Genomic DNA, 109,914 nt, shown 5'->3' on the forward strand with positions numbered 1-109,914 from the left:
GCAAAGGCTCTGCTAATCTTCTGAAGCTGGAATGAGCCCGGCCCTAGTGAACACTGGAAGAAGGAAGGACAGGTGAAAGATTTTGCATCTTGTATTTTATTTTAGGGAATGGCCTAAATACAGGGATTTCCAGATATTATAATTAAAGGGAATATTCATTAGAGCAAAATAATGTAATCATGAAAGAAGAACTGACCCATTCTTGATTTTCTAAGCAGGGTGATTGTGACCCTGGGTTATGGGTGGTGCATAGTATCTCAGCTCCAGAGCTCACGACCTTGGGCCCTCAAGTTCATGACCTTTAGCCTCAGATCTCAGTGTCCTCAACTGTCAAATAGTGATGGTTGGCCCATGAGGAATAAATGAGGGAACGCATGATGACGGGAAGTCTATGATGTTAGCAGAATGACAATTGTAGCAGTAATATTTTCGCTGTTGCTGTGACCCCAACTTCTGCACCGCCACCTGTGTTTCCCATCAAATCCTCCCCACACCTACTCTGAAACCATCCTGACCAACACTACATACTGCCAAGAGTTTTCCAAAACACTGATCATAAAAGATAGTTCTCATTTTCTTCCTTGGCAGTAACTCAAGACCTCTTTCTTGTTTGGCTGGTGCTCCATCACTTGAGCCATGCCTCTGGTTCTGCTTTTCACTAGCTATTCTGGAGTTTTTCTACAAAGGATGAAGCCTTCTACAGAGGATGGCTTTGAACCATAATCCTGAATCTCAGGCTCCTTCATAACTAGGATTACAAGCATGAGCCACCAGCGAGAAGGTAGTTCTTAAGTAAATGAGCCTAATTTTTCACATCCTCATTTTCCCAGACTGACCCATAGTAAACATGGAAAAGCATTAGCCTCTCACCTGAGAGTCCTAAGGGCTAAGATAGCAGGAGGGCTTAAGGAAACAGAGATAGATGTGTGCTTAGAGAATTCTCAGAAGAGAGAAGACATGACTTTCTGTACCACCAAGCTGCATCTGGGTTACAGGCTGTTCAGCCGGGACAGGGACAGCTGCTGACTGTGGAGGACAGCCTTGAGTCCACTGGGTATCAACAAGCTTGCCATGAGGTCCAGAGCCTGTCCCTGGCAGCTGTCAGAGACATTGCTGGGGGCCATTGCTGAACTGTGCTGCTGCCTGAGAGCCTAGCTCTTGTCAAAATAGGAGATCTAGGTAGCTAAAGCCCACAGGACTTGGCCATTGTAGACCTGTCTGTCTGCATTTCACCTTTCAGTGACAGCGAGTCTCTGGTCACACAGGGAACAGGGCTGACCCAGCAGCATTTATTGATGTCAAGAGCTCTGTCTCACTTGGGCCAGAGCCCTGTGCTGGGGGGGGGGGGGGGGAGGGTGGAGAGAATAATGGGAATCAAACCCCACCCATTCCCTCAAGGAGCTTGTTGTCTAGCCTGCAGAAGGAACTAGAAGGAATTTGAAGAAGTATCTTTCTGGGGGTCCGTTATCTAAAGTTATGTTGAGGACACAAAGTTGTCATTCTTAAGATGGGTGTTGAAAAACCACTCTTGTTTGGAGGCAGGGCCTCTGGGAGGTAGGTAGGTCTTAGGTTGGAGCTTGATGAGTGGCAAAAGGTCCTCACAAAGGTCTAAAAAACCAGACCCCACCTCTTCTCTGTCAGTCTCTGCTCTCTGTGTCTGAACTCTGTACACCCCCAGAGAGAAGTGGGCACTTCATACATGTTAAGTACTGTGTCAAGTGCTGGGGTGCACAGAACTGAGAGCCTGTAAACCTGAGATCCGAGAGCCAGACACTAAAGTGAGGTAAGGAACGATGAGACTGGATAAAAATCAGGACACCTCAATGGCACCAGCGCCAACTTATAATAACCCTACAGCTGGTGCATCAGTACCACCCAACCATACATAGCCCCACCTCATTCAAGCAAGCACAATGCTCCGAGTTCAAAACTTGGTACAAGCAAATAAATAAAAATCAACCCAAACCTGAGGACAACTGTTCCTGCCCTGTTTTCATTCTAACCACCTCACAAACACAAAGCTCAATGACTGCCAGGAGTGTGCTGGCCTCACAAACATTTGGAGACCAATTGAGAACAAACATCTGTAATTTGGAACACGTCCTTGGAACTGATGGCTTGGGCTTTGGAGTCTTTAGAAACACTAGAATTTCCTTTACAGAAAACGGAATAAAGGCCAAGCACTGGAAAGAGGAGATGGTTACAAGAAGTTGGAGTTCAGAGGAGCTGGTGTGTGTTTCTCTCACTAGAAGAAAATAAGCTATTTCAGACAAGCCCTATCTTGGCATTTCTCTGCAGATGCAAATTGCCAGAGCAGCAGCTGGGTGCATCAAATGAGAGTTGTACCCAAAGCAAATCCTTCTCTCTTGGCAAATAGAGAGAGCAGGTATGCAATCATTCCCCCAAGCCATCTTTTAAAACGTACTACAAAATTAAGAACATATCCACAGACTACAAAGATCATCAAATGTTAAGGCTGAGAAGTACTTCCAGAGTTATTCAGTCTAGGGACCCCATTCTGCAGATAAGGACTCAGACACCCAGAGATAACATACTCCACCCTGGCCCATTATTACCAATTTAGTTAAAACGTGGGTCTTCAAATTCCCAGAACACATTGCTTTCATCCATGGCTAATATTCTCTTTTCAGTATTTTTTTTCCTGCCAGTACTGAGACTGGGAACTAACTGTCTCTTAGCTTTTTCACTCAAGGTTGGCACTCTACAATTTGAGCCACACTTCTACTTCTGGCATTTCACTGGTTAATTGGAGATAAGAGTCTTACAGACTTTCTTGCCCAGGCTGGCTTTGAACCACAATCTTCAGATCTAAGCTTCCTGAGTAGCTAGGCTTACAGGCAGGAGCCACCAGCACCTGATTTATTCAAACGGCACAGGGAGAAAGAGACAACTTTGAGGATTGCACAGCACATGGAGGAGTCTGAGCTAGACCTGGAAGGGGCAGCAGTAAAGTAGCATAGCTGCCCTGATTCTATTGGTCCAAATGTAGTCATGTGGTCCCACCTAACTACAAAGGAAGCTGGGAAATGTAATCTAGCTTAAGCCTGAAAGGAAAAGGCAATAGGCATTTTGTGAACAGAGTAAACTCTGACACAGATCAAGTCCCTCCACTCCTTCATATATCTCCCAAAGTAGTTGAGCTCTGTGCCATGTACATGCTTCCTATTTGACAACCATTGGTCTGGAGGACTAGGCATAGACTGACTTTGCCATCTCCATTTCCTCCCCCACAGAACAAGACTTTCTGAGGAGAGCCAGATTTGGGGGATTATGGAAAGCTATTAACACCAGCTAACATTATGGCATGTCTATCCTGTGTCCAGCACTAACTAAGCAACTTAAATGCATTACCTCAGTGCAACAAACAACCCAGTGATGTAGACACTATTATTATCCCCACTTTTCACAGAAGGAGACTGAAGCTCACAGAGATTGTGTAACCCAGGACGGGATTTGATCTCATTCATTGGCTCCAGAGTCTGTGCTGTCAGCACCTCCACTATGCTGACCCCAGAGGGAACATGAAAGGCTGAACTTCCTGCTCTTTGCAAGCTTTCTACATCAGAGAGACAGAGAGCAGGAGGAGCAGAGTTGGGGCCAGGGATTATGATGTATGAAGGCAGCTAATGAAGTGAGAATAGAGGCAGACAGAAATGGGAGGATGGGCAGCAGGATGAAGAAGATGGGTTTCAAAGTCCATAACTGGAGTTCAGCTGTATCACCAGGTGGAGGACTCCAAGGGCCCACACAGTGGGCTTGTTCACGCTGGAACACTCCTTGATTAAACTGAGCATAATCATTCAGAATAAGACAGCCCCGCACATGTGGTTATATTAGACCATTTTCTGTGATTATAACAAAATATCCTGAGACTGTGTACTTTATAAACCAAAGAGATGTTGGACTGGTGCTGGTGGCTCATGCCTATAATTCTCTCTACTCAGGAGGCTGAGATCTGAGGACTGAGGTCCAAAGCCAGACCAAGAAGGAAAGCCTGTGAGTCTCTTATCTCCAATAAATTACCAGAAGTCCAGAAGTGGAACAAGTAGTCAAGCACTATCCTTGAGCAAAAGCCCTTTATTCAAGCCCCAGGACTAGAGAAAAAAAAAAAGGAAAGAGATGTCTTTAGCCTGTCCTGGAAATTCAAGAGCTTTGCTCTGATATGAACTACATGGTGTGCCATTACAATGACCAGAGCACATGCAAAACGGAAGGGTCACAGGTGAGACAGAACCCATTGTCACAGGCACTCCCTGAGACTAGTATTAATTCCTTCCAAAGGACATGCCACCAATAACCTAATTGTCTCCTACTAGGCCCCACCTCTTAAAGGCTCCACTCCACCTCTCAAGACACCACACTGAGGAACAAGCTTCTAGCACACAAACCACTGGGGGACAAAGCACAGTCAGTTTAGACTGGCCTGGTAACTCTGCCTCATTGCACAGAGCCCTCCTCCATACCTTTTCATCAACACAGCAGCATTCATGAGCAATAGATGATGATGTCATTTTCCATGGCAGAGCAGCCAGCATTATTGGGATTGAGGTGGAAATGGTGTGACTGAGGTGGGAGGGTATAACGTCATCAGATTCAGAGAGATTATTGCAGCTTGAGGACAGTTGTGATCTTCCAGGTGGGTAGAGCTATACACAAGCCAGCCTGGATACTCTCCCGATTTAGCCATAAAGGTAGCCTGTGGTCTGAGCAGTAGGGGAAAGAACCATGCCCCAATCTCCAAGCCTAAGAACAATCACCATGAGGGTCATTTGGTCTTGTATCCCCATCATGTGCCCTGGAAAACTCCCTCCTCACCTAGAGTGGTGCCTGGACATCCTTTGCTCATGTAAGACTGCTGAGCTCTAAATCATGAAGAGGGCCATCTAGAAGAACATTTTTGATCAAAAAGAACCAGAAAAACAAGGTGGGGATGGGAGAAGAGACGGGTATCTATGGCTCACACCTGTAATCCTAGCTACTCAGGAGACTGAGAGCAAAACCAGCCCAGGCAGAAAAGTTCATGAGACTCATCCCCAGTTAAGCATGGGGCGGGGGGGGGGGGGGGGGGGGGGGGAGCCAGAAGTGGAGCTGTGGCTCTAGTGGCAGAGTATTAGCCTTGAGTAAAAGAAGCTCAGGGATAGTACCCAGGCCTTGAGTCCAAGACCTAGTACTAGGAAAGAAAGAGAGAGAAAGAAAGATAAGAAAAAGAGAGAGAGAGAGAGAGAGAGAGAGAGAGAGAGAGAGAGAGAGAGAGAGAGAGAGAGAGAGAGAGAGAAAGCAAGAAAGCAAGCAAGAGAGAGAGAGAGAAATCAAGCAGGATATTGCAGAGGTAGAGGGTGATAGAAACTTTCTGAAATTTGATTTTTTCAGCCTTGCCCATGAGTCACACCTGCAGAATTAAGGGTATGTCATGCTGTAAGCTGACACAGTTGCCTGTCAGCATAGTAGGAAGGTGGAAGTCCTCCACCTCTTCCCTCTCCGTCCATCCTAGGAGGAGCCTCAAAGCCATAAAAGAGGGGATCCCATCCTGCCATCTTTTGTTTAGAGCATTCTGGCTCATTGCTTCCTTCCTCCTCCGGGCTGCGTGGCCCTGTCCGCTCCAGAGCAGAAATGACCAATAAAGAGGGCACACCCTTCCCGGCAATGACCCTTGGCTCTCCTCAGCTCCTCCCTGACCTTTTACATTTGTTCTAGTATTGAAGGCTCCCCCCCTTCTCTCCTCTCCTCCTCTCCTTCCCCCCTTCCCCTTTCCCTTTCCCTCTCCCTCGTTTTCTCTCTCTCTTATTTTCTCTCTCCTTCAGTCTCTTCAGAGGAGAATGAGATTCAGATTTGTGGGCTGTTTTTAATGCATTCCAGATGCCAGAGAAATCTTGGCCGGGGCTCAGGCGTTCTTCTGACATTGGGCCTCTCCCCCTCACCTCCCTTCCAGCCCCAAAGGCCACAGAAACAAACAAGGCAGACCAGCTCCATCTGCTGGCTGCAACCTGAAGCCTAGGAAAGGAGAGGAGGATTTTAAGGTGGGGCTAGACAAACAGATGGATTCTGGAGTCTTTTGGAGAATTCTGTTGACCTGAAGGGAATCCTTAAGGCAGAAGACCACATAAACCAAACAGCTTCTGTCCTTTGACTTAAACCATGAAGGGGTTAAGGATTTAGGGAACAGCTCAAAGACCCTCCTGGCTTCATGCTGCCATCTCATTATGTCATGTTTCCATTTTTTTTATTATAGTCTGGAACCTAGCTGGGTTGTTTTTAATATCAGATCTTTTGAAGGGTATAGATTTTCATAATCCAGCTTGCGTTAATCAAAAGAAGCTGAAACTGCACACAAACTCATTTTAAAATGTAGGGTTTGGTGAGATCTGGGAGATTTAAAGGAACAGAGAAATTAAAAGGAAACAAAATAAACGGAGGGAGATAAAAGGTTCCGTTGTGGTTAGGAAACAGCAATGGCAAGGATTTTCGGGGGCAGCGTGGAGAACATGGAAGTTCTAGCTTCAGCAGGCGAAGTTCTTATGGTGAATTATGCCAGGTTCTAGGGGTGGATTCAAGTCTGCTAGAAGCAGAAAGGAAGGCTGGGGAGGGCAAGAACGGCCCCTGAATAAGTCCTAAAGCCAGGGAATTAGGCCAAGAGAGCCTCACAAAAACCAACAGATGGTTTCTCAGAGAAATGCAGAACATAGAACCCCGTCTCCAGATACAATGTGCAAACCTGGCTAAGTATAAGCTTCACCTGAGCATGGTCCACTGTCCATCAAATCAGGCCTGGTTGAACATCCTGAATCCCCCAGGCCCTGAGTACGAATCCAGGGACTCAAACTTGGACGACTATGTGACAATTTCAGAACAGGGTTAGAGTTTGATCCTGGAGTGGGGTAAGAAGATGAAGAGAAATAGAACTAAAGTTGTGATCATGAGGGCTTTAAAATAAACATACGACTGAGCTATGTGTAAGTATGTAAACTCATACCTTCTTTCGGGGAAAAAAAATTTTTAAATCTAAGCCAGGCACCAGTGGCTCATGCCTATAATCCTAGCTACTCAGGAGGCTGAGATCTGAGAATCACAGTCCGGGCCAATTCTCAAGACTCTCATCTACAATTAACTAGCCAAAAGCCAGAAGTAGAGGCATGGTTCAAGTGGCAGAACACCTGCCATGAGTGTAAAAGTTGCATAAGAAACCCTTGAGTTCAAGCCTTAGTATCAGCACCCACATAGACAAGTGCGCGCGCACACACACACACACACACACACACAATCAATCAATCAATCAATCAATCAATCAATCAATCAATCAATCAAACGTGCCAAAGGAAAAATAGCCCTAAATCAACCATATGTTGTTCCAAGATGCAGGAGAATCTTCGGTAGAAGGCATGTGACTGTTGGGTCTGTGGGTAGGGCAGGAGCTCATTAATGGGTCTGTGCAGCTGAGGGAGGGTGTTGAGGTTCCCATTAAGCTTAGAGGCTAAGAGCACAGGTTCTGGACCACAATTCTCCAGGTCCAATCCCAGCACTGCTGCATCCTATTAAATGACTCAGGCATGTGATTTGGCCTCTGTGTTCCTCCATCCTTTTCCCATAAAGTATGAATGAGATCCCACCTCTCCCTGAGAGCTGACGTATGAATTCAATGAATCCTTATATGTGAAGTTGTTAGCACAGGACTGCCGTGTTAGTGTGTATTAGATGTTAGCCACCAGCTGGGTAAGGAGAGCCAGCTCTGACATGGATGGGATCATGGCCTTAAGTGTTTGTGCTCTGACTTCAGCCAGGCCAATCCACACTCATCCTATGGGCGGACCAGCCACGGACGGGGTCCTCAAGGGATTACAAGGTCAGGTGCTCCTTGACCTATGATGGGGTCCTTCCTTGATAAAGAGGGAGGGTGGAGATAACTTAAGTCCAAATGTACTTCATGTACCTCACCTCTCAGATAGCCTCACTCAGCAGCACCGGGCACTGTGCACTGTGGGTCACCTGGTGGAGTGGGAGCTGCAGGCACTGCCACTGCCAGCATCCAGGAAGACCTTCCTCTGCTGTCCTACCCCAGACAATATCAAATTCAACATGTGCTTTCTAATGACTACATATAATAATAATAACAATAATAATACTATAATCATAACCATCACAAGTCAGGGACTGCTTGTAGTGAAGAGAGTTCCGAAAGTGGACAGCCCCAGTAGTGCTGAGTGCCAGCTCTGCCTGCAGCCACACCCTCCACTTACATGGAGGAATTGTTTATCAGGGACCATGGTTACAGAGGCTGCAGTCTTTGGCTCTATGGCCTCTGGGATGTGATGAGGCAGAGCACTGTGGTAGTAGCCGCACATGGCAGAGGCCACTCACCTTCACACATCACTGTGGACAGGAAGCACAAAGATGAGGCAGAGACAAAGAGGGGCAGGACAGGATACAGTATCCAAGGACATGCCTTCACACCGCCTCCCATGACCCACTTCCTCCAGCCTGGACCCACTTCCCAGAGGCCCCAGAATCTCCTAAAATAGCACCACCAGCTAGGGACCAAGCACCCAGCATCTAAGACAACTTGGGAATCATGTCATATCCAAACCATAATACTCCCTTAGCCCTCCCTTAGTTCTGTGCTTAGTCTAGCATGGGGCCTGGCTCTCCAAGTCCCTTTCCTTCTCTCTCACTGTGAGCAAAAGCAGCAGGCCTTGAAAGGAGAGACAGCTGTATTTCAGCAAACCGCAGATGCTGTGGCTGGAAACGGTATCATTCGTCCATCTACATGTAAGAAAGAAAGAGTATTTAAATAGACCATAGCCTTCTATTTCAGAGAGGTTAAATTTGTAAAAAGAAAAAACAGAACCACTACTTAGGTGAATGAAGTGTGACCCACCACTTGCTACCTTCACCACCACCCCATTTATCTGGAATTCTGCTTCCGTGTGGGAAAGGAACGGTAGATTGTTTTCTAGCTTTGGAGAAGGCTTGACTGCAAAGCTCCAGAAAGGAAGTGGAAAGGCTCCAGGAAGGTAGTAGGGGGTGGAGGAAATAAAGACCTGAGCAGAAATCTAAGAAATTTTCAAGGTCAGATGTGTCTGTCCTCTGCTTTCTCAGGATCCAGGAAGAGGAGTTTGAGACAGAGTCCAACCATCCAGTCAGTGCCAACTTCACCAAAAAAAAAAAAACAATTTTAATTAAAGGAGATAATGAGATGATAACTACCACTTGTGGAGTTCTGTCAACATGTAGTATTTTTATAAAAAGTATGTATTTCATGAGCTGGGCACCAGTGGCTCACACCTGTAATCCTAGCCACTCAGGAGGCTGAGATCTGAGGATCAGAGTTCAAAGCCAGCCCAGGCAGGAAAGTCTGTGAGACTCTTTATTTCCAATAAATCACTCAGAAAACTGGAAGTGGCACTGTGGCTCAAGTGGTAGAGCACCAGCCCTGAGCTGAAGAACAGCACCTACGCCCAGAGTTTAAGTCTCATGACTGACAAAAAAAAAAAAAAGTATGTATTTTAGCTGGGAGCTAGTGGCTCAGGACGCTGAGATCTAAGGATCACAGTTCGAAGCAAACCTGGGCAGAAAAGTTTGTGAGACTCTTACCTCCAATAAACTACTCAGAAAAAGCTGGAAGTGGTGCTGTGGCTCAAGTAGTAGAGTGATAGCCTTGAACAAAAGAAGCTCAGGGACAGTGCCCAAGCACTGAGCTCAAGTCCCAGGAACAGCAAAAAAAAATTTCTTTTAAAAATGCAAAAACAGAATAACAGGATACTTTTATTATTATAAGTAGTTGTACAAAGTGGTTCCAACTCAACTTGTCAGTCTATGAGTATAATGCATCTTGATCTGTAGTACCCCTTCCATCCTTTTTCCCTATCTCTTCCAACCCCATCCATCCCTTCCAGTTACTGAGGATACCTTAATTTTTAAAAGCATAATGGGAGAAGCATCAGCACAGATGAGAGGCCCTTGGACAAGCTGCCTCTTACATTTCATAGCTAAGGAAATGGTGTACAAAATATTAATTACAGGTACCTGATTAACACTGGAGATTTATTTTGAAGACAAAATACAAGACTGAATGTCAGAGCATGAAAAACCACAGGAGACAGATGTGAGTGGTTGTTCTGGGTAACAGGTGACATTCCAGATATGGAAGTGCTAAATGTCGACATTCTGTTTCACCTCAATGTGTCAACTGTGGAGACAAGAGTCTCTGATCTTAAAAATATAAACTCTGCCCTTCTGAAGCTTCCAGAAAACACTGAAGCTGTAACTCATTAATAGAGCAGCATCTGAAAAAGTTTCTACCATTTTCAGAATTCCAAAAGAATTTCCTCTAAGTCAGAGTGGCCTAAACTGACTCAGAGGCTTCCCTGTCTCTACTTCATGGTTCAAGAATTCCACTGTTGTCCTCTTCATTTCCCCTTTGACTGAATTTCAAAACTCTTGGAAATAAATGGGAGTTACTTTCAACATGTAAGATAGCATTATCTAGTGTGATTATCATATGAAGTGTTCCAATGTCTGATATGTAAAAGCTAAGAATCGTGTGTGTGTGTGTGTGTGTGTGTGTGTGTGTGTGTGTGTGTGTGTGTGTGTGTGTGTGTGTGTGTGTGTGTGTGTGTGTGTGTGTGTGTGTGTGTGTGTGTGTGTGTGTGTGTGTGTGTGTGTGTGTGTGTGTGTGTGTGTGTGTGTGTTCCAGAGCTGGGGCTTAAACTCAGGGCCTTGGAGCTGTCCCTGAGTCTTTTGGCCTAAAGCTAGCACTATATACCACTTGAGCCACAGCTCCACTACTTCCTTTCTGGTGGTTAATTGGAGATTAGAGTCTCATGGACTTCTCTGCCAAGGCTAATTTTCAACCTTGATCTTCAGATCTCAACCTCCTAAGTAGTTCGGATTACAGGCATGAGCCACCAGTGCTAGGCTAAGAATCTGGTATCTGTAAGATGTAACATCAGATCTAAATAACAAAGGACTGGGAAGACTGAGGACTCAGGGTTGTGACTCACTTGAGTAAGGGCAGCAGTCCTCACAAGCCCAGCTGTAGCACTAGTCACAGCTCAGACCAGGGGGCTCCTGTCTAGAGTTGCAGACTGTGGAATGGGTGGGATCACATTGCTTGTATTTCTGACTTCCCAGGGAACATCAGAGCTGCTGGTCCTGGAACTATACTTCAAGGAGCACTCAAAGTACAGTGATTTCAATGGTCCAGCAGCCACCTCTCCAGTTTTGCTTGGGATGCAGGTTTTTGTGGTGTTGAAGGGGAGAAGAAAGGGAAGATACTGGAGCAGACATTGTGATATTGAGCAGCCTGACAGATATCATTTATAAAATATCTGCCAGATGTCTTCCTTTAAGCTGGGGGATTCACATGTGTTAGCTGTAAGCCAGAACTTATGAGACCTACAGTCCTTTGCTATATCTGTTTTCATGTGACCCTGGGGTGGCAGGAGTTGGTTGCTAAGAAAGAGATTTTGTTGTTCACCTGGAGATAACCAACTCCTGGGTGGTAAGAAATCTGTGTTGTTCCAGTCCTTGTACTACTGAGAACCTATCTTCTCTTCTGTGCATACTCTAATTGAATCAACTTAGATGAATGCAGATAACAGGTAGGTAAGTAGATTAGACAGACAGATAAGATAGATCTCAATTTATGATGGATTAATGTCTTGATAAACACATGGTAAGTTGAAAAGTATTCTCAACTGAAATGTATTTAATATATGTAAGCTACTGAACATGAACATCATAGTCCAGCCTAGCCTACCTGCATTTTCCTTAGTCCATGGTTACACACCTATTTTGCACTAAATTCATTAGGCATTGTACTGAGAGTGGTTGTGACTTTTGCACCATCATTAAGTCAAACCATCGTATATAGGAACCTTCTGGCAGATCTCACTTGTAAAATACATCTACGTGAATTTCAAAGAGCCCACAGAAAATAACTGATATATTTCCACTAATGTTATATAGGTATGGTTTGGAAAGTACCCATTACATTCCCTATTTACCAGCTCCTAAAGCAGCCATGGTGCTTCAAGTCCATATCCTACTACTATGACCAAACCTAACTGGAGCATGGGAAGGTGCCCTATTAGCAGCAACTCCAATCAAAGGGGAGACAGACATCTACCCTATGTACTCAGGAAGGCTGGAGGAGACAGCAAACCTAGGGCAATGCCCTTGCCTCCCTGGGCTTTCATGTCTTCTGCAAAGCCGGCATGCTAAGTTTCAGAAAACCTCTCAGCTCTGAATACAAACATAGTAACTTTCTGTTCTTTCACATGTGGCTATAGTCCCCCTTTTCCTATGCTATGTAGGAGCACTCTGTCATCACTGTTGAGTGGAAGGGGGTCTGGTGCTCAGAAGTGCTGTACACAGTCCCTAGGAAATCAAGGCAGGCCTCAGAATACAGGGCCAGTTTCAAATGGCAAGGCCTTAGACAATGCCTCATTGTGGAGTTTAAGAACATGCATTTTTAAGAGCATGGGCTTACTGAGTCAGCGATCTGGAACATTCTCAAGAGGCTAAAAATATCCCAAGAGTGGTCTGAATTTTAAACTATGCTTTATAAAACTTTCTATGTGAAAACAATTGAGTGTTTCTTTAGCTTCTCGCTGTTGGACTTGAGAAGTCTACAGAAAGCACAACTTTCAGATGGGGTTGAACATCACTGCCCAAAGTGCTGGTCAGGCTGAAATTCCAGAGCAGGGGACAGGCGTTTGTAGGCTTAAATCATCCAAATGATTTATACTGCCAAAGCAAAGAAGTGAACCACTTTTTCTTTTCCTTCTGGACAGTCTGAGAATTCTTTCTTAGCATCAAATAGCAAGACAATGGGTTTTTACTTTTCAACTAGGAGCTAGATTAATATGTGTCAGATGCTTAGTTCTTGGCTTCATCCAGCTTCCCCCAGCAAGAAGTAAACACTCAATGTATAGATGCTTGGAAAATGTATGCTTGGGTGTTCACCACTACCTCCATTACCATGATCAGCATCACCATAACCACCGCCACCACTAACATTACCACCACCTCCACCAGCACCAGCACCACTGCCACCAGCATCACAATCACCACCACTGCCATCAACACCATCACCACCAATTCCACCCCCACTTTCACCATCACCACTGCAAGATGTTTTGCTAATCCATACTAAAAACACACAGAGAAAGAAAAGTCTGCTTGACTCTTAGAAGAAACAGAAGGAGCTGGATGTTCAAAGGACCTTCAGGGGTTTCTCCAGGGAGCTCGGAATCCAGAGGCAGACAGCTGGGGTAGGAGGCCCAGAGACCAGGGGAGGCTAGGGGTCTGTCCCCTGAAAGTACCACAGCATGGAGAGAGGGGGATGAGGGGGAAGAGAGAGACAGAAAGACAGACAGAGACAGATACAGAGAGACAAAGAGGAGAGAGTCTGTGCAAACCACCATGAGAACTTTTCTTTCACCACATACGAGATGCAGCTACTTGCCTTGGGATACTTGTTGCTTCAAAGCAGAGAGGCTGAATTTTTACGGTTCATCCAATAGCAGTAAACATACTCTTTAAAGCTAAAATATCTTCTCTCAGCAGGTCATGCTTGTCTCTCATGCTCATCTCTGGGTCTGCTCCTGGAGATCTGATCCAAGAAAACCACTATGTGAGTAAGACAGTAGGCCTCTTCCAAAGAATTTTATGGCAAAGACAAGACTGAGCATAAAAGAGCTCTGTGGTTGATTAGTAGTGCCTGTCAGGGCACAGGAAGTACAGTAACACACGTTTGCCAGCCCTTCTTAAGACCCATTCACTACATATTCAGATGCTAAGGTAGCAGCTGGCATCATCCATATATTGTTAGCTTATTACAGGGACACAAAAACATGGCTATGACTGTCCCTTTGCTTCAAAAAAGGGCACATACAAATTAGAAATCACATAAAAATGTAAGTCTAAATGATACACAGAGGAAACTGTAGTACTCTGATTTAAACTCTCATCTACTCCATTTTAAATGGGGTAAAGACTTCATTTTTTTGCAACATACTTGAAAATATCAACTGCTTTTTACCAAAGTCTTTTTTTTTTGGGGGGGGGGGGGAGGGTCTGGTCGTGGGGCCTGAACTCTGGGCCTGGGCGCTGTCCCTCAGTTCTTCAGCTCAAGGCTGGCGCTCTACCACTTGAGTCACAGCACCACTTCCGGCTTCTTTTTGCTTGTGTGGTGCTGAGGAATCGAACCCAGGGCCTCATGCATGCAAGGCAAGCGCTCTACCACTGAGCCACCTTCCTAGCCCCTATCAACTGCTTTTTAAGGGGCCAACCTACTTAAACTTTAGGAATAGAAGGGTCAAGGGTTGTCATCTAGCTCAGATGCTTGCCCACTGCAGAATACCCAGCATCCACGGGTTCCTTCCACAGCCAAGCTGAGCAGAGCAGCCCCTCCAACCTGATCAGCCATGATGGCAACAAAGTTATTTGCCTGGACTCAGCCTAAATCCTCCCCTTTCACTTCTACCCAACCATCCTAAGTCCCTCCATACCATATAGAACACCACCTTATACAGCCTAACAGTCCTTCTAGTCTCTGAAGACTTTTCATGGTGCCCAGTGCTTCTGTTAGATGACAAGGTTTCAGATCACCTCCTTACCTGGATTGGTACCTGTCTTTGGACCATATTTGGTCTCCTGATCAGAGAGGCTACCAGGCTTTATTTGGATTCATTCTTGTGGGGCCTGTGATTAGAAGTAAGCCTCAGGCAGAAAGCTAAGGCAATTATACTGCTCATTCCATTTATTCCCCTTTCCTAGAGATCACAATTGTGTACTGTTGTACTGCACATGCAAAAGAAGTTATTCATGCACTAGTTATTTATAGTGGTTAATTCTAGCCATGGCTGCAGCTAGACATCCCTATGTTTCTAAAACAGCGCTTTTAAATTTTAACCTTGGTGATCTTACCAAAAAAAAAAAAAAAGCCTTCATATCGGGAACATGTACAAGTGCTTGTGGGCAGCACATCTTTCTTTCTCTATACTGGAGTCCCAAAGTCAGTATCATTAACTATATATTTGTTGGCTGTCAGTGGCTCACTCCTGTGATACTACCTACTCAGGAAGCTGAGATTTGAGGATTAAGGTTTGAAGCCTGCCCAGACAGGAAAATCCATGAGATTCTTATCTCCAAATAAGTACCAAGAAGCCAGAAGTGCTTGGTCATTCAGTTATCTATCCCTGCAGCAGCACTGATTTTAATTAATTGCACAACAGGAGAAAAGGGTTTAGCCCTAACTTCACTAGTCGCAGGCTAAAAGAAACTATCATTTCCTATGTAAATAAACACACCTCTTTCATTTATATCAGACATTGGTGTGTTGCCATCTAGTGGCCTATCTGCAAATTACAAGAAAAGGAGGGAGCAAATATTGCAAAGAAAGAGATTGTCCTGGAAGAAATGTCTAAACATGGGAAGCCTGATTCACAGTATTGCTGAATTTCAACAACTATCTGAAAACATAATAAAAGGATGTGTTTCAACTACTAGAAAACTATGGTAAGTTACTGGCTCATTTTCCTAGGATCTTTAGCAAATAAAAACTTCACGGGGGGGCTTTTATTTGGATTGAGCTCTTACACTGGGCATGAGAAGTGACTCATGTTAAACCATTCCATCATGCCAAAAGTTAGTTATCTGGCTCCAGAGAGGCCTCCAAAAGAGAGAAGGTTTGGCTCTTAGGTACTGAGCGCATGATGTCATAAAAAAAATTTTAAACGAATTTGAGGACACACCAAGGTAGGGACCAAGACTGTTTATTAGTAAAGCAAAGCAAATGAAAGACAGATGGCACATACCCAGGGATGGGTTCAGGCACATTTGGTAACAGGTACAACGAGTGCTCTAACATCACAGGGTTTACAGTGGAAAGGTAGCCTGGCAATTTGGCTCAAAGGCACATTAGGATCAGTGCCCCTTTGATCTGACACATTCCGTTCCATCACTCTTGCTATCACATTGTCTCATTAATAGGTCCAAGTATCAAAGGTGGTATACTTCTTTAACTTTGCATCATCATGGGCCAAATAATGGCTCATTATTGTGTGAACATCTCTTTAATCAAAGCATAGTGTTTCAAGAGTTATCCATTCTTGAGACAAGAATTTTTCCTTTGCAAATACCTTTTAATGCTCTGAGGAGTCATTTTTCCCAAGTGTTCACCCCTAAAAACAAGTGTCTTTTTTAAAGATAACCCTTGCACACTTCCAGAGGACTCTCATTAGGTGGGAAATAGACAAGGTCAGAAGAGAGCTCTCCTCATCCCCAGCTTTTTTTAATTGAAGCATAAAGCGTAACACAAAGGAAACAATGCCTGTGCACTTGTAATGGTGTTATTAAGAGTGTCTCTGAGTTTCTGGCTGCTGTTTCCCATGCCTCTTCTTCCCTGACCAATCCTGCTTCAATCTGCCCTTCTGAGAAGTCAGGGGAGATAGGAAACAGCTCAGTGCCAGATCGGGAGCAGGATAAGGAAGTTCCCTCTGCTTTCACTTTTACAAAGAAAGTACCTGAAACAAGCCATCCACTTGTCATTTTCTGCCTCCAGCCCTCAGCTGTCCAGCAGAGCTCTGTCCTTCTTCTCATTCTGAGGCTGTCTGATTCATAAGCCAGTCTTTCCTCAAATTGACTGTTAAACTTGTTTTTCCAGAGGGTTGTTCTTTAAATCATCTCTAGTTTGCTCTAAGCAAAATGAAAAACTAAGGTCAACACTCTTTCCTTTAACTGTGAAACTCCATTTGGATTCTCATGCCACATTATCTGGTAGGAAGTTACACAGAGCCACTCGAGGAGGGGCTAGTGCTCTTGACTTTAGTGAGCTGATGAACTTGGTTTTCTGTCCTAAGTTAGCATTCTCTCATAGTTACTGTGGGTTTGGGACTACACTGAATGTTTTGCATAGATACTTCATCATTGTGAAATAGAAGAGCCTAAGAGATTCATACATCTGACACTCAGCCTCATCTGTAAAAACTGAAGTGAATGGCTGTGAGTCTAAACAAGGATACAGGGCTGTATCCACAATCCAGATCTGCCCAAACCAAACCCAAATTCCTCATGATTACCTCACTCTTCACAAAAGCTCCAGAACTGAAAGATAGCGAGACGGTGGAACAATTCCTGAAAAGCAGTTTTGGGGAAACCAAATGTATGAATGCTTGTAGAACAGAATGCTAACTCTTAAAACAGGTGTCTATTCATTTTACAAATGGGATTTCCAACGATGTCAGCAGTGATGTGTTCTCTTTCATTCTTGATTTTAACAACCTTAGCCTCTTTTGGTTTCTTTCTCAGTCTAGCAAAGGCTTGTCAACTTGATCATTCTTTCATGAAGCCAATGGTTAGTCTCATCAGTTTTCCTGATTGTTTCTCCATTATTTCTTCTTAAACACTGCTATACAGCTCCATCCTCTGAGCTTTGGGATGTTTTATGTCCATTTTCATAAATCTGCAAGTATTTTCTAATTTCCCTTGTGGTTTTTCCTCTGACCCACTGGTTATTTATTTAGCAGTATGCTGGTTAACTCCCCTGTATCGGTGAATTCTCCCAACTCCCTTTGTGGTTGGCTTCAAATTTAATTCCACAGTGGTCAGAGAAGGGTTGGAAGAGTCATAGTTGGCTCTGGTTGGAGGTCTCCAGGATGCCAGGGAAATTCCCTAATAGAAATCTTAGTCATTTTAATGTAAGCAAGAGAAGCAGAGTGGTCAAAAGCTGTCATTGGTAAAACAGCAACACCAACTCACATAAGCTGGGAGAGATGTTTGGTCATTTCTGTGACTCATTTCCATGCTCCAACATGACCAAAGAGTTCATTATTTGTCGTACTCCACCACATCACAGAGTGGCCATGCCAAGTGTTGGTGTACAAAATGGGTTCAGTTCAATGGGAGAATTTAGGTTAGTTGCTAGAGTCTGGTCAGCTTCATTTGCTTTCGCTAGAAACTGGATTTCCATGTACATAATTACTGAACAGAGTAAATTACCAAAGATGCAGAATTCTCTGCGGTATATAACTGTCCTACTCTCTGCAGGAACTAATATTCCTAACTTCTGTGCCAATCTCAGTGTCAACCAAATTAGATACACCCTGCACCAGGGCAGCTCCATCCAAGAGAACCACAAGACCAAAGCTCTGGAGAGCCTACAACACCTGACCCACAGTAAGCAGAGATTACCACTTAAGAGTACAACAGCTTTCACCCTCAAAGAACTATCTTACCAAGATGTGCTTCAATGAAAAGCTATTTATGTAGAGATGATACTGAGACATTAGTCACCATGGTACCCAACATCCTCTGCATAATGTGAGAGTGGTGTGGTATGCTATTACCCTCCACCTTTCTCCTAACAAAATCAACCTGTTTTCCCAGTAGCCTTTCACCTGAGTAATACCATTTTGGCCAAAGAACTGAAAAGAGAAGCAAAGTCTTGTGATTTTTGAGAAAGCTTTTTTCCTCTTCCAATGTGACTGGCATGCCCATCTTCTTTCCTTCCTTAAAAACAGTTGTGTCATCTTCAGCTGTGACAGAGATCTTGTGACCATAAGACAAGCCCTGGAGACAAGTCAGCTCAATAGGGACAATAAGCATCGGGGTCCTTCATGGAATTAAGTAGCTGTAAGTGCCTGCTTAGAGACTGTCTTTGTATGAAAAACACAAACCCTGTTTGTGTTGTTTAAGCCTGTGTTGTTAAACCCTGTTGTTTAAGCCTCTATAATCTACAGGGTTTTCTGTATCTTCCAGTTCAACTTAATTCCTAATGAAAGAAATCAACAGTACAACATATAAATTGAGAAAATACTGTGTAAAACTTTTCATATTCAACCAACTGAACCACAAAAAATAGTGCTCATCCTGTATATGGGAGAGGGATTTCAATTAAATCATCACCTTTGACAGCAAGAAGTCAACAGTTAGTAGGATAAGAAACACTCTATGCACAATATTTAGTAATGTGGAGGTAAACTACACCTAAACATGAAATCATTGAAGGTGTTTTGCTTCTGGGAAACAGAACTGAGGGACAGGATGAGACTTCACTGCTTTTTAAAACCTGAGTGACTTTTTAAAAATTAACCATAGCAGGAAAGAAATGATGAGATTTATCTTTTCTGGTGCCAAGTTATGACTTCATGAGAAATGCTAGACTTCTTTGATGCCTTTGATGCATTCATTAAAACTAGGTTTCACTCTGTGTGTGTGTGGGGGGGGGTCATGGGGCTTGGACTCTGTTCTGAGCTTTTCACGCAAAGCTAGCACTCTACCATGTTGCACTACAGCACCACTTCTGCTTTTCTGGTGGTTAATTGGAGATGAATCTCACAGACTTTTCTGGCTGGGCTGGCTTCAAACTGCAATCCTCAGATCTCAGCCTCCTTATGGTTTCACTTCTTAGCATTGATTTCAAACAGGCCCAGAAGCCTCCTTGGAAGTTGATGATGAAGGCTGAGTGGGTGAGGCCAGAACCTCCTACCCAGCCTTCATTAAAGGAGCTCTGCTTGATTACAAATATGAGGCTTTGATAGTAGACTGAATTAGAGAAAGAACCCCATTACTTCAAAAAGCTCAAAAAACCACCACACTAAGGAAAAGACTAGGACAGCCCCCAATCTTGCCTACAACATACTAAGTCTGACTTCACATGTGGCTTTTCTTCCCTGTTTTAGATTTAAAAGATCAGATTTCATATAAGCATCCAAGAAAAACTGAAAGAACGTGCCAGTGAGGGGCTACAAATAGCTGGAGATGAGAAGCTCTGGTCCTGGTCCACTCAGACCAGATGTGGACTCAATAGTTCTCACCAGGTCAGTTTCACCTATCTGTGTGGCCCTACTAGAACTGGAGACACTGCCCTACAGGACAAGGAATCCAACTTCTTTACCAATGGGGAAAGTAGAAGCAACACAAAGAATAATGACCTGTTTTCTAAGTACCATTGATCAGTTGTGCCACACTATGCTGGAACAGGCTGTCATGTCATGTCTGCAGTGGTGTCGACCATGAAGCCCGGAAATCAAGTGACTTAACACACCACTTAGACACAGTGGTGCCATGGAAGTAGGCAACTCTTCTGAGTCACCTGACTCCCCAGCTGACCAAGGCTCCACCATGAGCAGCACTGCTTGCCACAGAAGGAGACAAAGACAGAAGAACTTCTCATTAGGGCTCCATCTTCTTCCAGAAATGCCGCTCCATCGCTTCCACTCACATCTCCCTGCCATCGCTCGTGATGAATTAAGGGAGCCAGGTAACGGAAAACAAAGGGGACCGCTTGGCGAGCATACCTGGGAGCTGCATGTCTACATGACATGCATCTCAGTGATTACATGTCTTGATTACACATCTCTGACATGAATCACACACACACACACACACACGGGATAGTACTCAGTGGTTCTTCCTCCCTGATGCTACTGGGAGCAGGAAAAGAGATCACACACACACACACACACACACACACAAGAACTTGGATAAGCTCTAGGGGTATCCGGGTGCAAAGGATCACAGCACCTGCACTAGGGTGGACGTCATGTAGCTACACTCACACACACCCATCATCAGCATCCGGCTGGTCTCCAACGCCGTCCGGCCCCGGGCCTCTGGCGCCGCACCCGGCCTTCCCGCAGCCGGACCCGCGCCGCCTCGGGGAGTGACCCGTGCTAGGGGCCGTCGGAGCCGGCCACGGCCGCCCGTCCCCCCGCTCGGCCCCGACTCGAGGGGCGTGGGGGACGCGGCCGCGCGGCCTTCGCCCCACAGCGGGCTATACCCCCAAGGGCCGCTGACGGTGCCGGTGCCTGAGGTAACATGGCGCCCGACCCCGCTTCCCGGAGCCCTGAAACGGGCGCAGCCTCGTCCGCACGAGCCAGGAGGGTCGAAGCTACCCTGGGCCCACCTCCTCGCCGCACTTCCGCCCCGAAGCCCACCTCCGCGCCGCACTTCCGCCTCGAGGAGCCTGGCTGGAGCAGCCAAGCCAAGAGACAGGAAGAGTGGAGGGCCTGGCGGGGGGGCGGGGCCGAGAGGGAGCCCAGCTGCTGGGGGCGGGGCCTGGGGGCGGAGCCGAGAGGTCCAGCAGCAGGGGCGGGGGCGGGGCCCAGAGCTGGGGCGGGGCGGGGCGGGGCCCAGAGCTGGGGCGGGGCGGGGGCGGGGCCCAGAGCTGGAGTGGGGCGGGGGCGGGGCCCAGAGATGGGGCGGGGCGGGGGCGGGGCCCAGAGCTGGAGTGGGGAGGGGGCGGGGCCCAGAGCTGGAGTGGGGCGGGGGAGGAACCAGACTGGGGCGGGGCGGGGTGGGGGCGGGGCCCAGAGCTGGGGCGGGGCCGGGGCGGAGCCGACGGGGCGGGGCAGCCTGAGGCCCAGCCAGCCTTGTCTAAATGCCAGGAACATGGACTCCCCAGTGTCTAGGGCATATCCCGACTTGAGTTTATTGGGTCCCATTTGGATCTTCCTCAGGGAACTCTTCTTCACCAGTTCCTCACCCGTACAGAGAAGATTCCCATTGCGGGTCATGCTGGCCTTGCCCTGGAACTTGGGTCATCCTTGGCATCCCCCGAGACTCGCAGTCTGTGATGTGCGGGAACATCCTTGTCTGTCAGTCCCAGAACGGGCACCAGGCCTTCTCCACGGGAGCCAGGGCCTCTCCAGTCTTGCTCACTGTGGCTTCCCAACTCACAGAGCCACAGCTCCAATGCCTGCCTCTAAAGCAACCTGTGCCTCCTCCTCCTGCCCTGAGACGAATGGCTGAAGGCAGCCCTGCAGCCTCAGTACCGCTTTTGCCTCTCAGACTAGGGTCTCTGAAGACAGCAGCTACTTGAAAGCCCATAAGGTATGAGAGGGACAATTGTGACCACCAGACTTACATTTCCAGCCCTGCCTCTCAATAGTTACTTGAACCCAGTCATGCCATTTAGCTCCTCTGTCTGTGCCTTGGTCTCAGCACTGCGAACTGAGGATAACAGTGCCTAGATCATAAATATTTTGTGGGTATTAAATGAGCTAATACATGTAAAATGCTGGCATGTGGTTGCTAATAACTCCTGTCACTATCTGCCAAGGGGAGTTCTTTAACCCACCCCAGAATCTGCTAATTTCCCATCGAGCTCTAGGCGGCGCTTAAGCGCCACTTCGAGCAACAAAAATTCCTGCACTGCCAACACTGGGCTTTGATGATAACTTTGTTTATCTTGAGACAGTAGTACAAAGTTGCCACTTCACAAAGTAGTTTATGAATACAATATATCTTAATCAATGTCACCCCCTTCAACATTCTCACCCGCCCCACCTCTCCCCCCTTCTCTCTTTATTTTGTAGTATATTGGATTCTTGTCTGCATCTTCTTTCTCTTCATGGTCTACTCCTTTCCCCTTGATCCCACCCCACCCCTTTAGAGTACCCACTTCCGGGGGTTTTATTTTGCTGAACTTTGATTTTTGTCTTTCAAGGAATTACACTATTTGAGATCTCCCATGAATCTACCATTTTTCAGTTAATATATTTATATACATTTGCATACCAACCAACATATTTACTTATCAGGTTGTAAGCTAAATCTAGCTTCCACGTAGAAGGGGGAAACATAGATCCTTTGTCTCTCTAGGCCTGACCTGCTTCACTTAGCATAACTTTTTCCCAAGGCTTTCCATTAAAGCCACCAGTACAAACATGTTTACTGAAGCACTATTCACTATAGCCAAGGCAGGAATCATCCTAGATACCCCTCTATGGATGACTGTATCAAGAAAATGTGGTATAACTACACTGGAATTTTACACATCCACTAGTAAAAATGATATTGTACCATGTGTAAAGACTAGCATGGTTTGCTGGTGCTGTGTTTGTGGCTGCATGTGCAGGTTAACACAGCAATGTCAACCATAATCCGACAGATTTCTCTAACCAGTGCCACTCAATGAAAAACTTTTCTTCAATCCAGATAAACCATAGTCTACAAATCCAGGGTGCAGCCTGGGAAAACATCAGCTTCCTCCCAACTTATCTACTTCTCACTCAATAAGACACTGATGCTATATCTGAGTCTTCCCACAACACCAGCTGCTGATTTATAGCAAACATTTTGTAATGCACCCATTATAATAGCAGAATGGAACTTACAGATGGCAATTGCCCTCTACCACCTATAGCTTCCTCCTCCTTAATATAATGCCTTCCTTCCAACACAGTGTTTCACTGGCAATATACAGCAGTCATAGACAGTGACACAACATTCATTCTAATATGCAATTGCTTGGGCACAATGCATAAGAAGTAAGTAGAGAGGGGGACAGTGTGGGGGGGGGAGATGGGAAGAGATGGTAAGGGGAAACAAAGGAGGAGACAACAATGCTTGATAAGAAATGTACTCATTACCTTGTCCATATAATTGTAACCCCTCTGTATGGTATTTTCACAATTAAAAAAAAAAGTAAGTAGACACAGGCATGCCTCTCCCCATGGATGACCACAACAGCGAAAGTGGTCTGATAGAGGTGTGCTGAACTGGTGATCCAAACACCTGATATGGCATTTCCCCAGGGAACAGGATATTCCAAATTGCCTTCCTGGAAATTTTAACACTGTGAAAACAAGACAAAGTCTCTGCACTCCTAGACAAAATTGAACTCTGAGTACCAATAGCTTTACATTTGCATGAATGTCTGGTGGGACTTTACAAGTTGGATGACTGGAACCCAGGTGTCAGTTGCTCACACCTGTAATTCTAGCTGATCATGGTTCAAAATTCAAAACAGACCAGGTGAAAAATCCATGAGAGGCTCCATCTCCAAAATACCCAACAAAAAAAAAAAATGCCAGGCTGTCAGGGCACCAGTGGTTCATGCTTGTCTGAGTTACTCAAGAGGCTGAGATGTGAGGATCTCAGTTCAAAGCCAGCCTGGGCAGAAAAGTCCCACAAGACTCTTATCTCCAATGAGTCACCAGAAAGCCAGAATCCGAGCTGTGGCTCAAGTGGTAGAGAGCTAGCTTTGAACAAATAAAAGCTCAAGGACGGTGCCCAGGCCCCAAGGCAGGCAGGCACACAATATGCCTACTTACTTATCCAATCTTAATATATGCCTTATACCTCAAAGAGTTTCAGAACTTCTTCCTGCTATGGTTTGGATCTGTAATGCCCTCCCAGAGGCTCATGTGTGCATGACTGATCCCCATGGCAGAGGCTCAGCAATGGGGCCACTGGAAGGTGACAGGATCTTGAGGGCCTTAGCCCTCAGGATGGGGCCTTCAGCCCATCAGTGGGTTAATCCATCAACGAGTTCATAACTTAATGGCTTAGAGGAGGGCCCTAGTTGGAGGTCAATAGGAGTGTGACTTTGGAGGTCATATTCTGTCCCCACTTCTTCCTCCATCCATCCTTCCACCCCTCTCTGCCCCAATCTCTCTGTGTGTTTTCTAGATGCCATGAAGTGAAGAGCATCTCTCCTCCACACCCTATTGCTGGGGTCATATGTTTGCCTAACCCGAGGCCCAAAAGCAATGGATCTGGCCAACCATGCACTGAAACTCTTGAAACCATGGACCAACATAAACTTTTCCTGTTTGAAGTTCTTTCCTCGTGTGTTTTGTCACAGCAGTTGAAAAGCTGGCTAAGACGCTAACCCACACCCTCATGAGAAATAAGATTCATTAACTCGAAGGCAGACAGCACAAGCTGCAACACCATCTCAGTGTGGTAGCTCTGTGGATCTCTTTATTTTTCACCCTGCAGTACAGTCAGATTATGATTTCCCTAAGTTACTTGGGCTAGTTCTTTTTGTCTCTGTGCTATTCTTCAATTTGTAACAGAGTTACAAATTAGGTTCTTTATAGTCCATGGTAGGTTCCCCCCACATCCTGATTTTAGTTGATGGTTTTTAGAGGAGACAGGGAGAGTTGCAACCATTACCATGGTTCTAAAACTTAGAACAAGCCAGATTCTGGCAGCTCACGCCTGTAATCCTAGCTACTCAGGAGGCTGAAATCTGAGGCTCTCAGTTCAAAGCCAGTCCAGGCAGGAAAGTCTGTGAGACTCTTATCTCCAGTTAACCACCAGGAAACCAGAAGAGGAGGTGTGGCTCCAAGTGGTAGAGAGCTACCCTTAAGCAGAAAAGCTCAGGGACTGTGTCCAGACCCTGAGTTCAAGCCCCACAACCAAAAAAATAAATAAAAAATAGGACAATACAAACGAGCATATTCAAAGAACCCTCATTTGCTCCAGATCTCCTATGTTCATTCCTGTTCATTCTCTCTTTCCATGCCATCTTCATTGACTGACTCACAGTAGGTAACTCAGCTCATTAATTTCTTGGTGTTCCTTTTTGTATTTTCTTTTTAGGTCCAAGACTGGGACTCCAACTTAGTACTTGACACTTTTGCTTACTGGTTAGTGTTCTACCAACTAACTGAGCTACACCTCCACCTCCCTTCTTTTTGTATTTCTTTTTGCACAAATAAGCAGTTACATCCTTTTTTTTGAAAACAGGGGCTTCCTACATTTCCCCAACTGGTCTCAAATGTGTAATCCTCTTCCTTAGCCTCCTGAGTGCTGACATTACAGGCATATGCCACCACACTCTGCTAACATGCATATTTGGTTATATTCTTATCTTCCTTCTTATATGAAAGGTAGCATACTCTATTCACCATGGTGGTAAAATAAAATCAACTTGTTATTCAGTCTTTAAACTTTTTTAATTGGCAGCTACTCACCAGTAACTCATACTTGTAATTCCAGCTACTCAGGAGGCTGAGACCTGGAGGACAAATGTTCAAGGCTGTCCTGGGCAGAAAAGCATGTGAGATTCTATCACCAATTAACAGCAAAATGAAGGACTGGAGATATGGCTCAAGTGGTAGAGTGCTGGCCATGAACAAGAAAGCATGAAGCCTGAGGTCAAGCCCTGGTACTAGAGCATGCGCACATGTGTATGCATGCATGTACATACATACACATATACACACACCCACGAAATGTTTTGACATACTAGAGTTTGAACTAAGGCCTCATGCTTGCTAGTCAACATTCTGCCAGTTGAGTCACATCCCTAGCCACCCAATCCTTTAAATTTTGATAGAAGTCACTTTGTGTAGCTACGGGACATAGAGACTTCAAGAAAGAAGTTCTTTGATCATTTCAGAAGCATCTTTTTAAAAAGTTACTTTTCGGGTCATTTATATCTTATTAGGAAAGTAAAGATTTTGAGTACAGCATGTGTTTTTTTTAAGTTGAGAAACCCTTTCTACTGCCACGTATTTCTTTCCCCCACTGCTTGTGAAATTGCTGTGACACAGGCATTAGATCTCCAGAGTTTTCTATCCTCTAGCCATGGCAGCTTGTCTTGCCTATTTTCATCTTCCATCTTTTCTCTGAATTCTAAGATAAATGACGAGGTTTGTGTTTGAACTCACAGACTGAGCTCTCTTTGGCTCCCGATCTCCTGTTTCCTGTTTTCACTAGCTTTAAATTTAGCAAGCCAAAGTTTCATGTTTTACTAATTCAATCTATGACACTTCTTTATGCAAACTCCTCTCAAATACCATGGAAAACATGAACAGAGAAACATTTTAGTGCAATCTCCTTTTCTGGGGTTTCACAGCTTTCTTTTAAAGGTCTTTTTGTCTTCTAATCTTTCCTATCTTTAGTTTTTCAGTCTATCTTTCCCAAGAGCCGACATTCAGGAACAGCAGCCAAAGTAGCTCTTCAGAATACACAGTAACTAATCAGTTGGGTATGTAAGTGGAGACAACCTAAGCAAAAGGATCTGAGAGGGGAAGGGCAAGGAGGAATGAAAACCCTAGTGCTGACCTTCTTGTCCGTACTGAGATGCGCCTTACAAAGAGCAAGCAGAACCTGCAATGTTTAAGTGTGGATGTGGTTGTCTCCCCACCCCCTGGCCCAGGGTTTCTATTACTGGAAGCTTAGTATGATGACATGAAGAGGTCCACAGTGGAACTTCTAAGAAGTGGAGTCTTGTGGGAAGGACTCAGGTCACAGGGGCCTTTTGGACTGATTGTCCAGGGCAGCCCTAGGAACTGTAAATTCAGAGCTCAAGACAGAAGTCACATCTCTAGATCTGAGAGTTCTCGGTATGAAGGGATGGATGAAATGGTCCAGGGAGAAGAGGGACAGCCCCATCTTAAGCCTCAAGCATTCCAGAGTTTCAGGGACCATGAAGAAAATGAAGGCAGAAGAAGAAAGTCAATAGTGGTCAGATGTTGAGGAGGTTTGCAAGTCAAGCTGAAAGTCAGGTCTTTGAAAGGTCTTGTCAGTGAGGGATAAAAATGAAAACACTAGACTTGGTAGTTTAGTTGGTTTTTGTTTTGGGGTGTGTGTGTGTGTGTGTGTGTGTGTGTGTGTGTGTGTGTGTGTAAGAGAGAGAGGAGACCTTCTTTCAGAGCACTGAGAAATAAATATAAGATGAGGAAGTACAGACAGAGTAGTCTGCCCTTAGAACACACTAGGCAGTGAAAGGAAGGAGGGATTGCAAATAGACCTATTTTTAAACCAAACAACACAAGAGCTGTACAAAATGATACGCAATTGGGTGCCTGATGAGTGACAGAGACATCTTGCAGACCTTCCTCACTGGGCTGGGAAGTTTCTAATGGTTGTCATTCTGAGATCTAGCTAATACACAGATGCCGGGTGCTCTTGAGATAAGGATGACTGTGGTGGTGCTTAGTGTTGGAAAATGACTTCCAGTTCAACATCTGGTGAAAAAGAGAGTGTTCCTCTCTGAGAAGATATGGGATCTGATCAAGTTGGCTTGATCCTGAAGTCAGCTCTAGTGAGCAACTCTGTTTCAGCTTTCTTCCAGGCTCACTTTTAGGAATGCAGGCATAGGAAGAAGTTGAGCTTCCCATAGCTTCTCTAGCAGTTTCTTCACCTTTGAAGGAACTCTCCTGCCCAGTGCTCATGGTTAATGCCTGTAATCCTAGCTACTCCAGAGGGTGAGATATGACAATCATGGTTCAAAGCTGGACAGGAAAGTTCATAAGTCTATCTCCAATTAACCATTCAAAAGCCAAAAGTGGAGGAGTCGTTCATTTGGAAGAGTGTCGGCCTTGAGTGAAAAAGCCAAGAGAGAGTGTGAGGCCCGGAGTTCAAAGCCCAGATAAGAGCACATGAGCGCATGCATGCACGCACACACACGCACACACACACGCACACACACACACACAGAGTTCTCTCTTCATCCAACTTTTTGATCTGTCACACCTCGTTACTCTAGCCTCCTAGATTTCTGATTCCAGGGTAGTACTGCTGTCTCTTCCTCCCTACCCCAGCCACCTCCAGGCTTTTCTACTTTTCTCCTCTTCCTCCAAGTAGGGGCTGGGGAGACAAAGAGGGAGACCTTGTCCACTCCTACCAAATTGTGTGCCCTCCCTTCTGTGACACAGGTCCTGGGGGTGAAGGTGGGGTGAGGATTGTAGGGAAGAGTATGAGAGGTACCTGGTGGGCACAGAGCCCTTCCCATCAATGAGGACAGGCTGGAACCAGTTCTTCTGTGCCTGTCTAGGGGGACTTTCTGTTTCTGCCCATGGGAGGAAGTTACTTTTTCTTGGTATTTAGGGAGTCAGGAAAGAAAAGCCTTTGGTGTTGACATCTCTCAAAGTTTCAGACAGGGCTGCGGCTTTTGCCCAACACTAACACCACGTCCTTGTGGCCGGTTTGGGATGCCTACCTCTCACCAGGGGCGGGCAATGGAACCCAGCTAAAGTGAAGCCGACCCTGTGGGAGGTCCAGGGCTGAAAAAAAAAAACAAACCTAAACTGGCTAGGGATTTCTAGAAGGTTCCTACCTACGAGTGAGCCGGGGGAGGGATCAAGATGTCAAGTCGTTGGCACAAGCGTCAATGCGGGCATTTTAAGGGTTAAATGCACCCCAAAGAAAATAGAACTTGGAGGAGGAAGTGGGGCGCTGGGTCGCAGTGAGAGGAGGAAACAGCTCGTCCGAGCTTCCTCTTTCTCCTCCTTCCCCGAAGCCCCCACCTCAAGCTTCCCCACCTCTCCCCTCCGACATCTGCTCTTCCTCACTCCCCCCGACCCCTCGCCTTACTCCAGGGGGGGTCGTGATGTCGGGGGTGGGCGTTCCTCCGGGCGCCTCGATGCAGGGGACGGCGCCTGTTCCTCCCGAGGGCCGGCGGGGACCAGAGGCTCTGAGTCCTGGGATTCCCGGGCCGCGCCCGCCGCTGCTTGCACCTGCCGCACCTGCTGCACCAGCTGCACCTGACTGCGCCGCCGCAAGGTGGCGGGAAGAGGCCTGCCCAGCGCCGGGTCCCGTCCCACTTCCAGCAAGCCCCGCCTCATTGGTGGGGTCTGTCCCCGCCCCGCCCCTAGAATAAGCGTTGGCCCCGCCCCGTGGGCGGGCCTGCCCCCTCTCGGCCACGCCCATCCGCAGGCCACGCCCCCAGCCCGCGGAGGCCGGTCGGGCAGATGCTGGGAACCAGCTGCCGGGCCCCAGCCGTGGAGCCGTGGTCCAGATCGTCGCCGCTGGAGAGGGGCTCGGCGCCCGGCGGGTTCTGCAGGTGCGTGTGTCTGGGTGGCCGGGTGGGACCTCCGGGGAGCAGCGGGCTCGGAGGGTCACGCCGTCCTGGAAACAGACCGAGCATCCCCAGGACCTAGTTAGCCTTGGGCACCACCTCCAGACCCTGGGCCTTGGGATATCCGGAGCCTGGCCCTGTCCATCTCGAAACCCTCTGGGCAGCATCGACATGAGGGGTCGATCCTTTGCCATCAGGATGTGGGTGTCCTGAAAGTGGCTGGTGGGGGGGAGGGAAGGAGGAGTATTTCCAGGCTGCCCCCTGCTAGTGAACGTGGATCCCCCCCCCCTCCCTGCTAGAGGATCACACACTTCGCGCTGAGGGCATCTGTGTTTGCACACTGGTGCGCGTCCCCTGAGTGTGGGTGCGTGTGTATACATGTGTTTGCGCGTGCGCTGTGCCTGGGCGGGGGTTGACCCATCTAAGACAAAAACGCAAGAAGTTCAGGGACAGTAGGAGGAAGGAGATTGTTCAGAGGGAAAAGGAAGGCGAGATGAAAGCAGCAGGATGTGGTATAGAGTTAAGCCTCCTCCAGAGAGGAGGGGTGGGTGAAGGGTGAAGGAGGGCTAAAAGTAGGCCAAGTCTGCCTGGAGGATTCTGCTGGATGGCCATCCTCTTCCTCCCTCCCAGGGGCTGCTCGGTCTTCTTAGCCACTCTCTCTCTCTCTCTCTCTCTCTCTCTCTCTCTCTCTCTCTCTCTCTCTCTCTCTCTCTCTCTCCTTGCTGATTCCCTCCCAGAGCTGAGCTGTTCTCCTAAAGCATTTGTTAAAGCACACGCTTGTCCCAGCCCAACAGCATGGCACTCCAGGAGTGACATCTAGAATGTGTATTTTTCAAAAACTGAATAAGCTCCTTAAAGTGATGGCACTAAGGTCATTGCTTGGGTGCCACATATAGGGACGTGGAAAAGGGACCCGAGTTACAGCGGTGAGGCCTTCAGCTTCTTTCTACCTCTACCAGCCTCAGTCTCCTCCACAAACCAGGTCTGTGTGGAAGATGACAGGTGACATGTGTGATGCAAACAGCTGCATCCTGGGTGTTTGTAAACCCAGAGCAGCCATGTAGTTCCTCCTAGCTTCTTCAGTGTGGGCTCTGCATTGAAGATTTGCACTTAGGACCTGCAGAAGACAATTTTGGATGGTCAAGCTCTTTCTGCTTTGCAATATACACCCTCCTCTACCTTTCGAATGACAAGTAGCCAGGCCCAGGGTGGAGGACAGGAAGTCTCAGGGCCTTTGTGTAATGAATTTATGTGGGATTTTAGGGACCCATCTCCTCTCATCTGCAGTTTAGGTCAGGAATGATCCATTATCTTCCCTCCCCAGACTGCTACGGATGCAGACTATCTTCCCCTCCCTCTTTCCTACCCACTGGCTTTTGTTTCTGTTGAAAGTCATCAGATTGGAAGCTCCCTGGTAGTGCTGGACAGCAAGTATGAGAAGCGAGGTGCTGGTAGCTCATGCCTGTAGTCTTATCTACTCAGGAGGCTGAGATCGAAAGATCTTGGTTTGAAACCAGTCTGGGCAGGAAAGTCCATATTAACCAGCAAAAAGCTGAAAATGGAGCTGTGGCTCAAGTGATGAGAGTGCCAGCCTTTAAAGGGGGAGAAGCTAAGAGAGAACACCCATGTCCTAGGTTTAAGGCCCAGTGTCAGCACCAAAAAGTAGGTAAGAGGCTGGCTGGGGTGTAAGGAGGAGAAGAGAGGGTGGAGTCTGTGGGCCCTGGCTGCTGGAAGCTGCTCCATCATCTATAATCAGAAATGCACTGCTTGGAGACCTGCTCTTGGCTGAGATGCGAAATTGTGCTTGGTAGCTGAAAGCTTGGAAGCCTCAGTTTGAGTTCAGTTGAGCAGTCAAATTGGCTGATATGGCATTCATTCCAAGAATCTCAATCCAAGTGATTGAAATGGCTAGTCCTATAGAACTCCTGTTGTTGTTGTTGTTTTGGTTTTTTTTTTTTTTGCTTCAACTGGTAAACTGAAATTCTAAATCAATGCATGGAGGAAGTTTCTAGAATGATGCAACAGAATGAGCACCAACAAGCCAAAAGAGAGGTATATGATCTTCTCCTCTCCCCCTCCCCCACCCATGCAAGGTTGGGGAACAAATCCAAGGCTCTGCATTTGAGGGCAAACACTGTACCACTGTGCCACACCCTGTACCTATGCAGCTCAGTAGTAGAGCACTTTACTAGCTTGATTAGTGAGTCTCTCATATAGATGGGAGGAGAGACTCCCCTGGGCTTACACAGCTATAGAAGACATCTGTTACATATAAAGATATGTCCTCAATTTAAAGATGAATGTATTTTGCTATGATGTCTTACAATTATAATGGACACACAAAATAATGGTATGTATTACAATGAATCTTTGGGGTTTTGGTTTCTTTCCATTTTGATTTTATTTTTGTGTCAGTACTGGGCTTGAACTCAGGGCCTAGGCACTGTCCTTTGGCTTTTTCCCTCAAGGCTGGCACTACCACCTGAGCCATTGCCCAATTCTGGCTTCTGGGTGGTTAATTGGAGATAAGAATTTCACAGACTTTTTGCTGAAGCTGGCTTCAAATTGCAATCCTCAGAGCTCAGCCTCCTGAGTAGCTAGGATGATAGGCATGAGTCACCGGTACTAGCCACACTTTGAGATATACACATCCTTCATCACTATTTTACAAACAAGGAAACTGAGCGCTGAAGCCACCGCTACTGCCAGAGCTGGGCTGCCTCTGGCAGATGCTCTTATCCAGAGATGACAAAGCTTGAGTGGCCTCCCATAGGTGTCAGGCATATGCCTTGTCCTTCCAGGCATGGATTGTAGCCATCCACAGACGTTAGCTGTCTCTGGTCACCTCTAGGCTAGTTTCTTCTGATCATTTGGATAAGGAAGACATGGTTGTAACAAGGCACAAGAGAAGAGAAGGACTAACAGATGGGGGAAGGTAGTTGATTTTTATGGCATGGAGCAAAAATAAATCTTTCAGAGTCTCCCAAGTCCATTATTGGCTTCCAGGTTGGGTATAAGAGCTTGACCTCAATGGGCCTCCTGCTTCTAATCTCTTCCCTAAATGGTGATTATGAAAAGAGGAAATCTAAGTGAGCTGCTTCATCACTAGAGTCCCTGCAGAACTGCCCCTGCCCTATTGTGAAGATTCATGCCCATAAACATGGGTGCCAAGGTCTCCTGCCCTCCAGCTCAGAACCTCCCCCCCCCTCCTCTTGCCTCCTCTTGGGAAGCTAATTACAAATGTCTCCTTCTATATCCAGATCAATTTCACCTTCTGAAGTCTTCCCTGATGCTCCCCCTACCCCATAGCACTTTTTCTCTGGCCCCTATGGCCTTATGTGGTCTCTCACAGGACAACAGCACCAACTCTCCAGTCCTACAGGGGACTGGCCAGAGACTTGGCATATGTGCAGCCTGCTCACTGGCACTACCAGTGACATCAGACTGACACCTTGAGTCTTCCCAGGAAGTCCATCAGTGCATAGCCCCAGTGGAAGTTGCCCAGATGGAGGACAGTGCAGGCAGTGGCGGGTGGGGTCACCAGGGAGTGGTGTGCTTTTCATTTTCATGTCCTTCAGAGACTTCTTGTTGCTGTTGTTGACCTAGGCAAATGAGTGAGTGTGGTTTTTTCCATGGCGGGGGGCGGAGTAAGGGGCTTGAGTAGAGTATCAGAGGTAAATGAAGGTGGCTTCCAGCTTCTGCCTTCCAAGAAGCCAAGGGCCCTGCTTCTTGCCTGACTCCTCTACTACAAGCCATGGGACCTTGGCTCCATTCATAGGCCTCTCTGCGTGAAAGGCTTCTCATCTATGTGATGGAAGTGTGGTGTTTGATGCTGCCTGCTGCCCCTGCCTCATCTCTAGTGTTGTTGCATGAAAACCAGTGCTGGCAATAGCCAAGCTCCAAGGACACAGAGACAGCCCTTCCTGCCCTTCTTGGGGAAGACAGTCTAATGGTTCAGACACTGAACACACACACACACACACACACACACACACACACACACACACACACACACACACACATCGTTTCATTATAGCCATGAGAATCACAGGATACCCTGAGATGGTGGGACAGGAGCCAAATACAGTTTGGAGTTAGAGAACAGCCTCCATGAAAAGCTTCTATTTCAGTTGAGACTTGAGAGATATGAAATAAAGGAAATAAACACTCAAGATCACAATAGTACCTAACAATTAGCAAACAGTTGCTAATGGATCTGTGGGTGCATTCTCTTGTGCACTATTCAGCAACTCAGGGAGGAGCAGGGGTGTGGAGTAGGTGAGCTTCCTCTTCCATGGGAAATAGACATTATAGCTAGGAATAGACACGGGGCTGACCAGGAACTGGCCTAAACCAAGGTCTCAGTTTCCTGTCCTTTCCTTTTCCATGCTGTACAGTCTAGTTGATGGACAGTCAGGTCCTAAATATCATTATGAAGGCTCCCTCTTCAGTAGCTCTCAAGATCCTCTGCATTTACACCTCTCCATCACCAGCAAAGGAAGTCTCCATCCATGGAAAACCCCACCCCATTGCTGGCCACACCTTCTTCCTGTCCCAGCTGTGAGCCACTGTTCTTATAGGGCTGCAAAACCCAGCTCTTAATCTCTTGTATTATGCATGAAGTCACATAGTCTACTCCTACACCCTTCATCTCTATCCAGAGCTGTCCTACTCATGAAGTCTCTGCAGACATAGCACTGGGTGTTGGTCTGAGTGTTTGTTCCTGTGTGGCTTGGTGGTTTGGGCTCTTGTCAGGCAAATCTTCATACAACCACTTCCCCACAACATGGCCAAGGTGGCGGCCAATCTTCTCCTTGTGCTCTCATATTAGTCAGATCATATCTATACCTCCTGCTCTCCAAGAAGTCTCAAACTCTCTCTAGATTGTGGGCCCCTCTGAAAAACAGACGGAAGTAATAGAGCAGTAAACATGCCTGAATGTGTGGTTACACATATGTGTTCTCTCTCTTTCTTTCTCTCTCTCTGTTTTGCATAAAATTCCAGAGTCTTCTCAGACTTTTGTACTCCAACAAGGAACCTAGCTTCATTCTAGCCACATTCTAGAAAGTGCAATTTTCTCCATGCTGATTTTTAAAAGAAATATAACCTGCAACATAGATTCAAGGCAGTTGTTGTCAGAGGCAGATGGGGTGGGGGATGATGAGTAGTAAAAAAATATGCAGAGGACACCCCCTATGAGTCACTGGTAAGAATTCAAGGTGGTGTACTAGAGGTGAAGCTTTCTGGTCATAAACTACCCACCTCTATGGCTGGATTTTTTTTTACCAAGTTTTGAATTCAACCCATTTCCATGATGATACATGAGCAATGTCTTTACTCATAGATTCCTGACAAGAAGCCCTTCTGCTCTAACCCCCAACCAGGGAACCAGATTTATGGCTAGGACCAAGAGACAGAGAAAAATGTGTCTGTGTCCATTTGCATGAGTAGAAACCACCTGGGATCCGAGAGGCCTGCACCTACTGTATACAGCCTCCCAGAAGCTTGGGACGGGACTCTGTTTCTCTGATTTGATCATGATTTGTCAGGAGTCAAGTGTAATGTCTAATGGAAGTTTGTTCAATTCCTTATTTATAAGGAACTCTACAAGCATGTCAGATGGTGAGATGTCAAACGCATTTTTAAGCATCTACTTGGAAATGCTTATATTCTTCTGTCTGAGGTTTATAAGACATGTCATATCATTAAGTTCCTTGCATTGAGCCTTCCTTGCATTCCTGGAAGGAATAAAATACCTCCTGTCAAGATGTTGTATTCTTTTAGTTCAGTGTTGCATTTGGTGGCTCATTGAAACTCTTTCATTGGTACACAGATCATAGCTTCCCATTACTATCACAGACACTTGAGAGAACCAACTTACAAAGAAAGGATTAGTTTTGGAGGCTGCAGTTGACCTATGGTTGGCCTTGTTGCTTTTGCCCTGTGGTGAGGTGACACATGGTGGTAGAAGTGTTTGACAGAGCAAAACTCATGGTAGCCAGGAGAAAAAAAAGAAACAGGAAGAAAAGAGAGAAACAGAGACAGAGAGACTGAGAGAGAAGGACACAGAGAGAGAGAGAGACAAAGAGAAAAAGACAGAGAGTGAGAAAAGAGGTCCCACAATCTCCTATAGGGCAATAACTCCAATTACCTAAAGATCTCCCATTAGACACCATCTCCTAAATGTTCATCATCCTGCAGTAATACCAAGTTGGGGGTCCAAGCCTTTCACCTGTCCATCTTTGGGAGACATTTAAGATACAAACTATAATAACTCCTAAGTGAGTTTTCACTTGGTCTTCTTTTTTCTGTGCTGCCATTAGCAGTCTTTCATATGCTGGCTTTGCAAACTGATTTTGGAAGCAATTCATCTTCTCCTACACCCTGTGTCAGTTTATGAATCAGGGCAACAGTGTCCCTTGAGATTTGGGAGAACAACTCTGGTGTTTCAGGCTTCATCTGGATTCCTGGATTGTCAGTGCCTCAGCTCCCTTTGGTTTCTTCCTTAAATTCTTCTAAGTACATGCCTATAAACCAATTTCCATTGTTGACCCCTGACCCAGTAGTCAGCCACTGAGTCCCCAAGTCCTTACTTAATAGCACTTCAGCTTGTGGGAAGGCCATTTTCACACAGCAGGGCAGGTTTGCCTGGATTGAAGCTTAATCCTATGTGTCACCTTCACGAAGGATGCTAATCAACCACTCAGTTTGTAGCCAGAGAAAGGTGACCAAGGCAGAAATGACATAATATGAAATTATTAGAGGCATAGACACTGCTCTCCAAGACGAGGAGACAGGAGAGAAGCAATGCCTGTCTTCATATTTGAAGAGCAATGTCCTTTGGAAAGGTAAAGATCAAGTTGGGTGCCATGGCTCATGCTGGTAATCCTAGCTACTCAGGAGGCTGAGATCCAAGGATTGCTGTTCAAAATCAGCCCCATCAGAAAAGTCCATGAGATTTTTGTTGCCAATTAACCACTAACAAGCTGGAAGTGGAAGTGTGGCTCAAGTGGTAGAGTGCTAGCCTTAAGTGATAGAACTAAGGGACAGTACCCAGGCCCTGAGTTCAATTCCCATTAGCAGCACTAATAAAGAAAAAGGGTGAGGAGAAGAGAGAAAAGGAGAGGAGAAGAGAGGGAAAAAAGAAAAGAAAAAGAAAGGTAAAGATCCTTCCCCAGGATGGAAATGGGACCATTGAAAGGAAATACTTCAGCTTGATACAGGAAGATCTTAGAGAAATCTAGAACAGAGTTTTATTGTAACACTTCTCAATTGGAGGAAGTATTCAGAGGAAAGCCGTGGCAGATACAGTAGAAACAGCTCATAGTGATAGTGTCTGACTGGTTGCATAAAGATTGATCATTCTGAAAACAATTTGAATTTAGGAAGTCCAGTGGCCTTGAATTAATAAATAGCAAAACTGGGCGGTTCCCTCAAACATGACATATCCCTGCTCTACATCCTGTTCTGGAGCAGGAGCTGTTAGGAAGCCATTAGTATTTTTTGTGGGACCCTGAACCCCCCATCCCCCACCACCACCACTGGACATTCAAGATGGAGCTTTTCTTAGGGTCTCTTGTTCCGGGCATCTCTGACACCTAGTGAAATAAACTAAGTTCTTCTGTGGGTATTGCAGGTGGCCAAGGCACTATGCCTCCAGTTGAGTTGGGCTGCCTGTTTGTGGGGCTTGTTTGTGGGGCTTCTGAGCTAGTGTTTCATAAACCTTTGCATTTTGCATTCACTTCTGTACTGACATCTTGGGAGTTTCATTCTGAGAAATCTAGAAGCTCTGAGCTCTCCTATGCCCTTTACTATACTGGAGAGAACTTGGGGAGGCTGTGGTATGATATTCAGGTTGCAAAGTGGGAATAGATGTGCTCTCTCATCCTGATTCCTTGTTATTATCTCATCTTTCTGGGTCTGTTGTCTCCTGGACCAAATGGATTCTGACCTGGGGGGGTTGTTTACACACTCCTGCTCCCTGGAAGAAGCCAGGTAGGAGCTGCTCTGATGGCTTTCAAACAGAGACTTGCTTCCCTTCCTCCTGGTATTCTCCACCAGAGAGGAGGTTCTCTTCAGACCCCAGAGTGGTAGTCCTTCCTTTCAGCCCTCTAAGGTGACTTTGTGCAGGCAAACCTTGGAGGTATGGCCACCACTCCCCCTTTCTGGCTCTTCCCTCACCACTCACCCCTGCTGGCTCGTCTTCTCCACAGCTCTGGATATGCTGCTCTCCCTTACCTGAACTCTTATCAGCTAGCCCCTCTGCGATCCTTACCTGGATGTCTGTCTCAGAGTATGCCTACATCCTGAGCCTCACTGTACCCTCAGGGCAGGCTTCCTCCACAGACTTCCCCATTTCTGTCTGGTGCACCCAGACTCCAAGCCCTGAAAGCTGTGTCTGTCCTGTGCCCCCCCCCCCATTTACGTTCCAGCCAGTCAGGATGGTGCTGCACACACACACACACACACACACACACCACACACACACACACACACACACACACACACACATCAGCCCCATGCTTCTTCCCTTTGGCTCCTTGCCATCCAGTTCAGCTCTCTTTCTTGCCACTGACTTTCTCCCTTGCCCTACCAGAATCTTCTTCAGAAAATTCATGCTCCATGTTCAGAAACTGTTGAAGTAATCTGGTTCCCAGGGTGAGTGCAGAGGCCTCTGTCTTCCCTTCAGGGTCATGTTCCACTCATTCTTCCTGAATCCTCATCTGCCCCAGCTCACTGCCTGACTCAGTTTCTCCCCGCCCCCCCAGAATTGATATATGTTCTTACTGTCAGTCCCTGCAAGCATTTGGCTATTGTTGACTCCCCCCCCCCCGGTGCTGTGTGGGGCCCCCACTTAGCTATGGTCCCCCAGTGTTTCTGGATGAGTGACCACCCAGCAGAGCAGCCAGCACAGGGGAGAACTAGCCCTCAGCCTGCCATGGCTGGCGATTGCCGGGCTGCATGCACTGAGACCCCTTAGGATTCATTCAGGATCTGTGCCCCCAGGCATTTCACTGGTCTTCTGGGGGCATCTGAAGGGGCTTCAGACAGCCATGTCAATGCCTCCTAGTGACAGGACAAGGCAGGTGTCCTGAGATTGCTTCAGACAAGAGCTCTGCCCAACCCCAAGTGCTCAAGACCCCTCTTTGGGCGGGGGTGGGGGGGGCGGAATCTCCATTCTACTCTCCACTTCAGTCAGCAATGAGAAGAGCCGTAAGTACTCTGAGTCAGAGAGCCGGGGAAGCCCTGCAACACTCCTACAAACACACACCCCAACAGGCCACTCCCTCTCTGCCCGCAGCTGGCCTGGGGAAGTATCACTGTGCCATGATGCTCACCAGGCCCAGAGGGTTTCCTGTTCCCCCACCCACCCACCAGCAGACAGGCTGTGCGGCAATTAGGAGCAGTGTTCTCAGAGGGACTGGGGAAAAGAAATGATTAGGGGATTCTTCCAACATCCATGGGGTGTTGACCTACCTAGCCCCCAGAGGTTAAGGGAAACTCAGTATACAGATGTTTAATTTGGGAGCAAAAGAAGTATTGCTAATAATTGTGCTTACTTTGTATGCCATCCTTTATAGTTTGAGACACTCAAAGTGTCTTTCCCAGGTATAGGCCCTTAGTCTAATAAGGAGTACGTTAGAACAAACAAACAAAACAAAATTGTCTTCTCTCACAGGCAGGGATTAGGTCAGAGTAAACAAGTTTCCTGTTTCTTTTCCCATTCCTTTCTCTTCCCTCCCTTTTTTGTTTTTGTTTTGGTTTTGGTTTTTTTGGTCAGTCATGGGGCTTGAACTCAGGATCTAGATGGTGCTGTCCCTAAGCTTTTCTGATGCTCAAGGCTAGCACTCTGCCACTTTGAGCCACAGAGTCACTTCCAGTTCTCTGGTAGTTAATTGGAGATAAGGGTCTCACAGAGTTTCCTGCCAGGGCTGTCTTCGAAATGTGATCTTCAGATCTCATCCTCCTGAGTCACTACAATTACAGGCATGAGCCACCAACACCCAGCTTCTCTTCCCTTTCCTCCCTTTCCCTTTCTCTTTCCCTTACTTTCATTTCCTTACTTTCTTTTCTTCTGCTTCCCTTCCCCATCTTTTCCTCCTCCTTCCTTCCTTTCCTCCCCTTTGACTTCCCTTTCCTTTCTTTCTCTCTCTGCCTCTATCCCTTCTCCCTTCCTTCTTTCTTTCCTTCATTCCAAGGGTTCTGAAGAGGAAGGAGGACTTTCTAGGGCAGAGGTGAGTGAGCTGTAGATGAACTTCCCAGGAGACAGAGCCGTTCTATTCCTAGTTGGAGATTACTCACAATGGCAAGCAGCACCCTACTCTGTGCACACAGGCCATTGGCCTTCCTGCCTCCTCAAAGGGCTTGGCCACCCCCACCCCACCCCCCGCCCCGGGGAGGGTCACCTGTCAGCCTTAGCTATGATACCTTCAAGAACAAAAGCATGTGTTTAGAGCCTCTTTTAGTCCCTGACCCTGGGAGCAGGAATATTCTCTATCTTCCCTTTTTTGTCCTGAAGGTTGTGATGCAAAAATATTGGTTTGTGTGAGACTGTTGGCTATGAAATGTAAAGGCAGATAAAATCAGTGGTAAGAGCATGCCTTTTAAAGCACTTGGAAATAAAAGTCATCTATGTGATCACTGAGAGTCATGCCTGTAATCCCAGCACTGGGGAGAGGCTGAGCCAAGAGAATAATGAGTTCAAGGACAGCCCACAATACATGGTAAGTTTGAGCCTGACCTGGGCCACCTAGCAAAAACCCTATCTCAAAAGAAAATGCATTTGTGAACTCGTAAGGCTCAGGAACTCAGACCCAAGGCATGTGAGATACTTGGAGTTGGAGTCAAGAGGTTGTTGTAGAACGGAGAAGGGAATAGTGGGAGAATGCAGTTATAATATTCAATGCACATATGCAAAAATGGACCTGGGACAACTGAAGGGATGGGTGGGGCTGGGAAAGGTTGGGGGGATGGTGATGAAAGGGGGGATGGTGATTAAGATGCGGTGTGCCCATCAACTGGCATGCTGAATTGAAACTCCTCTGTACAACTACTTAAAGATACTAATTAAAAGAAAGACTGTGTATTGGCACTGACACACTGACTATGGAAGGAGAGGACCCCAACTTCTCATTCCTTTCAGCCCGGCACTTCTTAACCCAGGGTACCATGTAGCCTGGCCAGTGTTCTCCTTTGAGATTGTAGAACTAGGTTCAAATCCACTCTCTGCCTAGTGTGCATGCAGGTACTGTTTAAGGGCTTGACTCAGGACTGTAGGCATCAAGTGAAGAATGACCACCATTCCACCTTGGGTCCAGAGCTCAGTCCTCCATCTTAGAGACTCTCATCTGCCTTCTGGTTGCCATTCATTCAGTATTTCCAAAGACAGGGGATTATTTCTCAATGGCTACAGTTCTCCTAAGTTCTCTCAGAGAAGGTTTTTGTGACCTTCACTGAATATTTGGCCTTCTTTAGGAAAGAAATGTTTCATAATGCACATCAGGCCCATGGTATCCTCTTATTGACCAGTAAAACATCATCTCCAGTTCGTTTACTAAAACAGTAACTTTCTCACTGTGTTCTACTTCAATACCAGCTGGCCAAGACTGTGTATGCCAAAGCATGGCTGCCCTTTAAATATCCAAGTCTAAGCTGGGATCTAGGAGTTTACCCCTGTAATCCTAAACTACTAGGAGGAAGAGGCAGAGATCAAGAGGATCATGGTTCAAGGCCAGCCAAGGTAGAAAAGTTCAAGAGCCTCTGTCTCCATGGAGGAAAGCTAGATGCACTGGAACACTTCTGTGATTCCACCATTACCATAAAGCATAAAGATAAATGTAGCTCAAGTGTGTGTGTGTGTGTGTGTGTACATGGGAAATAAGACCCTATCTCAAAAATAAACAGCAAAAAATAGAGCTGGAGGCATGACTCCGCAGTAAGACCACCTGCCTAGCCTGCCTACATTCATTAATGTCTACTTGTATTTCCTTAAAAATTATTGCTGTAGGGCTGGGAAGGTGGCTCAGTGGTAGAGTGCTTGCCTTGTATGCCTGAGGCCCTGGGTTCAATTCTTCAGCACCACAGAAGCAAGAAGAAAAAAGCTGGAAGTGGTGCTATGGCTCAAGCGATAGAGCACTAGCCTTGAGCTGAAGAGCTGAGATACAGCGCCCAGGCCCAGAGTTCAGGCCCCACGACCAGACCCCCCCCAAAAAAAATTATTGCTGTAGCTGGGTGATCTACACACTATAATTTTTCTTTTCCTTTTTCTTTTTTTTTTTTTTTGTGAGTTGTGGGACCTGAACTCTGGGCCTGTGCACTGTCCCTCAGCTCTCAGCTCAAGGCTAGCACTCTATCACTTGAGCCACAGCGCCACTTCCAGCTTTTTCTGCTTATGTGGTACTGAGGAATGGAACCCAGGGCCTCAATGCATGCAAGGCAATCACTCTACCACTGAGTCACTTTCCCAGCCCCTATGCACTATAATTTCATGACCACATTAGTTAGAAGCTCATACCTCTAACTAATCCCCACTACACAGGAGGCTGAGATCTGAGGATGGAGGTTGGGACTTAACCTAGGCAAGAAAGTCCATGAGAATCTTATCTCCAACAAACCACCAAAGAGGTAGAAGTAAACCTGTGGCTCAAGTGATAGAACACTAGCCTTGAGCAAGAAAGCTCCAAGACAGTGCCTAGAGCCTGAATTCAAGCCCCAGGACTGATGCAAAAAAAGTTACTACTATAGAAGAAAGGGGAATAAATGGCCAGACATAGTGACTCATACCTGTGATCTCAGCTACTTGAGAGAGAGTGGGAGGATTGGGATTTGTGAGATTCCATCGCAACCACTAACCTGACATGAGTGGAGCATGCCTGTCATCCCAACTATGCAAGAGGATCAAAGAGGAGGATCACAGTCCCAGCAGGAGAAAAGAAAAATGGAGGACACCATGTTTGAAAAATAACTAAAGTTGAAAACATGACTCAAGTGATTGAACACCTGTTTAGCAAATGTGAGATCCTGAGTTCAAACCCTAGTCCTGCCAGTAAAATGAAACAAAATACTAAGTCCCACACAGAAGTGGGAAATCCATAGAAGAAAGTTATGCTGCCTCTCCACTTTTAGAAGTCCCCTTCAAGGAAATTTGGAGTAGACCACCATGTGGTCTGCATTTAAGGTCAGATTCTAAACCATACTCTACAAACTTGGGGAAAAGCCACAGTGAGGTATCTAAATGATACAGTAACAGATAATCAGAAATATAATTTCACTTACTAGATAACTCAGTATTGGCTGAAATACAAGTTAGGGCCCCGGTTTGTCAGTAGTATCAGAGAAACCTAAAATACGAATATCTTAAACAATATAGGAGTCCATTTCTCTCTGAGATCAAAGTCAGAGCATAATTCACCCACACTTGGTATAAGAGCCTCTCGGATCAAGAGATGATTTCTTTCAATCTTGTTCCTCTGTCATCTCAAGGTGGAGACCTTTGCCTCATGCTCCATGAATGTTGCTTTAGAAATTGCCATCAGACCTAGCATTTGAGCTCCCAAAGGGGGAGTAAAAGAGGGAGAGGAGGGCATGCTCCTTCCTTTTAGATGTATGACCTAGAAATTACATTTACTAATGTGTACTTGCTATAATTTCATGGCCACACTTAGTTGTGAAAGAGTTTGAGAAATGCAATCTAAACTTTCTTTAAAAAAAATACTACTATAGAATAAAAGGAGAATGGCTAGCTCACCTGGTGGCTCACATTTGTGATCCTAGCTACTCAAGAGACACAGATTGCAGGAGAGAGGGGCCAGAGGGGGCAGGGGGTAGCACTTGGAGGCCAGCCCAGGCCAAGATCGCGAGATCCCATTTTAACCACTAAACTGGGCATATTAGTGTGTGCCTGTCATCCCAGCTATGCAAGTGGATTATATTCTGGGAAGGACTGGGAAAAAATGCAAGACCCTATTTGAAAAAGAACTAAAGCATAAAAGGGCTGGAGATGTAGCTCAAGTGGTAGAACATCTGCCTAGCAAGCACAAGACCTGAGTTCAACCCCCAAATGCCACCAAAAAGAAAGAAAAGAGATGGAGAGTGGTATCCATGTTTGAACTCCATGAGTTTGGGATCTTGGTGAATCTTCCCTGCCATATAAATGGCTGTGGAGGCTGGGAAGGTGGCTCAGTGGTAGAGCGCTTGCCTTGCATGCCCGAGGCCCTGGGTTCAAATCCTCAGCACCACATAAGCAAAAAGAAAAACGCGGGAAGTGGGACTGTGGCTCAAGCCATAGAGCGCTAGCCTTGAGTTGAAGAGCTGAGGGACAGCTCCCAGGCCCAGAGTTCAGGCCCCAGGACCAGACCCAAAAAAATAAAATAAAATAAAATAAATGGCTGTGGAGTAAGCATATCTTCTAAGCCTTGTTGAAAACCCTAAGGTAGAATTAGTACAGATCCACTAATGAACAGGTAGATACACAGAAATGCAGATACACAAAAACAATGCAATGCTCTTCAGCCTTAAAAAGTAAGAAAGTCCTGATATGTGCTACCGTGTGACAACATTATGGATAGTGAAGTAAGCCATTTGCTGCCTGGTTCCATTTATGCCAAATAGACAGAGTTGTCAGACTCAGGGCACAGAAAAATCCCATTGAGGTTACCAAGGGCTGAGCAGGAAGAGTGGGAAGTTAGTGTACATTGGGAAAGGGCTTCCATTTGGGGGAAGGTAAAAGCTTTAGGTGGATGGTGGGTATGGTTGACATTCACAACAACATAGATGTATTTAATGCCATGGAACTATACATCCAAAAGTGATTACAATGATAAATTTGTATTATGTATATTTTGCGACAGTGTGCGTGTATGTGTATGTGTGTGTGTGCTTATGTGTCTGTGTGTATGTCTTGGTCCTGGGACTTGAACTCAGGGCCTGGACACTGACCTTTATCTTGTTCACTCAAGGCTGGCACTCTACCACTTGAGCCATAGCTCTACTTTCAACTTTTTTGTGTTTAATTGATTATAAGAGTCTCGTGGGATTTCCTGCCTAGGCTGGCTTCAAACTGTGATTCTCAGCCTCCTGATTAGCTAGGATTAGAGGCATGAGCCACTGACAATTGTATGGGTGCATGTGTGTATAGGGAATTGCCAGTCCTGGGGCTTGAACTCAAGGCCTGAGCACTGTCTTCGAGCTTTTGGGGGGGGGTAATTTATTGAAGATAAGAGTTTCATGGACTTTCCCGCTGTGGTTGGCTTTAAACCGTGATCCTCAGCTCTCAGCCTTCTGAGTAGCTAGAATTACAGGTGTAAGCCACCAGTGTCTGGATTGCTACATTTTTTTAAATGGCCTAGTATAAGGGACCAACAGCCTGCTTGTCTGGCATTTTAGGAGAAATGTCCCTAAGGATAAAGGGACTCAACAACCTTTATGTGAGTCATCTGCCTGTGTTACCCTTCAGCTTCCAGTGTCTTATGTTTGTCCTAAGACGATCACAAGACTTGGTAAAGTTCACATGTTATTTTTGTGGTGTCTTATTTTATTACTAGCTCTGTTCTGAGCCCCTGGACCCTTCCATTGGAACTGCTCAAAGTTCCCCCTGGTGATGAATGGGTAGCCTTGTCAGATGACTGGGGGACTCACAGGTAGAGTTTCCAGGATTGTTTTTTTCCATTCCCTGGAATAAGAACAGACTTTTTCAATCTCTCTCTCTCTCTCTCTCTCTCTCTCTCTCTCTCTCTCTCTCTCTCTCTCTCTCTCTCTCTCTCTCTCTCTCTCTCTCTCTCTCTCTCTCTCTCTCTCTCTCTCTCTCTCTCTCTCTCTCTCTCTCTCTCTCTCTCTCTCTCTCTCTCTCTCTCTGACTGGATCTTTCTCTTTCATCTTTCATTTTCTCCCATTTTACGAAGATTGTTGGTGGCAGTTCCCTTTTACCACCCGAAGTTTCTTTATGACTCTGAGATGTGCTTATTATCCTCATTTGCAATCCAGGACTTCTTTAAGCACTAAGAACCTTGGGGTGTGGCTTTGTGGTAGAACACCAGCCTAATGTGCACAAAGTCTGGGTTCAAGCCCCAGCACAGGGAAAAAGTAAAAATGAGCATTAAAGTTTTATTTGATTTCCGATCCTTTCATATCAGACTCCACACCCCCCATCTGCCTCTCACACCTCACAGCTTCTAAATTCCAAGTGTGTCCTCCACCAGCTCAAAATTTAGCATTGGCATTTGAGTAAGCCTTTAACCACTTAACTTGGTATAGGGAGCCATTGTTGCATCCCTTACCATACCTGTGCCACATTGTACCCTCCAAGAGAGAGAATGGCTGGAGCTTCCCTAAAGGAACTATATCCTGACTCATGTCTCTCTCCTCTGTCTGTTTTCCATGCTTGACTCTCACCTAGGTAGTTACTCCTTCCAGAAGATTTGAGGCGTTTCTGGAGAAGTGTAGCCAGCTGACACTGTCACTCCTCCAAAGTTCCTATTGTATCCATCCCAACATGGGACCTTTGACTTGGTAGGGCCACCGAACCCCACCATGTTGTTTCAGCTTTGAAAGTTATTTTGGGTGCTGCCACTCTGCCCTTTCTGGCTGTGACCTTGGGGTCTACAAGGCATAGAATCGTTGAGTCTTGGGGTCAACATAAGGTGGTCTCCAGTGGGACCAATGAGTGGTTTTCCATTTGGAAAGCCATGTTCATGGCTTATGTTCAGGTCAGCCATTGGTTATCACATCCTCCCAGAATACTGTGTATTTTCCCCTCTTCCTCATTTGAGCCATTTGGGGGGATGGGAGGTGAATTGTGGCTTTAATTTGCATTTTCCATGGGACTAATTAAATGGAAGCACCTCTTGTATGCTTAGCGGCCTTTTGGATGTCCTTTGACCAAATATCTGTTCAAGTCTTTCACCCATGTTTCTAGAGGATGGTCTTTTAGTGTGTGGTCCTTGTGCTAGCAAAACTTTCTATGGTGATTGTCCGGGGTTCTATGCTTCCCCAGTGATGGGCTCCCCCAAATTTCTAGACCTCTGGTGTCTAGTCAGGTCCCTGAAGTCATATACCCTCATACACATTTTTCTCTTGATTGAATAAATCATCTTTGGACCATACTTTGCAGCAAGGTAACCCTTGTCCATGAGGAAAAAGAAGACAAAGTAAGAGTGAGGCCTGTATAGGGTCTTTGAAAATAATTCCTCAGACTCTTTGTGATTTTTTTTTCAGGACTTGTTTCTGAGACATGCTCCCTGTCATTCCTCTGTATCCATTCCTTCCTTCCCTCCCTCATCACCACCCCCATGTGTGTGTGTATGTGTGTGTGTGTGTGTGTGTGTGTGTGTGTGTGTGTGTGTGTGTGTGTGTGTGTGTGTGTGTGCTAGCCCTGGAACTTGAACTCAGAGCCTGGGCACTGTCTCTGAGATTTTGTGCTCAAGACTAGTGCTTTACCACTTGAGCTATAACTCCACTTCCAGCTTTTTGCTGATTCATTGGAGCCTCACAGACTTCCCTTGCTCAGGCTGGCTTTGAAGCACAATTCTCAGATCTCAGCCTCCTGAGTAACCAGGATTACAGGTGTGAGCCACGGGTACCCAGCCATCCGTTAGTCATCGGCATTGTTTCCATCTTTATGTATGCCTCAGGAGGTCACCTTGGCTCCTTACTACTCTCCCTGTGACACAGTGGCTGCACTGCAAGTTTTAATTTTCAGTTTCCTTTCCCCATAATACCATCCTGTCTGATTCCTGACCTCTCTGGAAATCTGCTTCCTCAAACATCTATCTATGACATGTGTTTGACTGTGTCTAGTCTCTCGCTTCAGGGTGATTACTGAGGGAATGAGGTCATTTTTCCCCCTGTCTTCTTTCTTACTGCTGTTTTATAAACCTTGTGTTGTTCTTGGCCAGAATTTAAAACAGAAGACAGGAATGATCAAGACAGGAGAGGATCAGGGGGTGAGAAATGGTCTACAGGCCTGGTTTCACCTTATGAATCTTCCAGCATCTGTCCAGTGAAGCCCCTGCCATTCCTGGACCTGGGCTGTACATCAACGTTGCAACCCACGTGAGAAAAACAGCACCTAGTGCTCAGTGCTTCTCTGTCCTTCCATCTTCCTTCACAACTCCTGATCATCCATTGTTCATTCATTTATCCATTTGCTCACTCATTTTTTTTCATTTATTCATTCATTAAACCCACGTGCCAGGTACTCTTCTAAGTCCTCATGGATCCTACATTCTACAGGGGATGCCAGTGAAGTACAGCACAGTAGAAAATAAAATGCATACCAATGCCACTTGGTGATAGAGCTGTGGTAAAAAGTAAGGCAGGCTCTGCCATCAATGGGAATTACAGGAGATCTCATTGAAAGCATAACACATGCCAGACACCTTGTATTCATATACTGTTTTGTAGGATGGGAACTTCTTTGTACAACTACTTAAAGATAATAATAATAAATAATAATAATAATAATAAATGTTAAAAAGAAAGGGAATATAACATAAAGTCTGGAAGGAAGGGAGAGAGTGAGGCAAGCAGACATCTGGAGGAAAGAGCCCTCCAGGAAGAGGAACAGCAAGTGTGAAGATCCTGGGGTAGGTCTGTATGCTATGCTGCTGTAATCCTTCTAGTCCAGAAGGAAGTAACTTCCATGTTGTCATCTGCAAAGCTCAGTATTTGAAATGCAGGACAGAGCATTATGCAACTGTATTTCCCATGGCTACCAGTCAAGTCATCTATAGTCATAATCACTAGATGAGAAGGGTTTTGTTTTTGTTTTTGTTTTTGTTTTATCTGACTCAATAGGCTTAGGCTGGAAAATCTCTAAGCATTATTCTACCTCTAAAATCCAGTGATTATCTTAGATGCATGGTAGCTTTCTTCTAGATTTTCCTTCGGGGCTTTTCTGAATATGTGGTCCAGTGATTCGTGGTTGCAAGACCTGATCTCTATCAAAGTGTACGGTGCAAACACGATGGCTGTGAAATGGTGGTAGAAATGAAGTTCTTGAAGACTCCAGCCATTTTATTATGCTCCTGGGTTGAGTGGGTCGGGATTCTGTACAATGGGCACAATGGGGTTGGACAGGCAGCATCAGGGTGTAGCTTTTGGAGAGGCTGTGAAATAGAGAGAAGAGCTAGAGATCCTTAGCCCCCTGGGTGAAGCTTCAGCGTCCGCTGGGCCTGCCCATCCTGCCTGGAGTATGGGAGCTCTTGTGAAGACTGAGAAAAAAACAGGACGTTTGTGGGGAGCTTACAAGATGACCTCACTTCTTCTTGAGCTGTGAGCCCCCATCCCCTGGGACACCTGGTCCCACAGGGCCTCCCTGGAGCCCTTGAACCCACCTGACCAGAAACCATCAGAGAATTCAGACAACCCTGGGGAAGCCCCCAACCATAACACTTCCTAGAAGATTCTCTGATTCCTCTGTCTTCCCACATTGAATGCAGCAAGATGGCTTTAAGGAGGTCCTAGGATGGACTGGCTGGCAGATAAGAATGGCCTACCATCTCCAGGCCCCAGGCAGCAGGGATGGGGCGGCAGGAAGTTCCTTGGAGTCCTGTGGCCCGGTCCCTCTAGGGATCCCTGAACTGCAGAGCCTCAGGCTGCTCTGCCACATCCTGTGCCCCCGTCCTGAGCGCTGCTCTCGAAGCACGGGGCAGATGTGCAAATTCTGCGGCTGTGCCCTGAGTGAGCACAACGCAGCTTTCTTTTCTTGGAAATCATCAGTGATTTGTTAGAAAAACAGGAAACCTGGGGGCAGCTGGTGTGCATCTTGACTTTTTTTGTTGTTTTTTTTTTTTTCTGAGTTCCTTTCATCTGTCTTAGTGCAAGCCTTTTTGGAGCTCCTCCTCTCCCCATGGCTTCCCTTTCCTGGCCTCCATCGTCTCTCTATCCTCTCCCACTTGGCCTCTGCTGCCTTCTTTCAGAGCTCTAGGCATGACGATGGGGAGGGACCAACGGAGGTCACCATGGAAACAGAATGATGGATGCACCTTGAGCATGGGCCTCTGCAGAGCCTGGTGTCCGTGTACCTGCCAGCTTTGTCTCAGCCTCAGTCTCAGACCCATCTCAGTTAACTCATTGTGCCTGGAATGGAAGCAAAGTGGGCTCCGCTCACGGGGTCCTGCTGCAGCTGTGACAGCTTTGGCTGTCCTGTCCTGTCATTGCCCATGCTTTTCAGGATGGGAAGCACTCCATCCTTTATTGGGTCAGGTGGGAGTGGGTAGGGCCTCCAGGCCTCCCTTTGCCCCTGGGCAAAGGGAGAGGAAGAAGACTCTTCAAAGGCCCTAGGTTGGATGCTTTGGGCAAAGAAGAGAAATGGGAAGGAGAAGAGCTGGCCTGACCTCTACCCCACCCACCAGTTTCATTCATCACTCGAGGCTCAGCAGTGAGCTGGGCTCAGCGGCCACCCTGCTGAAGTCATATAAGGAGTCTGATATGAGTGATTAGAAACTCCCTGCACCTCTCTGAGGGTGCTGTTTTGAGAAGGAATTAACTGTCTAGAGAGAGACAGAGAAAGATGGGAAACGAAGCTGAGGCGGGCTCACATGAGACTTGAAACATACTGTATTTAGGGAGCTCCCAGAAATGAAGGGGACTGAGGGAACTCTGGATAAAGAAGGAAAGTGGCAAGGAGGTGACCTCCTCTCCCACCAGAACTCCTGGACATGCACAGGTGACAGTAAGCCCTAGCTTACTGTCCTCCCTCCTCCTGCAGCCTACATGCCCATCTTTCTGGGTTGCATGGCTTTGAAGAGGAGCAGAGCTTCTCACCCAGGACCCGTGAAGTTGGATGGGGAGCCTGTGATGTCACTGGTTTCAGCCACTCCCAGCCCACTGTGAGAGTTTCCTCCTGCGATGAACGTGGGCACCGAGCCACAGTCCTATCGCTAGCACCTGGAACTGTCACCCACAGAAATCCAGATGTGTTTGCATCACTCCGCCGCAGTTGCCGCCGACACCTCAAATGTCATCCGTGCTTTGCGACATGTTTTGAGTGGTGGTAGCAAGATTCACTGCCAAGTATTGGTGTTCACTGGGCTAACCAGAAAATTCGTAAGTTACCACCGTGTAAGTCTGGTTGTTTAAAAACTAGTTTGATCCTTGTTTTTCAGCGTGCAATCTCCTGTGAGATGCATGCATTGAAAAACGTTATTCTGAAGAGGGACTGAGAGATTTCTCCAGATTGTTAGGTGAGCTTGTGGCAGACCACACACACACACACACACACACACACACACACACACACACACACACACACACACACTATCAGGAGTACGGGTGAGGAGGGCTTTGTTGCTGAGCAGATGTGAATTAGCATCTTAGCTCTCTCTAGCTGCAGATCCTGAGATGGTGAGTGTATCTCTCAGAGTTGTGGTTTCCTCACGTGTAAGGTGATGAATTGCTACCTTGGAAGGTCGTTCCATGAGCAGGCGCCTGCCTTGTTCATCATCTAGCAGGCAGGGGCAGTTCCACTGTGGGTGGCAACTGTGGCATAGCATCATCTTATTTAAGCTGAGAGGACTCAAGCAGAAGGCCTCTCTATTACAGGGGAAAATCCAGGCTAGCCTCATGTCTTTACTGTCCTTCACACTGAAGGGTAAACTTGAGTCATACCTGGATAATATCTCTCATCTTTTTATTTTCCACTCCAACCTAGGAGCTAGTATCCCCAAGGTTTCCATTTTGGCTCATAAATTCAATCACTTAAGAAGTAGTTGGCAGCCGGGTGCCGGTGGCTCATGCCTGTAATCCTAGCTACTCAGGAAGCTGAAGTCTGAAGATTGCAGTTCAAAGCCAGCCCAGGCAGGAAAGTCTATGAGACTCTTATCTCCAATGAATCACTAGAAAACCAGAAGTGATGCTGTGGCTTAAGCGGTAGAACGCTCACCTTGAGCTGAAGAGGTCAGGGCAGTGCCCAGGCCCAGAGTTCAAGCCCCACAACTAACAAAAAAAGAAAAAGAAATACTTGGCATATTCACACAGTGGAATATTACCCAGGCATAAAAAAGAGTAAGTACTCTCCCATGTAACAACATGGATGAACCTAAAAACATATGTTAAGTGGAAAAAGCCAACTGTGCCAGATACCAGTAGTTTACACCTGTAATCCCAGCTACTTAGGTGGCTGAAATCTGAGGATCACAATTTGAAGCCAGCCCAGTAGGAAAGTGTGTAAGACTCTTACCTCCAACTAAGCACCCAAACAGCTGGCAGAAGAGCTGTGGCTCAAATGATAGAGCGCTAGGCTTGGACAACAACAACAACAAATCTCGGGGACAGCACCCAAGGTCTGAGTTCAAACCCCAAGATACACACACACACACACACACACACACACACACACACACACACAGACACACACACACACACACACACACACACACATGCACGCACACGTACATACACAAAGCCAGATGCAAGTAGATAAAAACAGAAAGTAGATTCTTGATTGTGGGAGAGGAGGAATAAGGAGAAGGAGGGTTTGACTGCTAAAATGGCCAGGGTTTCTCCTGGAGTAATGACAGTATTCTAGGATTCGATCATGGTGGGTACACTTTAAAATACTGAATTGTATGTGATATGAATTATATATTCATTTTAAAATCTATGACAATCCCATGCCCAGTAAGATTATTATGAACCTCTTATCCCCACAAATCTGACAGTTTCTGTGAAATGAAACTATTCCTTATTTCCAGTAAAATTTACACAAGGAGACATAAGTGATTGAAATAGGCCTGTATCTATTAAATAAAATGAATCAATAGTAATTCTTCAAAACAGAAAGCCTCAGACCCAGGGGGTCTCACTTACTAGTGAATTCTAACAAATAGTTCATGGGAAAGGATATCAACCACTAAAATCTATCCCAGAATATGGAAGTTGAGGAGATGGTTCCTAATTTACTTGATGAGGTCAACATTACCTACTACCAACATCAGACAGAGATATTAGAGAAAAGAAAAGCTCAAGATCAGTATCTCTCTTCCCATCCATAGAGCTAAACCTCCTCAATAAAGAAAAGAAACCCAGCAGATTGAATCCAACAATGTATATAAAAGGAACTAAGCACAATCACCAAAGAGATTTGTTCCAGGCATACAAGACTTCTTCAACATTTGAAGGTCAACTAGTTTAGTCCATGACATCCACGGAAGAAAGAAGAAAGAAAATCATAGCATTCGGGGCTGGGGTGTTGGCTCAGTGGTAGAGTGCTTGCCTTGCATGCATGAGGCCCTGGGTTCAATTCCTCAGCACCACATAAGCAGAAAGAAAGCCGAAAATGGTGCTGTGGCTCAAGTGGTAGGTTGCTAGCCTTGAGCAGGAGAACTGAGGGACAGGGTCCAGGCCCAGAGTTCAGGCCCCACGACCAACCAAACAAAAATAAATAAAGGAAATCATAGCATTCTAACCATAGATGCAGAAAAAGAAATGACAAAATCCAACATCACCCCTTCATGGTAAAAACTTTCAGTGAATTAGAGAGGAACTTCCTCAACTTGATAAAAAACAATTCTGAATAAAAACTATAGCTGACATCATATTTCATGTCAAGAAACTAGGGGCTTCCCCATTAAGATTGGGGACAAGATCACATGTGTTCCCTCTTCCCATACCTGTTCAGCCTCATACTGGAAATGATAGCTACTACAAAAAGACAATAAAAGGAAATAAGCATGTAGAATGAGAAAGAAGACATAGAACATACTTTGGTCATCAATGGCATGGTTCTCTATGTAATCAAATCCTAAAGAGTGGAACATGAATACAACAATGAAACTCCTAGAATTAATCAGGGATGTAGATGGTGACAAGATGCAAGACTAATATGTAAAGGCCAATTGCGTCCCTCTATACCAGCAATCGATAAATGGAATTTGAAATTAATTTAAAAAAACAACACTTCATCCAGGCACCAGTGGCTCACTCCTATAATCCTAGCTACTCAGGAGGCTGAGATCTGAAGATTGTGGTTCCAAGCCAACCCAACTAGGAAAGTCTGTGAGACTCTGATCTCTAATTCATCACCAGAAAACCAAAAGTAATGCTGTAGCTCAAAGTGGTAGAACACTAGCCTTGAGTTAAAAAGCTCAGGGACAAAGCCTTATTCAAGCCCCACAACTGAAAAAAAAAGCACTTAGTTATAATCTAACAAAAATATATCAAGATCTATAGGTAAAAAACTCTAAAACTGACTAACGACATCTAAGAAAATCTAAACGCATGCAGTGGTATCCCATGTTCATGGATAGGAAGATTCACTGTTGTGACAGTGCTTGTTCTTCTCAACCTGATCTATGGCTACAGTGCAGTCAACAAGTTACTTCGTAGACATTGATAAACTTATTCTAAAGTTTACAGAATAAGGAAAAGACATAGAATACTGAAGGAGAAAGGGGCCAAAGAACTGACACGACTTCAAGACATGCCATAAACCTACAGTAATCAAGACAGTGTAATCTCAGAAGAATAGATGCAAGGATTGTAGAGTCCCGAAACAGACCTAAACCTACACCAATATAAAGCTAACTGATCTTTGACTACCCCCACCAAAATCCACTGGAGAAAAGAAGTATTTGGTTTATTTGCTTATTTATTTATTGAATGACAGCAGGTTTACTAGTTCTATTCTTATTTTTACTTGGCATATTTAAGCATCGGAATACTTACAAGCAATTTAAGTTTAAATAGAGTATAAGTTTAAACAGAGTATAAATACATGGAAATGGGAGGAGCTTTCATAGAGCAATGCCACTTAATCCACAGTATCACTTCTGAGTTACACACCAGAAGTCCATGGTATTATATCGCCAAGTATAATATGAATGATCTATGAGCCAACAGCTCAGACCAGTTTCCATTCTGTGGAAAGTACAGAACTGGAAATCACCTGACTTGCAAAGGATCTTTTCAATATGATTATTGGCACCGTTCTTTTGAGAGAAGTCTTTTCAATCCATGGTTCTAGAACAAATAACCATCCACATGACAAAAAGATGAGTCTGGACTTCAACTCTATCCTTCTTACGTAAAAGAAAAGCTCATTCAAAAAGCATCATTGCGGACTGGGAAGGTGGCTCAGTGGTAGAGTGCTTGCCTTGCATGCCTGAGGCCCTGGGTTCGATTCCTCAGCGCCACATAAGAAAAAAGCTGGAAGTGGTGCTGTGGCTCAAGTGGTAGAGCGCTAGCCTTGAGCTGAAGAGCGGAGGGACCCCAGGCACAGAGTTCAGGCCCCACAACCAGACCAAAAAAAAAAAAAAAAGCATCATTGCTCTAAAACAAAAAGGCCAAATAAGATACAAAATAAAACTAACATAGTAGAAAATCTAGATGTCCTTCCTTGAGTTTGGTGATGAACATCTACTTTTTTCTTCAAGCCTGTACTTCAAGTCATGATAGACACATCCTACAGTCACAGCTGAAGGAAGACAAGTGACTCAGAAAAACTTAATGCTAGTCAGTTCATGTGGAAGCTGAAGTTCTGGAGTAGGACCTGCTGCAGGATCAAAAGGAATGGATAGCATTCCTCTCCTTCCTCACCCTCTGTTTTGACAGGGCAGACATCTCAGAAAGCTCTAGCATACATCAGGTCAAACCAGGAATCCCTGGCTTCCACCCTAACTGTGACACCACTGAGCATGTGCTGGCTCACTGTACCTTAGCCAAACCTCTGACAGGTAAGAGGCTGGTAACTGATGCCAGTTTTGAAGTCAGTGGGAGACCAAGCCACAACAACAGGCAACAAGCCATGCATTTACCCTGGGGAGGGTCACATCTCACTCTCTGGTGATCTCAGCCACAGTTAGTTGGTCATGATGGGTCTTGTCACCAGTGATACCAGATGCACATGTGGCCAGAGGAAGTGGATATGGGCATGGGTACCAGGTTGGTCCGTCATTCTTTCAGATCACCATTTAGGGCTCCATCAAGTCGGAGGGAAGTGGTAAGGGAAGATGCAGTGGTGATGAGCAGGACGGTTGAGGTTAATGTAGGCTGAGTGCTCAGGACTGAAGTTTCTGTGAAGCTGTCATCGATGTCCTCATTGTCTACCACAAAAAGCACCATCTGAATGCTCCAGGATGGTGTGGGTGGCAAGGATGGAGTGGGAGAGTTCAGTGACAGCAGTAGAAACCTGAGGCCTGGCCACATGGACAACTAACTTCAGCTCAGCCTCATTGCTGTGATCAACAGAGACGTTGTATGATCACAAGTTCTTCCCTCCTGAAGAGTCCCTGAGCCCTGTGCACTGGTCAGATCCATTTACAGATCCTGTCTGAGATGAGGCCTGTGATCACCTTGCCAATGGCATTGGCGATTGGCAGCATCTTCTTCATCCATGAGAACCTGTCCGGGGTGGGAGAGATGGCACCCAGTGACAACACAAACTTCAGCGATGACCATGGGTTCCAGGTCTACAAACCCTGCCCTGGGAACATGGTCTCCAGTGCCATCTCATTGGGAGATCTTCTTCTCCCCTGTGTCACATAGCGTCTGGCCAGTGGACTAAACGCTATGTCCCACGCATCAGAGTTCCCAGCAGGCATTGCCCATCCAGACACCAGCCTGGCCAACATGGATGGAGATCCACTCCTGCTTGACAGCCTAGGATTAGGAGGGGACTGTGACAGGAGCAGACATGGCCCCTGGTAACTGTCCCTGCCAAGCTGAGTCAAGATAAATAGCATAGTCAGCCAGTTTTAGATACAACACCAAAAGCAAGAGCCGTGAATAGAAAAATGAGAGAAGTTGGACTTGATTAAAATTCTTAACTTCTACTCCTTGGAAAGACACTGGTAAGACAATGAAATCCAAGCCAGAAATTGGGAGAAGATAATTGTACACATATACCTAACAAAGGACATGTGTCCAAAACACACAGAAAACTCTTAAAACTAATTGTGAAATAACTAACCCAATTAGAATGCAGGCAAGCTCATCAAAGAAGATCAGACTCACCAAAGAAGAGAAAAGAATGAAAATAAACACATTTAAAGATACTCAATGCCATACATCTTTTGGAAATGCACATTAAAGCAGCAATGAAAATCTACGACATGCCTATCAGAATGGCTAAAAGCCAAACTACTGACAGCATTAAATGCCGTCAAAGATATAGAGCAACAGAATCTGGTTCATTGTTGGTGGGGATGCAAAGTGGGAAGGCAATTTGATAATTCTCTTTCTTACAAAAAGGAAATATACTCTTAACAAATGATTCAACAATTACACCCCCAAGTATTTGTGCAAATGAATTGAAAGCCTGTATCCACATCCACACAGATACTTTCCCCAAATGGGAAAAAAAGATGTCTCTTAATAGGGAACAGGATAAACAAAATGATACATTTATCCATACAAGGGAATATTATTCAGTGATGAAAAAGAAAAGAACCACCCAGCCATAAAAGGATGTAGAGGAAGCTTTAATGCATGTTGCTAAGAGAAAAGGCCAGATGAGAAAGTGACTTTTCTAGAATTCCAACTGTATAACATTCTGGAAAAGGCAAAACTTAAAAGTACATGCCTAGCAAAGACTTGAGGGAAAAAGGATCACTAGAGTGTAAGAGATTTTCAGAGCAGTGAAGATATTCTATATGAAACTATAATGATATATAATTACGTTATGCATTGGAAAAACCCATCGTACCCTACAATTTTCATGCAGACTGAGGACTTTAGTTCATACAAATGTATTAACATCAGCTCCCCATCCGTTGTAACAAATGTGTCACACTAACAGCAGTTATTAATAATAAAGGAAAGTTTGGGTGGGAGGGGGAGAAAAGGTTCTGGGCTTTCTGTTCGATATTTCTGTCAACCTTTATGAATTAAGGACAATAGGAAAAATTATGTCAAGTGAAGTAACTCAGGCTCAGAGAGGCACATGTTTTTCTCTTATATGTGGAGGTTGCACCTAAATGACAAGCATATGTGAAAGCATGAACAGAGTAATATAAATGTATACACAAACAAATTGACTAAAAAGTGGTGTACTCTGAGTAAGATTCCCACCGTGTCACTCCTCTGAACAACAAAGGAACTGTCTAACAAAATGTTCTGGAAGCTGAAACATGTTTTGTTAGGGGGATGAGGAGGGCACAGGAATGGAGAGAGGGAAGCTGGGAAAATACAGTCATGCAGTGTACCTTACATTATATAAATGCTGAACAGTGCCATTTGAGGGTATGGAAAAATGAGGGAGGGTGACATTGATCAATGTGCATACTCTGACTTTTGACTTGAAACCCCTCTGAACAACTATTTAAAGTTTAAAAAATTAAAGCTAATAAGAGGAGATAAGAAGGTCTATAAAAAGGGAGAAAAGATAAATAACTACTTTTATTTGTAGATTAATTTTTTTCCACTACTGAGGTTTGAACTCAGGCACCCCTCCTCTCTTATTTTTTGCCAGTCATGAGGCTTGAACTCAAGGCCTGGGCACTGTCCCTGAGCTTCTTTGGCTCAAGGCTAGCATCCTACCACTTGAACCACAGCACCACTTGTAGCTTTTACTGTTTATGTGGTACTGAGGAATCGAACCCAGGGCCTCATGCATGCTAGGCAAGCACTCTACTGCTAAGCCACATTCCAAGCCCCCCCCCCCCTTTCCCTTTACATCAACTAAGCCCCACTGTGTTCCCCCTATCCTGTCAGGAGCTCAGATGTTCCCTTTGCCACCACAGACCCTCCCCAGGGTTGCCTGCCTTTGTAGCATGGTGAAGGGGTGAGGGGAGAGAACAACGTAAGAAAGGAATTAATTGCACCCTATACTCTCCTGTACTCACACTCTGAGCTTAGGAACAGCTCCCAGGAAGCCTAGGTTCTGACATAAACCTCTGCTTTTGGCCTTGGACAGAGGAAATACAGGAGGAAGTTGGTCTCCCGGGCAACAAGGCAATAGTGGGTGGCCCAGAATCAACACCTCTGCCCAGTGAGTCACTAGGTGTCACAATAGACGTGATTTCCTCAAGTCCTCAGGACTACTCCCTTGTGCCCATACAGTCATAACATCAAACAGCATTTGAGTGAGGTGCTGGCTCAAACTCTCATGTAACTGTCCAGAGAGAGGCTGTATAGGCTCTCACGTCAGACACTAAGGTGGCACCATGAGTGTGGTAGACAGCCATTGTCATCAATAGAGGTGTTATCCTCAGTTTGAGCAATTTCCATTGCTTTATATTTAAGTTCATTGAACTTTTTCTTGTTGTTGGTCGTGGGGCTTGAACTCAGGGCCTCAGCACTATCCCTGGGCTTTTTGCTTAAGGCTCTCCCTTTACTACCTTGAACCACAGCTCTACTTCCAGTTTTCTGGTGATTAACTAGATAAAAGTCTTATTGACTTTCCCACCAGGGCTGGCTTCCAACCATGATCCTCAGATCTCAGCCTCCTGAGTAGCTAGGATTATAGGCGTGAGCCACTGGTGCTGGGCTTCATCTTCTTTTTAAATTCGCCTTTCAAAGACTATTTCTCAGTTCTAGATTTCTACTTTTTTTTAATTTTCCAATTCTCTACTGAAATTTCTCCATGAACTCCTTGTGTCCATCTGTCCTTGAAATATTTTAATATAATTATAATATGTATTTTATATGATATATTATAACATATATGACAATTAATACTACATATATTATAGAATTTATATAACATATTGCATATATTACATATTTATATAATAATTATGCAATATATGTAATAAATTATATTTTAGTATATAATATTTTAACATATTTATAATAATTCCAACACAACTTCCATCTATTGCATTCATTCCCTCATAATGAGTTACAAGTTATCAGCATTGGTGCAGTCAATATACACACTCTCGGGCTGGGAAGGTGGCTCAGGGGTAGAGCACTTGCCTTGCATGCCTGAGGCCCTGGGTTCGATTCCTCAGCACCACATAAGCAAAAAGAAAAGAAAAAAGCCGGAAGTGGCGCTGTGGCTCAAGCGGTACAGCACTAGCCTTGAGCTGAAGAGCTGAGGGACAGCACCCACGCCCAGAGTTCAGGCTCCACGACTGAACCCCCCCCCAAAAAAAAAATATATATATATATACACTCTCCATTACCACAAGAACTATCGTATTATTACCTTTTATAACCACATCCTCTTCCCTCCTGCCTTCACCCATTTCCTTAATCCTTGGCAACCACTAATATTTCCCCTTTGTTATGATTTTGTCATTTCAAAAATGCCATATAAATTAAATAAGGTAGCATGAAGTCTTTACAATACATGGTCTTTTGGCACTGAGCCTTTTCAATTCAGTGTAATTTGCTAAACTTTCACCAATGCTTTTGTATGTATCAATAAGTAGTTCTTTTTTATTGCTGAATAATTTTCTACGGTGTAGGCCCATCATCCTTTATGAACTGCTCACTCAATGAGATACACATGGGTTGTGTCCAGATGTGGCTATTAACGTTAAGCTTGTATTTCTCTGAGATAATTGCCCAGGAGTGTCATTGACAGGCCAGCAATAGGTTTCAATGACATATTCAGGGCTACAAATTTCTCTTTCAGAATTAAGTTAGATGTATGAGACAAATCTCAATACAGTGTATGTTCAGTTTCAATCCATCAGTGAATTTTTGGGCTTTCCTTGAGCCTTCCTCTATGACTCCTGGATGTTTTGGAAGTGTGTTTAGTTCAGGCTTCTGGTAATGATTCCATTCTGATCATAGAATGTACTCCGTTTGATTTCAGGTATTTAAGGTTAATTTTAAGTCCCAGATTACAATCTATGTTGTCCTTTGCTCTCTTGGTACTTGAATATAATGTGTATTCTGTTCTTGTAGGGCAAGAGAGTATGGTATTTTTGTGTGTCTGTACTGGGCTTGAACTCAGGGCCTGGGCACTGTCTCTTCAGCCTTTTCACTCAAAGCTAAAGATCTGTCACTTTGACAATAACTCTACTTCTGGCTTTTTGCTGTTTCATTGGAAATGAGTCTCATAGACTTTGCTGCCTAAGCTGGCTTTGAACTTTGGTCTTCAGATCTCAACCTCCTGTAATTCTAGAAATACAGATTTGAGCAACTGGTACCAGGCAATGCTGGGTTTTTTTTAAATATAGTTATTGTATGTATTATTGAGGGAAATGTTGAAGTCTCAAATTATAATTATGAATTTGTCTTTCTGTTTTTCTGCATCTCTAATGTGTACATATTTAGGATTGCTCTATCTTTTTAGTGAATCAGTGCCTTGTTCATTATACAATGTTCATTTCTGTTTCTCGTCCCGTTCTTTGTTCTGAATCCCACTATTTGATATAATATAGCCATTCCTGATTTCTTCTGGTTGATGTTTGCATGGTATATTTTTTCATCCCTTTCATCCCTTCGAATCTTCCTACATCATATTTGAAGTGGGTTTCTTGTCAGCCAGTGTTGAGTAATCCATTTCTAATCTCTGTCATTGAATCTGTGTTTTTAAATGCAATGGAATGATTGATATGCCAGGGTTAAGTGTGTTATTAGCTTCCTAGGGGATCTATTTTCCTGATGTTTCCGTTGTTTCTATGCTCTTTTTACTGCTTTGTGTATGATTTTTTTTAGAATTCATCTTGTTTTATCTGTGATGTTTATATGTTTCTCCTTGTGCTTGTCTCCGCCACATCATCACATTGTACATGCATAGCTTAGAAGTCTATGGGTGCTGTCAACCCTAGTGAGGGGTAGAAACTTTGCCTTTCTTTGCTTACTCTACTACTCTACTTGTAGAATGCATAGTTGCCTCTGCTCTGCAGACAGCTGCAACCACATCAGACAGGCCATCATTTTCTATTCAACCATCAAACACAATCTACAAAACTCAACAGGAGATGGCAAGTCTGTTGCAGCTACCCAGGTTTTTGCCTACCAGGTTTTTCCTTCCTGATAAACCAATATTTTTTTTTCCATTATAATCTTTCTGTTCAGACAACCTCTTAAAACCATTCCTCTCAAGTATTGTATGGTCCTAGCACATTCTTTCACTTTTCTTTCATCTCAACATGCATTGATCTCTCTTATTCCTGCAGAGTGTTTTCTTGTTTGTTTGTTGATGCTGTTGTTGCTTTGCTCACGACGGGATTTTCAGCATACAGTCCTTTATTTCAGCACTTGAAAAATGTGGTTTTATTTATTAGTCTTTGTGATTGCTGATAAAGGAGCTACTGGCATTCACATTATTGTTCCTTGAGCCTGAAGTAAGGCACTGGCTCTCTCCTGCCACTCTCAGAACTTTCTTTTCATCTTTAATTTCTGTAAGTTTAACCAAAAAGATACCTTGAGCTTGGTACAAGTGGCTCGTGTCTGTAATCCTAGTTACTCAGAAGCTGAGATCTGAGAATTATTCTTCAAAGACAAGCCATGTAGAGCAGTCCTTGAGACTCCATCTCCAGAAATAACTAGCAAAAGACAGGCTGGAGAAATGGCTCAATTGGGAGAACATCACCCAAGCAACAAGAGTGAGCAAGAGATCCCCGAGTTCAAATCTCAGTCCTGGCATAAAAATTTTTAAAATCTTTGTCTTGGGGTATATATCTTTGCTTTGATTTCTTTAGGGTTCAGCCAATTTATGACTCTAAAGTTTTGTTTTGTTTTGTTTGGCAAGATTTGCCAAATGTTCAGCCCATATTTCTTTGAGTATTTTTGAGTCTGGCTCTCTTTCTCCTCTCTAGTTAAGACTCCAATGACATGAGGATTAGAGCTTTAGCTCCTCTCTCTTTAGTTTGTTTTCTATCTAGTGTTCAGATAACCTAACATTACTATCCAGTATTTAAATTCATTAATTTTTCTCTTTTCTACTCCCTACATTCTGTGGTTGAGCTCATTCACTGAATTTCTTTATTTCACTTATTTTATTTCTCAGTTGTCGTTTCCATTTAGTGCTGACTTTTATTGCCCATTTCTTTGCTAAGACTTTGTGTTGTCCTTTTTTACTCAGTTTATCGTGGTTGCTAATGGGTACCTTAAAATATTTAACATCTATCATCAGTATTGGCATGGCTTGACTTTTTCTGGCAGTATTTGAGCGTGAACTCAGGGCCTTGTACTTCTAAGCAGGTACTCTACCACTTGAGCCATGCCTCCAGTCCATTTTACATTGGCTGGTTTTGAGCCTGGGCTGCAATCCTCCTACTTATGCTGCCCTGTGTCACCGAGTGTGTCAGCTTGCATCAATACACCTAGCTATTGTGTTTCACAATTGCTTGGGGTAGCAGACACAGGTCACCAGGCACAGCCATTGCTCCATATGGAGTCTCACCAAACTGCTTTTTGCCACCATTGGCCTTAAACCACATTCTTTGCTCTCCATTTTCCAAGTAGCTAGGGTTACAGACTTGAGCCACCACACCCAGCTATGGACTCTTCTTAAATATTGAAATCTTCCTTGTTTTTTTTGAAGTATTTTTGAATGCAACCTGGTCATTTGGGGGAATTCAGTAAGTGGATCTGAATCTTCCCTTTAACACCTCCATTTTTGCTGGATTTCTCTAACACTCCTCCAACAGAAAAGTGGGGGCGGGAGGGGCGGTGGTACTGTCTCAAAACACAGCCAGGTGGGGTGGAAATCCTAGTTTCAGGCTCCAACTCTGCCCACACCACTTTCCTATTTGACCTTCACTGGTGGGGGATTGGGAGGAAGACACAATAATGACACAATAATGTATCATTGCTGCTCCAGTGTCACTGTGATAGGGGGGTGGGGGAATTGGCCTCAGTATTTCTGGGAAGGAGCCAAAGCCCTGACCTTCACTTAGGCTCCTCCCAACACCATCCTGTTGGTGGACAGAGGCTGTTCGTTTTTGGCTGGGGGTGGAGGAAATCCAGGTCCCAGCATGAATGCCTTGAGAAGCGCTCCCTGCTTGGCTTTTGTAGACAACACTCACAAACAGATTAGGGGGTCTGGGTAGCCTTGTCACAGGCCAGTGTAGAAGACCACCCCACCACCACCTCCCTTGGTCTTTACTGATGGACCTGACAGCAGGTTTTCTGGTGGAGTTGGTTGGAATTAAGCATCTCTTGTCTGTCTTTGCTTAGACTGCCTGGAGAGAGTTAATATTTCCCAGCTGTATGCATTGATTTCTTCCAGATTGCTAGCTCTTCAGTTCCAATGCTGGAATGGAGGGGGCAAAAGGAGAGCCCAGGGCACCTACCACCCTGTCTTTCTGCTTTCTGGTGCCCAAGGCCCCTAGGTGGTCTGCCTTCCTCTCCCTCGGAGTCTTGTACAAGTTTCATGCTCCATGTGTAGGTGTGGCAGAAGCATCAGGCAAAGGTATCGCTATTTTTCCTCCCAGAACCCCAACCTAGTGTTTCCATCTACAGCATCATTCTTTGTGTGATAAAAGCAAGGTCTAAAGTAGGAATTACTATAAAATGCTTGTAGGGAAATTAAAATTTTCATCTTATGTTTTTTTTTTCTGCCAGTGCTGTGGCTTAAATTCAGAACCTCCTATACTTGCTGGGATTGCTTGCTCATGGTTAGTGCTCTACCACTTAAACTATGCCTCTAGCCCAGCTTTGTGCTGATTATTTTGGAGGTGAATTTCAGTTCTTGTTCACAGCCTTGATGGCTTGCTTTCTTCTTAGAGAAGTCTGGCTCACATTCATAAACCATATTTATTATACCAGGAAGAGGGAGATTTTTCTTCTATACATGAGCAAGGATCTAAGGAGAACGGAAAAGGGAGAATAAAGAAAATGGCCAGGCGGTTGAACAAGTTTACATTCCCACCAACAATGAAGTAAGGTTCCTTTCTGTCCACATCCCCTCCAGCATCTGTTGTTAGAGTTCTTGATTTTTGCTGTTCTAACTGGAGTGAGGTGATATCTCAATGTTGTTTTGATTTGCATTTCTTTTATGGCTAGGGATGTTGAACATTTCTTCATGTGTCTATTGGCCATCCTTCTTTCTTCTTCAGAGAAGCTTCTCTTTAAGTCTTTCGCCCACTTATTTATTGGGCAGTTGTTTCTTTGAGGATTTGTTGTTGGGTGGTTTAATTTTTTGAGTTCCAAGTATATTTTATGGAGGTTCCTCAAAAGACTTCACATAGATCTCCCCTATGATCCAGCAATCCCACTTTTGGGCATTTACCCAAATGTATACAAACAAGACCACACTAAAGCTACCAGCACAACTATGTTTATTGCAGCATTATTTACCATAGCTAAGATATGGAACCAACCCAGATGCCCCTCAGTAGATGAATGGATCAAGAAAATGTGGTATATATACACAATGGAATTCTATGCCTCCATCAGAAAGAATGACATTTCCCCATTTGTTAGGAAATGGAAAGGCTTGGAAAAAATTATATTAAGTGAAGTAAGCCAGGCCCAAAGAAGCATAGGTCCCATGGTTTCCCTTATTTGCAATATCTAGTATAGGTATGAGTCAAGCAGAAAAGGTCAGATAATGTGATGTTAGGAAAATGAACCCTTAAATATGTATTTTAATGTTTTCGTTTCTTTCATGCATATGTTTCTAACGCATTTATAAGATTATTTCTTTGTTGCTTTGTATGTCCCTCCCCCACAGTGTAACCCCCGCTTTCACTATATTTGATGTCAGTATAACATGTGGAGGAGATGGGGGCAAACAAGTCGTTTAAGGATTCAGGTGGACCTGTTGCAACAATGAGAAGTACAAAATGTCATGTCAAAACCAGCTTTACAATGTCGGTGGGGGGGGGGGAGGGGGGTATAATTGGGTGGGGGGAGGGGGGAGGCTGGGAAGGGAGGTGAAGGGTAAACAAAGGAGGAGGCTGCAATGCTTGGTAAGAAATGTCTGCATTATCCTGCCCATGTAATTGTAGCCCCTCTGTACAGTATGTTCTCAAATAAAATAAAATAATATTAAAAAAAAAAAAGAAAAAGAAAATGGCCAGGCACCAGTGGCCCAGGCCTGTGAATCCTGAGATCTGAGAATCATGGTTCAAAGCCAGACCATGTAGCAAAGTCTGTGATAGTCATATCTCCAGTTATTGGAGGTGTGGCTCAAGTGGTAGAACACCAGCCTTGAGTAAAAAAAGCTAAAGGACAGTGAACAGGCCTTGAGTTCAAGCCCCAGTACCAGCAAAAAAGAAGGAGAAGGAGGAAGAGAAGGAGGAGTAGCAGAAGAGAAGAAGGAAAAGGAGGAGAAGATTATTTCATCAATGATTGAGGGCAGGTTTCTTCAGCTGTAGGGTGCCTGGAGAGGGCCATGGGCAATGGTGGATCACTCTGGGAGGGAGCCAAGCTACAGGAAGGGAGAGTGGGTAAAGGACCTGTATGTCTCAGTGCTCTCAAGGAGCAAAACCTCCTTTGCCCCAAACTGTGAAATATTCACATCTGACATGCCAGATAAGAGTGGATCTGTAGAAAGTGAGCAGCCTGTAATGAGTGCAATGTATCACAACCACAATCATTTCCGCATCCAAAAACTGCCAATAGGCGTATGATTGATCTTAGTGGAATATTTGTATATGCTCACCTCTGTATTACTCTGCAAGGATTTTCTAACACATATGACAAGCTCTTAATTCAAAAGGGGTTGGGATCAACTCAGACAGTCATCCAAAAAATTACAAGTCAGGATATAGTGAAAACACTTGCACACCCATGTTCATTGCTGCACTATTCACCACAGCCAGGTTATAGAAACAATCCAAATGCCCTTCAGTAGAGAAATAGATCAAGAAAATGTAGTATAGGTATACAACGGAATTTTATTCATCCATCAGGAAGCATCCTATTATGTCATTTTCAGGAAAATGGATGGACCTGGAGAAAATTATGTTAAGTGAAGTCAAACTCAGAGAGAAAAGGGGCACATGTTTTCTCTCACATGTGGAAGTTATATGTAAATTACAAATACATATGAAAATGTTGGCGCTGGGAAGGTGGCTCAGCGGTAGAGTGCTTGCCTTGCATGCATGAGACCCTGGGTTCGATTCCTCAGCACCACATAAGCAAAAAGAAAAAAGCCGGAAGTGGCGCTGTGGCTCAAGTGGTAGAGCACTAGCCTTGAGCTGAAGAGCTGAGGGACAGCACCCAGGCCCAGAGTTCAGGCCCCACAACCAGACCCAAAAAGAAAATGTATACAGGGTCATAACTCATATATATAAACATATTGTCTAAAGTCTGATATTTCAGGGGAAGATTCCAGTGGTGTAACTCCTTCAAATTATAGTTAAAATGAATGCCAGCAAAGTGAAACATATATTATCTGAGGGAGGGGAGGGGATGAATGGAGAAAGGAAGAGTGGGGGAATACAGTCATAATAGTCAATGTGTGTTTGTGAAAATAGAACCAGAGAGGGAGATAGAACCAGATAGAATGGTAACATTGACCAAGAGGCTTGATACTTACATAACTTGTTATGTTGAATTGCAACCCCTTTGTACAACTACTTAAAGACCATTTTAGGTTAAAAGGTGGTAGGATCTGTAGTCTTGGTGCCAGATGCCCATGGACCTGTAGCAGGTGGCCAAAGCCCAATAGACAGCCTGTGGCATCTCAGCAACAAATGCCTTTCCCATCTAGCACTCTGGCTTTCCTTTGCCATGAGTAAAGGAACTGATTGCATATGGTGCCTATCACTGACCAGCTCTATGCTTCAATATCCTACCTGTACAATTTTGAGACTGTCTGATGGGGGACTGTCTCTCTCCCATGAAATTGTCTCATCGAAATGTTTCAATCAGTGCCCAGCCTTAGCTGCCATTGTTAGAAAAATTGTACAGCACCAGCACTAAGCATCCTGTTTCCTTTCCACTTCCCTGTCTGAGTATAAGGCAGTCTAGCAGACTTGAGTTCAAGTCCTCCCTAGGCTACTTGCTAGTTGTATGTCCTGGGGAAGGTTATTCAGCCACCAGCAGCTCCACATCCTCCTCAGATGTGTTTGGCACATTGTAGTATTCAGTAGGTGGTCTTTGGAGAACATTCCAGATCCAGTCTGAGTGTGGAGGCTTAGTGATAGATTATTTGCACAAGGCCCTGATTTCCATTCCTTAAACCACAAATAAAAGGGGGGGTTGAAACTATAGCAAGTAAAAGGCATTACTTTGCAAGTTTAACTACGGGTCAGAATCATTTGAAAGTCTTTTACTTCTTGAGCCATCACAAAAGTGTCTGGAGTTGGGGAGCCATAATGTACATGTTAACAAAGCCCTCTGAGGCTCAAAAGACAACAGTTATTGCATGCTTATTTACTTTTTCCTTTGTCGGTCGTGGGGCTTGAACTTCTGGGCCTGGGTGCTGTCCCTCAGTTCTTCAGCTCAAGGCTAGTGCTCTACCACTTGAGCCACAGCGCCACTTCCTGCACACTTATTATGTGCATCATATTACATGCTTGCAGTGCATGCTTCTAAACGTTTTCCCTGTACAAACGCATTGCACTTAAACTTGAGCTCGCAAAGACCTCAGCCACACACCTGGCATGTCCTGTCCTTTTACCCTGCAGGTAACACCAGTGTTCTAGTAGATACACATGCACCAGGCAAGCAGTCCTGGTGGATGCCACCTGTTTTAATCCTGGGTTGGTCCTGATCTCTTTTGTGCTGTCATCTTTGAAGTCGCAACTGTCCCTTTGCTACTTCTTTTTTGCTATGGCTGCCTAAGGCAGACTCTCTTCAGTAACTCCACTCAAAGAATAGTCACGTCCAAGCCAGGAAAGACCCAAATGGAAAAGCTTGGTCACTGTGGATGGCTGGAGGGTGAGGAAGCATGACACTTTAAGGATACCTAGGTAGAGAACTTGGACTCTTCAGAATCAGTATCTTGGCTTGGCACTGGTGGCTCACATCTGTAATCTTAGCTACTACTTTGGAGGCTGAGATCTGAGAATCATAGTTTCTAGGCAACCCTGGGCAGGAAAGTCTATGAAATCCTTATCTCCAATTAACCACCAAACAGTTGGAAGTGGAGCTATGGCTCAAGTGGTAGAGCACTAACTTTGAGCAAGAATAATGCCCAGGTCCTGAGTACAAGCCCCAGGATAGGCATGAGGGAAAAAAAGAACCAGTACTTGTCTATTATTCTGTTTGTCTTCAGCTGGTCAAAATCCTATACACTAAAGTTCTTTAGATTAGTTCTTTTCATCTCTATCCTCTCTAAGATTGGTTGTGTGTGTGTGTGTGTGTGTGTGTGTGTGTGTGTGTGTGTGTGTGTGTGTGTGTGTGTGTGTGTGTGTGTGTGTGTATATGTTGGTGGTTGGTTTGCTGTTGTTGCTTGTCGGTCAGGGCCTGAGCATTGTTCCTGAGCTTTTCTGCTCAAGAATCATGCTCTATCACTTTGAGCCACAGTGCCACTTCCAATTTTCTGATGATTAATTGGAGCTAAGAGTCTCATGGACTTTCTTGCCCAGGCTAACTTTGACCCATGATCCTCAGATCTCAGCCTCTGAAGTGGATGATAGCATTACAGGTATGAGCCACCGGCACCCAGCTTGATGTTTCTTATTCATCATACCATTAATCTGTTATTATTAACACCTTATTTTTGGTCTCCTGCTATTTGTGGGACCAGGACTATAAAGCACAGCCCTAGAACATTCCAGACCACAAGGAAAGCAGTGTGGGGTGCTAGCCGGATGTGAAGGCCCATGTCCCTCTCCTATGAGATGTGGCCCACCAATACCGCCCTTTAGCACTGTTTGAGGAGTTCTCTCTTCCTCTCCCCAAGAAAAGAAGCCCTCCCCTTTGTCAGAGGTGGAGGAGGGACAGCCACTGGAAGCTGGACCCTGTAGACCTCACCCTTCTCTTCAGCCTCGGGCTTTATCCTCCTCCATCGGGCCGTTAGAGTGATGGGGATGTGGAGTTGCCTTTCCCCGCTGTGAAGACTGGGCCACCACAGACTCATCCCCAGGTCTAAGCCTTTCCGTCCCATTCAGGGTCTGCACAGCGACTGGAAGTTCTCTGCGGTGGCTCAGAAGAGGAACTTGGAGTGGGAGGCCCTGTTGTTTAATATTTCAACACTACCCCATGGAGAGGGGGGCGGGGTAGCATTCTGGGTAGTTGCTAGAATTTCACAATGGGGGCTCCTTTTAACAAGGGGTAAGGAATAGGGGGACCAAAGGAGTCAGAGTTGGGATGAGATGGCAAGGAATCCTGGCCTTGCTTTGTCTAGCATTTGACCAAAAGCAAAACACTTCTTCCAGGGGGTCCCATTGTCTTCCCCCCCCCCCCCCGTGCCCTTCTCCCCTAAGTCAGTGGGGTTCGGCCAACAAGTCACAGGACCGGCTGATGACTGGCTGAATCACCGGGAGGAAGGCGCGTGTGAGGGCCAGGCACTGGGCTTGGCTGGCTCCACGCTCTCCCCCGCAGCTCAGCCTCAGCCACAGACGCTCTCTGCCTCTGCCCAGTGCGCAGGCATGTCCCACCACAGAAGAGTTTGGGCCCAGCTCTGGTTGGTCCTATGATGCCAATGATGGTGACACACTAGAAACAGTGCCCAGGGCCCTTTGGGCACCCAACTCTACCTAACGGAGAATGGATCGATGCTCTCCATCAAATCAGGAGACACAGAGGCCAAGGGGGAGAGGGGTGGAGAAGCCAGGGCCAGCAGCAATGGAGGGTGTGATGAGTGGGCTGGCTTCTCTGGGAGGCTGCCTCAGATACTGGGTTCTGATGCCCCGAAGGACAAAGTGTTGTTTTGGAAGGTTCCACTGTGTCACGTTGACATCATGATGGTGCGGGACACGTAAGGGACTCGTGCCTGGTGGTCTCTCATGTTAGGGGCTGGGCTGAGGATGACATAAAACCCAGTACAAGTCAGACACTGGTGGTGCATGCCTGTAATCCCAGCTACTCCAGAGACTGAGATCTGAGGATTTCAGTTCAAAGCCAGCTCAGGCAGGAAAACCATGAGACTCTTATTGGCAATTAGCCAGCAAAAAGCTAGAAGTGGAGCTGTGGCTCAAGTAGTAGAGCACCAGACTTAAGCCAAAAAGATGAGGGACAGTGCCTAGGCCATGAGTTCAAGCCCCAGTACTGGCACCAAGGCACACACACACACACACACACACACACACACACACACACACACACACACACACACAAACTTACACACAGGAGTTTAGCCTGTCTGTCAGGCTAGAGACACCAGGTCTTCACCCCAAGAGATTGCTGCCAGGTGTTCTTGCTGGGCTCCCAGGGCATCCTCTCTCTCTCTCTCTCTCTCTCTCTCTCTCTCTCTCTCTCTCTCTCTCTCTCTCTCTCTCTCTCTCTCTCTCTCATTTATTCTCTCTCTCTTCCTCTCTCTCTTCCTCTCTCTCTCCCTCTCTCTCTCTCTCTCTCTCTCTCTCTCTCTCTCTCTCTCTCTCTCTCTCTCTCTCATTCTTTCTCTCTCTCTCTCCCTCTCTCCAGAGAAGGTAGAGCTATGCTGCACATTTGTTAGAGGTCAATATGATAAAAACACAGATCCCTAGCATCTAGGAGTGTAAACTTCTTGCAGCATAATCGTGATCATTGAGCAGGGTGCCAGTGGCTCACACTGTAATCTTAGCTACTTGGGTGGCTCAGATTGTTGGGGATCAAAGTTTGGAGGCAAAACTAGGAGACTCCTTCTCAACAAATTGCAGGGTGTCATAACCCATGCCTATAAGCCCCGCCTATACAAGAAGCCTAATAGAAGTGGACCCTGCTCACTTGTATGTCTGGGCAGGAAGCAAGACCCCTGTCAGGGTCAGAGCTACAACTGTGGCTCAGTGGAAAGACCGCTTGCTTAGCCAAGTACAAGGACTTGAGTTCAACCCCTACCACCACCAAAACGAAATCATAGCAGTTGAATCTCCAGTTCTCATGGTAGCAACAAGAGTTGTCCTATTCATGCTCTGAATACTAAGGGCCAGTATACTATAGTGGTTAAACCTCAGGCACCCCAAGTCTGCATCCTGGCTTTGCAACTTCCTGGCTGCTAGCTAAGGCAAGTTGTTTAGCTTCTCTGTGCTGCTGCTTTCCTCACAGAGGTGGGCCAGCCTTCAGCCCCACCCCCACCCCACCTCCTGCCTCTTTTGTGCCAGTTTTGGGGCTTGAATTCAGGGCCTCATACTCTCACTTGGCTTTTTTTTTTCCTACTCAAGGCTGGTGCTCTCCCACTTGAGCCAGAGCTCCACTTCTAGCTTTTTGCTGATTCCCTGGAGATAAGAGTCTCATGAACTTTCCTGGTTTGAACCTTAATGCTCAGATCTCAGCCTCCTGAGTAGCTAGGGTTACAGTCATGAGAATGCTCCACTGCCTTTTTTTCTCACCCCAGTCTTCCAAGGATGAATTTCAGAACTCAGTCACCAGCCCTGCAGCCAGAAGTGTGGTACCTAGAGCAGGCTGTGTCCAAGGCCAGCCCAGCCCCCTGGCACCATGTTCCAATCCTGGGCCATCTTGGCCCTACACCTAGGCCTTGGCCCCTTCTGTCTCTTCTTTCTGAAATGCTCTGCCTCATGTCTCCCTAAGCTTTAAATCTCTTCTTCAAAGACCCCGTACACATGACTAGAGTGAGCTTCCTTGCTGTCCCCTCCAGCAACGTCCTCTCTTCCAGGTCCTTCTAAGGTTCCTCCTTTGTGTAGCTGTCTCTCACTCTAAAGTATGCATGCTCTATTCACTGCTGTATCCCTGGCCCGTAGGAGGACAGGAAATCAACAGTGCAATGGATGACAGATGCCACTTTCTGTGTCCCACATTGCATCCTCTGCTTCATACATCCATACGCTGAGGCTGGCTGGCTCGCAAGGGCTTGTTCCCCACAGGACCCATGTCCCCGTCCCACACTGGGGAAGTGGGGTGATTTGCCTATGTAGGGCTCTATGCCCCAAGTGTTCGTGCTACCCAGCTGGACCTGGGTTAGGAGTTCGTGGCTCTTTGCACGGCATTTGCATACCTCAGTCTGAGCTCTCCACTTCCGCTTCTGGCTTCCTAGTCCATCCCCAGATCCGCAGAGCTGGTCCCCCCAACTTCCTCCATTTGCTAGGTGATCTCATCTGACTGCCCAATGATGGAGTCCAAGGCAAAGGAGTGAATGCTATGAAATTCCCGGGGTCAGGGGTGAGCATGGCAAAGATGGTGGCATGGTAGTGGTCATAGAGTTCACATTTGCTCACGTGTGCACCCCTTGAGATGTTTAATCCCCCAACAGCCCTAGGAGATCTGTATCATTGTCAACTTCACTTTGGAAATAAGCAAATTAAGTCTGGAAAAGTTAAAGAATCTGCACCACTATTATGGTTGCCAAAAAGTAGTCTAGAGATTCAAGCTTGGGTCAATTGGACGCCACAGCCAGGCTTCATCACAATGCCCAGCTTCTGGCCATGGCTTCCGGAGATATCTAGGAGCCTCACTCCAAACCATGATGCTGGCCGGCCCTGCGAGACACTCTGACTTCCCTCCTTAGTGCTAAATCCCCTCTGAAGTCCCCTTGTCAGTGGCCTTCCCAGCCAAGCCACACAGTACTGGGTCTGCCCTTGGGATGATGAGGGTAAGGACCAGGCAAAGGTTTAGCAGAACCATGACATTACAAATGCTCAGACAAAGGAAAGGAAAATAAATGGTCAAACAAAGCCGGAGACCAGTGACTTACCTCTGTAAACCTAGCTACTCAGGAGGCTGAGATCTGAGGATCAAAATTGGAAGCCAGCCTGGGCGGGGAAAGTCCATGAAACTCTTATCTCCAACTAACCACCAAAAATCCAGAAGTGGAGCTGAGGCTCAAATGGTAGAGCCATCAGCCCTGAGGGGAAAAGCTCAGGGACAGTTCTCAGGCCCTTAGCTCAAGTCCCAGAGCCATCATTAAAAGTAATGACAATAACAATAGAAGAAGTTGAGGCTCAAAGGAGGGGGCGGGGGAGGTGCCTGGGATCTGGGTGTGGTGGGATGGGATGGGAGCGTGTGTGAGGGCACCCTGGTACCTCATCTTTAGGACACCCAGCACAGGGAAGGAGAGCCTGCACCCCCCTCCCTGAAGGACTACAAGGATGCACGCTTGGAAATTCAGAAGACCAAGAAGAAAATCCCCCAAGTGATCTTGATTTTCCCCCAGAGGTCCCTGGCCAGCCAGCCACCTAGGGTCTGGTTGTGCTTGGGCATTCCCTGGACATTTGCTGTCCCTCCTATCTGCCTGGTCGAATGCACAGCGCCACCCCTGTCCCCTCTCTTCCTCCCTCTTCATGATGTTTTGCCACAGGAGTGCTCCATCCTGATACTTGAATATGCCTTCAGGAAGCCCGTCCACCCCAGAAGCTGCTAGAAGTCCCCCCCCCCCGCCTTTTGTTTGGTTGCCCATCCTGGGGCTTGAACTCCGGACCTGGGTGCTGTTCCCTGAGCTCCTTTTGCTCCAGGCTAGCGCTCTACCACTTGAGCCACTGCACCACTTCCAGCTTTTTTTGAGTGGTTTATTGGAGATAAGAGTCTCAGGGACTTTAGTGCCCAGACTGGCTTTGAACCACGATCCTCAGATCTCAGCCTCCCGAGTAGTTAGGATGATAGGGGTGCACCACCAGTGCCCAGCTAAGCCTCCATTTTTAATACTCCAATGAGCTTGGGGGATGGGGGTGAGGCTAGTTCCCTGCATCGCTGGGCACTGTTAGGAAAGGAGCTGGACAGGTTGACCGGTGTCTGTTCCATGTGCAGGTGATGACTCAGGATGCAGCCAGGGGCCACGACATGCACGGAAGACCGCATCCAGCACGCCCTGGAGCGCTGCCTTCACGGGCTCACCCTGGGCCGCCGATCCACTTCCTGGTCAGGTAGGACTGGGTTTATGGCTGGGAGACAGCAGAGTCCAGGGAAGCCTCAGGAGCTATGGTGGGCACTGGGCAGGGTGTGGAAGGAAGCTTGTCCAACTCTGTGTGTGTGTGTGTGTGTGTGTGTGTGTGTGTGTGTGTGTGTGTGTGTGTGTGTGTGTGTGTTGACCTCACCTGAGCAGGCACTCACCTGGTACCCTGTGAGTCATCAGTGCATAGCTCTTTCTGTTCTTCTATGATATCCTCCCCATCTTCCTCAGGCCTGTGTCTCGTGCCCATTCCTCATGCTGTCATCTTTGTCTTCTTATTCACTAGAAGCTTAAGCCCCCAAAGAAGATATCGAACCTGCTGAGCCACAACTACTAAGGGTTTGCAGGCAGCTGATGCCAGAAATCTGTTTCCTTGATTCTAATTGCTTCCATTGTCCTGTCCTCTTCTTCCATGTAGAATAAGGCGGGGATCTCACCAGAGTTAAGGGGAGCAGGAATGTCTCTGTACTCCATGCTCCCCAGGATCGAGAAATGGGGGTGTCTGCAGGCTGGGATACCAAAGGCTTGTGCAAGTTCTGCATGCTGGGAGATTTTTCATAGTCTGTGTCTCACTTGCTTCCTTATCTTGGTGAGACACACTGAAGACTTGTTTTGGTTTGGTTTGGTTTTGGTTTTGGTTTTCGTTTGGTTTCATACCAGTACTAAGTCTTGAGTTCAAGGCCTAAGCACTGTCCTTTAGCTTATTTCCCTTAAGACAGATACCCTACCAAATTGGAGCTAAGAGTCTCACGGACTTTCCTTCCCAGGCTGGCTTTAAACTGCAATCCTCAGATCTCAGCCACCTAAGTAGCTAGGATGACAGGGGTGAGCCACCTAGCCATTCACCCATTCTGTTTAGAGTGTTAGCCATGCACCTGACACTGTTGAGAGCACTGGGGCTACAGCAGTAAGCAAAATCGATACAAGCTGTCACCATGGATGTGATTCACTTGTCCCTGACCCCAGGACTTTTTGAATATACCTGGTCTCCTGCCTGGAGACCTGGCTGCCTGGAGCTGCCTGGAGCCCTTCCCTGGAACTGTGCATGTGCGTGGCAGGGCTCAGCTGAAGCATCACATCACACCCTCTCCCTTTGCAATAGGACAGACTTCTCACTGCCTACACCCTGTCCTCCCAGAGCCCCATCTGCCTTGGTGGGAATTACAGGCAGCACCTTCTGGATAAGAGGGTGGGAGATGGGACAAGGACATGGTGCTAAGGCCAGGGCCCACTAAGTTTCCTTCTTGTCTACCACCCAGGTTTTGGTTGGAGATCAAGCTTCTAAAGTTGGGGGTGAGGCTCATTGGGTTATACACACATACACACATACAATGCATTTATATATTTAGTTATATATATATATAATATACTTATAGTATATATTCATATACAAATATATACTTATAGTATCTATAATTAATATATAATTAATAACTCATTGACAAGTATTATATATTTCTTATTTATATCATTATATATAGATAGTTACAGAGGGAGAGAGATGAAAATATCTGAAATTGATGGGGGTTTTTTTAACCTGGGACTCATGAACTGATTGAGAGAGAGCATCTGGGGCTCTGAGAGGGCTCCGTAGACATGAGGCAGTTAGGAACCGAGCTCTGGAAAATGTATGGTTAGTCCATCTCCCTCTCTACCCCATCATACACACAGCCTTTCCCCTCTGTGAGCTTCCCTTCATTTTTAGGGGTTTGCCCATGCTGACTTCAGGAAATAGACTGACAAACTAAAAATCCTCTGGGGAAGTTACGGTGATACTCAGTCTCACTGGAGTTTTTTTCTTTTTTCTTTTTCTTTTTTTTTTTGGACCGTAAATAATCTAGCTTCCTCTTCCTGTCTCCACTGCCAGGCCCTGCTGGAAACCCCAGGATCTCTCTCCTTTGGGTCTGGGGTGGCTGTTGACATGACTTCTCTCTATTCTTGCCGAATGATCTGCTTCTGATCTAATGTCTTTGAGCATCATAGGCACCGGCACCCACCACAGGACCACAGATCAGGGGAGACAGTGGGAGAACTGGTGTCCCAGAGGTGCAGAACAGAGTCTGGGCCAGTTGGTGGGTCTCTGTGGGGATCCTCAGCTCGTGTCTCCAATCCCTGTGTGAGGCAGCCTCCTGTGAATGCAGGAAAAAATGGGTCATTTTGTCTGGGTGGGAACTGATAGGGTTGAGTGTTGCCCCAGCAATTCCTTCAAGACTCTCTGGAGAGTTTCAAAGCCAATCACCCTTGCCTGTGAGCCTGAGAGCAGCCAGACACCTGGACTGACCACTTACCTCTTGCTTCTGTTCAGCCGGGCTGTGTCTGAACTGCTGGAGCCTGCAGGAGCTGGTCAGCAGGGACCCCGGCCACTTCCTCATCCTCCTGGAGCAGATCCTCCAGAAGACCCACCAGGTGAGGCCAGCTGCAGAGCCAGAGGGCACCGCTGGTGCCCAGCGTCCAGGAAGGAGGCAAGTCTAGGGTGCTCAGACCACCAGAGGAGCATGGCCAAGGCCTAGGGCCCATGAGTTTTGTCTTTCAGCAGAGCTGTGCATTGAGAGTTTCTAGAAAATGTGAACACATAACAGGATCTCCAGGAGTCTGAATTCAAGCCACTTCGTGTGGGGGTGGAGGAGGAGGCCGGGAGTCCTGGGGCTTGAACTCGGGACCTGGATGCTAGCCCTTAGCTTCTTTTTCACTCAAGATTGATGCTCTACCACTTGAGCCACAGCTCCACTTCTAGCTCTGAGATAAGAGTCTCAGGGACTTTCCTGCCCCAGCTACCTACGAACCATGACCCTCAAATCACAGCCTCCTGAGTAGCTACAATGACAGACGTGAGCCACCAGTGCCCGGCATAAGGGAAGGGCTTTGTAGAAGGGATGGAAAAGCAATTGTGGTACACACAATATCTACTCAGGATAAAGAGAAAGGAACAATCCAAACGAGCCTGCGGAGGCTGGCTACTACTGAAGAGGCAGAGAGTTTTTGCTGTGCCTCAAGTCTCCAGATTTCCAGAACGGGCAACGAGATTTTTAGCATTTTAACCTGTTTTTCCTCTCCATAGGTCCAAGAGACAGGTACCTATGACCTCCTCGCCCCACTGGCTCTGCTCTTCTATTCCACGGTCCTCTGTGTAAGTTCAAGTGGGCAGGGACAGGAGAGGGAAGAAAAGGAAGAGCAACCTTCATTGGGCCACAGAAAGGAACTGCCAGGCAATGACACTTGAGATGTGTTTCAACTCTAATACCTTGAGAACATCATCTATATAACTGTATGATCTATTCTTAATTGATTACATCTTAATTGATTATATATATACAAATATATGTAAATATATATCATATATAAGCATATTTTAATTGATTAATGGACTTTAATTGGTCCTTTTTAATGATTTAAGTGATTTTTAATTGAACACAGGATAGGTACAGGATCTATTTTCATATAAATCCAGGATATATATATACATGAATGCAAGGTGAGCGTGGATATGTACAAAATACATTTTTTTCCACATTGAATCATCCACACTGAGTGATTAGATGAATACAGGATATATTTCTTACCATGAATGATCCACATTTCTCCAGCCTTGAGAAGGACCGGAGCCGCCATCTTGAGAGGCCTCCATGTGGTTCAAGATATTGTGCCTGGCATCTTTTGGGCTTCATTGAAGAACTGTGTCCATGTGTGTGTGCTCCTAAGCCATAAAAAGTTTCACCTCATTTGTTCATTCCCAGTGGTCAGTTTCACCAAGCAACTGGTGACACTGAATGACTCATAGACACGGAATCGAGCTACTTAAAGAATAAGCATTCCCATAGTTCAAAGCCAGCCTAGGCAGGATTGTCCATGAGACTCTTATCTCCAATTAACCACTAGAAAATCAGAAGTGGTGCTGTGGTTCAAGTGATAGAGTGCTGGCCTTGAAAGCAAAGAGACTCAGGGACAACACCCAGGCCCCGAGTTCAAACCCCAGGACCAGCAAAAAAATAAAATAAAATAAAAAGAATAAGCATTCCCCTGTAGTGAGAATAGTCAAATAAAAAAAAAAACAGTTTAAGTCTGGTAATGTGGAAGAGTGCTTGCCTAGCATGCATGGAGCCCTGGGTTCGATTGCTCTACCGCATAAACAGAAAAAGCTGGTAGTGGCACTGCGGCTCAAGTGGTAGAGTGCTATCTTTGAGCAAAAGCAGCTCAGGGACAGTGCCCAGGCCCTGAGTTCAAGCCCTAGGACTGGCAAAAAAAATAGTTTAAGCATTGAAAAGTGTTCCTCAGCATGAACAGCAGCAATGGCACCATTTAAAATGACCTCTGAAGCCAGGTGCCAGTGGCTCATGCCTGTAATCCTAGCTACTCAAGAGGCTGAGATCTGAGGATCACATGTCAAAGCCATCCCATTTGTAACTCACTCCTGGGGAGTCACTGATAATTCTTCCTGACCTTATGCTGGGATATACTATTCCCACAAAATACACATCCATCGTGGAACATTCTAGAAAGGGAGTAGTTTTGGAATACCAATGAGCTTTTTTTCGTCTGGACCTCCCTGCTTATTGCCCCCTTCTCCTCCTTAGACTCCACACTTTCCACCTGAGTCAGATCTCCTCCTGAAGGCGGCCAAAACCTACCACCAGTTCCTCACGTGGCCAGTTCCTTACTGCAGTATCTGCCAAGAACTGCTCACCTTCATCGATGCTGAGCTCAAGGCTCCAGGTAAGTGTCCAGGACACTGGCACAAAGGGCAGAGTTCATGTGGTCAGGATGCTTCTGGCTCTTCTGAGACTGTTCTTTAGAGCTGACCCTCCTCACCTTGCAAAACCCCGCCCAGGGTCACAGCCTTGGCATCTCCTCTTCATCATACACAGAGTGGGGCTCAGTGGGCTAAAACCATAAACATGAGCGGTAACTCAAGGAAGAACCACCAGGGGGCGATAGAGCCCAGAACAAAGAGACCCCCATCACCACCACCACTTGGCCAGTTCCTCTGAAGAGCTTAGCCAAAGAGGGTCTCTAAGGTGGTGTGGATCAATCAGAGAAGCCCACAGAATGCTCACATGAGGCTTTATGTGTCTCCTTTACAATGCAAACAAGTAGGAAACTGAGTGACGTGGCTCCATTTTGGTGTTGCCAGGGATGCACACGTTGATGGGCACCAGACAGTTTGAACAAGGCCTTGTTTTGCATCAAGTGTGCATAGAGGAGACCTGAGAAGAAGTTCTTGGGAGATTGCAAGTACTGTTATAGACATGGGAATGAAGTCAGAGAAAAGAGCAAGAGCACAAGAGAAAACCTAACCAAGTAGAATGTACTGAGAGGTAGCCCCCAGTTAGAGTAACTCATCGTGCTAAGGAATTAAACCACATTCACATCTCAACACATGTGCCTCGAAGACATTTGGTAAACTTCCAATCCATTACTGGTATTCAAAGCCCCTCATTATGGTAGCGTGCTTGCCTTGCATGCCTGAGGCCCTGGGTTCGATTCCTCAGCACCACATAAGCAAAAAGAAAAAAGCCAGAAGTGGCGCTGTGGCTCAAGTGGTAGAGTGCTAGCCTTGAGCTGAAGAGCTGAGGGACAGCTCCCAGGCCCAGAGTTCAGGCCCCACGACTGGACAAAAACAAAACAAAACAAAACAAAAACCTCATTATATGAAAAGTATTGCCATAGAAGTATTTTGCATATGGCAAGAGACCACGGTGAAAAGCTAGAGACACTTCCTCTACTTTCTGACTCAGGTACCTTTCTGTCTTCACTCATAAGTATTTGCCTATGCAAAAAGACAAAAATAAAGACTGTTTCCCTACCTGGAGACAATAATGATTTAATCATTTAACTTTCAGGCAAATGCTTATCTCTCAAGTCTAAGAGAATCACCTGAATGAATACTTGTCAGAATTACAGAACAGATAGGTCCAGAACTTTGCCATATACCAGCATCAACCAGTAAGAAAATATAATGGGAGGAAAAAAATTGATAGAAGCCACTAAAAATATTTTTAAATGAAAGAAAAGTGAGTGTTCTACTTAGAGAAAACAAACTTTCCTAAAGGAAAAATAATTGAATAGGTATCACTAGTGGATTACATCAATATTATAATAATATCAGGAGCTAGGAAAATTAAGTGTAACCATAATCAAAATACCAGTACAATCATTTAAAAATTTAGCACAATAACTGGTCCATTTCATAGAATAAATATTCTATGATAGCATTTATTTGTCCATTTATGCATTTACTTAAGGTGTGTGTGTGTGTGTGTGTGTGTGTGTGTGTGTGTGTGTGTTGGTCCTAAAGCTGAAATCTGAGGTTCAAAGCCACCCCAGGCAGCAAACTCTGTGAGACTCTTTTTTCTTTTTTCAGGGGGTGGAGGGAGGGGTCCAGTCGTGGGGCCTGAACTCTGAGCCTGGGTGCTGTCCCTCAGCTCTTCAGCTCAAGGCTAGCACTCTACCACTTGAGCCACAGCGCCACTTCCAGCTTTTTCCTTTTTGCTATGTGATGCTGAGGAATCGAACCCAGGGCCTCATGCATGCGAGGCAAGCACTCTACCACTGAGCCACCTTTCCAGCCCCTCTGTGAGACTCTTATCTCCAATTAACAACCAAAATTCCAGAAGTACAGATGTGGCTCATGTGGTAGAACACTAGCCTTGGGCACAAAAGCTCAGGCACAATGCCCAGGTCCTAAGTTTGTCAGGATAATTGACAATTTTTTATTTTTATTTTTTTGGGGGGTCCGGTCGTGGGGCCTGAACTCTGGGCCTGGGCACTGTCCCTCAGCTCTTCAGCTCAAGGCTAGCGCTCTACCCCTTGAGCCACAGTGCCACTTCCGGCTTTTTTTCTTTTTGCTTATGTGGTGCTGAGGAATTGCACCCAGGGCCTCAGGCATGCAAGGCAAGTGCTCTACCATTGAGCCACCTTCCCAGCCCCTTGACAATTTTTTAATGAATTAGAATTCTCTCCAAAAAGAAAACACAAGTTCTATCTGAGCCTCAAAATAACTTGCAAATAAGTGAGAGATCCAAGGATAAAAAGCAACACTGTACAATCAGAAAAAAAAAGCTACAGGAGCCTGAACTGGGCTAGGAATGTGGCTCAGTGGTAGAATTCTTGCCTAGCATGCATGAAGCCCTGGATTCAATTCCTCAATACCACATAAACAGAAAAAGCCAGACTGGTGCAGTGGTTCAAGTGGTAGAGTGCTAATCTTGAGCAAAAGAAACTCAGGGGCAGTGCCCAGGCCCTGAGTTCAAGCTCCAGGACTGGCAAAAAAACTACAAGAGGGAGAAGCCTGAGCCAGCGAGAAGAGCTGTCAAATGCATCCCCAATCAACAATGATAAAGAATTAAAAAGATCTGAAAGCATAATATTAAATCTTATACATGGGAATCCACCCATAAATGAAACATTAAAAATTAAATGCAGCAAAAATGAATATATAAATATATAAGCCCAAAATTTGTTTTTGTTTTGCTTTGGGTATTTTTTTTACTTTGTAAACAGTAAATACACCCATAGAAAGAACATGATCAGAAATGGAGGTGTGGTTCAAGTAGTAGAGCTCTAGCCTTGAGGTTTGGACAGTGCCTAGGCCCTGAGTTCAAGCCCTAGGTGCATCAACAAAAGAACCACAAATGGCTAAGCAATGGCTCCCAAAATACTTACCCCAATGAGTAATAAAGCAAATGCTAAACCAAAGAGTGAGAGAGCTTTTTTCCTACCAAATTAGCAAAGATCTTCTGATGAGTAACTATAGAAATGCAATGATGTAGCATCTACAAGGACGCTCATCAGTACATTCTTCTTAACCGTCTGCCAAGGAACAAAGACCTACATTTTGACCATGGTTCAGGATGCTGTATCCAAGTGATATGATAGGACCAGTTTGTCAGGTCAAAAAACGTTGACTAAGCCAGGCGCCAGTGGCTCATGCCTGTAATCCTAGATACTCAGGAGGCTGAGATCTGAGGATCACGGTTCAAAGCCACCCTGGGCAAGGAAAGTCCATGAGACTCTTATCTCCAATAAACCACCAGAAAACCGGAAGTGGTCCTGTGGCTCTAGTGGTAGAGCGCTCACCTTGAGTGAAGAGCTCAGAGGCAGTGCTAGGCCCAGAGTTCAAGGCCCAAAACCAACAACAACAAAAAAAAGATGTTTACTAAATTGTTAAGTTAAAAAATGTAAGCCTTGTGGCTGCAGTCATGGCTCAGTGGTAGAGCACCTGCTTCACAAGCAGGAGGCCCTGGGTTCAAGTCCTAGTAGTACCAAAACAAGAAAGAAAAAGAAGCAAAAAAGAAAAAAACACGCCTTCACATATCTTGTAATTCAACTTTGGTTGTCCATGATAGTATTTACCTTCTCTACATCCTGTTTAGTATTAACAGCACCTAATTGCCAACATACAGATTAAACAACACAGGAGAAACTTTTCCCCAAACTCATGCTCCCTAAAAAGCTCAGTATTGAAGTTTTGCTTGTAAATTCCTTTAGAAGGGTCATACCTTTGTACTTCAACCAATCAGCTTATCTGCCTGTCCCCCAACCAATTAGCCATCTGTATTTGTTTGTTTTTGTTTTTGTTTTTGTCGGTCATGGGCTTGAACTCTGGGCCTGGTTGCTGTCCCTCAGCTCTTCAGCTCAAGGCTAGTGCTCTACCACTTGAGCCATAGCGCAACTTCCAGTTTTCTGGAAATTTATTGGAGTTAAGAGTCTCACGGACTTTCTTGTCTAGGCTGGCTTTGAACCACAATCCTCAAATTTCAGCTTCCTGAGTAACTAGGATTACAGGCATAAGCCACAGGTGCCCAGTTTAACCATCTATTTTCCACCAACCAATCAGCTGATCTGTCTTCTCCCAACCAATCAAAATTCTGTTGTTACAAATGATCAGGTAGAGTTAGCCAAGCCCAAAGTCTACCTGTAAAATGTCCCTTCCTCGTGGTAGATCCTTGGATGCAGAGTTAATAAGAGTTGAAAAGTTCCTGAGGAGATGATGTGACACATAGAAAGGTATTCAGGTATATTCTAAAGAGTCTGCTCATCTACCTTCCTAAGACATCCTAAATGAGCAAGCCAGCTGAAGTTCAATCTCCATTCTACTTCCCACTTCTCTCACCCCCCAACCAAAGCAGGAAATTTGTTTTCTTTCCTTCTACCATTTCAAGGGAAAGAATTCAAAATACAACTGCCTTGACAGGGCCTTTGGTGCATACCAAAGATTTAAATGAAAGCCAGACGTTGGTAGCTAGCTACTCAGGAGGCTGAGACCTGAGGATTGCCGTTCAAAGACAGGCAAGCAGGAGAGTCCATGAAACCCTTTATCTCCAATCAGACACCAACAAGCCAGTGTGGAGATATGGTAGAGTGCCAGCCTTAAGTGAAAAAGTCAAGCAACAGAGCCCTGAGTTCGAGCTCCAGGTTTGGCTGGGGAGGGATGTCATCTGTGGAGAGACCACTTCCCAGTTTTAAGAAGAGCCAACTGGCTCACCTCAGTTGAATGCACGCTGTGCCTTGAGGTATTGCGGCAGGATGCTGGCATCCTATGAGCCGATGTGAAGTGGAAAGGGAAGCAGAGGTAAAGCTAGAACCAGTGAGATTAGAAAACTGAGCCTGGGGAGCAAGAGCCAGGCAGAGCCCTGGAGGTGCACTTGGAATGAAGGCCCCGAGCAAAGGGAATGCTGGGAGCCTTGGCTCCCTTCCCCCTGCTAAGGGCCTGCGCTGCACCCCCTCTCTGGGACCATGTGACACCTCAGTGCCCCTGATGAACAGGGAGAAATCAGACGCCTGGACAGGGGGAAGCTCACGCGAGGCAGCCCTTGCTGGAAAGTTCTCTTCCAGGGAAAGCAGAAGTCAGGAACTATTAGCTCTCGCCTGTCAGATAACCATTTTCAAACAGTTCAAGAATGTATTTAAATATTACAACAAGCCCGTGCTTCCTATTGTCCATTCATTGCTGAGGGAATAGCAAAATGGTAGAAAGGGCTTAAGGAAAAAATATGAGAAGTCAGGCATGGTAGCTCGTCTGTAACCCCAGGTACTCAAGAGCCAGACATCAGGAGGATCACAGTTCAAAGCCAGCCAGGACAAAAAATGTGCAAGACTCTATCTCAACCAAGAAAAAAGTTTTTAAAGCTGCATGTGGGGGAGTCTATCTTTCATCCAGGCTACTCGAGATACATTAATAGGAGGGTTATAGTCCAGGCCAGGTTGGGCATAAATTAGACCTTATTTGAAAAATAGTCAAGGACTGGTGACTCAGGACTAGAACCCTGGCTACTCTGGAGGCTGAGATCTGAAGGATCCCAATTCAAAACCCACCCAGGCAGAAAAGTCTAGAAGACTCCAGCTCTAGTTAACCAGCAAAAACCTGGAGGCAAAACATAGCTAAAGTGGTAGAGCAGCAGTCATGAGCAAGCAAAACAAATGAGTTCAAGGCTCTGAGTTCAGTCCTCAGACTGGCCAAAAATATAACAATAATTTTAATAATAATAGCTAGAAAAAATAACTAAAGCAAGAAAGGGTAAGATGTATCTCAAGTGGTAGACCACCTGTCCACCAAGTACATGGCCCTGAATCCCAACTCAGAACCACCACCAAGAAAGAAAGAAAGAAAGACAGAAAGAAAGGAAGAATGGAAGGAAGGAAGGAAGGAAGGAAGGAAAGAAGGAAAGAAGGAAGGAAGGAAGGAAGGAAGGAAGGAAGGAAGGAAGGAAGGAAGGAAGGAAGGAAGGAAGGGAAAGGAAAGCCAAAGAAAAGAAAAAAATGTAAGTTCTTCATACAAGCCAGACTAAGATAGCAAAATGAAGTACAAAATGAGCCATCATACAGTGGAATAAAACCAGAACTTTTGGCATTATCTTTTCTTCTGAACAAAAATCACTTGCAACTTAACTCATTTCCCCAAGTCAGTCTCCCAGGCCCCAACCCTCATCCACAGTAAACAGGAGACTAAATACAGGGACCGCCCTGCCACAACCCTGAGGTGAGTTTGTCAGAAATAAAAGGCTTTTGTGTGGCGTTCCATGATCCTTATTCCTGTGGCTCCCCTACCCCACTCCAGTCCAGTCCTCCAGAAATCCCAGCTGAGAAAGGCAGAGACAGGACAGGACAGAAGGCTGGAATGGAAGCCAGAGAACTTAGCAGTTTCAAAACTTGGGTCTGGGTTGGCAAGACATTCAATGTATCTGTGCCTCAGTTTCCCCATCTGTACAATGGCGTGCTCTCTGAGGATGGAGGCTCCCTCTCTAGATTTCCTATCACTGAAGAAAATAGGCAATGGGAAAGTGTTAGCTTCTGCAGAATCCCAGGGGGAAGAGGACAAGGGATCCAGGGAGCTAGACTCTCCCTCTACCCCATGGAGGTTTAGGGCGCCTGTTGCCATGGAAACTGTGGCTGGGTGGCAGAGGAAGTGGGCTGGTTATCAAGGCTGGGGGTACCCCTTACTTCCTGACTCCACCCTCCAAGAGGGCCACCTTGTGTCTGGCTCTGGGGGTATCAGGAAATGTCACATCAGTGCCAGGTTTATTTTCTACTGGGCAGACCAGAAACCTTGCCTGTAAAGAATGGATCAGTAATCCTGAGCAACAATCACAGGCAACTTGTGTATGAGTCATTATGTGTGTGTGTGTGTGTGTGTGTGTGTGTTGGAGGGAGGGGGGCTCAAAGCCCAGAGTCTAGTATTTCAGGGAATAACCCCACATGGAGAGAGTGATTCCACAGCTTGCTGTTCCCGCCGTGTGGCATCTACATGTCCTCAGTCAGACCTAACAGAACAGGGTAAAGATGAACAGGGTTATTAGCAGGGTATGGATGACACAGTAGAGATATTAAATAGGGTGTACAGGTCAGTGGTAGGGTTTGCTTAGCATACACAAGGTCTTGGAAGGTTCCGCCCCAACACCAGCAAATGAAATAATTTAAATTGAGTAGTAGCAGAAAAGGGTAATATTCACCCGTGTGCCCTGCAGTTCAAGGAAGTCGGGAAGGGGGACCTCCACCCACCAAACCATTGCAAACCAAAGCACTGATAGTGCTTTTTTCTGCAATATATAGGAATGGCCACTAGATGGCGTCCAGCCACTGTTTCAGGAACATAACACTGACCATAACCAGAAAAGCCAAGGCATAGAGCAATTAGGTCCCCAGTTAGAGTTTCTGCCATTTACCAAACACAATGTGTGGCCTTTGTGTTTGCCACTATATCTAAATCCCCAGTCGTGGCTTTCCCTAACCAGAGGGGTGGCCCTAGCTTCCCAGCTCAGGCAGAGGTTGGAAGGACTCTGCCTGGCTGTGCTGAATGGGGTGGGGGGGACTGTGGAGTGCCTACTACACCCCCCCCCCAACTATAGGAAGATGCCAGCCCCGCAGGGGTGCAGAGCCAGTGATTCAGGACTGTCTGGGAGGTGGGGACTCAAAGCATCCTGGGCCCAGGGCTGTTCCTTCCACTGTGCCAGTTTCCCAGCCGAGAATCACGGGCTGATGAGAAGCCCTCTGTGCTGCCCTTGACGTGGGGAAACTGAGGCTCAGCCATCCAGTGACCAGCTCAGGGCCACACAGATGGCTGAGGTCTTCTCCAGGTTTCTTCTGAGCCCCGCCGGGGAGCTTCCAGCCTCAGCTGCAGTGCGTGGCTCACGCGTGGCAAGGCGTGGGACGTGGCTGGTGAGGGGACAGGTGAGCTCACTTTTTCTCTCTCTCTCTCTCACGTTGGCCCATAGGCATCTCCTACCAGCGACTGGTGAGAGCTGAGCAGGGCTTGTCCATCAGGAGTCACCGCAGCTCCACTGTGTAAGTGTTGGGGAGGAGGAGACAGGGCAAACCCCTCCTCCACTATCCCCTACACCCCAGCACCCCCATCCACCACCACCACTAAGCTCCTCTGGGCACCTGGATGCTTTGGAGTTGTGGGTGGTGTTTTGTGAGTATATTTATGTTTTTCCGGGCCGAGGGTCTGCATCATTCATGCCAGAGAACTGGATCCATATTACCTCCCTTCATTCCTACTCCACAGATGAAGACATTTGAGATCAGAGAGGTCAAGGGGCTTCCCCAAGGTCGTTCAACTATGGCGAGGGTGCAAGCTAGGATTTGAACCAGTCTAACTTGGTATCTTTCCACAGTGTATATTCCTCTTGTTACTCAAACAGCATTTTCCGAGCCTTTGTGTCTAGGATCTATACAAAAGATACATTGTCTGCCATGCACCCGTGGCTCACCCCTATAATCCTACCTCCTCAAAGCTGAGATTGAGGATCAAGGTTTGAAGCTTGCTCAGGCCAGAAAGTCCATGAGACTGTTATCTTCAATTAACCATCAAATACAGCCAGGAGTGGTAGAGTACTAGCATTGAACTAGAAAGCTCAGGTACAGTGCCCAGGCTAAGAAAGAGAGAGAGAAAAAAAAGGAGAGAAAGAAGGGGGGAGAGGAGGAAGGAAGGAAAAAAGGAGGGAGGGAGGGAGGGAAAAAAGGGAGGAGGGAGGAAGGAAGGAAGAGAGAGGAAGGAGGAACGGAGGGAGGGAGGGAAGATTGAAGGAAAGTTGGTTGATTAAGGTCCAAACTTCCTTTAAAATCTCAGGCTGGGAATTGGCTTAGTGGTAGAGTGCTTGCCTAGTATGCATGAAGCCCTGGGTTCGATTCCTCATGTACCACATACACAGAAAAAGCCAGAAGTGACACTGTGGCTCAAGTAGTAGAGTGCTAGCCTTTAGCCAAAGAAGCTCAGGGACAGTGCCCAGGCCCTGAATTCAAGCCCCAGGACTGGCAAAATAAAAAACAAACAAAGAACCCCTCAGCTCCATTTTGAAAAAATCCTTTGTAAGCATCATGCGCAAACTCCTCTAGAGTACACCAAACCTTCTCCTTGGTAGTGGGACCAGACACATACCCCCACCTCCACCCACCCTGTCCCCATCCTCTCCTGGCCTGCTGCCTCCCCTGTGCAGGCCCTGCAGGGCTGTAAGGAGGCCTGGGCCTCCAGCAAACAGAGCCACAGGGGCACGAAGGGTGCGGCCACCTTGGCCTTCCACCCTGGCCCAGGCGCCATTACCCATCTGTGTCCCCCTCTGTGTCCCAGCACCGTGCTGTTGCTGAACCCCATGGAGGTGCAGGCTGAGTTCCTTGCTGTGGCAGACCAGCTGAGCACCCCTGGCCACTCACCCCACAGCGCCTATACCACCCTCCTCCTGCATGCCTTCCAGGCCACCTTCGGCGCCCACTGCGACCTCCCCAGCCTGCACCACCGGCTTCAGGTGGGACCCCAGGGGCATCATGGTGGGCAGTGCTGGGTGGTGCCCAGGCGCTAGGCTCAGCTGCTGATGCCTGGTACCTTCCAAGAAGGCTCATGCTATAAGAATAGGAGCATGCTTTGGACTGAAGGCCTGGCATGCAGTCAGACACAGGGGAGGTGGGCCAGGAGACCCTGCTGCCCTGGATCAGATCTTGTGAGCTGGACCAGACCAGACAGAAATACACCTTGCATCCTCCTGGGCTTTCAGTCTAAGACCCTAGCAGAGCTGGAAGACATCTTCACAGAGACAGCAGAGGCTCAGGAACTGGCATCCAGCATCCAGGACCCAGCCGAGGCCAGGCAGTGGCTCAGGACCAAGCTGCGGGCAGTCGGAGAAAAAGCTGGCTTCCCCGGAGTCTTAGGTGAGACTCGGGGGTGGGGAGGGGAGCATCCGGGCTCTGCCTGCTTTCTTCATCCCCTGTTGTAGCCCCTTGGGTTGGCAGCCCAGTGGGTCTGGTGACTGCTCTGCTCCACACAGCCTTTCAGGATCTGGTTCCTCAGCAGCGTGGGCTCCACAATCCATCAGGGCACCATTCCATGTGCAAGATGTGAGCTACTGTCATGGGTGTATCTTGGAAGAAGAGAGGGGGAAAAAATAGGCTTGCTGAAGAGGAAGCTGCAGGTCACATCTGCGCTGAGTGTCTTTTTCTGGTGCTGGTTTCTTCTGAGGCTTGAACACAGGGCCTGGGCACTGCCTGTTAGCTTTCCCACTCAAGGCTACTGCTCTATCCCTTGAGCCAATAGCTCCACTGCTGGCTTTTGGTGATTAACTGGAGATGAGAGTCATGGACTTTCCTGCCTGGGTTGGCTTTTGAACCATGCTCCTCATATCTCAGCCTCCTGAGTAGCTTGGATTACAGGTGTGAGCCACGGGTCTGGCTGCATATATCCTCTGAGGCCCACCTGTGCCACATGGCCACATTTTGTCTCACATGATCCCGGAAAATGTCTTCTCAGCATCTCTCCAGACAGGATAAGGGAACAGACTGAGGGTCAATTAGCAGTTCCCATTACACCATTCTTCGTAAGAACCTTTCTAGGGACTAAGCAAGGTAATTCATGCATATCATCCCACCTACTTTGGAGGTGGAGGTCAGGAGGATTGTGGTTCAAGGCCATCCTGGGAAAAATGTTAGGGAGACCCTTCCCATCTGAACCAACAAGCTGGGTGTAGTATTGCCTATCACTAATCCCTGCTATGCAAGAAGGCGTAAGTAGAAGGATTGACATTTGAATCAAGCCTACCTGAAAAATAACTAAATTGAGGGCAAAAAGAAAGGACTAAAGGCATAGCTCAAGTGGTAGAGTACCTAGCTGCCTGGCTCCAACTTCACCTTGGTCCATCCAGCTGTGGGCCATTTGGTCCTCTCCCAACTCTGGCTTTCTCTCTGAGGCCAGAGGACCGGGCTGGCCATCCTAACAAGGCCTATCCCCAGCTCCCTTCTCTTGCCCTTCTTGCTCCTACAGACACTGCAAAACCTGGCAAGCTCCACACCATCCCCATCCCTGTGGCCAGGTGTTACACTTACAGCTGGAACCAGGACAGCTTCGGTAAGAAGCAGATTGGGCCCTGCGTCACCTGCCCATTCCCCATTACTGCCCACGTGTTTTCTTTCTAGTCTAAGGCTTGCAGCCTTGAACCATGCAGGCTGTAAATAGAAGGGACCAGGGGAGGGGTGAGGAGGGCAGCACTTTTATCCCAGGCTAGCCCCCTCGAGTCTCAAGGAGCCGGTTCATTCTCCCAAGGGATTCACTAGCCACACCCACTGACCGTGTCTTTTCGTCCCTCCAGACATCCTGCAGGAAATCCTACTCAAGGAACAGGAGCTGCTGCAGCCAGGGGTCCTGGGGGATGATGAAGAGGAGGAAGAGGAGGAAGAGGAGGAGGATTTGGAAACGGATGGGCACTGCACCGAGAGGGACTCGCTCCTTTCCACCAGCTCCCTGGCATCCGGTGACTCCACCTTGTCACTGGTCTCCCCCCAGGCCTCAGGGCCAGCGCTCTCTCGACACCTGCTGACTTCCTTCGTGTCCGGCCTCACAGATGGCATGGACAGTGGCTACGTGGAAGACAGCGAGGAAAGTTCCTCGGAAGGGCCGAAGCGAACCGGAAGCCACGAACACCGAGGCCACCGCCGGCCCAGGCAGAAGTTTCACAGGATCTATAAACTTTTCAAAAGCACCAGCCAGCTGGTACTTCGGAGGGATTCTCAGAGCCTGGAGGGAGGCTCGGACATGCCCCTGCCCCTCAGGAGGGCGGGGAGTCTCTGCAGCCCCCTGGACTGTACGGCAGAGCTTCCCACCCGAGCCCAGCGCTCCCATTCCCTGCCCCAGCCCAGGCTCAGCACCCAGCTGCCCAGCTGGCACCTGGCCCCAGCTTTTCGCCACCAGCGCCGCCGGCCCTTCCTGAGTGGAGATGAGGACCCGAAGGCTTCCACACTCCGAGTGGTGGTCTTTGGATCCGATCGCATCTCAGGGAAGGTAGCTCGGGCATACAGCAATCTCCGGTAAGAGCCATCGGGGGGTGGGGGGGGGTCTGCCATATGATTGAATCCAGGGCCTGAGGATCAGGGTCCAGGAGTAAAACCCCAGGGCTTTGATTCTCACCATCTTCCCTTGCCAGGAGGCTAGAGAACAATCGCCCACTGCTCACACGGTTCTTCAAGCTTCAGTTCTTTTATGTGCCTGTAAAGCGAAGCCAAAGCACCAGCCCGGCCCCTCGGAGCCAGCCATCTCCTCTCCCCACAGACTCCCCAAAGCATCCCTGTCCTGTGGTATGTCTCTAGCTGTAGACCGGATGGGGTGGGAAAGTGGAGTTCCGGCTTCCTGAAGGCTGCTGGGCAGATATCATCCAAACCACTCAGCTGCGGCTGCAAGATGCCTCTTCCTGCCTGACCCTTAACTCTCATGTGTTCCCTCCTGCCTTGGCACTTGGCCATGACATTTTACCATACTGGACAAAATCTGAAAACCATCATGCTCCTCCAAGGACATGGGGCTGCTAAGAGGGGTAAGTCTCCAGGGAATGACTCTGGTCCCTTGTCCCAGGAGCTGGGCCCGAACCCATGGGAAGACAGCACCAATGACATCTCCCACTACCTCGGTATGCTTGACCCTTGGTATGAGCGCAACGTGTTGGGCCTCATGCACTTGCCCCCCGAAGTCCTATGCCAGGTACGTGGCTGCTGGGGTACAGGAAGGGAAGATCCAGGGGTCTCAGAAGGTGCTGAGTTTAGCGGATCCTTCCCAAGGCCTCCATTAGAGGTCCCAACTGGAAAGAACAAGGAGCATGCTTGTTGACTGAGTTTGGTGGGGACACTGAGGACAAGAGTAGGGGGTCACAGGGGTGACAGGGAAAATCCTCAGAGAAGTCTGGAGGAGCTCAGATTTCCGCTCCCTTCCTCAGCTCTTGGGTGGTCCAGCCTGACCAGGGACCTACCTCCCTAGAGACCCATGGGTCACCTGAGAGATACTGAGGGAGGCCGCTCCCCAAGGCCTCTCTCCTGGGTTCCATGACACCCTCTCTCTCTTCCTGCTTCGGCCCCCTCTGCCTTCTCTGTGCCTGTCTTGCCTTCTTCTCCTGGCCTCGGGCTCTCTGGCCCTTTGTTCCTTTACTTTGCTCCTCCCCATGGGCTACAGCAATCCCTGAAGGTTGAATCCCCGTCCCTGGAGGGCTCCTCTGCCCAGCTGCCCATCCTGGCCGACATGCTGCTCTACTACTGCCGCTTTGCCGCCCGGCCGGTGCTGCTGCAGGTCTATCAGGCAGAGGTAAGGCCCTGCGGTCCACCCGCCTGCCGCCTCCTTCCCCCCATACTCCCAGGGTCAGTGTGAGTAGTCCCAGCTGCACCCTTACTCCCACCCTCCTGGGCATCAGCTCTGTTGGAGAGGCCGCATGCCTGACCCACCTGCCCCTTGACCCCTCCAGCTGACCTTTGTCTCTGGGGAGAAGACATCAGAGATCTTCATCCACTCCCTGGAGCTGGGTCACTCGGCTGCTACTCGAGCTATCAAGGCCTCGGGTGAGTATACCAGGGCCTGAACCCTGAGCTGGAGGAGGGGACTGGAGGAGAGGGAGACTTGGAGACCAGGCCAGAAGAAGGCAGGGCCTGGGGAGGGAGGGATCCTGGGGGCGGGGCCAAATGAAGGCGGGGCCTGGGAGGGAGGGATCCTGGGGGCGGGGCCAGAGGAAGGCTGGGCCTGGGGAGGGAAGGGCGTTGGGGGCGGAGCTATGGGGTCAGGGCCTGGGGGATCTTGAAGGCAGGGCAAGAGGAAGGCCAGGCCCTGGAAGGGAGATATCTTGGAGGTGGGGCCTAGGGAGGGATGGATCGTGGGGCGGGGCCACAGGAAGGCAGGGCCTGGGAAGGGAGGGCTCCTGGGGCCAGGCAGGGATCTGGTAGAGGGAGGTGCCCTGAGGGCCAGGCCAGAGCAAGGTAGGACCCTGGGAAGGCCCGCCCTGAGTCCTGGGGAGGATGGAGTTGAGGGAACTGAGGCTGTGGGCAGCAGGACCCGAGGACGGTGGGGCTCAAGGGAAGGCACTCCCTCCCCTCCCCCCGGGAGGCCAAGCTAAGCAAGAGGAAGTGAAGAGTGTGTCTGCCTGTGGCACAGGTCCTGGCTGCAAGCGACTGGGCATCGATGGCGACCGCGAGGCCATCCCTCTAACACTACAGATTATTTACAGCAAGGTAAGGGAACTGCTGGTCCTCCCCAGCACGAGGAGCAGACATCTCTTCCCTCTGGCCTCCCGAGCCTCCTAAAAAAAAAAAGGCTGAGGAGTCTGGATGTGCTGTTCCAGGGGTCCATCAGTGGCCGGAGCCGCTGGAGCAACCTAGAGAAAGTCTGTACCACTGTCAACCTCAACAAGGCCTGCCAGAAGCCGGAGGATCTGGGTAAGCGGGGGTCAGGGAAGGGAGGGATGTCCCAGGAAAGGGGTCCTGAGCATGGCCTGAGCCTCCTTTGCCTTGCAGACTCCAGCATGGAGGCCCTGACGCTAACCCTGACAGAAGTAGTAAAAAGGCAGAACCCCAAATCCAAGAAGGGCTTTAACCAGGTAAGGGCCCCCCCCCCTAGTCAGTCATGGGGCTTGAACGCTGGGCCTGGGCGCTGTCCCTCAGCTCTTCAGCTCAAGGCTAGTGCTCTACCACTTGAGCCACAGCGTCACTTCCAGCTTTTTTCTGCTTATGTGGTGCTGAGGAATCAAACCCAGGGCCTCATGCATGCAAGGCAAGCGCTCTACCACCGAGCCACCTTCCCAGCCCAGTTTCCCTCTCCTTTGAGACACACTCTGGACACATCCTGGAGTGTGTCATGGGCATGTGTACCCATCACATGTCTTCATAGCCACATACGTGTTTATGAGTACGTGTTGTGTCCATGTGTGCAATGCGAGAGATGGCAGAAAGGATGGCAGTGGCAGGGCCCATGGCTGGGAGACAAGGGCTATCTATGGTCGGTCTGGAGTTTGCACAGGTGGACAGCGTGGTGGGTGTCATGGTGGGACCTGTGTCCTGTGGACGGTATGGATTTGGAAAGGATGTGAAACAGGAAAGCCCTGAGCCTGAGGAAGAGTGGGCTCCATGCTGGGGGTGGGGGAGACCCCAGGGGTATCACAGTGGGGGGTGAAGTAGGCAGGGCAGTCTTGGGGGGGGATCACTTCCACTCAGGAATGGAAAGAGGCCAGAGGGCAGGTAGAGCCCAATGGAGGCCTCAGGACTGCTCCCCTGACCTGGCCATTAGCCAGGGGGAGACACACACACACACACACACACACACACACACACACACACACACACACACTTCTATTGGGAAGCTCTGGGGGATTGAGCACTGAGGGCTGGCAGAGTTGTGTGGCTAGAGCTCCAGGTCCGTATTGGCTTCTCCCTTCCAGATTAGTACCTCACAGATGAAAGTGGACAAGGTGCAAATCATCGGCTCTAATGGCTGCCCCTTCGCTGTCTGTCTTGACCAGGATGAGAGAAAGATCCTACAGAGTGTGCTCAGGTAGGAAGGAAGCCCCAGCTGTGTTCTAGCTCAGAGGTGGGGGAGAGGGGGAGGTCCCAGAGAGATCAAAGGCCTGGAAGGGGCTAGGAGTGGTTGAGGGGGGACTGGGCCTTCCTTACCCCTGCCCTTCCTCCAACAGGTGTGAGGTGTCACCCTGCTACAAGCCAGAGAAGAGCAGCCTACCATCCCAGAGGTCCCCTGACCTGCCAGCCCAGGCCACGCCTGACCTCTGCTCCCTTCTTTGCCTGCCTATCATGACTTTCAGTGGAGCTCTGCCCTAGCCCAGCCCTGGCTCCAGACAGAACAGGAAGCCCTGTGTGTCTTCCTCTAGACCTTTCTCCAGGGCAGCTGCTCTCTGTGTGGGACTGAGTGGCCCTGGACTGGGTGAGGGTCCTTCTGTAGGCCTCAGAGATCTGGGTAGGAAATGAGCACACACAGCAGAAGGAGAAAGAATAGGGAGTTGACCTGTGAGGGAAGGTTGGAGGCTCTGGGCCTCTATGGGGTAAACCTCCTCTTCCAGCCTTTGGTTGGTTGGTGGCACCCTTACTGGGTCAAAGACCCAAGGACTCTGTGTCTGGAGTTTAGTCTTCTCTACTCTGGGGCTCAAGTGGGAGATTTCTGTCTTGACCTCCAGTGCTGTCTTTCCACCTACCATCCACCCCTGAGCATGAACGCACATACAAGCACACTTTCTTGTTCTCAAGAACCTTGGATCCTCTGAAACACAGCACGAGCATCTCACTTGTCTACTACCAGGAATTGTTATGGATTCCCTTGAGCCTCTCTCTGGCTCTGTCCTGGAGAGACCAGACAGGCTTACATTCGGTAGCAGCTCAGTTTCCAACTGGCCAAGAGGTCCGAAGAAGTTAGTAAACTATCTTGAGCCCCCATTTCCTCAGCACTAAAATAGGAGGGAAATAAGTTCCTCTTAAAAGGTCCACAAGTAGCCAAACACCAGTGGCTCAGGCCTGTAATTCCTAGCTGCTCAGGAGGCTGAGATCTGAGGATCTCGGTTCAAAGCCAGCCTGGGCAGGAAAGTCTGCAAGACTCTTATCTCCAAGTAACCACCAGAACAAAACCAAATGCAGCACTGTGGCTCAAAGGGGTGGAGCACTAGCCTTGAGTGAAAAAAGCACAGGGATAGCACCCAGGCCATGAGTTCAAGACCCACAACTGACCCCCCAAAAAAGTCCACAGTGTTCACAAAAGCACCTTCCCCAGTGCTTCATTCACAATGGGTGCTCAGGAAAGATTGGTACCTTACTCTCAATGCCTTTTGGCCACTATGAGACTTTCAGTGCCTCTGGGAAGTTCTTCATGGGATCCTTCCCAGTGCACGGGTGAGCCAGATCCCAGACTGAGCGGGTAAGGGGCGATCAATTGTATCTTCTAAAGAAGGACTTGCCTTTGTCAAGGTCGAGGGAGGGCTGCTCGGATGTCTGCCGTTTTCCACCCACCTCTCTATCAGGCTGGACTCAGTGCTCCTCATTTCACTTTCCTCAGGAGACTGCTGGTACACATTGTGTGCAGAACAATTCTATCCCCACAAATTCACTAGGACCAGCCCAGCACCTGTGCAGAGGCCTGGATACTTGGTCTCTCAAGTTTCACACATCAGGAAGAGAGGAAACAGGGAAATGAGCAAATCAGGGAAGGTCTAGAGCTCTAGGTCTCCAGTCATGACGTAGGCCTCCTCTTCCAGCCTCCTCTACCCAGAAGACGGAGCGAACTTGTGCTTGATTAGGGGTGTGGGGGGGGAGGGGAGAGGATATGGGACTCATGCATGGGAAACTTCCAACACGTGATAGAATGTGACAGGCTAAAATGGAAGCCCACCAGGTTGAAGCACTTAGAGGAGTTGACACAAATACATGTGGCCAGGGTGGTGGATGGCTGGGCAGGACTTGTGTTGGTCCAGGGAGGGGAAAGAAACTGTAAGCATAACACTGTGTCCAACCCAGAGCCCTTCCTTCTTGTTTTCCTGCTTCAAAGATTTGGGGATCTTAAAGGTCCATAAAATCCTCGTCTAAAGGACTCATGACTTGAGAGAAGAGGACAGAGCCACAGTGTCTATTCCCTCTATTCCCTCATCCTAATCATCTGTATTTGCTCTGAAAGGTGCTGAAAAAATGGTTGGCTATATACCTTTAATACATGTGTGTGTGTGCTACTACTGAGGTTTGAACTCAGTCTCATGGTCTCACTTGGTCTTTTCACTGGAGGCTAGAGCTCTTGCATTACACCTCTGCTTCCAGCTTTTTGCTGGTTCATTGGAGATAAGGATCTATCAGATTTGAAGCCAGGCTGGCTTCAAACCAGGATGCTCACATCTCAGCCTTTTAAGTAGCTAAGTTTTACAGGAAGGAGCCACCAGCACCTGGTCCTTTATACCTTTTATTTTTTTTTTGTCTGCTGGGTTGTGATCAACAGATGTCCAGGAAATACTGTACGAAATTTAATATTATTGTCCAATAAAACTTGATTTGTCTCACACTTTATGGCTTATGTTTATTTTGCTGCATGAAAACCAGCTGCTAGTGGGACAGTTTACACATACTACATATATAACAGATTCTTGTGAGGAGGGCTGCATTGTTATTTTTTTTTTTTTTGTCATTTTCTACGCTATAGAAAATAACTCTAGTGGCTCACGCCTGTCATCCTAGCTACTCAGGAGGCTGAGATCTGAGGATTGTGGTTCAAAGCCAGCCTGCACAGAAAAATCCTTGAGACTCTTTGAAGGGTCCCATGCATCCATCCCAGGGGACCACGCAGAGACAGGCAGGCACAGGAGAAAGATTATTATAAGGTTTGTTAGAGGAACCATATTTCCCCCAACAGGGAGCACATAGCATCAGGACCATCCAGGTGGCAGGAGGGGTCTGAGGGAAGGAAGTGAGCTCAGGTGGGATTTCCAGTGGGTCTGGGCGGAGAGAGGGAGGGGCCAGCTGTATGGCAAGAATTCCAGGGATGGGAGGGCCTCAGATCTGGGTGGAGCTGAGGACCAAAGGTGAGCTTAATACTAACACTCTTATCTCCAATAAACTATTCTGCAAAAGCCAGAAGTAGCTCAAGGGGTAGAGCTCTAGCTTTGAGCGAAAGATGCTCAGGGACAGCTCTCTGACCCTGACCCTGAGTTCAAGACCTAGGGGTGGCAAAAAAGAAAGAAGGGAAGGAAGGAAGGAAGAAGGAAGGAAGGAAGGAAGGAAGGAAGGAAGGAAGGAAGGAAGGAAGGCTCAGGATGTAGAGCGCTAGCCTTGAGCTGAAGAGCTGAGGGACAGTGCCCAGGCCCAAGTTCAGGCCTCACAACTGGGCCTCCCCCCAAAAAAAAAAATTAAGGAAAGCTAACACTCAGCAGACCACACAATGATTTAGACACAACTGACATGGGATGGACTGAGAATTTTCCCACATCATCTGAGCTGAGTAATGATTAAGTGAGAATTACAATTTTGTTTTTGAAAGGTCTTTTCATATTTATTTACATATATATTATTTATTTATTTTGGTAGCCTTGGTCAAAAACATATGTATTAGATCCACAAATAAGGTAGGATCACTGGATTGTAAAGGTGTACACACCTAAGAATAAAGTCCTACGATATATAAAGTGAACAATGAATGAAATTGAGAGGAGAAAAACTACTCAACAAAAGTCCCACTCCTGATAACTAGACAAAAAAAAAAAACTAGAAAGGATATATAGAAGACAACACCATTAACAAAGTTGGCCTGACATTTTTTTTGGGGGGGGGTCCGGTCGTGGGGCCTGAACTCTGGGCCTGGGTTCTGTCCCTCAAGCTCTTCAGCTCAAGGCTAGCACTCTACAACTTGAGCCACAGCGCCACTTCTGGCTTTTTTCTTTATGTGGTGCTGAGGAATCGAACCCAGGGCCTCAGGCATGCAAGGCAAGCGCTCTACCACTGAGCCACCTTTCCATCCCTTGGCCTGACATTTATAGACCATTTCTTTCAATGGCTGCAAAGTAAATATTTATTTCAAGTCATAGTGTGATTCATGCAAGCAGCTAAAAATCTCTATTTAAAAAAATCCAACTCCAGGCGCTGGTGGTTCATGCCTGTAGTTCTAGCTACTCAGGAGGCTGAGATCTGAGGACTGAATTCAAAGCCAGCTAGGGCAGGAAAGTCCATTAGACTCTTATCTCTGATTAGTGACTAGAAAGCTGTAAGTGGAGCTGTAGATCAAGGGGTAGAGTGCTAGTCTTGAACAAAAAAGTTTAAGAGACAATGCCTAGGCCCTGAGTTCAAGCCCCGGTATTGGCACGCGTGCACACACATGCACACACACATATGCACACACACACAAACATGCTTAAGAAAGTAAAAAATATGTTCAAGATGGCTGACTTGAGTTAGCAGATTCCAGCAATGACTGCATATTAGAATTATTTAAGAATCTGTTGGGGCTGGGAAGGTGGCTCAGTGGTAGAGCGCTTGCCTTGCATGCATGAGGCCCTGGGTTTGATTATTCAGCACCACATAAGCAGAAAAAGTCAGAAGTGGCTCTGTGGCTCAAGTGGTAGAGTGCTAGCCTTGAGCTGAAGAGCTGAGGGACAGCGCTCAAGCCCAGAGTTCAGGCCCCATGACCGGACCCCCCACCAAAAAAAAAAAAAAAGAATCTTTTGCAAAAGAGTGAAGTCTGAGTCTCAGCTCAAGCTAACTGAAAAAGAATCTCAGAAATAAAACTTTAATGTCCATATTTTTTAAGTACCTTTGCCAGGAGCCAGGAGCTCCTGTAATCTCAGCTACTCAGGAGGCTGAGATCTGAGGATTGACGTTCAAAGCCAGCCCAGGCACGAAAGTCCATGAGACACCAAAAAGCTGGAGTAGAGTTGTGATTCAAGTGGTAGAGCACAAGCCTTGAGCAAAGAAATTAGGAATAGTGCCCAAGCTGTGAGTTCAAGCTTCAGGATCGACACACACACAAAAAGTCCCACTGGTAATTCTGGTAATTCTGATGAATGATGAAAGTAGAGACACTACCCTGGCTATTATCACCCACCGGAGGAAGATTTCTTTGGCCAAACTTAAGCATTAGTCAATGGCTAGGCTGTGGATGGTACCTGTAAGGCCAGATGCACATTCTAGATACACCTACCATGACCTATGAACCAGCTCATGAGACAAAGGCCAAAGCCTCACAAGCTACAGGGGCTCTAAGCCATAGTATCTCATCCAGTCCATGAGCTCTTGTAATTTGAGTTAGGGAGTACTGAGGAAAGTACTGGGGCCCTGGGTCTAGAATCCCAGCTGGGTCTCAGCTGTTGGCTGGGAAAGAGAAACGAGGGAGCTGAGCTGCTGGCTCTCTTGTATTCTTCAAGCTAGACCTCCTCCATATGGCTACATTGCCAATGGGCAAAGGAGGAACTGGCTATAGATTCGAAGCTCACACAGTCCACAGTGGAGTCAAGTCTACCCTAGGGCTAACACCACGTAGGTAGCTTTGCCCTCCCTGGCTGGGACATTAGCTTGACTTAGGAAGAGGGGAAAGTCTCCCTTTTGCCAGTGACTGCTTCCGAGAAGGCTGGATGGGCCCCAGTTAGGAAACCCAAATCAAGTTGTGCACTGAATATCCCAGAGTTGGGGTTGTAAAGGGGGCTCCCCCACCCCACTTCCCCTACTTCTAGAATCCTCCTCTACACCTGCAGGAGACCCCAGGACCTTACAGTGGTTCTGTTCCCTTGGCCAGAAGAGGTGATCTTTGGCACGGACATTAGGGAGAGGACAGAACTGCCACCCCTGTGTGACCTGGTGTGGCCAGCCCTTGCCAGCCCTTCTCACCCTGAAAGGTGTCTGTCCTGGAGGCTTGGTTGGGGGGGAAGGGTAATGAGAGGAAGTGATGTGGAAGGAAGTGTCCGTGGCCCCCAGGAGTCCCTAGGAGTAGAAAGCCAAAGGCCATTGGCCAGCTTGGAGCTTTCCTGAAGTGGAGGCTTCTCTAGAAACAATGGCTGGGGCTCATGTTTGTTTCCCTCAAGCAGCTCCATGCTTCCTGCAGGGGAGGGGACAAAGGAGCACCCCATTCCCAACCCCACATCTCACAAGTCACAGGGCAGGGAAGCCACACCCTCTCAGAATGGCTCAAAGCAGAGGCAGCAGAGATGTTTCCAGGCCTGGCATCTCCAGGAGACAGGGGACAGTGGAGATTTCCCCCTCAGATTCCCCAGATTTCCTCCCTCATTGGCACACGCACCTCCTACTCCAACACCGGAAAGAGAAGGGGAGGGCTCTCAGCTGCCCTGGGGACAAGCTACCTTCTCCTCCTCCCACCTTTCAGAATCTCTCTCTTCCTCCAACCCTACCACATGCCCAGCACCTGCACCCATACCCAGCACATGTGTGTCCTCCACCTCCCTCAGGGGCAGAGCAAGCAGGGGAGCAGATTGTCCCCAAGTGCAACTATTTATTTCTCTCTGTTCCACATGCAGATGCACACAAAAGTATGTATGTCTCCCTGGGACCCTGAGTGTGTGATCCTGGGTAAACTGTCGGTGGCTGTGACTTGACAGCCACCTGGGTGTCCTTCTGAGGGGTCTTGGAAATCAAGACTGTGTTAGTGACAGTGACCCGGCCAGTCTAGTAACATGACCAGTCCAGCAAACAGTCACATAGCTCACTGGGGCTTCCCAGGAATCTCGTGGGCACTGCAATCCCAATGGGTACTGTTATACCCCTTTTGGAGATGGAGAAACAGAGAGTGGGAAGGGGAGTAACTTGTTCAAGGTCACAAAAATAAGCTTTTTAAAAACAAAAATAGAATTCCAACTCAGACAGTCAACTCTGGAATCCTTGTTCCGTGTGTGTGTGTGTGTGTGTGTGTGTGTGTGTGTGTGTGTGTGTGTGTGTGTGTGTGTGTGTGTGTGTGTGTGTGTGTATGCTGGGGCTGAGGCTTGCTCTACCGCTTAAGTCATAGGTCCAAGTCTAGTTTTTGTTTAGTGATTAATTGGAGGTAAGAATCTCAAGGCCTTCAAATCTTGATCCTCAGATCTCAGCCTCCAGAGTAGCTAGGATGACAGGAGTAAGCCACTGGCACCCAGCTCAGAGCCCTGTTCTTAATCATTAAGCATGCACCCTTCCCTCAACCACTTGGTACCCAGGAAGACAAAGTTCACACCGGGGTCTTAGAAGGATGGTTTCGTTGGAATGTAATTCAAAAGGAGCTCTGGAGTTTACATCAGGGAAGGGAGGAAGGGGTGGGGGCAGGGCTGGAGGAGGAGGGAGGCCCCTAGGAGAAGGCTGGTGGGGCTCTAGGGATGGCTGTTGGGCAGGAAACCTGAGTGTAGCTTCTGGTCTGAGAACTGGTCTGATGTGATCCCTGGAGGACAGGAGAAAAAAAGGGAACAGAGCAGCCCCCACCTCCAAGGAGAAGGGCCTGTCACAGCCATGGTCCAGAGGCCTCTCAGGGCAAAACTGGAGCCATGAGGCTCTAAGATCAGAACCAGGATCCTTTGAGAGCCTTGGAAGCTGAGGAGCCTCTGGAAACACGCTCTCCTATTTCACAGAGGGGGAAACCGAGGCACAGAGTGGAGGGTCACACAGCTAGAGGCATTCCAGAAGATGAGCCCAGTCTGGTGACTTTCTAGCTTTTGGAGATATGTCTCCTGTGTGTGTATGAACACCTGTGTGTGCAAGCACATACGTGTGCAGTGTGCACAGAGGCCAGAATGTTTGCCAAGGTTACAGGTTGCTTTGCAGGCCTGTCCGTCTTCCCGGTAGGAATTTCTTCACCAAGAAGCAACAGTAAGTGTGTACTTTATGCAGATCAGGAAGCCTGGACACCTTCAGCTTGTACTGAGAAGCTCTGTGGCCCACTGTCCAGCTCAGCTTCTGTTAAAGACCAGGGCTGGGGAGCGGAAGCAAGGTCCATGTGGTCTCCCTCTCCAGACTGCCCAGAGAATGAGGAAGAAGTGGGCAGGCCCCACCCTCCACCCCAATCCTTGGTCCTCTTGCTCCTCATCCCATCTCCCAGGGGGAAGGAGGGTCTTGGCAGAGGAGTTCAGGCATTGGGAGGATGAGCCACAAGGATATTTATTCCTTACCAGCCAGAAGGGCTGCTTTCCAAGAGAAGTACTTTGATGTTATCTATCCTTCCCTGTTTTGAACTTCATAAATGTGCTACTGGTCAAAAACAAATACATACATGCATTTAAAGTGGAGAATGTGGCTGCTCTTTGAGTACTGATTTTTTTTCATAGTCTCCTAGGACATAAGCAAGTCAAGGAACAATTCTCTTCCATCGAAGTTGGTATATAATCATCTCCAACTGTTACCAGTGGCTGTTATTGAATAGGAAAAAGCAGGAAGGAGGAGAAAGGAGACTCTTCTTGCACTCTAGATACGCTTCCAATGTTTGGAATTAGTATTACTCTGAATATTAATTAATTAATTAATGTTTGGCCAGTCCTGGAGCTTGTACTCAGGGCCTCAGTACTATCCCCAAGCTTCTTTTGCTAGAGGCTAACACTCCTACCACTTGAGCCACTGTGCCACTTCCAGCTTTTTCTGTGTATGTGGTACTGAGGAATCAAACCCAGGTCTTATGCATGCAAGGCAAGCACTCTACCTCTAAGACACATTCCCAGCCCCTAATTAATTAATTTTTTAAGCCTTAAAACTTTAAAAAGAACATTGGTAGGGTTTAAACCCAAACTCTTTCCTCGACACCAAAAATTCAAGTGGCTAACAGTATGAATAGTTGAATTCTAAGCAGAGGCCTGCTTCTGTTCATTATTACCCCAGTGAATCCCAATTCTGCACATGTATCCCACAGAACTGGAAGGAAAATCACCACCTTACATACTGCTCTTCCCTTTCCACAGCCACAGCAGACAGTACTAGTCGCCAACAGATTCTCAGGTGATGCTGATGCTGCTGGTCCAGGGAATGTGCTTTAGGAACCATTTGCTTAGACCTTGTCCTACCTGCTCAGTTTCACTGGGTAAAGTGGATGGAGGCTGGAGGGGGTACCCAAGAAGCAGAGGTGCTTATCAGTGTGTCACTGCCTTGGTCTTCCTAGACTGAAGTTGATAGATTTGAGATTCACAGTAGCACAGCCTGAAGGTCTTTCTATATAGCAGGTGCACTGGACATCCCTGCTTCCAGTCCACTTCCACGAGGGACGTGAGCCTTCAACTCTTCTTTTTTTTTTTTTTTTTTTTTAAATTGTATTTTATTTTATTTGAGAACATACTGTACAAAGGGGCTACAATTACATGGGCAGGATAATGGATACATTTCTTACCAAGCATTGCAGCCTCCTCCTTTGTTTACCCTTCACATCCCTTCCCCGCCTCCCCCCTCCCCCCACCCAATTTTACCCCCCTCCCCCCACCCAATTATACCCCCCTCCCCCCCCCACACCGGCATTGTAAAGCTGGTTTTGACATGACATTTTGTACTTCTCATTGTTGCAACAGGTCCACCTGAATCCTTAAACGACTTGTTTGTCCCCATCTACTCCACATGTTATACTGACATCAAATATAGTGAAAACGGGGGTTACACTGTGGGGGAGGGACATACAAAGCAACAAAGAAATAATCTTATAAATGCATTAGAAATACATGCATGAAAGAAACGAAAACATTAAAATACATATTTAAGGGTTCATTCTCCTAGCATCACATTATCTGACCTTTTCGGCTTGACTCATACCTATACTAGATATTGCAAATAAGGGAAACCATGGGACCTATGCCTTCAACTCTTCTTTAGCCATATCTATAACTGTATTGTTTCAAGGAAGTAAAATATGTTATTAAAGCTGTTTCCTGAGCTGTTATCACCATTTTATAGACTCAGTACTGGAGACTGAACTCACGGCCTGGTATCTGTGCTCTACCACTTATGTACCTAGTCCTTTTTCTTTTTCGTTTGTTTTTTTTTTTCTCAGATTGGATCTTGCTAATGTTGACCACTGCTAGCCTACAGCTATGATCCTTCCACCTATGCCTTCCAAGGAGCTGGTGATGCAGGCACATGCCTCCATGCCCAACCCTATATTCTCACCATTTTCTAAGAACAGATCTGACCAACCAGGGGTCCTTCTTGATTTGGGGGATTATTGGATGTCAAAACTAGAAGATAGAGGAACTGAAATACTCTAAATTCACTTTCAATTCCATGGGGGGAAAAAAATCAAGAAAGGAGGAACCAGGAGCTACAGTATTTGGGTCACTTGAGGAAAGAGAACCACACAGACCACACCCTGAGCTACTGCAGAGAAACCAGGGACCATAAGAACAAGAGAAGCCAGCACTGACTTGTGATTTTCTATTTCAGTTAGATCAATGCTGATAATCAGAGAACAGTTGGGGGGCGGGGGAGCGGGCAGGGCACTGGGAGCTCTTCAACTCCTGCTGAGACTACAGGGCTGAGATCTGGGTCTTTCTTCATGTCCTGGGCTTATTCATTACATTCAGATCCCTCTATCCACTCACATCCCCCTCATTTGCTCATTCTTCCATTTAATCATTCCCCCATTCATTTATTTCTGTCAGGAGCCAAAGGTTGAGTCTCTCAACATGATAGGCTTGACTATCTCACTGGAACATCTTGAGGCTGAGTTTACAGAATCCGACCCTCATTCTGCTCTAAGCAAACATCCTGCAGCTGCTTGGGCCAATGAAAAAGCTTCCTTATTCCAAGCATATAAATACCCCTGTGTGAAAAATAAAAATTGGCAGCTTGATCAGAATCCTTGTCTTGCTGTCATTCTTCGTGTCTCTTGTCCCTTCATTCCTTCTCGCTTAGGTTCACCGCCCTCGTTGACGTCCTGCGGGTCGGGACATTTCTACACTCATCCCATTCGCTCATCTCCCATTCACTAATCTCCCGTTCACTCCTCACTTCACTCACTTTCCCAGTCACTCACCCCGGGCTCTCATTCATTCATTCATTCATTAACGCATCCCTCCATACTCTCATTCCTCCACTAATTTATTCATGTGCTCATTCATTCATCCATTCGTTCATCCATTTGCCTGATTGAATAGCTGAGCATACTCAACAATCTCTTGTTTTGTGAAGGGTACAACAGTGAATAAGAACCACCTGGCCAGGGCTTTCCCAGAATTCACTATAGGGAGGGTGAGGGACAAGGCAGGCTGTGACCTGAGAACACCAATGCAAAGATGCAAAATGGAATGTGACTTTAGTCATGGGATGGGAACAAAAGAGAAAGACCTATGGAAGGGAGCCAGAGCCATGGAATAAATTACATTTCTTGGCAATCCTCCCCCTGCCCATCTATCTATCTATCTATCTATCTATCTATCTATCTATCTATCTATCTATCTATCTATCTAATCCTCTATAAAATGAGGGGGGCCTAGTTTAAAACCCAATCAAAGGCCCTGCAGAAAAAGATCAGTGACTTTACCACCCCAAAGCACCTTTGGATGCAAATAAGAGAAACCCAACAGAAAGGGGCTTAATTCAAAAAAAATATGGGAAATGTATTGGATCACATAGTTGAGAAGCCCAAGAATAAATTAGAAACCAAGGTTTCTGACCTACTTGGAACCAGGCATTCATGCTGTTAGCTATCTTTCTCCCTCCAGAGTCATTTACCCATGAGACCTAACAGAATACAGAGTGGGATTTTTATTTGAACATCTACAACTGTGTTCTACACCTTTGTTGTAAGGTACCTCCTCTGGCAACCCTGAGACATTCCAGAGCCTCCATCTGTTGTAAGGTATCTCAGTCATGAGAAAACAGAGAAGCGACATTTTGAGAGGTCAAATTGGGAATCTTTACTGGAGAGCCAGCATCTGCAGGTAGACTCCCATCTCAAAGACCTGCAGCCCAGAACAGAGCTTAAACCAAGCTTTATTTTTTTTTCCAGTCCTGGGGCTTGAACTCTGGGCCTGGGCGCTGTCCCTCAGCTCTTCAGCTCAAGGCAAGCTCTCTACCGCTTGAGCCACAGTGCCACTTCCTGTTTTCTAGTGGTTTATTGGAGATAAGAGTCTCACGGACTTTCTTGCCCAGGCTGGCTTTGAACCACGATCCTCAGATCTCAGCCTCCTAAGTAGCTAGGATTACAGGTGTGAGCCACCAGCACCTGTCTTGAACCAAGCTTTTAAAGACAAAAACCACAGGGGTGGAGACAAAGCCCAACAAAAGCAGACCTTATATGGACATACTCAGTTGCAAACAGAACTTTCAGAACCAGCTAAGGAAGTAGCTTAGGTACCAGCACACCTTGTCCATCTAGGAAAGTAGCTCAAGGGTCAGCTCAAACTTTTCCACACTACATAGTAGCATGTGAATCAAATCATTTAAGGGAAACCAACAGCCAGCATTTTCTGTAGCAAAGCTCTCCTAAGCTAAACACCATGACATCTGCAATTCAAAGAATGGCCTGCCTCACTTCACCCAGCAAGGCACTAGGATGGCTAGGAGTAGTTACTTAGACTCAGCCTCTTAACCTCACATTCACAAGTAATTGCTGTGAAAATGTGAAAACAATTCTGATAAACAAACAAATCTGCTTGGCATCAGGAGCTCACACCTGTAATCATAGCTACTCAAGAGGCTGAAACCTGAGGATTTCAGTTCAAAGCTAGCCAGGGAAGCAAAGTCCATTAGACTCTTACCTCCAATTAGCCAGTAAAATGTTAAAAGTGGATCTGTGGCTTAAGTGGCAGAGAACTTCCCTTGAGCAAGAAAAGCTCTGGGATTGGGGGGCGGGCAGGGGGAGGCTGGGAAGGGATGTGAAGGGTAAACAAAGGAGGAGGCTACAATGCTTGATAAGAAATGTACTCATTATCTTGCCTATGTAATTGTCACCCCTCTGTATAGTATGTTCACAATAAAAAACAGAAAAAGAAAGAAAAGCTCTGGGATAACACCTAGGTCCTGGATTCAAGCCTCAGCACTGGCACCAAGAATAATAACAATAATAATAATAACAACAACAATAACAATAACAATAATAATAAGCAAATATGTTTCTTGAGTTCTGTCTGCTTCTCCCATCACTAATTTCTTCTGATCTGTTTTTGCATTCCTCTGGGAGGAGAAGGATGACGGGAGAAGAGATAGTCAGGAGAAGAGAATCCCACAGGCTGGGTTTTAACTCTGCAGTACTTCTTGACAGGGCTGGAGTGCAAGAGAAGCAAACACACAAAGTTGAAGACTAAGAGGAGACCAGATAGAGAAAGGACTTGTGAATCACACTAAGGTATTTGACCATTCTCTTCAAAGTGATAGGGAGTCGCTGAAGGTTGTAGTAACACCATCAGATGAAATGGAAGCGGGTTGAGGAGACCTCAGGTTTTCCCAGTGTTTCAAGAGAAAAGCTGTGGTGGCCTAAGGAGCCGGTGATGGCTGTGAGGATGAGGAGCAGTGGCGGATTTCTGGGACCTAGCGCAGCTTGGTGGTGAGGGAGGGTGAGGCTGATGGCCCTCCCTTGTCCCTCCCAGACACATGCTGTGGATCTTCTGGTCTGACTCCTCAGAGGCCATGTGAGATTGATGTAGAAGGTCAAGGTTCATTCCTAGGGACCAGGACCTGGTGCTGGGCCTCAGCATCTTTCTAAAAAATTTTATATACTCTCTTTCTCTCCTTCCTTCCTTCTTTCCATCTTTCCTTCCTTTTTTTCCTTTTTTCTTTTTTGCCATTCCTGGGACTTGAACTCAGGGCCTGGACACTGTCCCTGAACTTCTTTTGCTCAAGGCTAGCACTCTACCACTTGAGCCACAGTGCTTTCCAGCTTTTCTGTTGGAGATGAGTGTCATGGACTTTCCTACCCAGGCTGGCTTAGAACCATGATCCTTAGATCTCAGCCTCCTGAGTAGCTAGAATTACAGGTGGGTGCCACTGGCACCCAGCTTTTTTTCTTTCAAACCAAGTTTTAACATTTGATTTTTTCTCTTGGGGAAACATACTTAAGACTTTTCTACACATTTTAAGTACAGAATACAGACTTGTGTTGGCCCAATAAGCTCCCTTCCCATAGCTTAGCATGCTCCTTCCCCTTCCCATGGTTTGGCATGCTCCTTTCCTAGCCAACACTAGGCCCATTTAGTAAGGGCAGTAAATAATCAGCCTTCAACCCCCTTTACCTGGAAATGGCACTTCTCTGGGACAGCCACAACTATATAAGACAGACAGATCCCCTTAGAGTGGCCTTCAGGTCTGGGCAGCTGCAAGGCCCCTTATCTACTATGTGGGCAGCAGCCATAAATCCTAGTCCACCATGATGAAGCCCCTGGTCCACATCCACACCAGGGTCTCCACCTCCTAAACCTCCTAGGTTATAAAGGTCACCTCAGGCAAGAGCTGGCACTTCTTCTCACTCCTCTCTTGTGAGAAGGGGTTCTGTTGATTCTTTACTGACAATAAACCTTTTCTTTGTTCTTTGTACCTGGATGTCTGCATGGTTTTCTGGCAAAGTCTAATATACTCTACATTTTGTGTCTGTTGGTAAAAATGGAAATCGAAGCTGCTAGTGCTTTTTATTTTAATTCTCCAAATGATGTTTTCAACTAGATCTCTGTCATTTAAATTAGTGGTGAGATACCTGATTATTAGGCTTTATAAAAACCAATGGGCCTTGGCTATACAATAAAGTATCAATTTATTAGTCATCAGAATCCTTTATTTCAAGTACATCTTATTAACAAAAAATTATAGTACTAACTATATAAAATTTATAGTACTAATTCTCAAGCATAACTGTGAATTTGGAGCGGGGGGAACTTGGGGAAAGAGGAGAGTTTGAAATCAGGACTTGAACTCAGTATCTGGCCCTTTAGGCTCATGGACAGAGGTCCTATCACCTGAGCCATGCCTCTAACCCCATTGTTTTCTATCTTAAGTAAAATGATAATAATTTCTTCAAGCTGTCAACAAAATACATGTTTGTGAACTATGAATTTCCCAATTTAAATTTTCATGCTAAACATGACTTTTGCACAAATGACATGTTGTTTAAACTATCAAATGTCAGTATCTTACAGTTGTATTATAAAGTCTACGTTATTACTAAATGAAGATTGATTTTAAAAATCAATTTCACTGTAGTTGTTTTATTAATGCCATCCTTGGGACTTGAACTCAGAACCTGGCCACTGTCACAGAGCTTTCATGCCAAAGGCTAGCACTCTTATCACTTGAGCCACAGCTAGATTTCTGGCTTCTTGTGGGTTAATTGGACTTTCCTGCCTGGGCTGGCTTTCAACCCCAAACCTCAGATCTCAGCCCCTTGCGTTGCTAGGATTACAGGGATGAGCCACTGGAGCCCAAACGTATATAATTTTTCAGAAATAAAGATAAGCTCAGACTGAGAAGCATGGGTGTGGAGCAGAGCTGGGGTGGGGCTTGGGGGCTCCTGTGTCTCAAC

At 46.7% G+C, this 109,914-nt stretch overlaps 1 protein-coding gene, 1 long non-coding RNA gene and 1 other non-coding gene across 5 annotated transcripts; 2 read left to right on the plus strand and 1 right to left on the minus strand.

The window, feature by feature from the left end:
* The first annotated feature begins 29,447 nt into the window (after window positions 1–29,447).
* On the plus strand, window positions 29,448–97,032 carry Pik3r5 (phosphoinositide-3-kinase regulatory subunit 5). 3 transcript variants are annotated; one of them, XM_070001411.1, is made up of 20 exons: window positions 29,448–29,545; window positions 74,135–74,250; window positions 76,582–76,682; window positions 77,335–77,403; window positions 78,848–78,986; window positions 86,984–87,053; window positions 88,339–88,513; window positions 88,760–88,913; window positions 90,019–90,102; window positions 90,344–90,505; window positions 90,596–91,058; window positions 91,175–91,325; window positions 91,600–91,725; window positions 92,191–92,319; window positions 92,477–92,570; window positions 93,157–93,233; window positions 93,344–93,437; window positions 93,516–93,598; window positions 94,436–94,548; window positions 94,688–97,032. In XM_070001411.1, the coding sequence occupies exons 2-20, from the start codon at window positions 74,148–74,150 to the stop codon at window positions 94,827–94,829; spliced, it is 2,529 nt and encodes an 842-aa protein (XP_069857512.1). In that variant the 5' UTR covers window positions 29,448–29,545; window positions 74,135–74,147; the 3' UTR covers window positions 94,830–97,032. The 3 variants fall into 3 exon arrangements, with proteins under 3 accessions (XP_069857512.1, XP_069857511.1, XP_069857513.1); XM_070001410.1 differs by having other exon boundaries at window positions 90,344–91,058; XM_070001412.1 differs by lacking the exons at window positions 29,448–29,545; window positions 74,135–74,250; window positions 76,582–76,682; window positions 77,335–77,403; window positions 78,848–78,986 and having other exon boundaries at window positions 87,038–87,053; window positions 88,463–88,513; window positions 90,344–91,058.
* On the minus strand, window positions 75,775–79,148 carry LOC138813197 (uncharacterized). The gene is made up of 4 exons (XR_011367739.1): window positions 78,958–79,148; window positions 77,837–77,970; window positions 76,565–76,831; window positions 75,775–76,405 (listed from the first exon to the last, which is right to left on the minus strand). It is a non-coding gene; the product is annotated as an uncharacterized lncRNA (long non-coding RNA).
* Window positions 82,469–82,537, plus strand: Trnav-cac (transfer RNA valine (anticodon CAC)). Its single transcript has one exon. It is a non-coding gene; the product is annotated as a tRNA-Val (tRNA).
* Window positions 97,033–109,914: the final 12,882 nt, after the last annotated feature.

This window comes from Dipodomys merriami, unplaced genomic scaffold, assembly GCF_024711535.1.
Source record: "Dipodomys merriami isolate MVZ:Mamm:240054 unplaced genomic scaffold, mDipMer1.0.p SCAF_59, whole genome shotgun sequence".
Classification (NCBI taxonomy): domain Eukaryota; kingdom Metazoa; phylum Chordata; class Mammalia; order Rodentia; family Heteromyidae; genus Dipodomys; species Dipodomys merriami.

Bases quoted from the DNA above. Each gene is read 5' to 3' on its own strand.
- Pik3r5 (XM_070001410.1), top strand. From the start codon at position 74,148: ATGCAGCCAGGGGCCACGACATGCACGGAAGACCGCATCCAGCACGCC. The intron at 76,683-77,334 runs GTGAGGCCAGCT...TCCTCTCCATAG, and splicing joins TCCTCCAGAAGACCCACCAG to GTCCAAGAGACAGGTACCTA. The intron at 92,320-92,476 runs GTAAGGCCCTGC...TGACCCCTCCAG, and splicing joins TGCAGGTCTATCAGGCAGAG to CTGACCTTTGTCTCTGGGGA.